We start from the raw sequence: 140318 nt of genomic DNA, 5'->3' as shown, positions 1-140318 counted from the left end.
AAAACATATTTAGGTACACAGCTTCATCTTATTTTAATTATTTTCACAAAAATAATAGTAACCACAACACGGTACAAGAACTCAGGGTGTCGTTTATTGGCATCTTCTCCCTGTCTTCAAATATATAAAGGGGCCACTATTGATCAGAGTATTTATTGTTTTCTTAGTCTCTGTGTCCCCAGGGCCTCTCTTACCTTCTTCCATTGTTTCAATAGGCATCCCAGGGGGTTTAGTTTTATTGGCTTGCTGGCTCACACCTTCTCTTGGACACCCACCCTGGTGCTTTGTTTATCTGCTCTTACACTCTGTTGATTTCTAATGATATTTCAATTCCCAAACTGAAATGTTATTTTTTTCTCTCCCCTTCTTGCTCTTATTATTTTTACACAACAATTGGTACACACAGGGCGTCTTTGGGCTCCCCTGCACCAATATTCTCTCCTGCAGCTGTGGCAATGTATATAAACAATAGGACTACACCCCTACACAAGAAACAAGGGATCAGAGTCCTTGCAGTCCTGCAGCCTTCCTGAGGCTTCTGCATCACATGTGCCTTCAAGGCCCAACTGCAGGACTTGCTAACTTGGCGCTTTCCTGAGGCATCTCTCTTTAGGGTGCCCTCGAGGCCACACTCTGGCATTGTTGTGGTGTGCTTTGTGTCTTTACTTGTTGAGTTTGTTACTGTACTGGATTTTCCATGTTTGAAATGGTTCATTCTATGTGGACCCATATTACTTCCCAAATGGTTTCCCCCTAAGTTTTATACTCCCCCTTTCCCTATCAATCACCCTTGTGCCTACCCCTATTTCCAGACCCTTCTCTGTCTCTCCAGTTCTTAGCCTGTCCCTTTCTCAAGCTGGTACTGGCCATGTGTGGGAGACAGCCATAGAGAAGATGAACTTGGAATGCCATGGGTGGATACCATTGTTTAAGTTAGGCTGAGAGACTGGCACAATTCCCCATGGTTCTTTGCTTGTTAATGTTAATGTGCTGTTGTCAATTGACTGCTGTTCATCCCCCCGTTACAGAAAGTTCTGTACTCCCCCTTCCTCCATTGGCTTTCTCTGAGAGACCCCTGCCACTCCACTCCCCCACTGGTGTATCCTGTGTCACCTCACCTCAAATCCACCCTTGATTCCCTTCCCCACTGGATAATTTGTACCCTGACCTCTCCTACCTTCCCCCAGTTATATACCGTAGCCCCCCTGCTCCTGGCTCTTCTCCCCTGGTTCCCTTCAGCGGAGGTTGTGTTCCTGCTTGTTCCTGTTTCTCTCCTAACATTTGCCCCACCCGGACCTCTGGATCTTCCCCCAATAAACCCTGCTGGATCTGCTATGCAAAGAGTCCTCTCATTTTCTCTGGTGAGGCTTTGATTACACCATCCAGGCCCAGGCATCTGGTGGGCTGGGGGAATTCTTCAGGCAGCCCGAAATGGAGACGCTTTTGGTACTGCAGGCACCCCGACACCACCTGCCTGGGGAAGCTGCTCTGGCCACCCACAGCCATGCCAGGCTGGGCTCTAAGCGAACCCCTATTTTTACACTGCTTTATCCTGAACTACCATTAACTTCTATTGGACAAGATGGCACTGGCCACATGGCCGGATCTCCCATTTTGAATGCTGCGGTGCGAGATTCTCCCGCCTTGGCCACTCAAAAAGGCATCTGGGATGGTCCTCCTCCATTCCTTTGCTCACCCCAACCTCCAAGCCCTACCCCTGCAGCGGGTGCTGCCTCCGCGTGTCACAGACACCTTTTCATGAAAATCCTTTCCTTAGGATTTTTCCTCCTGAGAAGCTGTGAGGCCACAGGAACAAAATGTAAATAGTGGTTATCTGCTGCTGTGGAATGCAACAGGCGGGTCTGTGATTGGTCTCATGTGGATGTTTGGAATTAATGGCCAATCACAGCCCAGCTGGCTCAGACTCTCTGTCCCAGCCACAAACCTTTGGTATTCATTCTGTTCTATCCTTAGCTTAGCAATCCTTCTGAGATGAAACCTTTTCTTCTATCCTTTTCGCATAGTTTTAATGTAATATATATGATAAAATAATAAATCAAGCCTTCTGAAATATGGAGTCAAATCCTCGTCTCTTCCTTCAGCAGAACACCCCTGTGACCACCGTCACATCCGCGCTCTCCAGGCCTTCCGGGAAATGTTGCACTGTTCAGCCAGATTCCTGCACAGGAGGGATCTCCAAAGGAAGCTGTGGCTGGATCAGACCTGGAGGTTCCTGTTGTAAGGACGGCCTGCAAGCCCCAGCCTCAGGCTGGAGCAGCCCCCTGAACGCGCTGCTCATTGTGTGTGGCCGGCAGCTGCAGCCCCACCCAAGCCGTTCTCTTCCCTGGGCCACGCGGGCTCTGCTCCAGGCTCCTGTGGGCCCCAGCTGGATGCCCATGGAGCCCTGGCCAGCAGGTGCCACACGGGATTTTGTCAGTGAAAATGTTCATTGAGAAGTGAATGGAAAAGAGGTTTGGCAAAGGGAGGATTTGAATGGTTGTTTTTACAAACTCAGTCCTAACAAATTTATTATAGGGTTAGCTTTTGTAATGTTAACGTGCCTGGAGTGGGGTGAGGGATGAGTGTGTGTTCTTCCCTACCCTCCTCCCCCTTTTGTTGCTTCCCACAGGTGTTCAGTGGGGTTTCTTCCAATAGATTGGTCAGCAGAGGGAGTGAGACTGCTTTTAAAATGTTTTACAAGAGTTGCAATCCGTGAATTAAGCAGTTGAGTTGCATTTAGTTCACGGTTTTAGCAGGCTCTTGCTACTCACCCTGGAGCAGTTCACCTTAGCAGTTTGCTCCTTTTATTCCAGTGACTTTCCTTTTGGACATGATCAAGTTCTGCAGCGAGCAATGCCGCTGCCTAGAGCCTTTCTTAACAACCAATCACATTTTTAATAACCAATCATCTTTTTAGTGGCCAATTTCTCCTTATCCTTTTTTTTTTTTTGATCAAGTGCACCCCAGAGGTAGGGAGCCAACTACTACATTAACTGAGGAAGAATACCAAAATATCTTCCCCGAAGTTTTCCCATAGCCCCCAGAGCTACGGGGCTTCCTTTCCTCTGTTTGTGGCTCTGCTCTTCCATGTTGCCATCACCACACAGCAGATGCCACCAGAGGAAGTTGATATCTTCTGGAGAGCATGCCAGGAGGAACACCGCCTTCCCAGCAAGCTTAACAGGTCCCAGTCCTCCTGTCCTTCCCATGCCCTTGTGGCCAGGGCCAGTGCTCCCAGTGTGACCTGGGCTTTGCTCTGCACACAGGTTTGCAGTGCAGGCCATGAAGGCTCTGCTCTGCCGACTGTGCTGTGACAATGAGGTGCTGGCTATGGAGCGCAAGCGTGGCTGGGACACGATGCTGTGTGCTCACACCCAGCACTATGCCATGGGTCTGCTGGCCAGATGAGACCCCCTTCTCCCCACTGCCCCCGGCATTTGTGCCCTGTGCCCCACACAGTCCCTGTGGTCATGGGCCAGAGTGCCTCGTCACTGAGGGACAGCCAAGAAGACGGAAAAGGCTGGGAGAGGAGAGTGCCCAGAAGGGGCCATCTCCCAGAGCACCCACATCCCCTCCAGGGATGCTGGGGAAAGGCCAGAGCTCTCTGAGTCAGTCCTGGGAGAGGTTTGTCCCCCACCTCAGGATCGTGGTGCCTTTTTCCCCCTGCTAGGGAGATGCGTTATGTCTTGACCACCCTGTGTTCCCATGTCGCATATCGCCTTCTCCTGCTGCTCAGCAGTGAAAAGCCAAGGTGGGATCTGCCCTTGCTGGCATTCCTTGTGGAGGTGAGCCTGGTTCCAGCGCTGCCTGGCTGAGCTGCCTCCCAGCTCCCTGCCCTCTCACAGCCACAGCTGCCTGGGACGCTGCCCACGCCCTGTGCTGCTGCCTGGGCCCAGCCCTGTGCGCTTCTGGGCTCCTGCTGGCCGGCTCCCCTGTCACTGCCCTGTGCCTTTCAGGTCCTCGAGTGCCTGGACTTGAGGGAATGTGGTGACAGTGTCCTGAAGGTCTTGGCAAGGCACCTGCATAGCAAGTGCAGGGAGCAGCGTCTCCTGGCGCTCAGAGGCCTCGTGGTGGCCAGTAAGGATCCCTCGATGGTGAGGAGGGGGCCATGGCTGAACTTGAGTTGTGGAAAGCAGCCCCATGGGCGTGCAGGGCTTCAGGAGCTGAGGCAGCTGCTCCCAGCTCTCCTGCCTCGCCTGACCCAGTGCTTTGGGGCAGGCCTTTGGCCTGTGGGCCCTGCAGCAGCAGGGTGGCCTTGCAGTGCCAGGGCGGTGTTGGTGGTGCAGCCGTCCATGGCTTCCCAGCACAGCCTTGTGTTCCTCACAGGCCAAACCTCTACGCAGCGTGTCTTGAAGCCTTCTGAAGCTTCTGGGTGATGCATATGGAGAGGTGGTCAGCATGTCCCTCTCTCTGTTCAAGAAGATGCTCGAGAAAAACATCTGCTGATATCTAGCACTTCTGCCCCAAAGCTGGCTGAGGCCCTCCTGCCGCTCTTTTACAATGTAAGGCTCTGTGCCCCCAGCCATGGGCACTTGCTGCTGACCAGAAATTTTGTGCTCTCTGGATATTCAGGTGTTCACCCAGGAGTAGAGGATATTTGTTGCTCAAGTATTTTCTTCCTCCTTTCCTCCAGGAGAGCAGCCAAGTGCAGGTGCTCTCCATTGACCTCTTCCGCAAGGTGATGGAGTTGGTAGTAGATGAGGGAAAAGGGCCCCTGAAGACAATTGTGAACCAGAGCCTGCTCCTCCTCTTCTTGCACTGCCATGAGGAGAACCAACACCTGGCAGAGGTGAGGTTTTCTGTGATGCTGGTTGATCCCTGGGAGGGGGCTTGGCTGCCTCCTGCCCCGGCACCTCATGGACTGCAGCATCCTCCAGGCCTTGTGATTCCGGTGCCCTGGGCTGTGGGGCCATCTCTGGGTCTCTGCTGCTCTCCAGGCCTTTCGGGAAGCACTGCATTTTGCAGCCGGGTTCCTGGGGAAGAGGGATCTCCAGAAGGTGCTGCAGACGGAGCAGCCATTGAAAATTGATGAGTGCCTGGTAAGGAGGGCCTCAAGCCCCAGGCTCAGGCCGGAGAAGGCCCCTGAGGGCGGTGCTCAGGGTGCGGGGCTGGCAGCTGCGCCCCTGCCCGCTGCTGCAGCCAGAGGCCGCACGGGCTCTTCTCCAGGCTCCCGTGGGCCCGAGCCGGGTGCCCATGGAGCCCCGGCCCGGCGGGGCTGCGGGCCGGCACCGCGGCTCCCCGGGCAGCAGCCGGCCCTCTGCCCCCTGCCCTCGGGAGCCCTTGGCCAGCGGCTGCTGGCCGCGCCTCAGGGCTCTGCGGCCAGGAGAGGCCGGGGCTGGGCGCAGGCAGCGCCCGGCCCAGGGGCTGAGCCCGCGCCAACCCTTCCCTCCTGCCGCTCTCTGCAGCTGGCACAGGACAGGAGCCGAGCGGCCCAGCAGATGCAGTGGGCCCTGCGGTTCCTGGATAGCCCGCAGGAGTCTGTACGAGAGGCGGCCGTCAGGATCATCGGTGAGCCCCGAGCCCGCGCTCCCTCCCCGGCCCGCCGCAGCTCGGCCCCAGCCCCGCCTGCTGCCCCGGCAGCGCCGCTGGCACGGAGCCGTGCTGGCACGGGCCGTGACAGGCTCTGTGTTCATAGGCATGGCCGGTCGGTGCCTGAAGGAGGAAGAGGGACGAGCTCCGGGCCCACAGTCCCGGTGAGTGAGGGCAGCGCGCTGACAGCGGGGACTGCCCGGGAGAGCTGCATTGCCCCGGCACGGAGCTGCAGTCGCTGTCCCGGCTGCGGCGGCCTTCGCTCCCTGTGGGGATGAGGGGTGGCTTGGGCAGGGCACATCGAGCGATTTCAGGGACACTGCTCGGGGGGATTCGTGGCCAGCGTCCTCCGGCTGATCCCGTCGGCCCCTCCTCTCTTCTGGCCGATGCAAGAGCTGAGTGGGACACCCTTGTGTAGTGGTTTTGGTTCGCCAATTGATCATTTCCTGGCCAATGTTCCAATTAGTGTGGTAAGTTCCGTGTTGGTTAATCACCAGTTCATCCAGTAGCATGTTTTTAATAATTTTGTGTTTGAGATAGGATTAGGAGAAAGGCAAAGCAGGCTCCAAACTTTAAAAGGGTATGAAGAAAAAATTATTAACAGTAATTAAAAGAAGGATTAATAAGAAGAAGAATCAGAACAAAATCTTCAGAACACCTCTCCTCCCCCTACAACTGTTTCTTTCCCACTGACAATGTAAAGAGACAAAACCAAAATTTTGAGTCACTTTACTACCTCTAGAATAGTCCTTCTCCTGCTCACTTAAGGAGAAAAGTCCCTCTTGTTAATGTTATGGAGATTTTCCACAAGAAAACAGTTCTCTCATGGCTCTTAATTTCCATGAAAGCAGCCACACCGCAGGGAAATCTACAATTCTGAAATCGCTCCCATTTTCCACAAGCTTTTCTCACAGCTGTGTTTCTGTGCCATGTCAGCTTAGGGGGTACTGTTCTAAAGCTGAGATGTTCAAAGGCAAAGGTTCTCTTTATCTATCTCTAAAATCATCTTCCATTTCTAGCAAGAGAGATCTTCTGTTCCTGGGGGCACAGGATCTTCATCACTCTTCTCTCCGTCTCTGTTCAAACTTTTCATAGTATCACAGCTACTTTAACATCTGCTGACTTTAGCATGGAGGTTTTGCTCCATACCTTCCATTTGAACACTTTCATCTCCCCATACCTTCATGCGTTATAGGGAAAAAAGCGTCCTTCTCCATATGTTTACAAGAGGATTTCAGCCTAAAACTTAAGACATCTCCTCATCCCTCCCATCTGGGACTTGACTTCTTCTTCACTGAGCTCAGCCAGGCCTGGGCTGGGTCAGCTGTGTTACCTCTTTGTCGGCCAGAAGGGAAAAGAGAAAGTTCCCAAGTTTCTTTTGTTTGTAACGTGTGTTTTTCACAGAGGCTTTCATGTACAGCTTTCCAGATTATCAATTCCCAAAGCCAACCCTTGACTGGTTTCCGATCCGACACAGAGGAACCTGCCAGCAGCCTCTCCCAAAACATCATGTCCGTGATGCACAAACCAGCACACCTTGACAGGAGCATCTTCTAGGATTCCTGCAGATGTGGGTGCTGACTGTGGCTGTCTTCCTCTCTGTTCCAGCCATTTAAGTCCCAAGGAAAGACACTAGTCCATCCCACGGTAACCTGGATATTCACACCCAATGTGCCAGAAGAGCTGAAGAATTAGGTGCATCTTCAGGATCCAGTGAACCAGTGTCCCAAGAACAGCACCAGGAGACACTGAAGAGGATGCCATCTCCCACTGCCACTGGAGCTCCAGGCACGGCTGATGCTGGACACAGCTGAGCCTGTGAGAAGCTCGGTAGCTCCTGCCTTCACCCTGCCTGTAGATATCTCCCTCCCACCAGCCCTGGAACCCTGGTCATTCCCTTTGTCCCTCCCAGCTCATCCCTTTGCTTCGCCTTTCATTAATAAACACTTTGGCTTCTTCACTTTGCCTGCATCCCTGTGGAGCTGAAGCAAATCCCAGACCCTGGGACACACAGGCCCTGCTGCCATTCTCTGCCACGCCGTGTTTGTGCACAGACACAGAGGAACGAGGGCAGGTCAGGCTGGAAAGGTCCCTGTGCAGAAGGTGCAGTTCCACAGCACTGTGCAGTTACACATCTTGCTGAGCACACTGAAGGCCAGCAGTGGGACAGGTGTGTGTCAGGGACCAAAGTCATGTCTAAGGCCCTGCCATATTTGGTCCCCTGTTGTGCACATCAACAAGATAATGAATAAAACCAGGTTCAAAAACGCTCCTGGAAAGGCAAGATCCCAATTTTAGCAGCTTTTTCCACCTCCACATTGCAGGAATTCATGGGTCTGCTGGATAGGGAGTGTTCATCCCAAATTTTCTGCCCACTTGTCTAGGAACACTCTAATGATAGTGCTGATGTCGTGATTCAGTCTGCTGAGGTTTTTTGGGATACTTTTGGGGGATTTCAGGGGGCTGGGATGGGGGAAGAAAGCAAGACGCAATCGAGATCCGGAAAAATCCCATATAGAACTGGAAATGAGCAGAACTCGGGGTAAACAAGCAGAAAGAAACTGGAAGAAAAAGAGTTTTTAAGAAGGAAAAATAGGGAAAAAGAAGGATAAAATTCCAAATGAATCCACTTGTAAAGAATAACCTGGAGACGCAATAGGAGAAATTCCAACACAATTGGCTACAAGGGCCTGGCAAGGCCCAGATTTTTACTTTATTTAGGAACATTTTAGAGGTGTTTTTTAAATGTGACTGCATGTTTTTCAAGGAGAATCCTACTTCTCCTTTCTGAATGGACTGGAAGTTGCCTCCTGTGTATGTTGTGCTGGTTTTGACCGTCTTCATTCCTGAATTAAAAATTAAAAAACCAGAAAAACATTTTTAAAAAGAAGATATATTAATAATATTATTATTAATATTAATAATGATAATATAAAGAGAACTAGTAATAAAAAATTATCAAAAATAAATTGCCAAGATCCTGAATATTTCTTCTTTGTAGATTTTTTGGGGAATAAACCTTTAGTGTTTTATTTTACTATTTAAAAGATGTTATTTTGCTATGTGTTATCCTGGAGATAAAAACTGCTTTGGTTTCTTGAGTTGTTTGGGTTTGTTCCCTTGAGTTGCTGGGAATTTTTCTGGTTGAAAATTTAAAGGTGTTGCAAATTTTTTAAAAAAGGGGAGGAAAGAAAAAAGGGGGAAAAACTGGGAAAAAAGTAAAAAACAAAGACAAAATCTGTTAAAAATATAAAAAGCAAGCAAAAAATGAAAAGTTACGTTTTGTTTCCAATGTGCGCCTGAGTGCCTTGATTTTTCCATGTTTTTTGCTGTAGTCCTGAGTTGTAAAGTTCTCCGGGCAGAATGCTGAGCTTGGTGGAGATTGCGGAGCCGCCGGAGGCATTCCCAGTTTTCCTTGCCACCTGTAGTATCCAATGCCATCACACAAGTGTCCGTCTTGGAGCACCAAAGATGCCATTTTATTAAATTCCCAATGCCCAGAATGACATGATTCCATGGGAATTTGTGAGGAGAACTGGAGGATTCGATATTCCCTGTGCCCAGAATGCTGTTATTCCATGGATTGCCAGTGTTGATGGGAAGTTGTGAGGGGAAGCAGATGATTCTAAACTCCCAACCCCTAGAATGATGTTAATCCATGGCATTCCAGTGTTGCCCACCAAATGCAACCCTGGACCATCAAATCCAAATTTTGACCAATAAATCCAATTGTTTACCACCAAATAAAACCTTGGACCTTCAAGTCCAAACTCTGTCAAATTCAAACTTTGACCACCAGGGATGGGATGGGATGGGATGGGATGGGATGGGATGGGATGGGATGGGATGGGATGGGATGGGATGGGGCCAAGTTGGTTGCAGGCACCAGCCCTGTGGCCCAGCTCTGCCACGCACCGTCCTGCAGCACCTGGATAGGCACAACCTCCTCGGTCTGCAGTTCCAGGTCAGTTTCAGGGTATTCGTGCTGTTTCTCCACCCAGGCAAACTTAGACAGTCTTGAGGGTCTCTGCTCCATGTCATGGATTGCAATAATGCCAGATTACAAGATAAATGCCTATTGAAGGCTATGGGTCATGAAGTCCTCCAGACTGGCCCCGAAGTCACATGTAGAAGCAACGCCTTGGAACAGCTCCGGGTGGGACACGAACGAGCGCGCTGTGTGGGGGCTCCTCACGGCACCGCTCTGTCCCATCCTGTCCCGTCGTGTGCTCCGAGCACTGTGGCCTGATCCTGTCACTGCCACCTCCTATGTCACAACATATGTCACAAAGGATACCCTGTTCCATTCCATGCCACGGTGACCGTGCTGCAGCGTGTCACCAAGGGCCCTTGCACACGCTGCCGCCTGCCCTGGGGCCGCCCCCAGCCCAGCCAAAGTGGCCCAGGCTGGAAGGAATGCCTGGCCCCAGGTGTCCAAGGCAGCCCCACAGGATCTTTAGGAAGGGCTCAGAGCATCAGCAAACACTGCCCTGCTCTGCGGGCTCAGGGCATTTAAGAATCCTCACTTCAGGAAAGCTTTACTTCCCATTGCTCAGCTCAAGGACATCCAAAATTCGCAAACTTCTAAAATTAAAAGCAGTTGCCGGAGAGTGGGAATGAATTTCGTTCCCATCTCAAAGCAGCAAGACATATGCCTTAAAATCATCCACTGGAAGTCACTTTACAAAACATAACCCTGCACAGAGCCAAAAAGAAGGCCATTCTTTGGTTTGCAAATGGTTTTCGATGAAGGGATATTAATCTCCTAAGTCTCTAAAGGAATAAAAGCTCTCAAGGAATGAAAGACCACTCAGTGTTAAAAGAATAACCAAAACAAATGAGTAGATGGGAAGAGGACTGATCCTCTCCCAGTACAGATATCTAAGTGGCCAATAAAGTACAGCTCTCCCCTCTTGTTCCCTGCACGGGAAACAGGACTAGTAAAAGAAATAGTCACAGATATTCAATCTGCCCTCCATAACCAAAGCTGTGCCAAAGCACAGATGCTGCCTTCAAACTGACTCAAATTCCAGCCCAGATTCTCACCTTCCAGACAACTCCTTCCCCAACACGCCCCCAACACCCACCCCCCAAACACTTGGCAATGCATATTGGCAGGAGTTGAGACACAGCAGAGAGAAAAGATGTGAAAAGTATGTGTGTAAAGGCCTTTTAATTCACAGTTCTCACAGAGAGCTTTGGGGCTCATGGCTGGATAGAGATGCTCCTGCTCACCCTCTGTCCAAAGAGGGTAACACACCCTCCTGCAGGTGCTGGGATTGGTTTGTAGATGCCAAACCTGCTCCTCACTGCTTTCTCCATGCCCCTCTGCCACATGCAATGGGCCTCAAGCACTGAAAGGATCCCAGAGAGCCAAAGGGGGACACTTGCACCTGCCTCACTGGGAGCCCCCTGCAAGCACTTTCCTTGAGGAGCAAGCCCCTTTCCTCCAAAGGTGTTTCCCCAAATGTGTGGCTTTCCTGGGGAACACCAACACACCCTTAAGACACGCTGGCAAGGCTGAATGACTTCAGGTCCTTTCAGGACAGGCACTCCAGCTCTAGCTCCTCTTCCCCCAAGTGAGTTTGCAGGTGCAGGCTCAGAGGTGCAGCCCCAGGCCCTCCACAAACACAAGCTGCCCGCTGCCTCTTCACCTGCCTCAGCTCCTGCCTGTGCTCACGGCACCAAAACCAGGCTGTTCCTGGCCAGGGACCAGAGCCCTGTTCCTGCAGGATGCTCTTGCCAGCACCTTCCAGGTCTCTCTGCTGTGCACGCAGCGCTTTTCATGCCCGCTCCCAACAGGCTTTGGAACACAGAGCCCAACCTGGCTGGCTCTGCCACCAGCACAGCCCAAACGCAGGCAGAGGAAGAAGCAGCAGGGGCTGTGTTGCGGCCATGCCCAAGAGAGACTGGCAGGGTGCCCTCGCTCTGCTCTCCCTTGCTTGGCTTTCTGACTGGCTCTGAGCCTGGGGCTGCCATTCCTCACTTGTGGGGAGCAGAAGCACAGCCGGGATCCCGGCACTGCCTGACAGCGCTCCGGGCACCGGCACGTCCGCGTGTCCGAGTCTCGGGCACCGTGCTGCTGCTTCATTTGCTCTTGGGCACAGCCAGAGCTCCCTGCTAAGCCAGGATGCTCTCTGCTTCTGCCCTCTTCCTCATCCTGTGGAGGGATGGAGCACTGCTGTGCTTTCAGGAAGCTATTCTTGAAAGCTTCCAGCATTCTTAGCTCCTTTGCCCTCCACGGATGCTTGCCATGGAATCCCTCTCAGCTGGGTTCAGAGAATACTCAGGTTGGCTCTCCCAAAATCCAGGGGCTCCAGGGTGCTCAGCAAGATGTGTAACTGCACAGTGCTGTGGAACTGCACCTTCTGCACAGGGACCTTTCCAGCCTGACCTGCCCTCGTTCCTCTGTGTCCGTGCACAAACACGGTGTGGCAGAGAACAGCAGCAGGGCGTGTGTGTCCCAGGGCCCCGGATTTGCTTCAGCTCCACAGGGATGAGGGCAAAGTGAAGATGCCAAACTGTTTATTATTGAAAGGCGAAGCAAAGGGATGATCTGGGGGTGGAAAAAGGAAATGGGGAGGGTCTGAGGGCTGGAGGGATGGAGCTGTCAACAGGGAGGGAGAGTGGAGGGAAAAAAATTTGATGGACACCCTGAGGGCCAGCAGGGCACAGCTATCAAAAGGGAGGAATAGTGGAGAGCAAAAATGGGGATGGACAGTGTATGAGGCCTGGAGGGAGGGAGCCACCAAAAGGGAGGGAGAAAGGAGGGAAAAAATGGGGATGGAGAGTCTGAGGGCTGGAGAGAGGGAGCCACCTATAGGAAGGGAGTGTGGAGGGAAAAAATGGGGATGGCAGATATGAGGGCTGGAGGGAGGGAGCCATCTACAGGGAGGGAGAGTGGAGGGAAAAAATGGGGATGGGTAGTGACTGAGGCCTGGAGGGACGGGGCAGTCAACAGGCAGGGAAAGGGCTGAAGCCACAAGAACTCTGCCCAGCATCAGCTGTGCCAGGACTTCCAGCAGCGCTGGGAGGCAGTGTCCTCTTGGGTGTCTCCTGGTGCTCTTCTTGGGGCACTGGTTGACTGGATCCAGAAGACGGCCCCAATTCTTCAGCTCTTTGGGGAAATTCGGCTTGATTTTCCAGGTCATGGCAGGATGGGCTGGCACGTTGCCTCCGGGCTTGTAGGGCTGAAAGACAGAGGAACAGAGCCCTGGCAACAGCCCGGGTCTGAGGGAATAGTACAAGACCTTCTGGACAGGGCCATCGCATCCAGAAGGGAGTAGGTGACATTGGAATCAGCTGGGAGGTACTGGCCATGACTCCCCTACGTGTCCCTGAAATCTCTGTGTGCTCTGCCCACATCAGCCCTCATCGGCACAGGGAGCAGAGCCCTGCAAAGCCGGGACAGGACTTGCAGGACCCCCGGCAGCCCCCGCTGTCAGCTCGCTGCCCTCACTCACCTGTCCAGATCAGCCGGAGCTCTTGCTGCTGCCTCCTGAGGCACCGCCCGGCCATGCCTGTGAGCACAGAGCCAGTCACGGCCCCAGCGGCACAGCTGCCTGCCAGCGGCGCTGCCGGCGCTGTGGCCACACGGGCTGCTGGCCCGGCAGGGCTCACCCGGCCCTTGCCGCACGCTGCCACCCATGGCACGGCTGCCAGAGGGCGGCAGCAGCAATGCCCAGGCCAGGCGGGGCTGCACGGCGCCGGGCCCGGCTGGCGCTGCCGGGGCAGCAGGCGGGGCTGGGGCCGAGCTGCGGCGGGCCGGGCGGGGGAGGGAACCCGGGCTCGGGGCTCACCCATGAACCTGACGGCCGCCTCTCGCAGGGGCTCCTGTGGGCTCTGCAGGTAGCGCAGGGCCCGGCGCAGGTGCTCGGCCGCTCGGCTCCTGTCCTGTGCCAGCTGCAGAGAGCGGCAGGAGGGAAGGGTTGGCGCGGGCTCAGCCCCTGGGCCGGGCGCTGCCTGCGCCCGGCCCCGGCCTCCCCTGGCCGCAGAGCCCTGAGGCGCGGCCAGCAGCCGCTGGCCAAGGGCTCCCGAGGGCAGGGGGCAGAGGGCCGGCTGCTGCCCGGGGAGCCGCGGTGCCGGCCCGCAGCCCCGCCGGGCCGGGGCTCCATGGGCACCCGGCTCGGGCCCACGGGAGCCTGGAGAAGAGCCCGGGCGGCCTCTGGCTGCAGCAGCGGGCAGGGGCACAGCTGGCAGCCCCGCACACCGAGCACCGCCCTCAGGGGCCTTCTCCGGCCTGAGCCTGGGGCTTCAGGCCCTCCTTACCAGGCACTCCTCGACATTCATCGGTGGCTGCTTCTTCAACAGCTGCACGAGCTTTCTCCTCTTCAGGAACTTGGCCACACGAAGCAACGTTTCTCGAGAGGCCTGGAGAGTAGCAGAGACCCGGAGATGGCCCCACAGCCCAGGGCACCGGACCCACATCTCTGTGCCCAGGCCTGGAGGAGGCGTCAGCCCGCAAGGCACCAAGGCAGGACGCAGCCATGCCCCCTCCCAGAGATGCACCAGCATCACACAAAACCTCACCTTTGCCACGTCCGAGTTATTATCATGACAGTACAGTAAAAGTGCACAAAGGCTCTTGGCCACAATTGTCTTCAGGGGCTTTCTTCCCTCATCCACTACCAGTTCCACCACCTTGCTGAAGAGTTGAATGGAGAGCACCTGCACATGGCTGTTGTCCTAGAGGAAACACAAAGCCCTACATCAACTATTCCAGTCCCACATGGGGAAAGGCCTAAAAATCCAGAGGGCACCAAGTTTCTGGGAAGCACCCATTGCCTGTAGCTCAGGATGCAGAAGCTTACATGCTCAAAGAGCAGCAGGAGTGCCTCAGCCAGCTTTGGGGCAGTAGTGCTGGATACCAGGATGTCTTTGTGCTGGAGCACATTGGCAAAAGCATTGAGGGTCATGGTGACCATCTCTCCCTCTGCATCATCCAGCAGCTCCAGAAGGCTTGGAGACAGGGTACACATTCTCCTAGCCTGTGTGGAACACAAGGCTGTGCTGGGAAGCCATGGACGGCTGCACCACCAACACCACCCTGGCACTGCAAGGCCACCCTGCTGCTGCAGGGCCCACAGGCCAAAGGCCTGCCCCAAAGCAGTGGGGCAGGTGAGGCAGGAGAGCTGGGAGCAGCTGCCTCAGCTCCTGTAGCCCTACATGCCCTTGGGGCTTCTTTCCACAGCGCAGATTCAGCCACGGCCCCTCCTCACCATCAAGGGATCCTTGCTGACCACCACGAGGCCTCTGAGCGCCAGGCGACACCGCTCCCTGCACTGGCTGTGCAGGTGCCTTGCCAAGACCTTCAGGACACTGTCACCACATTCCCTCAAGTCCAGGCACTCGAGGACCTGAAAGGCACAGGGCAGTGACAGGGGAGCCGGCCAGCAGGAGCCCAGAAGCGCACAGGGCTGGGCCCAGGCAGCAGCACAGGGCGTGGGCACCGTCCCAGGCAGCTGTGGCTGTGAGAGGGCAGAGAGCTGAGATGCAGCTCAGCCAGGCAGCGCTGGAACAAGGCTCACCTCCACAAGGAATGCCAGGAAGGGCAGATCCCTGTATGGGTCCTGGCTGCTGAGCTGCCGGAGCAAGTGGAGTGCGATGCGAGAGCACAAAGGGACCAAGCGACGGCGCATCTCCCTGGCAGGGGGAAAAAGGTACCAAGACCCTGAGGTGGGGGACAGACCTCTCCCAGGACTGACTCAGAGAGCTCTGGTCTTTCCCCAGCATCCCTGCAGTGGATGTGGCTGCACTGGGAGGTGGCCCCTTTTGGGCACCCTCCTCTCCCAGGCTTTTCCAGTTTCCCTGGCTGTCCCTCAGTGACGAGGCTCTCTGGCCCATGACCACAGGGACAGAGTGGGACACAGGGCACAAATGCCGGGGGCAGTGGGGAGAAGGGGGTCTCACCTGGCCAGCAGACCCATGGCATAGTGCTGGGTGTGAGCACACAGCATCGTGTCCCAGCCACGCTTGCGCTCCATAGACATCATCTCATTGTCATAGCGCACTCGGCAGAGCAGAGCCTTCATGGCCTGCACTGCAAACCTGTGTGCAGAGCAAAGCCCAGGTCACACTGGGAGCTCTGGCCCTGGCCACAAGGGCATGGGAAGGACAGGAGGACTGGGACCTGTTGCATTTGCTGGGAAGGCGGTGTTCCTCCTGGCATGCTCTCCAGAAGTGACCAGCTTCCACTGGTGGCATCTGCTGTGTGGTGATGACAACATGGAAGAGCAGAGCCACAAACAGGCGGGAGGAATACAGTATCATTGCCTCGTGGCATTCAGGCACCTGGACAATGACCCAGATCACCAGAGTTGCCTGCAAAAGAAGCAGCCCAAGACAGCGCTCAGTGCCGACATGTCTGTGGAACAGGGCCCAAGGGCAGATGCAGGAGGAGCAGCGGGCCTGGTGCCCCCTGAGCCTGCCCCTAGCCCAGGGTTCAGCCCAGCGCCTGAGGATGGAGAGCTGCTGGCGAGGTGACCGAGGGGCAAGCAGAGGCCAAATCCAGAAACTCACAGCCAGGGCAAAAACGTCCCCGTCATCCCCATCAGAGGTGCATGAGCTGTGCAGTGGCCAATCCTCCATCACGCAGAGCAGTGTTGGCAGCACTTTCTCCACAGCTTGTCCCAGTGATCCAATGGTTCTCCAAATCATTGCAGCACCTCTGTGGGATCAGAGCTCTGTGTCAGGGGCATCTCAGTCCCTGGACCATGCCCTGGCAGCTGTGGGGGCCCAGGTGACAGAGCCCCTGTGCCCTGAGGAGCAGGGAGGGAGCATTGGCAGCAGGCTTGGGGAACAGAGGGGCCCCAGGGTCCTGGAGCTCTGTGCTAGTCTGGCAGAGCCCATAGCACAGGCTGTGCAGGGCCATGGGCCCTAAGGGCTGGTGGGCCCTGAGCTGTGCAGGCACGTGGGCCCCGTACCTGTCACATGTTGGGGCACAGCGCAGGAGGGTCAGCACCACGTCAGCAGGGTGTTCTTCAGCCAGCCTCACAATGTCAATTTGCAGCCTGGCATCCACAGTGACATGGGACAGTAGACTCTGGTGGATGCTCCTTACAATGGCTGGCACCTGGAGGAGGCATGGGGGAGATTCTGAGTGCTGTCCTAGGGAGCAACTTCCCCAGCTTCCCCCAGGAAATGTTTCCCTACCGATCACACTGAGCTGGCCTGAAAGGCTGAGGGGGCCCAGTGACCATGGCTTGAGGGAACACACAATCCTGGCAATACCCCAGGCCTGGCCCCAGGCTGCTTACCTGCTGCTGAGTAGGAACAGCACTGTCTTTGAAAAAATCCTTAGTGGGAGCGGGAATGTTGCCTGTATTTGTGATGCCCTGGGTCGTTCTTGTGTCAGCACTTCTGATGGCCTTGCTCTCAGACATTGCCATGTCAGCAGCCTTCACTCTTTGATAATTCATTGCATTGTTTACTGAGTGTGCTGTCAGGTCTCGGCTGGCGTGAGGCTTTGCCTGGAAATGGGTCAGCCTGGAGTCACGCTCAGCTTGGACCTCTGCTGCTTTGGTTTTGGTTTTTCTACGCTCAATGGGCAGGAATTTCCGGAACCTCTGCAGGAAAAAAAGAACAGGGAAACCAGGGATGCTCCATGGCATGCTCCAGGCGTGGTGCTGGGCTGAGCAGGGAGAGCAGGCCCAGCCCAGGTGGGGGTGGCTGCAGGTACCTTCAGGGTTTTGCGCAAGCGGCCACGGCCGGATTCCTGCTCTTGTGTCTTGTCCAGGGCTGCACCTGACAAAGAGAGAGCGCAGCCGGAGCTGAGGGGCTGCGGGAGAGGCTGGAGAGCACAGCCCAGGCCTGCGCTGCCCAGGCAGAGAGAGCCCCCGGATGCCCCAGGGGATGGAGCACGGCCACTGCGGGGTGTCTGCCCTGCCCCTGTTCCATCCTGTCCATGGGCATGTCCCCAGGGGATGGGATGGGATGGGATGGGATGGGATGGGATGGGATGGGATGGGATGGGATGGGATGGGATGGGACGGGGCCAAGCTTGCTGCAGCCATCAGCCCTGTGCCCCACGTCGTCTGCTCACCTTCCTGCAGTGTCTGAAACTGCTCTGGATCTTCAGGCTGTTGTGCTGGGGCAGTTCCAGGGTCTCTCTTTTCTTTCCCCCTGAACACTTTGAACAGGCCACGGAATCTGCCCGCCATGTCAGAGTCTGGCCTCGAGGGCACCTTAAAGAGAGATGCCTCAAGGAAGCTCAAAGTCAACAAGTTGTGCAGTTGAGCCTTGAAGGCACCTGAGACAGAGAAGCCTCAGAAGGGCTGCAGGACAGCAAGTCCTGCACTCTGGTCTTGAGGGCGCCTGTCCCAAGGACAGGAGACTCCTCATAAACTATGGTGGTCACCAGATCCCAAGGTTTTGCCTTGAGGGCACCGGCTGCAGGGACAGGAGATGTCTCGGCAAAGCTCCGAGTCACCAAGTCCCTCAGTCTGGCCTCAAAGGCACCTGGAAAACAAGATCCTCGGGGAGGCCACGGGCCACCAGGGCCCGCAGTCTGGCCACGAGGTCACCTGTAGGAACAACGCCTCGGAAAAGCTCCGGGTGGGACACAAACGAGCGCGCTGTGCGGGGGCTCCTCACGGCACCGCTCTGTCCTGTCCTGTCCCGTCGCCTGCTCCGAGCACTGTGGCCTGCTCCTGTCACTGCCAGCTCCTATGTCACCGCGTGTCACAAAGGGCCCTTGGACACCCTGTCCCGTTCCATGCCATGGTGACTGTGCTGCACCGTGTCACAAAGGGCCCTTGCACACACTGCCGCCTCCCCCAGGCTATGAAGAGCAGTCCTGTTATCAGTCACTTTATCATTGACTCAGCAATACAACCAGTACGGCAAAAATAGCTATCTGTCTGCATGTATCACTACATGGAGAAAATTTTAATTACTTCTGGCAATTCTCCATTATTGGGTGACTGTCTTGCTGCTTTAAAGGTAATTCTTGCCAGCAGAGGCTTGTGCATAGCCACAAAAAAAATACAAACCGAACCTCCCTGGAAATACCTGGGTTTCAAATTATTGGAGACAACAGTCACCCCACAGCCAGTCACCCGAAAAACCAATATACACACATTGAATGAGTTGGAAAGTTGTTAGGCACTATTCATTGGATCCACGCTTTATTGGAAATCAACACAAAGGAATTATCCCCCTTATTTCATCAGTGAAAAGGAGAGCCAGATCTCCGTTCCCCATGGCACTTGACAAAAACTTTCCAAAAGGCTTTAGAGACTGTAAGCAATGAAATCGGTAACTTCTTTGCCATGTGTCAAAACCCAGATTTGCCTTTGTGACTGTTCGTGATTGTGAAAACATTCCAAACCTATGCTCTTACTGGTCAATGGGATGTACAGGAGCATCCTCTCTGGTTCATAGAGTGGCTTTTTCTGGCACACACCTTTTCAAAAACTGTAACCATTCAACCTGAGAATCTTATTCAGCAGCTGTTGATGGGACAAACTCCAATGCCCGAGCCTGACAGGATATGATCCAGCAGTAATGCATCTCCCTATTACTGCAGCAGAATTAGAGACTCTCTTCAGGGATTCACTGTCATTTCAAATTGCTCTTGCGGACTATGATGGACAATTTTGTCACACCATGCCTCGGCATGCCCTGCTCCAATCCTTCAAGGAACTCCCCTTTCTACAACGGCCACTATAGAAGAAAACTCCAATCCCTGATGCAAAAACTGTTTTCACTGACGCATCGGCAAAGACACACAAAGCTGTGACCCTGTGGAGAAATGATAAGGGACAGTGAGAACATGCGATAACCTTTCCCCCTGGATCTGCCCAGCTAGTGAAAGTGGCAGCTGTGGTAGAAGCATGTTGCCTTTTATCACAGGAACTTATTAGCATTGTTCGTGATTGTCTTTATGTTACAGGAATCATTGAGAGAATTCGGCACTCATTCCTGAAGGAAGTCTCTAACAAAGTTCTTTTTCTGTTACTAACCTCTCTGTACAACTTTTCCCTTCCCAGGGCTCAGCAATACAACCTTCTGCACTTTAGATCACACACCCCTCTGCCTGGACCTGTAGGGGAAGGTGATGTGAAGGCAGATGCCCTCGCCATGACAGTCACTATGCCACAAAAGTTAGGGCAGGCCAAACTTTCTCATGATTTCTACCATCAAAATGCCCGAGCACTGGGAAAACAATTCCATCTGACTTTGCCACAAGCATGGGATGGAGTGAACCCTTGCTCACAGTGTCAGCAGACTCTTTCTTTGCCACAAATGTTAGGTACAAACCCACAAGGGCTGAAACCGAATGACATCTGCAAACAGATGTAACACACATTTCCAGCTTTGGCACTTTTAAATATGTCCATATTTCTATTGATTCCTTTTCTGGATTCATGGTAGCAATAGCACACAAAAGTGAGGAATCTGTGGGAATTTAATGGGAATTTCCCATTCCATTGGAATTTTATAGGAATTTGGGAGTGGAGCTGAAGGATTCTAAATACCTGGAATGCTTTCATTCCTTGGGAATTTTGGAGGGGAACTGCAGGATTCTAAATTCCCAATGTCCGAAATGCCAGTATTCCATTGGAATTCTATGGGACTTATGGAAGGGAGCTGAAGCATCCAAAATTCCTGATGCCCAGAATGCAATTATTGCATAGTTTTCATGGGAATTTGGGAGGGAATCTGCAGGATTCTAAATTCCCGACAAACAGAATGCCCTTATTCCTTGGGAATTTGGGAGGTGGACTGAAGGATTCTAAATTCCCTATGCCCTGAATGCCATTATTACATGTGAATTTGGGACAGCAGCAGCAGGATTCAAAATTCCCAGTGTCCAAAAGGCAATTATTCCATAGTTTGGTGGGAATTTTGGATGGGAACTGGAGGATTTGAAATTCCAAATGCCTGGAATGCAATTATTCCATGGGAATTTGTGAAAGGAACTGAAGGATTCAAATTTCCTGAACCTCAGAATTCCGTTTTCCATGAGAATTTGGGAGGGGAGCTGGAGGATTTGGAATTCCTAGTGCCTGGAATGCAGTCATTCCGTTTTCCAGTTTTGGTGGGAATATGGCTTTGGAGCTGGAGGATTCAAACTTCCTGATGCCCTGAATGGTGTTATTCCATGGAAAATTGAAAGGGGAATAGGAGGATTTAAAATTCCTGACACCCAGAATGCTGTTATTCCATGGGAATTTGGTGGGAATTTGCAGAGGAGCTGGAGGATTTGAAATTCCCAGCACATGGAATGCCATTATTCCATGGGCATTTGGGAGGGAAGCTGGAGCATTAAAAAATTCCAATGCCCGGCATGGCGTTATTCCATAGTTTTGGAGGAAATTTTGGAGGGGAACTGGAGGATTTGAAATTCCTGATGCTGGGGAAGCCATTATTCCATGGGAATTGGGGAGAGCAGCTGGAGCATTCGAAATTCCTGATGCCGGCAATGCTGGTATTCCATGAGAACTTGGAAGGTAAATGGCAGGATTGAAAATTGCTGACGTCCGTGCCTCTCATGTGCCAAAGGTGCGGTTTTCATCTGTGCTGATCGTGCTTGTGCCAAACATTGGCCCCAGTGCTTGTGCATTTTGATGGAAAAAAGCATGACTCAGTTTTGCTTGTTCAAAATGTTTGGCAAAGTGTTTGAAAAACCATTGTCAGTTTGTCTGCTCTCGCTTTTCCTCCTGCCATGAATCCCGGAAGCGAGGAATGAGAGACAAAATACTGGTTAGTTCTGAGTGTCAAAAGTGTAGAAAGACATGAAAGCCAACGATATCATTTGTACCATCCTTTAAAACTGATCCTTCTGTTCTTTTAACAATATTAGCCACAGAAGATAAATCTGTAATTAAATTCAGAAGCTCTGAAAAGAGCTGAAATGCCCTAAACTACTGCAGCAGCCAGTTCAACAATGTGAGGAGAGCCCTCTATTGTTTGAACATCTGACTCCCATGTTTTGGTTGTTTGATTTTGCCATACTATTACTGATTGGTGTGTTTCCCCTGCTCCATCAGTGAAGAGAGTTATTGTGGGATCTCAGCACCTCAGGATGGAGGTGCAGAGAGGCCGAGACCACCCTTGGGGGGCTCGGGAGTCCTGGAATGTTGCCAGAAGTGTCTGGTGGCTGGACTTTGATCCGACACAGGAGACAACACCTGTATGAGGACTGGGAAGGTTTCACTGGGTGAATGGTGAAGGGATAAGTTAATTAGAGTGTAAAACACAGGGTTTAGGATTTCTGTACAGGGTGGTCTAAAGAAGTAAGATGGAGGAATTGGGGCGTGTCCTGTTCTTCTTCTTCTTCTTCTTGGCCTCCATCTTCTGTGGTGATGGTGGCACTTTGGGATTGGTTATTACTAAAAGTGCACCGGTTAATAAGGGTAGAAGGTATTGGGGAAAAATTATAAATATTGTACACGTAACTTCAGGTATAAAGATAAGTGACCGCCCCGGGGGCTCGCAGTGTGCTCATGGCTGGGTTGCTGTGCAGACCTCTGTTGGGCTGAAAGAAAATCTTTTAGATAAACAATTAATAAACACCGAGACCGAGAAAAGATCAGAAGTCTCTTCTCATCCTTTGAAGCATCGGATCTTCAAGGCCATCCCTGGGCCTTTCCAGGCCAACTAAACAGCTGAGAAATCGACAAGTTATAGCACTTAGAGGCTCTTCACTCAGCATGGGTTTTTCTCTAAAACTTAATTTTGCTTGTAACGATTTGTGGCCTGGGTAATGAATAGAACAAACACCTGAATAATTTAACAATGCAATTTGCAAGTCTTCTGAATTTTGAAAAGCCCAATCAACCCTTTTCACAGGTAAATAAATAATTGCAAAATCTTGGCCTCCCATAGATAGCAATCTTGTTGTGGCACTAATTATGATTTCAGCTGTCATCTCCATGGCTGTAAAAACTGCTTTTGGAGACCTATAAGGGAGAAAACCCCACTGTGTGATTAACAAAGGATCTTTTTCAGAAGTGTTCCTTTGAAAAATGAGACCATAAAGTTGCATTTTTTCTCCTAACACTGCAAGGAACAAGGGCTCTTCTGGAGAAGGACAGTCTGCTTTGTCTTTTTAGAAAAGCTTCAGTGACTTTTCAGGGGCTTTTTGAGCTTCAGGTGTTAAAGTTCTAGGAGATTTGATGTCAGTCTCCTCTCAAAAAGTTAAAAAGTGGAGCAAGTCCCACATCTGTATGGAGTTCTACAAGATTCCCTCGCTTTTATTTCTAGCTTTAAAAGGGAAGAGGAAGATGTGTGAGTCAACCCAATTAAGACATAGGGTAGGCTGGACTTCACACCAAGCAAACCAAGTCTGATATTTAAGGTCTGGGAAACATTCATCTACATCAGGGCAAGCCTCAGATCTCCTCCCAGGAGCCTTTGGAGTAGTTATGATAATTAGTCCAAATCACACTCCACTATTGGTTACATGTGTTCCATATATGCTATTGTTTCTAGAATGTTCCAAGACTAAGTATTTATACATCTTCCTTGTTTCTCCTATTTGGAGCTTCTCCCTGTCTTGTGTGCTTTTCCTGAGCATAGTTCCCAATTTTTATTTGTCGTTAGAAGTAATTTCCTTATTGGGCACTCCATTGTTGCCTCTCCTCTGCTATTTTGCACCACATTCACCCTGAAGTCAGGGGACCCAAAGGTTTGTCACAGCCGCCCTCCCTGCAACAGCCGGTGCCCGGAGCGCTGTCAGGCAGTGCCGGGATCCCGGCTGTGCTTCTGCTCCCCACAAGTGAGGAATGGCAGCCCCAGGCTCAGAGCCAGTCAGAAAGCCAAGCAAGGGAGAGCAGAGCGAGGGCACCCTGCCAGTCTCTCTTGGGCATGGCCGCAAAACAGCCCCTGCTGCTTCTTCCTCCGCCTGCGTTTGGGCTGTGCTGGTTGTTATGAACGAAAATTCGGTTCAAATTTTTTTGTGAGAAAAAAGTTACAAAGAGGCAGCCAGATCACTGGCCCTGCCCAAGTTCTGCGCCTTTTGTTATTGTAATCACGGGTCGTTGTCGTTAATGGTTGTTTTTGTATTAGTAAAAGCCCTGGCTGCGGCGAGTTAATGGCCCTTCTCCTTAGACTGTAACGGGTGGGGACCTTCCCAAGGCTAAGTTGTACCTTTCCCAGAATAGTGAAGACACCTGAGAGGGTGGGGGGGTTATGCAAAGTGACTCCCAAGACCAGAATGCTTTGTGGGACCCCCGACTCCAAACCCACGGAGAAACCCCAAAAACAACGAGCCACCTAAGAGTTGAGAGACTGGAGTGATGTCTGGACGTGAGGAGCCGAGTGCTGAGCCTGCAGCGACGCGGAACACCTTCGGACTCTCTCGCCCTGACCTTGGGAGTTGAACCCGGCGTTGAGACCAGGCCGACTGAGTGGGAGGGGCACAATCTGACAGGGACATCACGCCCTAAAGGCTCCCATGAGGACCGGATTCCCCCAGCCCTGCACCTGGTGGACAGAGATGCGCATTTCCTCCGCCTCTGAGTCGCCCTGGGAGAGACGACGGATGCTGCAGACCTGTCGAGCCACCCAATCCTGAGCTGATCGCTTTTAATAAAGGCATTAAAAAGGAGAAGAAGTCTCATGGCCCTGTTTATTTCACTGGTGGCAGAGCAAGCCAGCTTGGGCTCTGTGTTCCAAAGCATGTTGGGAGCGGGCATGAAAAGCTCTGTGTGCACAGCAGAGAGACCTGGAAGGTGCTGGCAAGAGCATCCTGCAGGAACAGGGCTCTGGTCCCTGGCCAGGAACAGCCTGGTTTTGGTGCCGTGAGCACAGGCAGGAGCTGAGGCAGGTGAAGAGGCAGCGGGCAGCTTGTGTTTGTGGAGGGCCTGGGGCTGCACCTCTGAGCCTGCACCTGCAAACTCACTTGGGGGAACAGGAGCTAGAGCTGGAGTGCCTGTTCTGAAAGGACCTGAAGTCATTCAGCCTTGCCAGCGTTTCTTAAGGGTGTGTTGGTGTTCCCCAGGAAAGCCACACATTTGGGGAAACACCTTTGGCGGAAAGGGGCTTGCTTCTCAAGGAAAGTGCTTGCTACGGAGCTCCCAGTGAGGCAGGTGTGAGTGTCCCCCTTTGGCTCTCTGGGCTCCTTTCAGTGCTTGAGGCCCATTGCATGTGGCAGAGGGGCATGGAGAAGGCAGTGAGGAGCAGGTTTGGCATCTGCAAACCAATCCCAGCACCTGCAGGAGGGTGTGTTACCCTCTTTGGACAGAGGTGTGAGCAGGAGCATCTCTGTCCAGCCATGAGCCCCAAAGCTCTCTGTGAGAACTGTGAATTAAAAGGCCTTTACACACATACTTTTCACATCTTTCCTGTCTGCTGTGTCTCAACTCTTGGCAATATGCATTGCCTCCTGCTTGGTGGGAGCTGCTGTGGCCCAGGGCCAGCACAGAGCTGGGATGTGTGGGCCAGGCAGCGTGGAGAGCCTTGGCTGACCTTGGTGTGTCCCTGGCCTCAGAAAAGGCCTCCCAAGGTGTCCTGCTCGCTGGCTCTCCCTGTGCATCTTGGAGAGAACAAGGTAGGCATTTCTGGCAGCTGGGCATCAGCCGACCTTAACATGGGGCCGTGTGGTGGAGCGAGCCCAGCTGAGATAGCCTGAGAGCAGCCCAGTGCTCCGTGCTCCTCTCTGCTGGCCCGTGAGCGTTTCTCTGCTTTCGGGATGGCCCTGGCTGTGTCAGGGCTGCTACGTGGGCACGAGACAGCCGGTCCTGTCCCGCTGGGTCCCAGCAGTGCCTCGCAGCAGCCCTGCAGCCACGTCAGGATGCTGGCCAAGAGAGGCCCTGGAAGCTGAGGCAGCTGATTTTAAGCTTTTGCAGATACACCCAGGGGATGGCCAGCGGTGTTCCCTCAGGATACAGCAGTCCTGAGGGGTGTTCCTAATTCAAACAAAGCTGCAGACAAATGCATTTTCCATCAAAAGATCTTTTATAAAGCTCCCAGTGGGGCAGGTGTCTGCACCCTGTGGGAACTCAGCACATCCCTCTGGATGTCCAGGTTGCCGAGAACCCCGTCGGGGGGCTCGGAGACCCTGGCATTCTGCACGGAACACCTGCTGGCTTGATTTTGATCCTTCCAACGAATTGCCAGCTTGGCATTGGGATGTGAAAGACACACAGGTTTGAATGGTGCAGTAACAGGGTGTTGACAGAGTGGAAATGTAGATTTTAGGATTTTTGGTGTAGGGGTTATAGGGACAAGATGGAGGAATCAGGGCCTGTCTAGTCCTTCTTCTTTCTTCTTTCTTCTTTCTTCTTTCTTCTTTCTTCTTTCTTCTTTCTTCTTTCTTCTTTCTTCTTTCTTCTTTCTTCTTTCTTCTTTCTTCTTTCTTCTTCTTGTTCTCCATTTTCTGCTGTGATGTTGGCACTTGGGGATTGGTTTAGAACAGAAGTACACTGTCTAACATAGGTGATAGGTATTGGAAATTAAAAGTAAATATGATCTACGTAGTTTGAAGTGTAAAAGGACGACACCGCCTCGGGGGTGGGGTGGTCAGGGTTCTTGTGGCTGCCTTGCTGTGCAGACCTCGGCTGGGTAAAAAGACAATTTTGTAGATAAGAAATAATAAACAACCTGAAGACCAAAAAAGTGAAGAGTCCAGACTGATTCTTCAGAGCAGAGGCTGCTGCAGAGCCATCCCATGCATCTCGGGGCAGAGAACAGACAGCCGACCCCACATCACCCCACAAAATGCTTCTCTGCCACGTGTAAATTTCAGTGGGTTGATGTAGGAATTATATCAAAAATACCATCCATCTTTACTCTGCTGAGGTGATTTGATAGGCAGGGCGTTAGAAATACATTCTGTCAGATTCCTGTACTTGAAGCTAATGTCCAGGTGCTGGCCAGGAGCAGTCTCCATGCCCTAAAGCAGCACTTCTTCCTCATGGCTTCCCTGCACAGGGCTCATTCCATACTTGCCCTTGGTTTTTCTGGTAGAATGTGTATAAGCTTTTTGTCAAGTCCCTCTCCTGTCAAGTTAGGCCAGCCAGGTTTTTCTTATGCTAACTAGTGCTAAGTGCTTCTGTAGGTCTGTGCTAAGTACTTGTTTACTTATGGGAATTGCCTGGGCTTATGCAAAACAAAGGCCTTGTTTCATTCTCCCCTTCTCTTTATGCTGATGCAAATTCTTTTGTACATATGTACTGTTATGCTGCTGTTTTAATTTTCCACCACATCCATAGGTTCATGATGGTTAGGAGGAGGGTTAATTTAGAATCCTTGTGGTCCTACAGTCTGTAGCAGGCCATGGGCTTGCTAGGGCCCCGTGGAGAGCAGAGGACTAAAGATAGGAAATGCCAAGTCATGGCAAGCCCCCGTCTTCCACCTTTCGGACCCGAGCTTATGTCTCTGTAACCCCATAGGTCACTTCTCCTTAAGCCCTGATTTTGGACAATTTCTGATCCCCCCTTACCCTGTATAATGGGCTGTTTTAGCCCATTCTGGTTAGACGAGCCATCGCTGGAACCCTTGACAGACCCCCAATAAAGACATTGCTGTGGAACTCCAGAGCACCCTTCTCTTTCACCCAGCGTCTGCCTGCGGCACCTTAGCAAGCAAAAGAGCTAAACTCAAAAGAGCTGATAATCGCTAAAGAGCTGATATGCCTTATGCTTGCTAAAGGCAGCCAGTGGCTGAGAGCTGCTTGGGTTTCAGGCAGTCTGTCCCCAGAAGAGGACTGAGCTATGCGGACTGTGCAGCCTGCTCGGGGCCAAAGCTGCTCCCAGCAGGAGCCCTTGACAACAGTGCAGGTAAATTGACTTGTCCTTCCAGTCTCTGGGTTTCCCCATTCAAAGGCAAACAGCTTTTGGCTGCCAGCGTCCAAGGGTATACAGAAGAAAGCATCCTTGAGATCTGAAATGGTAAACCATCCATATTCATCTTTTACTTTGCTTAGCAAAGCATATGGAGTTGCAACCACTGGGTGGAGATCTCCAGCTATTTTGTTAATATAGCCTGTACGTATTGAACCAGACTGTAGTTCAAGCCAGCCGGCTTCTGTACGGATAAAATGGGTGTATTCTCTTCAGAGTCACATTTCAGTAACAACCCAAATTTTAGAAAATTGTCCACGATAGACTTAATATTTTATGTTTTCCAGTGTAAGTGGACATTGTTTCATTCTTATTGGTTGTGTTCCAGGTTTAAGTTTAATGATTAGAGGTTGTGCTGCCTTGGCCTCACCAGGGATGCTATCCACTCAGACTTAAAGACAAACCTGACTAAGAACTTCTGTGTCTCTTCTGATTTGGACAAATCTGTAATGAGAGCTAGACTTAGAACATGATTATTTGTTCATCATTGACTTTGATCTGAACTCCTCCAGGGGTAAACTACATTTAGACCTGTTGAAACCTGTTACAACATTCTCATTTCTCCAACAAATCCTTCCGATGAGGCATTTTGGGGGACGTAGGCATATTAAGGAACTGATGTATTCCTACAGTTTTCCCAGTTGATAAGATTAAGATTGTGGTATTAAAAAGGATACCTTCTGCTGTTGACTTGTGGCTCCAATAACATTCACAACTTTACCTGGATCAATTTCTTCCAACTTTCTATCTAATACACAATGTGTTGCACCCGCATTCACCTGACATTTCATTTTCCTCACCTTTTCCCCCAGTTCTCTTTTGACCAGAGGGTTTTCTGGGGGGATGCCCTCCAGCCAGCCCTTGCATTGATTCAGTTCTGCAGCCACCTTGGGTTTGAGTGCCAGGCAGTCTCTCTTCCTATGTCTGTCTTTCTCACAAATAGGCACATTGAGTAGTCCAGAGGTTAGGGATAGGTCTCTGCACACCCCAGCCATTTCTTTGTCCTGATGAGGGGCCTTTGGGTGGCTCCTCTCCAAGGGCTGCAATAACAGTGTTAGTCATTCCTTTCTCCAGTTGCTTAGGCTCTACGCGACTATGGTTTTTATGAACTCACCATGCTTCTGCTTGCAGTTTTTCTATACCTGGTCTTCTGTTTTTAATTTTCAGTTTCTGCCTCATATCATTAGAGGATTGGCCCAGGAAACGAGTTGGTTTTTGCCATAATCATCTGATGGGTCTGGAGCAGTGTATTTAAGCACGGCTTCCTGGAATGGTTCAAAAATTCAGTCAGGGCTTCAAGAGGCCCTTGTTTCACTTGTTATAGTGCACTCCAAAGTACAGCCTTAGGGATACCATTTTCCAAAAGAAACACATTCCCAGTGCCTCTGTGGGGGTTGATAGTGACCAGAATTATTACAGTCCCAGGGAGGTTTTTTGAGAGGGCATGTTTCTTCTGTATTTTCTCCTGCCCATAGCCTGGTTCTTCCATCATTCCGTGCAGTTTTTAATACCAGCTCTTTCCTTGAGTCTGTTAAAACATTTGGCACAGGATGTATATCCTCCCCGTCTGGGTCCAGGGCTTTAACAAATGTCCTGAATCTTTTGGCCATTCTTGATGGATCATCCCAGTATTGTCTAGGCAGAAATTTCCAGGTTTCTAAATCAGCTCATGAGAGACATACCTTGATTTTCATGAGACTCAAAGGTCCTGTTGCCTCCCATAATAGGGACAGACAGACCATCCCCCAAAAAGATGGTGATCTTCCTCCCAGCTCCTGCACACGAGTCCAAGGGCAGCTTTTGTGGTGGGTTTTCTCTTTAATGGTTTGTTTGTTATCCCCTATGTAATGGTTCAGCCTAAGTTGTACCCTCCTGTCTTAGCTGTCTGTCTTGTCTTAAGCCCGTTCCTTAATCTGGGATATTCCCTGATCCTCCTCTCATTCAGCTGTCAATCCCACTTTGTACCAACCCTTCAGTCTAGAAACTTCCCTGTCAATCCCCTGTTCCTCAAAGCTCTATTGGTCTATGCAAACCCTTCCCCTGTTCCTCCTCATTGGTTCAAACATTGTAAGACCCGCCTTATGCTCTTCCCCACTCCTTCCCCTATTGGTTGAAAATTTGTACCCCCCCTGAGCCCTCCCCATATAAAAGTCCCTGTTCTCCTGTTTTCTGTGTCTTTTGTCCCTGCACTCTCCGCGGAATAAGGCTTTCCTTGGAACCCATACAGAAGAGGTCCTTCTTGTCCTTAACTGCACTGGCAGAATTCCAGCACCATGTCACAGGGGAATGCTGAATGGTGACAATACCTCGACTTCCCTTCTGCCTTTGGTTCTGTACTGGGAGTTCTTCCACTTTCAAGTTCTAGAGAGGAAGGGGGCTCAAAGGCACAGTTTTCTCAGCAGTATTTACCAGGGAGTTTGACTGCATTCCCTGTCCTCCCTCTTCCCATGACTCAAAAGGAGCAACCAAACCCTCCATCCTTTCCTCATTCTCTTTATATTGAAACACCTTTGTCCTATGGAACATGCAGAACAACACCTTCTGAATCCTGCCTTTCCTTTTGTTTTGCCATCTTTTTCCAGAGCCAATGCAAAAGGATCCCTTGGGGCCAAATTAAAGCCACACTCCTGCTGCAATTCAGGGTGATCCTTCAGATAAACAAAACATATTTAGGTACACAGCTTCATCTTCTTTTCATTCTTTCCGCAAAAATAATAGTAACCACAACATGGTACAAGAACTCAGGGTGTCGTTTATTGTCTTCTTCTCCCTGTCTTCAAATATATAAAGGGGTCACTATTGATCAGAGTATTTGTTGAGTGTTTTCTTAGTCTCTGTGCCCCCAGGGCCTCTCTTACCTTCTTCCATTGTTTCAATAGGCATCCCAGGGGCTTTGGATTTATTGGCTTGCTGGCTGACACCCTCTCTTGTACACCCACCCTGGTCCTTTCTTTATCTCCTCTTACACTCTGTTGATTTTTAATGATATTTCAATTCCCAAACTGAAATGTTATTTTTTCTCTCCCCTCCTTGCTCCAATTACTTTTACACCATAATTGGTACACACGAGGCGTCTTTGGGCTCCCCTGCACCAATATTCTCTCCTGCAGCTGTGGCAATGTATATAACCAAAAGGACTACACCCCTACACAAGAAACAAGGGATCAGAGTCCTTGCAGTCCTGCAGCCTTCCTGAGGCTTTTGTGTCACAGGTGCCTTGAACACCCAACTGCAGGACTTGTTAACTTGGCGCTTTCCTGAGGCATCTCTCTTTAGGGTGCCCTCAAGGCCACACTCTGGCATTGTTGTGGTGTGCTTTGTGTCTTTACTTGTTGAGTTTTCCCCCTAAGTTTTATACTCCCCCTTTCCCTATCAATCACCCTTGTGCCTACCCCTATTTCCAGACCCTTCTCTGTCACTCCTCCAAACCCTGCCCCTGCAGCTTGTCTGTCATTGTTTGCCAAGCCCCTTCATCTAGAAGCTTCTATGTCAATTATGTGAAACTACTAATCCCATTGGTACATTTTGTATGTTCTCCTCCACTATCCTCTTCCATTGGTTGTATGACAATTTAGTCCCTATTCATCCTCCTCCTCAGTTGCTAGCGTTTAGTTTTTAGGCTGACTCCTCCCCAGAGTCAGCCTCCCTTTATAATTTTGTGTATGCCTTTACTCTGTGCTCTTCTGCTTCTGCTCCCTTCCAGCTTGCTACAGTTTGTAGCATCTGTTCACTCCCTTTGGGGAGGTAATAAATAGCAGATGGGTAATTACAGACAGAAAGCCCCTCTCTTTCTTATTTACCGGTCTAACTCCATGAGGAACTCTCTGGGTGCCTGCTCGGCCAGGCCCAGTGGAAGGAGACGTTCCTGCCAGTGGCTGATCCGCTGCCCTCAGCCAAGCCAAGGGCTGGAGGAAGGGAGCAGCCATTTAGTGGTGTGCACCGAGGTGAGGGGTCAGAGCTGGCCGGCACCACCAGCACCAGCCCTCCACCCAAGATCGGGGGTGCAGAGCCAAGTTATGGCAGGCAGATTCCTCAGTTTGTTCAAAGTGTTCAGGGGGAAAAATAAGAAAGGCCCTGGAGCTGTCCCAGCATAACAGCCTGAAGAATCAGATCAGTTGCAGCCACTGCAGGATGGTGAGTGGCAGAGCAGGGCCACAGGGATGATGTCTGAATCCATTAATTCTCAAGTTCTTGTACTTCACTGAATTTGGAGACAGCATCATGATGGTCCTGTCAAGTTGCCTGCACAGCAAGTGCAGGGAGCGGCATTGCCTGGCGCTCAGAGGCCTCATGGTGGTCAGCAAGGATCCCTTGATGGTGAGGAGGGGCCATGGCTGAAGTTGCCTTGTGGAAAGCAGCCCCATGGGCGTGCAGGGCTTCAGGAGCTGAGGCAGCTGCTCCCAGCTCTCCGGCCTCACCTGCCCCAGTGCTTTGGGGCAGGCCTTTGGCCTGTGGGCCCTGCAGCAGCAGGGTGGCCTTGCAGTGCCAGGGTGGTGTTGGAGGTGCAGCCGTCCATGGCTTCCCAGCACAGCCTTGTGTTCCACACAGGCCAGGAGAATGTGCTGTCTGTCACCAAGCCTTGTGGAGCTGCTGGGTTATGCAGATGGAGAGATGGTCAGCATGACCCTCCATGCTTTCACCAATGTGCTCCAACACAAACATCCTGGTATCCAACACCACTGCCCCAAAGCTGGCTGAGGCACTCCTGCTGCTCTTTGAGCATGTAAGCTTCTGCATCCTGAGCTACAGGCATTGGGTGCTTCCCAGATACTTGGTGCCCTCTGGATTTTCAGGCCTTTGCCCATGTGGGACTGGAATAGTTGATGTAGGGCTTTGTGTTTCCTCTAGGACAACAGACATGTGCAGGTGCTCTCCATTCAACTCTTCAGCAAGGTGGTGGAACTGGTAGTGGATGAGGGAAGAAAGCCCCTGAAGACAATTGTGGCCAAGAGCCTGTGTGCACTTTTACTTTACTGTCATGATAAGAACTCGGACATGGCAAAGGTGAGGTTTTGTGTGATGCTGGTACATCTCTGGGAAGGGGCATGCCTGCGTCCTGCCCTGGTGCCTTGCGGGCTGACGCCTCCTCCAGGCCTGGGCACAGAGATGTGGGTCCAGTGCCCTGGGCTGTGGGGCCATCTCCGGGTCTCTGCTGCTCTCCAGGCCTTTTGGCAAGCACTGCATTGTGCGGCCAGGTTCTTGGGGAAGACTGATCTCCAGAAAGTGCTAAAGATGGAGCAACCATTGAAAATTGATGAGTGCCTGGTAAGGAGGGCCTGAAGCCCCAGGCTCAGGCCGGAGAAGGCCCCTGAGGGCGGTGCTCGGTGTGCGGGGCTGGCAGCTGTGCCCCTGCCCGCTGCTGCAGCCAGAGGCCGCCCGGGCTCTTCTCCAGGCTCCCGTGGGCCCGAGCCGGGTGCCCATGGAGCCCCGGCCCGGCGGGGCTGCGGGCCGGCACCGCGACTCCCCGGGCAGCAGCCGGCCCTCTGCCCCCTGCTCTCGGGAGCCCTTGGCCAGCACTGCTGGCCGCGCCTCAGGGCTCTGCGGCCAGGAGAGGCCGGGGCTGACAGCAGGGGCTGCCGGGGGAGAGCTGGAAGCCCTGCCCCGGCTACGGAGGGCTCTGCTCCCGTGGGCAGAGCACAGTGACATTTTAGGGCCACGTGGGCCATTCGTGGCCAGCATCTTTGTTCTGAACCCCTTGCTCCCTCTTTTCTGCTGGACATGGAAAGAGCTGATTGGGATGGTCCTTGCAGGGGGCTCCCCTCATCTTCCCACAGCTCCAGCTTCTCGCGGTGGCTCCGTTCCTCTCTCTTGCAGCCCTGGAACGCCTGACAGAGGACATGAGCAGTGCTGTGTCACAGCTGGCACTTGAAACACTGCATGTCCTCCGGGCATATACAGCGTGGGCGATATTCCACCATCCAGAGGCTGCACGATCAGCTGGGCAGGGCATGGATGACTCGGCCTCATCTGTCAGGGCTCGGCTGGCTGCACTGCTGGAGCTATGAGGAGAGCTGATCTGAGAGGCTCTCTTTGCTGGGGCAACCTGAGCCAGTGGGGATTTTTCATTTCCTTTAAGATTTTTCTTTTCTTCTTTTCCATGTTTATCTATATTGTAAATAAATCAATTATAGTCTATGTAGAATTATATATATTATTGTTACGGATATGAACGAGGCCAAACTTTCTCCAGAGAAAGAGGTTCTCGTTTATTAAAATAGCTACAAGGAACGGAGTGCCCAGGATAAGCCCAGGCACCCACACAGCGAGCCAAAAACGAAAACAGTGTGCTCACCCCAAGTGCACTGGGTTCTCCTAAACAACAAGTACCCCAAAAGAAGAAGAACCCCGACCCAAACGAACTCCCCACATTTATAGTCCCCCTGGAGTCCAGGATTGGTGCACTTTGGATCCTCATGATGGTTGGTCCATTTCCAGGCTTCTCATTGGTCTTTACCGCCGTTCATTCTGGACCAATCGTTTCTGCAGGGCTTCGAATGATTGGTCAGATGTTTCATCCAATCTCTCTTCGACCTTGCCTTGCCCCATCAGACCCCTGTTTCACCAAACCCTGGACCCTTCTAGCACATTCTAATAAGCCCCTCCCCTTTAACATAATACAAATAATAGACTATGTAGAATTATATGTATTATTATATATTATAGGTAATTGTAAAATAAATTATAGAATGTGTTATGGTACACAGACTGCCAGGAGCTTTTCTTTGCTGCCCAGGGTCTGCAGGGCAATAGGCAGGAAAGGGTGAAAAAGGTGCTTGTGCTCAGCAGCACAGCAGGCTGAGGGGTCCTGAGGCCCTGAAGGGGGAAAAGAGTGTTCGTACTCAGCCAGCTGCCCAGGCGTGCAGTGCTGCAGGGAAAATGGCCAGAAGGCCCTTGGCCTTTGGTGGTTCTGCTGAAGCCTTTGTGCTGCCCACAGAGCGTCTGGGCAGGGGCCCGAGCTGCAGGGATCTCTGCCAGCGCAGTGCCTGTTACAGGGCCTGCACCAAGTGACAGGATGGCAGTAGAATCACAGAATCAGGGAATCACTAAGGTTGCAAAAGCTTCCTAGATCCTTGAACACCACCATTCCCCTAGCACTGCCAGGCCACCACTAAACCATGTCCATAAAGAGCCCCATGGCCATTCTAGATTGCCCACCACCCACTGGGCAAGGAAATTTTTTTCTCTTCTCATATTCCAATTAACTTATGAGCACTCAGCAGGATTCATGGTTTTGCAAAATTCAGAAGGATGCGTTTGGTCATTAAGGCTATGCTTTGAGGTTATGAAATTTGAAGTTCAGAAGGACATATGTGGTCTTCACAGTTGTGATGTTAATTCATGCACACCTCATGGAGCACAAAACCATGTGTACTCTCGAGGAGTTTTAAGACTTCCATCATCTCTTTCTCCCCAGTCACTTCCAGACAGGCTCTGTAGTTCTGAACACTTTACCTTCTACCTAAGCAAAGTCCTTCCCTTTAAAAAGAAAATAAATTCAATTCCAAAGCCTTCCCCTTCAACCCAAAACCCACAAATGCACTTGGCATCATTCCTTCTTCTGTCTCCAAAAATGCTCAGGGTTTGGTTTCCCAGTACTTCTGTGCAGCCAAGTGAGCTGTTAGCTGATCCTGGAGTGGCACAGCTGAGTCCCAGCAGCTGTCCCAACCCACGGGGAAATGTCTCCGGCCCTGATGATCAGGATAACCAGGAGGAAGAGCAGAGCCAAGGGGATACCCAATGACTCTGTAAGAGTGCCCAGAACACGCCACACTGAGTCTCTTCCTCAGGGCAGGCAAATCTCCTCCTCCGGGGATGCCACAGCTCCATCCCAGCAGAGAGAACACCCAGAAGCCAGACAGGATGTAGCCACCTCCTCTGTGTTTTATTCTTTTACAAATTGACTTGCTCTGTGCCCTCTGCTCTGCCTAATTGATCCCCTGCCCATCTCCAGCAAACAAATTGTTCCCCTGTCTCATTCATAATGTGCTCCAAGTGAAGTGTGTTTCTGCCTGAGCGAATGCCCTTCGGGGGTACTTTAAACTGTCACAGTGCATAAGGCTTTCCCTAAAATCTGCATTTTTACAGTGCTCACTCTCCACAATGGCCCCTGGAGCCACACTTAATCTATTTCAAGGCATGTGGTGACTTCCCAAAACAACCTGGCTAGGAAAGCAAAGCTTGCTTTATACCAGGCTCTTTCCATCCTCCCTTTTTCCCCAAACCAGCTGGGTTTCCCTTTTCCATCCTGAAAATAAAGAAGCAAACCAAACTGCAAAGAGTGTCCTGTTGATCCACTCTGAGAACTCACCAAAGCAAAGCACTGTCCATTTGAAACTGGGCAAGGGCTCAAATCCTTGTGGGTATGAGGACCAACAGTGATTCAAGCCAGGCTCTCTGCTCAAGGAGCATTGCTGAGCTTATCAGGGAGGTTGAGGCCACCCAGAGCAAGTAGCCAGTGTGTCCAGGAGATATGGTCCTTGTAACTTACTACAGACCCAGTGATGCTACAGAAATACTGCTGGAGGAGCAGCCAGCCCTGCTGATGAACAGGGGGGAGCTCAGATGTAAATTTCTTTGCAGTGTCCTCATGGATTTCCAGGACACAGACCCAAAGGAAGCATCTCCCAGGAGAGAGAACTCCCATGTTTTTATGGGATGGTTTTAGGGAGCAAGGAGCCTCTCTGCAGAGGGAAGCATGGATCCAAATGCTCCAGTTTTGTCTTTAAATCTGCATATTACAGAGGGGGAAAAACCCAAACCAAACTACCAAGCCCAACGTTTAGAGCCCCTTCCCAGGAGCCCCAAAATGGGCAGCAAGGCACAAAAAGGGAGCAGTGTGAAGGTCTTTCCCTTCGATTGCTGATGGCAGGTTCTCATCATGCGGTCCCACCTTGCTCAGAGCCAGCAAGGGCAGATTTGGAGCCTGGGCTTGGCAGGATATTGCAAAAGCTGGGCTCAGAGCTGCATCCCAGCTGGAGGCTAAAATAACTGAGATTACCTCCGCGGGAGCGCAGCCAGCACGGATAATGCTCTGCCTGTTCCTCTCCTGGCTTGCCACAGCCTTGCCTGGCCTCCCTTCCACGTTTCTTCAAAGCCTCCTTCGCTGCAGGAACCTCAGTCCTGCTGAGGGGCAGGAGAAGGCTGAGCTTGCCCTGCCTCACAGTGCCCCTCTCCACACTGGGCTGCCCCCAGCTCCATCCACCTTTGAGCTCCTCCACGTTGTGAGCAGAACTCCCATTGTTTGTCTGCTCCTTCCCTGCCAGGCTCTGCCCCCTGCAGAGTAACCCCAGCTACTGACAGGGCACAGGGCCAAGGTGCAAAGGGATTTTCTTCTCCCTTCCCCTTGTGTGGCCCAGCCACCATCAGCCCAGGCTGGGATTTTTGATACTGAAGGCATTTCAAACTCAAGCCAAGGGGGTTTCTAGCATGGAACATCCTCTGAGGAGGCAGCGAAAAGCTCAGAGGTACAAACTGTTCTTGGGCGAGCTCGAAAAGGACGTTTCCTCCTCTGGAGAGCCAAACCCATCAGAAATGGCTGCAACAGCTGGGGCTGGAACCCAGCACCACTACAGAGCACTGTGCAAGGTAGATGTGACACTTGGTCCACCTGTAGAGCTTGGAAATCTTCCTAGATGCATTTTGAGAGTTTAGCAGCCACTTGGGGGGTTAGCAGCCACAGCTTGCCAGGAAAAGGGGAATTAAGGATTGGGAAGGATGGCGAAATTTAAAGCAGAGATGGGACACCATGACACCAAACACTCCTCTGCTCAGTGGAAAGGCACCTGGGAGACATCAGCAATGTAGTAACAATGGTACATCTATTAGCAAGGGCAGGAGTCCTCACAGCTTCTGAGCCCGTCATGAGAAGGGGCAAGGATATGTCAGCAGAAGGTAAGGAATATAAAATATAAACCTTCCTAAAACCATCAAGGAAACTGAAGTAAGTTTCAGTGTAAAATAATGAAATGGGAGCTAAAAACATTTCTTTTAAAGCCTTCCAGTGCCTAAAGAGGCTCCAAGAAAGCTGGGGAGGGACTTTGCACAAGGGCCTGGAGTTACAGGACAAGGGGAAATGGCCTCCCACTGCCAGAGGGCAGGAATGGATGGGATATTGGGAAAAAATCCTCCCTGTGAGGGTGGGCAGAGATGGCACAGGGTGCCCAGAGAAGCTGTGGCTGCCCCTGGATCCCTGGAAGTGTCCAAGCCCAGGTTGGACAGAGCTTGGAGCAGCCTGGGATAGTGGAAGGTGTCCCTGCCCATGGTGGGGAGGGGGAGCAGGATGAGCCTTAAGGCTCCAGCCTAAACCATTCTGTGAGTCTGAGATTTCACATCAGATTTGAGATTATTCTTTGAGGCACACACATTTATCAAACCACACAGACAGTTTTGGCCCATTCATATCAAACTCTCCTAGGTCCAGAAAATAACAATGATAACAATATCTGATGATGATGATGATGATAACACCACCAACACCTTTGCCATTATTCCAGTACCTGCTAGCCATGTGCTGCTCCTTCACCCTAGGATGATGGCTGATGTGCTCCTTTATCTCTGTTCAAAGCAGGAGCCACCACAGCGTGTTCTGCTCCACTGCCCAGGGCTCTGCCCCATCTGCAATGGATGGTGCACGGCTGTGCTGTGGGCAAACACCAGGCTGGGCTTCCAGGGAAATATTTACCTTGCTCTCTGCTGTCCTGGGGCCCAGGGAGACATCCCAGCTGGGGACTGGGGCTTTCAGCCTCACGGATGCAGCCAGAACCAGATGTCAGCTCTCCCAGCTGGCTCAGGACAGGAGCCCCCTTCTGCCTCAGGCTGTGTCTCACAGGCCCCTGTCCTGGCTGGCATTTGCGAACACAGCAGGCAGGAAGGCAAAGGGAAAAGAGGCAAGCAATAGATGCCCTCTGCTCTCCTCCTGCTGCCCCTCCATATGTGCATCTTACCCCGCTGCAAGGAGCACCACAGCCCTTTCCCACATGGAGCTGAGCCTACAGCTACACAAACATCCCCAAAGCCAAGCACACCACGGGATTCTTGGAGCTGTCCTGTGTGGGGCCAGGACTTCAGTGATCCTTCCAGCTCAGGATATTCTATGATTCTGTCCAAATTCTTTCCTTGTCGCACACATCTTTTATGAAAAATCTCTTCCTTAAGATTTTTACTCCTGAGAAGCTGAAAAGCCTCAGGAACAAATTGTAAACATTTATTATCTGCTGCTGTGGAATGCAACAGGTGGGTCTGTGATTGGCCCATGTTGGTTGTTTTTAATTAATGGCCAATCACAGTCAGCTGGCTCAGACAGAGTCCAAGACAGAGCCTTTGTTATCATTCTCTCCTATTCTATTCTTAGCTGGCCTTCTGATGAAATCCTTTCTTCTATTCTTTTAGTATAGTTTTAATTTAATATATGTCATAAAATAATAAATCAAGCCTTCTGAAACATGGAGTCAGATCCTCATCTCTTCCCTCCACCTGAGACCCCTGTGAACACCGTCACATTTCCTCACACCTTCCTTGGCCTCATCCAGCTCTCGGGGATTGATCTGCCCCATGGGGCCGTGCTCCCTCCAGATGTTCAAACCAGAGCACAGATGCACAGCTGCCCAACTCCCCTTTCTTACCACCACGGCTCAGGGCAGGCTGCAGACGCTGGGGTGATGAACAGAGGCATCTCCCTTGCTGCAGAAGGAAGTTTTCCTTCAGCCAGGCTCCCTGGTGCGTCAGCAATCAATGCCACGAGGCCCGGGGGAAGACAGGCAGCAGCTGCCATGAGGATGGGCGTAAATTATGGATGTGCCGGCCTACTTTGGGAGCAGAGCAGCTCCCTGCACAGAAAGGATGGCTTGATGCATGGCAAGGAAGAGGAGGTACCCATCGGGGCAGGAATGGTCACGGAATGGTTGCCGGCACATCCAGGACCTGGCCCGGGGAGGAAGCCTGGCAGTGGGCAGGCTGTGCTCAGCATCTGGAGTCAGCAAGCTGCAGCCCCAGGGATGCTCTGGTCCCATCTCTCCATCCCTCCCAGCACAGGTGGGGCTGCCCAGAGCCGGCTCCTCTGAGGGAACAGGGAGGACAAAGCAGAGGAGGGCACAGGAACCATAAAAGATCAAACGCTCCCAGCACATCTCCAACAAAAATTCAGACACGTTACAAAACTGCCTTGTTTTGCTAAGAAAAAGCAGGTGCCACGAAGGGGTGGGAATGTTGGACAATTCAGCATTCAGAGCAAAGAAACCTGTGTTTTTTCTAGTTTCTAGTGCAGGGGAAAAGAATCAGCTCATTTGTCTTAAAAGATGTTTTCTATTACGTACTAGAAACTACATACAGACACTTTATAAATACACATACTTTATATTTCAATGTATCTACATGCAACTCTATATACATATGTATTATACATTACTATAATATATAAATATTGTACTTATTTTTTTTTTAATACACTTACCTTTCTCTGTCAGATTTCTGAATCCCTTTCAAACATCCATGGTGGACTGTGTGCATCCCAAAGGCTCCAGGTGCTCCTCAGAATCCCTTCCAATCCAACCCATTCCATCTCAGGTCACCAGTGGCAAGGCCTGAGCTCCAATGCTGCATTTAGCAAACCCTGATGTGCTCCAGATTGGGAAGAGACACAACCAGCAAGGGAAACATCAGAGAGGAGCTCCAAAACCATTTATTGAAACAAAACCAAAAGGAATTCACACGAATGCAAAGCTGGGCGAGCAGGAGGCGGGATGGGCTTTGTCAGGTTTCTTAAAGGGTCACCATGTTTCTGGTCTTTAAACAACCTTTTCATCCCATTCCACAGGATGCTGCTTTGGGATGGTAAGAGGTTGTTTGTTCCGTCCACTGGAGCGGCATAAAAATAAATCTGTCAACTTGTATTATGTACACACACATGGGCTGTGGTTTTGTTTTTTTTCTGTGGGAAAAAATTACTCTCTCAGTACTTACAATTAAGTAGCATTATACTTATTTTCTTTATCTTATTGAAATTTTTGGTTTTTAACTGAAAACTTTGAGACTTGAAGTCTGAGGGCACCTGAGGCCAGCACCCAGAGAAAATCATTTTAGCAGCCAATCTCAGCATGTCTTGTACAGTACAGCAAAGCCCAGGGTGTTTGCCACAGGAGCTCTAACCCGGATCCCAAACACTGGGAACACCTGGCACACTGGGAAAGCTGGGGTGGGGAAGGACCAGAGCAGCACAAGAACACCACACAAGGCTCCTTTTCCTTATAAAACAGGCAACAAATCTGTACAGCATGGCCACGGCCACAGGTACCTGGCAGGGACGGCAGGAAATTTAATACCAGAAGTGAAAAGACACATGAAAAGACACATGATCCAGCATGGATACCAGCCTCATGAAAACCTGTCCTAAGGAAAGACACAGAAAGGTTTTCATGAGGCTGGTATCCATGCTGGATCATGCACAGCTTGTAAATACAAAGCTTTGGTGAAGCTTTGGTTGCACCCATGGGGTGACCTGCAACCACAGCTCAGCCTGCTCTAGTGCCCTGGGAAATCTGTCCTCCAGCCCTGCTGCCATCCCTCCCCACACCAGGGACACCAGCACAGCAAGCAGGATGGTGGGAAGTTGAGAAAAAAACCCCAGGTGAGCCAAAGCAACCGACATCAATGGCACGGTCAGGATGCGCCCAGCAGCAGGGAAGGTTTGTCTTCTGCAGCTTGAAGGCAGCTCCTTCCCCAGGGAAAAGTCCTGCTTTGTCCATTCCCGTCTCTCCTAGAGATAGAAGTCCCCCGTGGAGGCGTGAGGGGGATCTGGCAGCACTTCTGCCCGGGGCTGAGGCTGGCAGGGCAGTGCCAGGCTTCCCCCCAGCACTGGATGGTCCTGGGGCAGTCCCATGGCAGAGCTGGGCAAACCAGAGCCGCTGTGGGGCTAGGAGAGAGAGAGAACAGCGGTGAGGAGCTTTGCAGGGGGTTATCAGCACTGCCTGCGCAGAAAACACTGAGCCCCAGAGGGAGCAAGGCCCTTACCCTGTACCTGCCCTCCTGGCTCCGTGTCCCATAGGAATTCAGTGTCTCCAGAGGGCTGCTGATGCTCCCAAAGTGCTCTGCAGCTGAGCTGGGGGAAGAGTGCTGGGGCATGGAAAGAACAGAGCTCAGCTGCTTCTCGGGAATGAGCTGGTAGAAAGGGGGAAAAATCCTGGGGTATGGAGCCATCTCTTGCCAGGAGTCCCCAGTGCCGGCAGCATCCAGGCCGCACAATCCATCCGGGTGAAACTGCTGTAGGGGCAGGCCAGGCCCAGGGCCCAGGCAGCCCTGGGGCTGGGAGATCCCATCTCTGCTGAGGCCAGGAACGCCAGGCTGAGCTGGAGCCCGCAGCAGAGGGCAGACACAGTCCTGCCAAGGGCTGGGCTGTGGAGAAGAGCCGGGGCCACACAGCCCGTTCATCAGCAAGTGATGGTGCCTGGGCTGGCCGGGCGGTGCCACGTGGTCCTGGCACTGGCTGGGCAGGCAGAAGGACTGCTGGACATCCTCTTGGAGGGGCTGCACGACTGAGCAGCCTCCCTGCAGCTGCTGGGCCCCGGGTGGCTCCTGCGGGCAGGGAGCGCCCGGGGCTGAGCCGGGGGCGCTGTGCCATGGGGTGCCCTGCACTGGCTGGAAGGAGTGGAGCACAGTCTCCTCCCCAGCTGGCCTCCACTGGGAGCCGCTGGAGAGCTCTTCCTGCTCAGCCAGCTCTGGGAGCAGCCCTGGCACAGCACTGGGGGGCTGCTCCCACAGCAGCGTGTGGGGCTGGGGCAGGGCAGTGCGTGGCTGCCCTGCACGCTGTGCCAGGTGGCACCCCGAGTCCTCGTCCTGCATGTGGCACGGAGCAGGGCCTCCCTGCGGGCTGGGGGGCGTGCCTGGCAGGGGACAGACCTGCTGCCCTCCCTCATGCCCATCCACTGGAGGCCTGGGGACATGGGAAAGAATCTGGTTGCTGGCCAGGCTGTTATTCAGGGATGGGGACTGGTCTGGCTCCGTTCTGACCATCACCATTTTCTCATCCAGCAGCAGGAGCCCCAGGTCCTCAGCATTCAAGCCCAGGCCCTCCAAAGCACTGAAGAGCTCGTTGGAACAGCTCTGGTCACTCTTAATTGAGAGGAAGTCCATGGTGGCCAAGAGAGGGTCCTCCTGCTGCAAATCCAGCAGCTTCTCTTGGAGGCCGTTGCCCCTTGAAGAAGCTGGAGTTGTGCCCATACTCCGGGCATCCCCTCTTGCACCTGGCAAGGACACACCCTTGAGCTGGAAAGTGCTGCTGAAGGAAGGGTTGGGAATGGGAGCTGAGTGGGAGGTGTACACCGCCTTGTCCTGCTGCATCACAGCACCCAGCAGAGACCTGGGGTCAATGCCGTTCCTCTGGGAGCGCCCTGCGTGGCTGCAGGAGGGCTTCTTGGACTTGCTGAGCTTCCCTTTGCTCTGGAAAAGGTCAGGGAAGCCTGGGAGAGGATGAGAACTTTGGTATAGAAGCGCCTCTCCTGTAGCAAAGGTGAAGGGAAGGTGCATGGACCGCTTCCGAAGGTGCTCTCCTCCTTCTTCATCTCTGCAGGGCGGGAAGAGGACATTGCGGCTGACACAAACCCACCCCACAAGCGTGTCGCAGACATCTTTTGTGAAAATCCTTTTCTTAAGGATTATTCCTTCTGAGAAGCTGTGAGGCCTCAGAAACAAAATGTAAACAATGGTTATCTGCTGCTGTGGAATGCAACAGGTGGATCCGTGACTGGTCTCGTGTGGATGTTTGGAATTAGTGACCAGTCATGGCAGAGCTGGCTCTCTCTCTCTGTCCGAGCCACAAACCTTTGTTTTCTATTCCTTTCCATTCTATTCTTAGCTTAGCTAGCCTTCTGAGATGAAACTTTTCCTTCTACTCTTTTTAGTATAGTTTTAATGTAATATATATCTATCATAAAATAATAAATCAAGCCTTCTGAACATGGAGTCAACATTCTCGTCTCTTCCCTCACCTGAAAACCCCTGTGAACACCGTCACACAAGTGCTTCTGTAATGGGCAGCTGTGATCCCGGCAAGCCAAAGCCCCTTTGCTCCAGCCAGCATGCATTCACACACACAAACACACACAAAAAACCAAACATCTGCAGCATGACTGAGCATCACCCCTGTTGAGGGCTGGCCTTGCAGACGGGGATGCGGCTGAACAGCGCCAAGCACAGAATCCCACAGCTGCAGCAACAAAGGACAAACCCAACACGCTGCCCTGCTCAGGACACCCCAGAGCCATGGGGAAAGGCAGGCTGTGCCCACGCCAGCCCAGCACGTACACGAGGGGCCTCTGTGTGACCACGATGTACTCGGGCTTGCCGTTCCTGTAGACGAGCCGGGCGTTGGCCTGCACCCACTTCCAGCGCTTGTCCTTGGTCAGCAGCCGGAACACCGTCAGCCCGCTCTCGCCCGTCTGCATCACTGCCGGAGGAAGCACCACTGCTGCCACCACGGCACGCTGCACTTCCCAGCTGGAAACGGCAGCAGCGTGGCTGGCAGGCACAGGGGACTGTCACAGACATCTTTTGTGAAAAGTCCTTTCCTTAGGATTTTTCGTAAAAGATGTCTGTGACAGTCCCCTCTGCCTTTCCTTAGGCAAATCCTAAGGAAAAATCGTTTCCTCCTGAGAACCTGAGAGGCCTCAGGAACAAAATGTAAACGATGGTTATCTGCTGCTGTGGAATGCAACAGGAGGATCTGTGATTGGCCCATGTTGGATGTTTCTAATTAATGGCCAATCACAGTGAGCAGGCTCAGACAGAGAGTCCGAGCCACAAGCCTTTGTCATCATTCTTTCCTATTCTGTGAGAATCTACAAAATTAGAAAGTTTTTGCAGGCCGCAGAGACAGCAGAACTGTGATTAGAGCTAAGCAGCAGCCATGAGAAAGGTCAGCAGAAAAATTACTTAAACTGTAGGAAAGCAAGGGCAAATAGAACAAAGGTCTGTGTATTAACGCTTGTCTAGAATAACTCTTTAAGCTACAGAAAGTTTATCTAGCAGACTAGACATATCTAAACTAGATATTAGGAAGGTTAAAGCTTAATAATAGAGCTCTGTGCATTGTGTTTTAAAGCTTATAAGTAGGTATTGTATTTGAAAGCAGCAAGCATTGTTTTAACCAAAGGTACGTGTGCTTAGGGTGACTGGAGAAGACTACTGTCAATGTGCTTTTGCTTTGTGTGATTAGTCAAGAAGCTCACAAAGTAAGTTGTAACATTAAGTTCTGTGTCTGCTGCCTAGAATGTGAGCTGCTGGCATCTTGCCATTGTCATAATCATGTAATGAGACTGATGCTGAAAAATAAAACAGCTCGAGGTGCTTTCCACAGCAGCCCCGTCTCATTCGTGGTCTGTAAATAGCCCCCCTGCCAGCATCACTATTCTATTCTTAGCCAGCCTTCTGATGAAATCCTTTCTTCTATTCTTTTAGTATAGTTTTATTGTAACATATATCATAAAATAATAAATCAAGCCTTCTGAAACATGGAGTCAGATCCTCATCTCTTCCCTCATCCTAAGACCCCTGTGAACAGCTGAACACCCCTCGCCGCACTCCACACCGAGCTCCCTGCAGCAAAGCATCCTGTGGGGAAAGAGCCACTGGGCTTGACAGAACAGCCAACAGAGCTGCCCCAGTCCCAGCCCACTCATCAGCACAAGGGAGCAGGGAGGGGACTCTTACTCCTGACGTGGTTCTCAGCACAGTACAGCATGTCAGCAGCGTGGACAAACTGGTAGCCCGTGCCACACATCCGCAGCTCCGCCTCGGTGTAGCCCAGCACGATCTTCCCCCTGTGAGACACAGAGAGCACAGCGAGCTCACGGGCAAGGCTGGGGGGGATGTCAGGAATGGAGCACTGAAAGCTCTGCAGCGTACTTGGCATCGCACGCCAAGGGGGTGAAGTCCAGCTTGTGCTTGGTCCTGAAGATCATGTTCTTGGTTCGGATCTGCAGGATGGAAGGCGGCTGCAGGGGTGTGGAGATGGCGAACAGAGCGAGCTGGGGGGGCTGGACAGAGCCATCTTCAGACCTTTCCTTCTGCCCATGAAGGAATTTCAGCCTGCCTTGAAGGTTCAAAGCCTGGGAAGAGAAGAAAAGCTCAGTGTCATGCAGAAAAGTGAGAAGGAAGAGAGCTACATGGAAAGGAAGATGTCTGTGTACAGAGTTGGTGTGAACAGAATCATCAAATCACAGCATGGTTTGGCTTTGGAGTGACTTTAAGGATCATCTTATTCCAATCCCCCTGCCATGGGCCAGGACACCTTTCCACTATCCTAGGTTTCTCCAACCTGGCCGTGAACACTTCCAGGGATGGGGCAGCCACAGCTCTCCAGTGCAGAGAGAAGGAGGGATGACCACCACCTACTTGATTTGAAGACACGGTTTCAACAGAAAAAACTAAACACAGGGGAGAAAAGCACTTGCTTGGTCAAGATTCAGCATTTCTGAGAGGAGAGGAACAAAACTCACAGGGAGAGGCTGTAGGTACAGGCCAAACCTACGAAAAACAGGGGAAAGTCTCTTGCTGAGACAGGCACGTGCTGCACGTGTGTTGAAGATTGCAATGCAAGATGTTTTCCATTCCCATCTGTATGGCAGATCACCTTTGTCAAGTGGGCAGTTTGCTTTATCTCTCTCTCTGAGTGACCACATTCACACCTCCCTGGGGAGGGGACATTGCTGATAACAGACTATTGAATGTCACTGCATGGCTGATAAGAACTAGAACATCCCATTGGGAGATGTGAGCCCAGAGGGAGGAGCCAAGCATTGCTACCCAGATATAATCCAGAGGTTTGTGAGACACCAGCACGGCTTTCTCCACGGGATTCCCCAGAGGAACAGCAGCTGCCTCTCCTTCCACTGGATCTCCAGAGGAAGCATACATCCTTCTCTACAGATCCCCCTGCTCCAACAGAACCACCCCTGACACTGCAGGAGGGCTGCAGCCACATTTCCAATGGGACTGCCACCAACAGCCTGACCCACAGGGTGTCAGGCTGGGTTCTGACTCTGTCACTGTTGTCCTAGTGTATTGCATTGTTTATTTCATCCTCTTATTTTTCTTCTTCCCTATTAAAGAACTGTTATTTCTGCTCCCATATTTTTGCCTGAGAGCCCCTTAATTTAAAATTTATAGCAATTTGGAGGGGTGGGGAGGGCTTACATTCTCCATTTCAGGGGAGGCTCCTGCCTTCCTTAGCAGACTCCTGTCTTTCCAAACCAAGACAACATGGCAGAAAGGAGCACAGGATCTTTCCAGGGGGTGGTTTCAGTGCTGGTGTGACCCTCTGTGGTGCACCAGCCCCTCTCCTGCTGCGGAGGGTCTGTACTCACCAGGAAGCCAGAGGAATTATCCAGGAGGCAGCGAAAGCGGCACACAAAGCTCCTCTCCAGGAAGGAGGAGTTTTCTGGGGGCAGCTGATCCGGCTTGCAGATGCCAGCAGAAGAGCTAAGACTCTTCCCTGCTGTAGAAGAGAGGGACTGAGAGAATCAAGTAAGAATTCACCCCATTGAGGGCTGGAGGTGCCCAGCACTGGGCACTGCAGCTGTTCGTAGAGCACAGCAACAGCAACTGGGGGGGAAAGCCACAACACTGGAACGAAGCCGTGGCCTGAGCCACATGGGGGCAAGTGGTGACAGCCAGCTGGGGTCCCAGCATCCCTGGTGGCATCCAGGATGGCAGCCTGCCTTTACCTGCTGCAGAGGGCTCACCAGCGTCCAGGGCCCAGCGGAGGTTGCGCCTGAACTCCGGCTGGTCCTCGGTGTGGATCAGCTCGAAGACACTCTGGTGCATGACATCTGTCTGGAGGGGACACACCATCTGTAAGCTCTGCAGCCTGTCCCCAGGGCCAGTTTTCATGTCCCACCTGGGAACAGCCTGCCATGGCCCCAGATGGTTTCACCTTACCCAGTTTCCCCGGTGCTCAAATGGGTCCCTGGCTAAATGAGGTTGGAAACTTTCCCCCAGAACTGATGGTGGTGGGAACAGACAGCACATTTGGCTTTAAGGACTCCTTGCCCATGTTGGGCCTGACTTCCTCCCCTGAGAAGCTTAAAGAGCCAATACAGCTTCCCTCTGACATCCCCATAAGTCAAAATCCTAGTGCTGGCTTAAGAAATTAGATGAAAACATGGATTTTGGAACAAAATAGCAGCAAGGCCACCCCATCCCTACACTATTCCCAAGAGAACAATGCCCTGGGACTTGCTCCCTGAGCCCAGGTGGACAGGTGCCATCTACCCCAGGTGCTGGGCACAGCCAGCTGTGTGTGCGTGACACCAAACCACAGTTTCCCTGCAAATATGATCTAGTGTCTCCTCCAGGCTACCTGGGTGCCCAAAGTGCTGGAGCCCTGTGGGATTTACCAGGATTTGAGTGGGTGTCCCAGGCAAACTGGGCAAGGAAGCCCAGACATCTCCCCATGGCCATGAACCCCCTGGCTGCTGGAAAGTATCTATGGGCTGATGAAGTCCCTTGTCACCTACAAGTGACCACGTCTGACAACACGGGGTCCAAATTCCCAAGGAAAAGCCCCAAACAACTCCCTGAGAGCCTGTGATCCCTGCAGAGCCTCCTCCCTGCAGGGAATTTGGGGCTATTCACCACCACCAAGGAAAAACTGGCTCTCCACAGCGAGTCAGAGTCCCACCAACCTGGTGAAATCCCAGATAGTCCTGGATCGTATGCGAGGAGTAAAATATCAGCCCTTCTGATGTCACCACCAGCACAAAGCCATTGAGGGCCTGTGGGAGAGAGGAGATCAGCAGGTACAGGCCACAGCCAGTTCACTTCCACAGCAGGACACCCAAAGCCTGGCTAGCAGGCAGCTGAGCCACCACAGATGGCCTCTCTGAGCTCATGCAGCTCTTCCACATAGCTGCCTGGGAATATCGTAATCCAGACTGATGAAAAATTGTGCTTCCATCCTGGGAGCATTGACTCCCACTCAGCTTTGGACATTTATCCTCATCCTGTGCAGGGAGCAGATAAAAGCCTCTGAACTTCTTGCAGTACGGAAGTAGACACCATCAGGAACAGGTCCATTCTGGTGAAAATGAGCCTTTCCAACAGCGTTAAGGGCCTTGGGGAACAGGTCCATTCTGGTGGAAATGAGCCTTTCCAACAGCCTTGAGGGCCTTGGCTGTCGTGTGTGGCCATCCCAGGTTCCAGAGGAGTGGCCTGGAGAAGGACCATGGAAAGCCTGGACTGTCCCTGGGCAAGGAGCAAGGCCAAGGAAGGTGTTGTCTCTGTTGCCCATTCCCTCCTCAGTGCTGAAAGGGCCTTAACCAGTGGAAATGGAAAAGCCAAAAGCTAAAGCATAAAGGTTTGGATTTGAAATTGCAGCAAAAACAATCTTGATTTCTGAAAAACCAGTTTCTTCCAAAGCAGCAGGGAATTCAGGCTGAGTCTGGTGCCTGAACTTGGGGGAAAACTACAAAATCCCTGGGTGACCCCAGAGCACCTTTTCCTTTCTGCCAATACATCGCAGAATCATTTAGGTTGGAAAATCCCTCTAAGATCACCACCACCTCCAAGATCATTTTCTCTGTAACACTACCTGGTTCATGCAGACCCCACCCCCCTTAGGCTGAATGCTGTGCTCTGTTTTCACAAAATAAACACCCAAAGCTGTTGTGCCTGTGTGGATTTGAAGCCCCAAGCCCTCCGCACAGAGAAGAGCAAATGCAGCCATCAATCTGAAGTTTCCATTGCATTTTTAATGTTGCACGCTTAGACATTTCACAGTTCACTGGCCCTTCCATCCACTCCTCAGGCTCCAGGATTGCAAAGTCAATATTCAAGGGAGCACTGGGCTTCCTGGCAGGAATAGGCTGAGCTGATCAGAGCCTCTGTCTTACCCAAGAGGGGCTCATTGCTACCGGTTTCATAAATTGAGGAAGTAATTTAGGTGTTTTCCCTGAGCTAAAAACCCCACAGCAGGACAGGACACGTGAGAAGGGACCAGGATGCTGGATGACAGTGTCCTTTACACGTGCAGAAGACTAGAAGGGGCAGAGGAGCTTCCCTACCAGTTTGGGAGGGCAGCTCTTTTGCTGTGGCTTTTAAGAGCCAAAACCATCCTGTAGCACTGACCTGGCAGGGAAGCCACAGCAGCCAGCCCTGGCCTGCTTCCCCCACTTCATAATGGGCAGACATCAGCATTAATTAGGGCCTGGCATGGAGTCCCAGCCAAGTCCAGCTATTGTTGCTGCCAACTCCTGTTTCATTGTCCAGGTCAGAGTTTCTCCCCCCTCTCCTTCCCTTTTTTTCCAGGCACAAACACTCTCTCTATTTACTGGGGTTGGTCTCAGTGTGTGGGAATCTGCTGCAGAGGTTAATCAGTGCTGCCAAATGCACTTTAACCCTTTGAGCAGCTTCAGAGGAAGAAAGGGCAAGAATCAGAAACAAAGGAAGTTTGGCCATCAGAGGTGACAGAGCAGGCGGAAGTATGTTTGTAAGCATGGAGGAATGTTTCCTTGAGGGGGTACAGAGACAGATTCTGAGCTCCTGCCACATCCAGGGTCCCATAGGTAGAACCCTGAGAGAGCTCCACCAGCTTTTCAGATGCTGTTTGGTACCTCCAAAAGGACAGTACCCAACTGTGTGAGGAGCTGATGAGCAGGACATCAACCCCCAGCAAGCCCTGCTGAGCAGTTTGGTTATATCCTGAGGGGAAAACCCTCAAGTTTCTGGTTATTAACCAGGCAGGCTTTAGCACTTCTCCCACCAGACACAGAGAGTCAGTATCAGTGTGCCCACACTGAAAACTGTACTCAAGCACCGTGCTCAGCTTGGTTTTCACATTGTACCTTTGGCACACTTAGACATGAGGGCAGAGAAGCACAAAATACAAATCACCATGCTCAGAAATCCAGCAAGATGTTCCTTACATATGGACTATTTTAAAATGGCAACTTTTTCCGGGAATAATGGGAAAAGCAGGGAAGAAGCAACAGTTTCTGCCCTAGGGACCTTTGGAGGTCTTAAACTTCTGCCCAGTGAGAAGCACAGTGAGCTACACCACATGAAATCACAAATCACCTGCCATGAGTGAAAGAACAGCCTTATTCTGGGGTACAACTCAAAGGAGCTGGAAGAGGGACAAGAGGAAGATCCCGTGAAGGCATTTGTGAGGAGCACTAACCTGTAGGAGCAGCTCACCCTCTGGAACTGCTGCTGAGCCCAGAGCTGGTCCAGCGCCACAGGCTCCGTCCCTCTGGGCTTCCTTGGCACCAGGATTCTTCAGAGCAACTGCACCAAGAAAAGGGAAGGAAGAGACATCAGTGCTGCAGGAACACACTGCCACAACAGCTGGAATGCTGCAGGCTGGACAGTGCAGGGGAAGGCGCTGTGCAGTCACAGCCCTTTGCTTCACCTCTCACAAGATTGATTTTAACAGGATGTTTCCCCACCCCTCAACTGTTTCAGTCTGGGTTTTTCCCCCCCCCCCCACTCCTTTTGTCCCTCTTTTAACATCCTGTAAGTAAAAAGCAGTTAAAGCCAGGTGGGCATCAGAATCATAGAATTATGGAATCATTAAAGTTGGGGAAAGATCATGGAGCCCAACCATTCCCCAGCACTGCCCAGACCACCACCAAACAACATCCCCAAGTGCAACATCCACAGGTCTTCTGAACACTTCCCAGGACAGTGCATCCACCACTGTCCTGGGCAGCCTGGTTTAATGCCTGACTTTTTTTGTGAGGAAGTTTTTCCCAATACCCAAAGTAAATCTGCCCTGGCACAGCTTGAGGCCATTTCCTCTGTCGCAGACACCTTTCACGAAAAATCCTTTCCTTAGGACTTTTTCCTCCTGAGAAGCTGTGAGGCCTCAGGAACAAAATGTAAACATTGATTATCTGCTGCTGTGGAATGCAACAGGTGCATCTGTGATTGGTCTCATGCGCTTGTTTCTAATTAATGGCCAATCACACCACAGCTGGCTCGGAGAGAGAGCCGAGACACAAACCTTTGTTATCATTCTTTCCTTTCTATTCTTAGCCTAGCCTTCTGATGAAACCTTTTCTTCTATTCTTTTAGTATAGTTTTAGTGTAATATATATCATAAAATAATAAATCAAGCCTTCTGAAACATGGAGTCAGGTCCTCGTCTCTTCCCTCAACCTGAGACCCCTGTGAACACCGTCACATTCCTCTTGTCCTGTTCCTTGGTCCCTAGAAGCAGAGCCCAGCCCTCACCTGTCAGGGAGTTGTGGAGAACAAGAAGGTCCCTTCTGAGCTTCCTTTTCTCCAGGCTGACCCCCTTTCCCAGCTCCCTCAGCTGTTCCTCATCAGATTTGTGCTCCAGTCCATTCCCCAGCTCTGTTCCCTTCACTGGACATGCTCCAGCCCCTCAATGTCTTTCATACTGTGAGGGGCCAAAATTAAACACAGGATTCAAAATGTGGCCTCAGCAATGCTCAGCCCAGGGGACAGTCACTGCCCTGCCCTTGTGGCCACAGCATGGCCTTCCTGACCACCTGGGCACATGCTGGCAGCAGCAGCAGAACTCTGCCCTGCACAGGAGGCACTGCAGCAAATCCCAGCATCAGGAATGTGCCATTTTGAAGGACACAGCTCAGCCAGTGTCTCGTTACAGTTCAGGAACCCAGTGGGTTTACTCAACCAAATTAAGGCAAGCCACAGCTCACAGTGGGAAAAAAAAAAAAAAAAAAAAAAAAAAAAAAAAAAAACAAAAAAAAAAACCCACAGAAAACACAGAGATGCAGACACAGAGATCCAATAGTGGTCCATACACAATCCACGCGCATGAGGGAATCTGTCACTCAGCTGAGCTGAAGGATGTGCCCCTAAATTTTGTTCTGTACTCCCCAAGAGAACAGTTCCTGGGGATATTTCAGTGTACGGGTAAGATGACAACAAGCCTGTGCATGACAGGCCCGTCCAGAGGAACTCACAGGAAAGCTGGGAAGCCTCCTGCCAGCACCACGAGGACAGAGGACAGCATTTGGCTGCTGGTAAACCTGCTGCTCCCACTGGGATCTGGGAGGAAAGATGTGAAACGCCAGCTGCAGCACCACTGTGGCCTGCCAGCTCACAGAGGGAGCAAGAGCTCTCTTGGATCTGCCTTTGCCAGCTCCTGGACAGGAGGAGGGCTGCCCTGGGAGCAGCAAGTGGACTCTGGAAGCAATAGGACAGCAAGTCAGCAGGCAACAGCCACCAGCACATAAACAAAGCCAGGCTCTGTAACAGGCTCTGCTCTCCCTGGGCTGTGCTGAAGCAGCTGCTGAAACTCAGCTCCTCCATCTGCACAGAGCTGATCCTGAAGGATCTCAGATGCTGCAAAAGGCAGATGTTCCAGAGTCAGGCTCTGGGGACAAAGTTCTTCCACTAAGGCACAGGACCATCCCAAAGATCAACTTTGCTCTGTAACCAAAGGCAAAGCACAGCCCAGTTCTGACACTTACAGGAAAACACCTGACACAGCAGCAATCCCACTGCTTCTGGGAGCTCTGGAGAACTCCCCGAGCTCAGCCTGCCCAGGCTATTTCAGGAGCTGGCCAGGGATGGGCTGACACCAGGACTGAGGTTACAGCAGTGCTTGCACAACTGTGGGTCGGGCCCGAGCCAGCTGGGGTGGACACACACACAGGCTGCTGTGGCCTCACCCTTTCACACCCCGAGGGACCCCTGGGATCCCCTGTCCAGACTGGAGCACACATAAAACCTCAGGGAGGAACAGGCCATTGGGATGAGAGAGGCCACAACACCCAGGCAGGGCCCTGTGGCGTGGAAGGAGCAGGTTTGTGCCAGCAGCCTTCCAGCAGCTCGCTTTTCTGATTGCTGGGAGTGAAATGTGGGAGCTATGAATTATTAAAGGTCTCCTCTGTGAGCTCCCAGCCTGCTGCGCTGGAGGTGAGATATAAAAATAAACGTGGCTGAGAGGAGAGCAGCTAAAAGTGCTGCCCTCTGCTCAGGGCTCTGGTTTAATGGCTCAATATCACCCCTGCAAACAGAAATCTTCATCTCAACCACTGCCTAAAACCAGGCTATGCTATCAGCATCTGGGCTGTGGGGCCAGAGGAGACACACTGACAGCAGAGAACAGTCCTGTGTCCTCTGTGGGGATGTCTGCCACTGCTGAAGATTGCAATGCAAGATGTTTTCCATTCCCATCTGTTTGGCAGATTACCTTTGTCAAGTGGGCAGTTTGCTTTATCTCTCTCTCTGAGTGACCACATTCACACCTCCCTGGGGAGGGGACATTGCTGATAACAGACTATTGAATGTCACTGCATGGCTGATAAGAACTAGAACATCCCATTGGGAGATGTGAGCCCAGAGGGAGGAGCCAAGCATTGCTACCCAGATATAATCCAGAGGTTTGTGAGACACCAGCACGGCTTTCTCCACGGGATTCCCCAGAGGAACAGCAGCTGTCTCTCCTTCCACTGGATCTCCAGAGGAAGAATACATCCTTCTCTACAGATCCCCCTGCTCCAACAGAACCACCCCTGACACTGCAGGAGGGCTGCAGCCACATTTCCAATGGGACTGCCACCAACAGCCTGACCCACAGGGTGTCAGGCTGGGTTCTGACTCTGTCACTGTTGTCCTAGTGTATTTCATTGTTTATTTCATCCTTTTACTTTTCTTCTTCCCTATTAAAGAACTGTTATTTCTGCTCCCATATTTTTACTTGGGAGCCCCTTAAATTAAAATTTATAGCAATTGGGAGGGGTGGGGAGGGTTTACATTCTCCATTTCAGGGGAGGCTCCTGCCTTTCCAAACCAAGACAGCCACCAAACACAATCCAACCACCAGGGTGTGAGGGTTAAATCAGAATTCCAGTGGAGGCTCCCCAAAGAGGACAGGCTCCTGGCTGTGGCCACAGCAGGCTGGCACCCTGCCCGGTGTCCCCCAGCTTTGTGTGTCCATAAATAGCCCCGTGCAGCCCCTGGGGTCAGCAATTCAGCAGAACTGTCACAGCACATCAGGCTGACGGAGCAGAAGGAGCCCGGGAACCGCCACATCCTCTCTGCTGCGCGCATCCTGCCTAGAGCTGGGACCAGGAAAAGGGGATCCATCCCAGGCACAGGGCTCTCCTTCACCCACGGCAGCAAGACCAGGTGCAGCCTTTGCCCCTCCTGCACAACTGGGGACAGGCACTTGCAGGGAAAAAAGAGAATAAAAACGAGAGAAGTGGCTTTCCCTCCCTCTGGCCACCAGTGTCACGTCTGTGTGGTATTCACATTCTTTGGAAAAATCCCTTTGCCCAGGATTTTTCTCCTAGGAAGCTGAGAAGGCTCAGAGCAAAAAAAAAAATTATTTTATTTGATTCTCTTCTGTTTTGTTCGTGTGGAACGTGTTTAGAGATTGTTTCATTAGATTCTGATGTGAATTGTTTTCATCCATGAGCTAATTAGTGCCAAGCTGTGTGGGGACTCTGAAAAGAGTCACAAGTTTTCATTATTATCCTTTTAGCATTTTGCAAGTATCCTTTCTGTATTCTTTTAGTATAGTATTCTTTAATATAATATAGCACCATAAAATAATTAATTAGCTTTCTGAGAACACAGTCAGATTCATCATTTCTGCCTTCATCTGAGCACCCCTCAAATACAACACCTTTGTTGCTGGAGGTGAGAAAGGTGAGAAGCTGGTCACCTGAAAGCAGCAAGGCTTGCACAAATTTCATGCTATTTCTTCCAAGAAACAGCTCCTGCCAGGCCCTGCAGGCTATTTGGCCACAAAGAGCTCCATCTCTAGATGCTTGAGCCTGGGAATCTGTTTCATGTGGCGCTGCAGGGACACCTCACTGCCTACAGAGTTTGCCAGTGAACTCCTGAACCTGCCAGGGCTTTGCAGACCTGGGAAATCCCTGCAGCACCAAGCAGGAATTAACATTTTTGAGAGGATATCTCCCAGGCCCCTTCCCTCCACACAGCAAAAGCTCCTGGTGGGAGCAGGGCTTCCATCAGCCAATGACTGCAAAGGAGAAAAATGAAAACAACTCGATCCCAAACCTGCTCCAGGTGTTGATGAAGGAGAAGGACTGAGCAGACAGTGAGGACAGAGCGGAACAGAGAAGGATTTTGGTAATGATGCTCCCTACAAACCTTCTGCCAAACACCCCAGAGTGCACAAACCACTCTGGGGGAAGGATTGACTGATTTCTTAACAAAACTGCCTTTTATCCACCTCTCTCCTTCTGTGATTTGTGCCAATCCCCTGAAGAACTGGTCTTACCTCACAGTAAAGTCTCTACTCCCACAAGTGCATCTCCAGATCTCCCTTTTCCATCCACTTCTCCAGCTTCTCCTTGCTCATGGGCAGAGGGACCTGCAGCTCTGTTGCTCACATCAAATAACCCCCTCAACATTGCTTTTTCCTACTTTTTATTGTTAGTAAGAGAGAAAATATTGGAAATTCAGAAAACATCATGTAAATGGTGAGGGAAGTGGGCACAGGTTTGCTGACATCAGAGCCATCTTTTTCCTGCCTTGCTGAACCATCAGCTGGATTCTCATCAGTGCTGTTCAAATCCCATTTTCCAGCCACTCGCAAACAGTTCCTGACTTTCCATTTGTTAATTCATAATGGATACCGGGGTTTTTCTTAACTTCGGACCTGCCACAGTTCCCTGTTGGCAAAAATTTCATTAAACAGATGCATTATTTATCCCTGCCTGAATGGTGTGGATGCCCTGCTTTCCAAGAACCACACTCGTGGTTAATAATGGATGGCCTCTTAAAAGACCTCACTGCGCTTCTAGAACCAAGGAGGCCTTGGCTACATGGAGCTTTTGGTTGTGTCACTTGGGTCTCAAAGGGAGAAAAGCACGTGCAGGAGTTGAAACAAGGACAAAGATGACAAGGACCTGACAGATTTTCCTTCTTCCTGCAGCATCACCAACTGTCTGAAGCCTCCCTCTCCCAGTGCTCCTCCCTCAGGAGCTTTAGTGTCCATCACAGAAGGGTTTGGGTTGGAAGGACTTTAAACACCACCTGGTTCCCCTCCCCTCCTGTGGAGAGGGACCCCTTCCACCAGACCAGGAAGGATCATCCCAGCCCAAAGCCTCAGCCTGGGGTTTCTTCCCAGTCCTGCTCCCCTGCCAGCCTCCAGGAGCCTGCTGTGAGCCCCAACAGCTTCCCTGAGAGTCAGGGGGAAACACCTGGCAAGGAAAGCACACAGCGGGAAAACTGCCTGCCTAAGGAAGTCACAAGAATTCTCTGCCTTGAATTGCGCCTCCAAGGTCAGCTCATTACCCAGGCAATTAAGAGAGCACAGTGATCACAGGACCAGGCTTTGTTTTTCTTAAACCAGCCCTCAGGCTTCGCTGCTACAGCTCTCTGCTGTGTTTGACAGCTCAGGAGGAGGAAAGGCTCACAAGTGAAGGGATGAGCAGCCTTAGTCCCACACACCCCATCTCGAGCCCTCATCCCTAGGCAGAGGTTTCAGGGGCACGCTCATATAGCCTGTAATAATTATATAATTAAAAGCACTTTTCCAGCCTGACCTGACTGCAGCTCAGGCACTTTTGGGATCACCACAGCTCCAGCAATAACAATCTGGGTTCATATCGCAGTTCAAAGGGTGAGGCTGAGCCCGGAGGCTGCACATTGATCCTACAGCAGCCACCAACGATTATAAGAGGACTCTCGGAAAATCCCAAGCCCCCAACAACCCCAAGAGTGTTATCTTTTAAAGACATGGGAGAGAAAAACTGCTTAAGTTCTGGATACACGACCTTAAGCTTCCGTATGGAAGAGACCCATGCAGAGCTCAAACCCACACAGAGCCCAGAACAACTCTGACCCACAATCACAGACTGTGCAGCCAAAAGTTTGTGAGGTGTTTCCCCCTCTCCTCCCAGTGATGCACAGAGAGCCAGGCAGGATGCTGCACACAGGCAGAGGTGCATCTGCATCCCCTGAGGATTCCCACTTCAAGGCAGGCCTAGCCCATTGCTATGGGGTTCAAACTGCTCCTGGCACCACAGACTGACCTCTTCCTACAGCTCATAAACTATTACAGCGACCTGAGTGGGCCGCTGCTGGTGAGAGAGAGACGGTGAATCTTGTATCTTGATCAGAAGGCTTATTTATTAATATATGATATATAATACATTATTACTATACTAATAGAATATAGAGAGAGGTTTGCAGAGCTGCTAGCTAAGCTAAGAATAAATAGAAAAGAATCCACAACAAAGTTGTGTCCAGGGACTCAGTCCCCTGGCTTGCACTGATGATTGGCCCTTAATTATAAACATAGAAAATGAGCCAATCAAGGTGTTCCTGTTGCATTCCCCAGCAGCTGATAACAATTGTTTACCTTCTCTTCGGGGCCTCTGGCTCCCAAAGACACAGAAATATGAAAGAAAAGGATTTCTGTGGAGAAATGTCTGCGACAATAAACCCTCGACTTGATTCAGAGCATCAAGAGGAATCCCACAGACGAATCACTGAGCATCAGGCACAGGGCTGTGACAGGCATAGGGCGCCCTGGGGACACCCAGGGACAGGTGAGTGCCCAGCAGGGGCTACACTCACACACCAGAAGGGCCAGTCTTGCTATAGGATGGGAAGCACAGCTCGGACGAGCTTCCCAGCACTCTGCAGGAACAAACTGCTAGAGATGCTTCTCTAAAGTGAGCCCTTGACCACTGTGACATCTACCAGCTGGCCTCTCACCAGGAGTTCAAGTGGCCCAAGACACAGAGATGGCACCTGACAGACACACCACAAGGCGCCTTTGAAGCATCTTTTTTTTTTGGTAAGAAATGTTCTCGCAGAGCAAGACAGCAAACCTTCCCCTGGAGCACCCTTCCTTCTCTCTCCATTTCCAGAGGGTGAAGGAGGTGGAAAAGACAGGGACCCCTCCTCCTCTCCCAGCAGCGTTTGTTTGGCCCTTGCTCCAGGAGGTGGAACAGGGAGGGATTAGAGGGGAGCAGCCCGGCCAGGCACCACCACCGGGATAAGCTGCTGGCACACAGCTGGTGTGACAAGCTGTGCACCCCCTGGAGCAGTGACAGCAGCGCACGGGCTGGGAGGGGACAGGGAGGGGCCCTGCAGCACAGCCCCACCTCCACCAAACCCCAGGAGTGAAAGAGCCTCCAGCAGAGAAGGGAGGAAGGTGAAGGCAGTGAAAGAGAATTAAAAATACTTGTGAGCCAAGGTGTGATGGTGTTCACAGGGGTTCTTGGATGAGGGAAGAGATGAGGATCTGACTCCATGTTTCAGAAGGTTTGATCTATTATTTTATGATATATATTACATTAAAACTATACTAGAATAATAGAATAAAAGGTTTCATCAGAAGGCCAGATAACAATAGAAAAAGAAAGAATGATAACAAAGGTTTGTGGCTCGAACTCTCTGTCTGAGCCAGCTGGGCTGATTGGTCATTAATTACAAACATCCAACATGAGACCCATCACAGATCCACCTGTTGCATTCCACAGCAGCAGACAATCAATGTTTACATTTTGTTCCTGAGGCTTCTCAGCTTCTCAGGAGGAAAAATCCTAAGGAAAGGATTTTCCATAAAATATGTCTGTGACACCAAGGCGGAGAAGAAACAAGGCATTTGGGAGGACTGCTGTAAGGGAAGAAACCTGGATGGGAAAGGAGGACAGACAAGCCTTTAAATCAGCTGGCACTGATGTTTGGATAGGACCCTCAGCTTGGAAGCAACCTCAGCTCCTTTTGGCCCTTCTAGTCCAGGTGCTGGGTTCTGGTCAGTGCTGCTTCTCCAGCAGGATGGATGTCAGATGGGCTGGGTATCTTGCTCCCTAGCAGGACACCTCTCCCAGCGTCTCCATCCCTCCTATGCTCACCTCTTCCATGGCAAGGAAGCACTTGTGTGAACCTGGGATTGCAAAGTCAGGCAATGAGGGAAGGGAGAGGCGCCTGAGAATCTCACAGAGGACAGCACTGCTGCCCCATCACAAAGGGAGCCTCTTCCACCTGGCGTGGATCAGGAGCAGACCTTGGCTGAGATCCCACCTCCCCCCGAACCACCGGACACAGCTGGCACTGAGCTGCTTCCTGCTTTGTTCAACTGGAGAGATGCGAGTGGGAAAAACGGAGTGGAATCAGCCCACAATCACACAGAGGATGCTCCTGCCCGCTGCTCTCCCAAAGCCCTGCAGAAAGCTGGCACCAGGCTGGCAGCAGAGCCACCAACACACAGCACATCAGCCTGCTGGGGGATGTTTTGGGTCTGTTTGGGTAAATGACCCCGCTCAGCACAGGCAGTGCTTGATGATCCTAAACCACTCCAGAGATAAAACAACACTGAGCAGCCTTAAATCCTCCGATTCCTGTTGCTGAACTGCAGGCCTTGAGTGATGCCCCCACGCAGGCACAGCTCCCTTGGGGCCACAGAAAGAATAAAAATCCTCATGTCCTCGGGAAAAACACATCCTTATAAAGCTCAAAGACCTTCAAGCCCATACAAACTTCCACACATATCAGCTACGCATAAATCGAGATGGCGAAGTAACATTATGTGCTGTTAATTATTAAACCGATTAATAATTAATAAATCAATGATTATTTATTTATTCCGGCTGGGGATGGGCTGGCATACACCTGCTGGGTGAATTGCTGTCAGCAATCATGGGCAACACCTGAGACCTGCTCCAGCTGTTTCTCCTCACAATCCATGGCAGCACATCCCAGGTTTTGTCCTTGCTTTCCTGAAATCTTATCTTAGGGAGCACTCAAGCAGGGTGGATAGATAAATAAAGTCGGTTAAAATCAATTATTTTGTTGATAAGCTTGCCCAGAGTTCCATTTAAGGATTCTTTTTTAATTGGTATTAAGCATCACAAAGGACTCAGCTTGGTCTGCAATCTCTGCTTGCATCTGAAAGGCTGAAGCTCTCCTCCTTCTTTGCCACACCTGCCTCAAAGCCATCCAAACTGGATGGACAAACTGGAAATCGGTGTCATGGAATTAAACCAGGTGGAACGACAAGGCGGGGAAAAAGGACCCAGAACGAATGAGACGCTCTCAGAACGGTAAATGATGAGCTGGCTCTGCCTCAACCCTCCCGCTAAAAACAGAATTTTACCTCAGGAGAACCCACAAATAATCAATTTCACCCCTCCAGACCCCTCTGATCCCACGGCAGGGTGGAACACAGCTCCAGCCCGGCAGCTGAAGACGGCACAGCAATGAAATGTTGGCTAGAAAAGGGGGGAAAGCAATTCCAGGGGAAAGAAACCAAACTTCTGAGGGGTAAAAAGATTAAATTCTAGGGCAGGTAAAGAACAAAATACTCGCGGGGGAGAGGAAAACAAAATTCATGGGGGGCACGGCAAAATTCCAGAGGTGTAAAGCAGGAACGACACAAAATTCGAGGGGGTAAAACCCACCAGAATTTGAAGTGGAAAAAATAAATAAGGGTGGGAGGGAGCCCCCAAAATCCAAGGGGGACGGGGAGGGGAGAAACCAAACCCAAAATTCGAGGGGAAAAAACCCAACCCAAAATTGCAGGAGAAGAGAGAAGTCCCACAAAATTCAAGGCGGAAGGAGGGGATCAATTTCAATGGGAAACAAAAAAAAAAAAAAAAACAAAAAAAACCCCAAAACAAAAATCATTGACGCGGTTAGAGACACAAACATTCGAGGGCGGAAAACCCACACAATTCAAGTGGGGGAAACCCGTCAAAATTCGAGGAGGGGGGAAAAAAAAAAATCCCACAAAATTCGAGGCGGGATCGACACGAAACTCCTGAAAGTGCGGAGGAAACCCCAAAATACTACGGGAAAAAAAAAAAAAAAAGGCACGATTCTGGGAGGTAAAGAAAACAAGTTTTTGGTTGCAACAACATCCCGGGAGGGGTGACAGGGCTGTAGGAGGAGGCAGCCGTGAGGGAGGAGGGACAGCACAGAGCTCCGGGCGAGAATTGCGGCAGGGGAAGCGGGGAAGGCACTCATCCCTTACCGCCCAAGAAGCTCCTGGCACGCAGAAAGCCGGCGCTGAGGCGGAGCACCGAGAGCTTGTCCAGTCCGGCCACTACGTCGGGCGGGAAGGGCAGCAGCCCCGCCAGCCGCTCCAGCTCCCGGTTTAGCCGCTCCCGGTGCCGCTTGGACGGGTTGGAGCCGCCGCCTTCGGCCGGGCCCGGTCGCGTCCTGCCGGGCAGAGCCGCGTTAGCGGGGACACCCCTCAGCCCTGCCCCGGTCCCCTCGCCCTCACTCACGCCCGCGGCACCGGCTTCCTCCGCCTGCGGCCCGCGTACATGGCCGGGCCGGCAGCGCCCGAGCGCCCGCCACTCCCTCAGGGAGAGAGGCAGCGACAGGGGCAGCGGGAATGGGAGCGGGAATGGGAACGGGAACGGCCCGCCCCCGGCGAGGGGGGAGACGGGGGATGGACGGGGATTTGGGGCTGCGGGGGGTTGGTGTATGATGGAGCTGAGAAGGGATTTGGGGGCTGAAGGGGGAGTGGGAGCTGGCGGAGGGAAAGGGTGATGGGCGGGAGGGATAGCGAGGGTTAACGAGGAGGTGGAGGGGATGGTGAAGGGGGATGAAGGAGGATTTGGGGCGTGAAGGGGCTGTGGGTGGGGATGGTGAAGGGGGATGAAGGAGGATTTGGGGCGTGAAGGGGCTGTGGGTGGGGATGGTGAAGGGGGCTGAAGGAGGATTTGGGGCGTGAAGGGGCTGTGGGTGGGGATGGTGAAGGGGCTGTGGGTGGGGATGGTGAAGGGGGATAAAGGAGGATTTGGGGCGTGGAGGGCTGTGCGTGGGGATGGTGAAGGGGATTATTGCAGGCTGTAGGTGGGGATTTGGGGCGCTGAGGGGAGGTGCGGACCGGGCCGTGGGTGCTGATGGCTCGAACAATCCCCCTGGTGCTCTGCCAGGTGCAGAAGGGCGCACACCTGAGGCTTGCGGGTAAGGGAAGAGGCTGATAAGAGGCAAATCCTGCGATGTGCAGTAAGGCTTTATCATGCCAATGTTCTCCCTCACGTCGTGGCTCAGCTGTGAGAACTCCTGTTCCTAAGTCCGGGGACATTCACACACAAGCTGAAGGTGCCCATCCCGACTGATGGGCCATAATTAATTTAACTACTCTCACTTGTAGACAGCTGCGACATCTCAGAAGGTGTAAAGAGTCCCCAGGTGTCCCGTGATGCACAGTTATATCCAGTGTGAAGCTCCCCGCCCCAGGGAGATGTTCCCACCTAGCCTCAGCAGGATATAAACCCCATGGATGTGAGGTGTGTTGAACTCTTTCCCTTCACTCGATGGATGTAGTCTGCAGTCACTTTCCACCCTCCTATCTTTTCCCTCTCTCTTCCCCCCCCCCCCCCCGCCCTCACGCTTGCTGTTAAATAAAAATCCATGCTATTGGCATTCATATAAGGTGTCGTTTACACCTTATTTTGGGCAGAGGCATCTCTGTAATAATTTTTAGTAGTCGGATATTTAAAACCACGTGTGTCAATGCCGAGTGTAACCCTGCCTGTGAGTCCCACAACCCCACAGGGCAGTTTGAGGGTGCAAAGGGGGGACACTGTCACACCTCTGCTGCCGTGCATGCCCACAGTAGCTGGGGACAGTGACGAGAGTGTCACACACCCAGCACCAGGTGTGTGCTTGGGCTTTTCCCAGCACTTGCTCAGTCAAGGAAGAAATGGAGAGACATGGTTTTGCTATAGATGGATCATGAGATGATTGGCTCTCGCAGTTAAGGGATAACTATTGTGTGAATATTCAGAAAGGCTGTAGTGATGTGTAATTATGTTATTGTGGTTTAGATGCCCTCTGTTCTCCCCACAGTTCCCTTTCCCCCCTGTATTGTTGCCATCAGACAGCCTGGGCTGTCTGGGACAGGTACAAAGAAGGCTGCACATGTGTCCCTTGCATGGGGCAGCTGGGAATGGAAAAGCTTGGTGCTTAGGGGGTGCAGCATGGCAACACCTGACCCCCAATCCAGTTATAAAGCAGTCTGCACTGATAAATGGCAAGGAAGAGCTGACTGACAGACTTTGGGAGGGCCAGGGCTGGCTGATGCAACCCCCAGGTGTACAAAAGGCTGAGCATCCATCTTGAAGACAAACCAGCCACAATGTTATACACGAGGGGCAGTTCCCAGCACTGCAAATTTTCCCTTATGTAGTCCTTTGTTGTATTTCTGTCAAGGCTTAATAAACCTTTTTAAATTTTCAAAGTGAGCAGTGGTTTCTCACAGTTTCGGATCAAAACAGACATCAGCACGAAGCAAATCACCCTTTAATCCATCACCAAACACAGGCTATGGACAGCTCTTTTCTCCTCAGCACCTTCCAGCTGCCACCAGCAGCACAAAGAAATCACAGAGCAGAAAATGAGACGCTGCCACTAGAACAGACTTTATCTGTACAGCCACGAGGTACAGAGAGATCAGAGCACATGGGGGGACTGTCACAGCCCCAAGCAGCAGTGCCCCACCCCAAGGCCCATCTCTGGCAGCACTGGGAGCCCCTGGTATGCCCCCAAAACCATCTCACCAGTGCCAGAACAACAGAGGCTGGTGAGCAGAGTCCATCCTGCTGCTTTTTGGATCTGGGTCATGGCCAGTCAACTCCTTGCCCATCCAAGGTGCTCCTCGAAGCCACCTCGGAGTGGTCCAGCACGTTTCAGCATTGCTCTGCTCCCAGCCTGCAGAGAGGAGCTTGACCTTTCCCAGGCCCCATGAGCAGAGGCAAAGCTGGGCATGAAGGAAGAGACCCAGGGAGATGAGGCCATGCTACACCAGGACATGTGGGCTTGCTGCTGGCCCTGCACTAATTACCTGATTTAATTTGATCTGTAAATACCTAACACTGGTGTGCCAGGCAGATGTGATGCTCAGGGTGCATCAGGGGAAGGTGTGAATGTCCCCGAGCACTCTGGTCTCTCTGACCCAATGTTGCAAGTCATTGTGGTCTCAAATCATCCCCACCCTCCCCAGTCATTGCTTTTTTTTGTGGGTTTCCCTGATGGATCTGCAAGACTTTGCATTCATGGTGGGGAAAAAACAATTCATTCACATTACAGGTTACATATATAGAAAAGGAAGAGAATTCAACAAAGTGGTTGCTCTGGGCTGCAGAAAAAATGGTTTGAGGGGCATCAAGTGGGTCTGAAGTGGAGAGGCAGCCAGTGGTCACCGCATCCCTTCCTGCCTTTCCTTCCCACTGTTTTGGCAAAACCACAGGGGGAACCCCAACCCTTCTCTGTCCCACAGCACCGTGGAGCAAAGAGGACGACAAGGACAAGCCAGTGACAAACCCAAGCGGAGCTTGGCTGGACCTTCCCCACTCTGCATCCCAGAGAGGTTACAATGGCCTGGTACCCACCTCCCCCAAATTCCCCTGGGAGGCTGCTGGAGAGCCCAAATCCCCAAGATGCCTCCACTCCCATCAAGACCCTTCAATGCTGCTGAGCTTCTTGAAGTGCTTGGTAACATCTTTTCCAAAGGATTCGGGAGGGTCTCTGGAGGAGATGGAGAGCAGAGGAGGAAAAGAGGCTCAGGTTGGCAGAGATGATGCAGGGGACTAAGCAGCATGACAAGGGTGGTCCAACACAGGAGATGAGGAGACCACGCTGTTTTGCTGAGGAACAGCAGTTCAGTGCTATCTACCTGTGAGGCAGCAGCTCCATCCCCAAGAGGCTGCCCCTGGCCCAGCAGCATCTCCCTGAAAGACTCCTCATGGAACAAACCACTCAATCTTAGACTGCCTGACAGCATTGGATGACAAAATCCTGAGAGACCAAGGGGCACCACTGGCAGGTACGACAAGAGCTCGCAGCTGCTGGTGGTTTTCCAAGACAGGGCTCCTGGTTCACAGTGAGCTCCAAACCAGGCTGCCCACAAAGGATGGCATGGCTGCACCCCTGGCAGACCCCTTGCTCCCTCCTCAGGTCCTGCAGCCCTCACACCTCACCTTGAGCTGAATCTCACAGGCACAGAGGGGCTGCCCAGCTGAGAGGGGAACTGATGGGCAGCCAGGGCCCTGCCCGGAGCACGGGGGGGCTCCTGCACCCACCTTCACAGGGAGAGCTGCTGAGCACCTTGGAACTGAGCCTGGTGAGGAGCAGGGTGCTCCAGGGCGGTTCTCAGCAGGGCAAGGCAAAGCACCTGGCTGCTGGGGAAGGGGTGTTTGAGCAACATCCCTCAGGAACATGCTGTCATGCCTGAAAAGGCTGTTTCCATACTGGCACTCGGACAGCACAAGGCAGTCCATCTGGTGGGCACTGGGATCCGTGCTGGAGCCCGGCTGGAGCCCACTGTGGTGCACTGGAGCTGCCCCAGCCTGCAGGAGCCACGGCTGTGAGAACCACTTCTCCTCTAGGGGCACTGCCTGCTGCCCCTCCCAGGAAAAGCTGGGCTCTGCATGGCCTGCCAGGGGCTGTTTGGGGAAGCCACCATGCCCTGGCAGCTGCCTGGCTCCTAAGGGGGCAGGGAGAGCAACCTCCACCTCACAGAGCTTCCCATCCCCAGAGAACAGGGACTCATGCAAGCCCTGGGCAGGGCAAGGAAAAGATTGGGAGGGGGGTGGCAGCCACAGCCCAGCCCCTGGGGGATTCTCAGGGCTGCCACCTGGCAGAGTCTGGGACTCCAGGTATGCTCCTGCAGCTTCCAGCTGTTTTGGAGCTACGGCCAGCGAAGCCTCTGATGGGCAAGTGGCTGGGTTTGCCTGGAGGGGGACACTGTGGCACAGAGTCCCCAAGGTGTTTGAGTGCACCAGCTGGCACCCAGGCTGGCTCTGAGCATCAGGAAGAGTGTTATCTACAGGAGCAGAGAGGGTGGCTTCTGCCTGAAGGGCTTGGTTTGCCAGCTGCAGTGCTGCAGAGGATTTGCTGCTGGAGATGGGGACACCCAGCACAGTCCCTGCCACCAGCCTGGCTGGGTTGAACGGGACCTGCTGCTCTGGCTGGGCAAAGCTGCCCTCAGAGGGAGCAGAGCCCATGGAGCCCACAGCCCCCTGGCCTCCCCATGTGCCCGCTGCCTGGGGCTCTGCTGGGAATGCTGAGCCAGCTGCCCAGCAGCGCTGGAAGTGAGCCACAGCACTGCTTTCCCCATGGCAGCGTGGGAACTCCAGGCTCTTTCCAGCACCCTCCCTGAGGAGCACCTGCCCCACACAGGATGGCACCTTGGTGCCAAGCCCCTGAGCTGGTGGCTCCTCCTGTGCCCCCAGGCTGAGCACAGCCTCCTCCCACTGCTGCAGCTCCGTGCTGCCCACATTCAGGCTCTGACAGGCGTTTCCATCCACCTCGCTCTTCTCAAAGAGGGTTTCAATGACCACCAGGAGGGAGTTGCTCTCCTCCTTGGCACTGCTGGTGTCCTCATTCTGGGTCAGCCCATCAGGCTCAGGGATGAAACCTGGCAGGGAGAACTGAGGCACGTTATCCGTGTGGGAGTTGTATATGGATGCATCCTGCTTCATCATGGCCCCAAGGAGAGAGTTGGGGTCTACCAAGCGCTGCTCTGAGCTGGAGTTTGCTTGCACCTGCAGCTCCTCCTTGGCTTGGAACGAATCCAAGAACCCAGGAAGGGCATTCCCATACAAGACTGCTTCCCCCGTGGCAAAGCTGAAAGGCAGCTGCAGGTTTCTCTTGTGGAGATGCTCCTCCCCTTCTTCATTCCTTCGGCGTGGAGGCAAAAAGGGATGGAAAAACAGCATGAGCATCTCCTCCAGGCCAGGCAAAACCACCCTTCTAACATCAAGGGGGTGGGGAACTCACAGCTTTGCCCTGGCTTTTCTAGAGGAAAAGGGGGCTGGATTGGGCTGGCTACAAGAGGGCTCTGGGGAGCCCACAGAGAGGTCTGCATCACTCAGGAGGACAAATGCCGCAAAGTGCCAACCTCACCTACACTTCCCTCCCCCTCCACAGCCACTGCAGGCCTCGGGCAGCCCCTCAGGCCCAGAGCGGCTGAAGGGGAACAGCAATACTCACGACAGGGCTCGCTGGCGGGCGATGATGCAGTCGGGCCTGTCCCCTTTGTAGACCAGCCGTGCGTTGGCCTGCACCCACACCCAGCTGCCCCTCTTGGTCAGCAGCCGGAACACCGTCAGCCCGCTCTCGCCCGTCTTCATCACTGGGGCAGGGACACAAAAGAAGTGCCACATGCAGAGATCCTCCATGGGGGCAGACAAATGACACGTGCTGTGATGCCACAAGGTTGGGTATTGCCTCGTGGCCGTGCTACAGGAGCAGGAGATGCAGCATGCTGTCCCTCTGCCAACTCCCTGAGCTCATCCAGGAGGAAGAGCCTTTGTCACAGCTGCTCCAGCCCCAGGACAGACAGCACCAAGGAGCAAGAGTACAGCCAGGCCAGAGCCTTGAGGCACCCCACAAACACCCCCCAGCACTCACTTCTCACGTGGTGCTCTGCGCAGTGCATCATGTCGGCCGCGTGCACAAACTGGTATCCGGATCCCCTCCTGCACAGCTCCACCTCTGTGTATCCCAGGACAACCTTCCCCCTGGAGACAGCACAGCAATGCAGTGACACCAGGGATGCATCCCCCACAGCTGCACCCCACTGGCCAGACCCTGCTTTGGGTGGGGCAATGCTCCACCCTGGGCTGAGCTGCATCCCCTGTTCCACAAAGCACCCAAACCACAGCAGACAAGAAGTGCTGGTGCCCAGTTAACCTGCTCCCCCCCGTGTTACTGGGGGCCTGCAGTAGAGAGACAAATACATCAGGCCATGGGAGCTGGGTCAGGTGTTCCTCGTCCCCACCAGGTCTAGTTTTCTGTCCAGCACCAGGATTTTGCCGCAGGGAAAGTGCGAGATGCCTTACCGGGAATCACAGGCCATGGGAGTGAAGTCCAGCTTGTGCTTTGTCTGGAAGATCAGCGTTTTGGTCCGGAGCTCCAGGATGGAGAGAGGCTGGAGGAGTGTGGCAATGGCAAAGAGAGCAACCGGGGACTTGTCTGCTGCTGACTTTTGCTGCCCAAGAAGGAACTTCAGGCGCCCATGGAAATTCAAGGCCTTACATGGATTAGAAAACATGGGTGTGAAGCAAACAGGGTGGTGGAAACTGGCTGTGCTCTCATCCCTATGGGACACAAGAGGCTCTGCGGGCCCAGGAGGAGCAGAGGGGTGTCCCAGCATTACCAGGAATCCCGAGGAGTTATCCAGCAGGCAGCGGAAGCGGCAGGTGAAGCTCCTCTCCACAAAGGATCGCTTCTCAGCACGGAGGCGCTGCGAGCCGGCGAGCAGCAGCTGTTCAGGGGGAAAAGCTGGAAAAGCAAAGGCAACAGGAAGCTCTCCAAGCTGTGCTGCACACACCCTGAGCTCCTGGATCAGAAGTGCTCGAGTGAAGTGCTGCAGGATCAGCCTGGCACTCACTGTCAGCAGCATGCACCGGGGGCCCGTGCAGCTGGCGGCGGAAGGAGGCCCTGTCGTCCGCATGGATCAGCTCGTACACGCTCTGGTAGATGAGATCCGACTGGAATGACAAAATAGAACAGTGTCTGCTCCTGGACAGGCTGGCACAGGTGTCAGGAGGAGGGCAGGGCAGAAGGTTTCCCTTCCTGAGAACTAAAAGTGCAGGATTGAGTGTGAACAACAGGCAAATTCCAGCTCCTTCCCCTTTGGAAGGAGCTGGTGCCCTTTGGGAAGCTTTGCTCTCCATCTGCACCTCCTTCCCACACCAGGACTGCATCCATCTGTTTCCAGCCAGGAGAACACGGTGCTCACCTGGTGGAAGCCCAGGTAGTCCTGCACGGTGGGGGAGATGTAGAAGATGTATCCGTCCCCAGTCACAGCGATGACAAATCCATTGAGTGCCTGAAAGCAAAAGTTCAGCCCAAACTTACTCTGCCCAGCTTCCATCCAGCTGCTGAACCATGAAATCCCCCTCAGCTGTTTCTTCAGCATCCTTCTTCCCCAACAAGGAACCCCACAAAGGACAGCACTTGATAGCCATGCAAGATCCACTTCTGTGGAGTTTCTCGTTCTCAGCACGAGCAATGATCCAAGCAGGACTGACCACTTTCTCCAAACCCTCCATGGAACCCCCTCTCACTGCAGGGCAGCTCCTGCATCAGGAGGGACCAGCTAAGGAGAGGTTCCGTGGAGGATCTGGAGTCCTCCTTTCCATCTGGGAATAGCTACACTCTCCTAGGGCTGTGCTTTGGACATGATCATCCTCGTGGGTCCCTTCCAGCTCTGGATATTCTATGATTCCGGTGACCATTTCAGGCTGATTTCTCCCAAAAGCAAAACACTGCACTAGGTAGTAACTCATGCCCCCTGTTCTTGGCTGTGATATGTTTAATTTATTAGTGAATGGAAGGAGAGAAATTAGGGAAAGAACACCCTAAATGGAAACCTAGCATACAGATCCAGCTTGCTGAGGGACTAGTTCCTTCCCTTTGTGTGCTACAGCCCCCTGAGGGATCCCAAGCCAGAGATTTCTGCAAATCACAATATATGCTTAAAATGATCTTCGTGGGGAGGAAAAAAAGCCACCAGACAGCTCAGCAGGGGGATTTCTGTCACAGTAACACCTCATAAGCTCTCCAGATGTCTTCAATCACTCCAGCCTGCCAATGCTCTGATGTTGATGGCTCAACAAATTGCCATCACATGGTCCAAGCCCAAAGCCCTGGGGAGTGCTCGGGAGCAGATCCAGGCTGGGGCAGCCACGGGCTCCCTGCTGGTATCCAGCTGCTCCTCTGTGACCATCACACTCACACACAGCTGGCACCGTGGGGGACCTCGTGTGGTGCAGGATTCACTGCCAGAAGTCACACGGAGCTCCCAGGAGTCACTGCCTGGCCAAAACCCCACATGGAGACTCCTGCTGGGGGGGTCTGCTCACACTGCCTGCTGCCTGGAAGGGAGGGCCCTGCAGGAGCAGGGCTGAAGCGACCAAAGCCAGGCTTAAAGAGAGCCAAGCATCCATTTGCCGGTGTCTGGAGAGGTGGGAGAAGAGGACTGAAGGCCCAGAAAGCCTACAGGAGAGCTGAGGGTGGGCAGGCCCTGGCAGCACAGAGTGTCCAGAGCAGCTGTGGCTGCCCCTGGATCCCTGGAAGCGCCCAAGGCAAGGCTAAACATTGGGGCTTGGAGCAGCCTGGGATAGTGGAAGGTGTCCCTGCCCATAGCAGCTCATCACAAGATGAGCTTTGAGGTCCCTTCCCACCCAAACCATTCTGGGATTCTGTGAGAGCCCAGGCACAGGAGATGGCAAGAACATGGCATGATTGAAGACCTTGGCCAGACTCGCCCTGCAGCCCCAGTGAGCCCCACGTTCCTCAGCTGATGTGCCCAGATGTTTGCTCAGCAGTCAGCCTTTCCACGTGACCTGCCATGCCAGGCCCTTCCAGCTCACATTTACAAATGGCAGCCCCAACCAGCAGCGCTGTGGGAGGCTGATTCACCAGCCCCTGGTGCTCTGAGCTTCACTGTCAGCTGTTTGATGAGACACACGTGGCCTTTCTACAAAGCACAGCTCTCACTTCCCACTGGCTTTGTCCACCACTGTTTTCCAACATCCAACTGCTCTTCTTTTCTCCCCCACAACCTACAAAGCTGGCTTTTCCCATCCCAGGCAGGCTGTGAACTCATCCCCACAGAGCTCACACAATGCCCCAGTAGGGCAAGGAGTTCCTGGGGGTTGTTTTGTCCCATAGCTCTCAACATTCTCCTCTTGCCCTTTGCTAAAGATAATGAACCAGCCCAGCACCTTGGGAACTACTCAGGGATCCATCCTCACACCACCACATGACATCCCTGAACCTCCTGGTTGGGATAGAGCTTGTGTCCATGAGATGTAACACAATCAAAGGGGCAGCAAATTGCAGTGGGATGAGAGGAAACGTTGGGAATGGGGATCTGGACCCATCCCAGCCAGGCAGTGCCACTGGTCTCTGTCCCCAGGAACTCAGTGCCTGCTGGAATCACAGTGAAGCAGCTCTGGGCAAGGCAGGGTCTCTTCCCACTCCACAAAAAGCTCCAGAGCAGTTTGGGCAGACCCCAAATGACCAAGCCATACCTGGAGCAGCAGCTCTCCCTCAGGGAACAGCTCCCTGTCACCCTGCAGCTCCGTCCATCTGTCCCCTCCTGGGTGTCTGGGCTGATCCACGCAGTTGCCAACGTTTGGAGCTGTGGCTGCAAGTGAGAAGGCAAGAAATCAGTGTGGAACAGGTGTGACGGTGTTCACAGCGGTCTGAGGATGACAGGAAGAGATGAGGGTCTGACTCCATGTTTCAGAAGGCTTGAGTTATTATTTTATGATATATATTACATTAAAACTATACTAAAAGAATAGAAGAAAGGATTTCATCAGAAGGCAGCTAAGAATAGAATAGAAAGGAATGATAACAAAAGCTTGTGGCTTGGACTCTCTGTCCGAGCCAGCTGACTGTGATTGGCCATTAATTAGAAACATCCAACATGGGCCAATCATAGATCCATCTGTTGCATTCCACAGCAGCAGATAACCATCGTTTATATTTTGTTCCTGAGGCTTCTCAGCTTCTCAGGAGGAAAAAATCCTAAAGAAAGGATTTTCCATAAAAGAAGCCTGTGACAGAAGAGGCAAACCAGGAGCCTCCTGCTCCTCCTCCCCACCCCAGGGCTGCTCATGCAGCTGCTGGGTGGAAGGTGTGACCATCACTGGGAACTGGCACAGAGCCCACTCACAGAGCCATGCCCAGCTTCTGGGCTGCCCAGGCTGGAGAATGTCAGGAGCCAGGACATCCCTCTGGCTGTCCTGAGCAGCCAAGACCCTTGCCAGGGGGCTCAGAGACCCTGGCACAGAGCCCAAAATGCCCCTGTGGTTTTGATTATGACCCGTGGAGCAAATGACCAACCTTGTATGAAGATCAGCAAGCCACAACAGTTTAAGTAGGATATCAGTGAAGTTATCATGGGGTGGAAAAGTAGATTTTAGGGTTTTTGGTATGGGGGTTCAGGAGGCAAGATGGAGGGAACTGGGTATGTCCAGCCTAGCTCCTTCTTTTTCTTGGCCTCCATCTGCTGCTGTGATGGTGGCGCTTACAGATTGGTTTAGAGTAGAAGCTCACCGTCTAACATAGGTCATAGGCATTGGAAAGTAATTGTAAACATTGTACAAGTAGTTTTTAGTATAAAGACATAACACAGCCCTGTGGGCAGGCAGAGTGCCTGGAACTGATTTGCTGAGCAGGGCAGGAGAAAATTTTTTATAGATAAGATAAAATAAACAACCTTGAGACTGAGAAATTAAGAGCCCTGACTCCTTCTTCAAGCGCTGGGCTGGGAAAAGAGACTTTTGAACTTATCTTGGGGTCACTCTGACCAGCTAGAGATCCCAACACTGAATCAGCCTGGGGAGCTCATGGCAGCAACTCCTTGCTTCCAACCAATCTAAAAGTGCCAACATCACAGCAGAAGATGGAGGCCAAGAAGAAGAAGGAGAAAGGCTGGACATGCCCAGATCCCTCCATCTTGCTTCTTGAACTCCCATACCAAAAACCCCAAAATCTACTTTTCCACCCCGTGATAACTTCACTAATATTCTGGTTAAACTGTTGTAGCTTGCTGATCTTCATACAAAGTTAGTAATTTGCTCCACAAGTCATAATCAAAACCACAAGCATTTTGGGCTCTGAGACCCCTGGCAGGAGTCTTGGCTGCTCAGGACAGCCAGAGGGATGTCCTGGCTCCTGACAATTCAGGAGCCTCCTCATACTTCAGCACTGGATGCCTTCCACCCTTGGGTGCAGCCAGCATGAAGCTCCTGCTGCCCTGCTCACAGGACTCCCACAGAACCAGCTCTTGAGGGAACAGGAATGAGCACAGAGGCTCCCAGGGACATCTCCAGCACGATCCTTTATCTGCTGATTATCACTGGAAAAAAAAAAACTCAAACCAGCAAAAGGATGATTTTCAAGGCATGTTTTTGCGCCAGCTCACACCAAAAAAAAAAAAAAAAAAAAAAAAAAAAAAAAAAAAAAAAAAAAGAGAAAATCACAGAAAGGCTCAAAGCAGCTCCTGTGTAGGAACCACCCCACCCCTGCCACCACCAGCAGCTTGTGTAGCTCCCTGAGGTCTGATACCCTGTGTAACTCACATCCCAGCAGAGAGCACTGCCTGCCCAGCTCAGCCCTGGGTGTCAGGTGGTGCTGGATCCAAAGGGAAAAGATCCTCTGAATTCTGGATATGAGGAGGCACCTCAAACTATCCATACATTTAGTTTTCTCCATGGCAGAAGCTCTCACTGCACCACTGAAATGCTTTAAATGTTTGTTTGGTTTCTTCTCTGGTAACCAAAACCAAAACAATTTGGAATCTAAAGAAGTTTCACGTGCAGCTGCTGATCTGGGACACTTTGCTCTGCAGAAAAAAAAATGGATTGGCATGTTTGAATTCAAAACTAACTTGGAATGAAAGCATCCCTGGGATGTATTTACACCTGGAGCCTGAGTGCCCACAAGCACCCACCTGTGGAGGTTTCATCATGCAGGGCATGGATGCAGCAGGGTTAGGGTAACCAGCTGCAGGTCTTGCACAGGGTGACACAAACAGTGCAGAGGGTGCTCTGGAGCAGAGTCAGCCCCCATCTCCATTGCTGCCAGAGCTGGGGCATTTCCTGCTCCCTCTGACCTTCAGCACTCCTTGGGGATGCTCAGGCAGCATCTCCACCTCGTCCATCAGCCACGGCTTCTGCTCTTTTCCCTCCTGTGCTGTCAGACCTGCCTGCTCAGGGCATGTGAGACCTCTGGGAAAGATGAGAGTCAACAGAATCTTTGCTTACAGACACCAGGCAAAAAGTGTGATTGCCATGCGATCCCCAAGGGAAAAAAATCCCATCTGGACCACATGGCTTCAATTTGCACCTCATGGAGCCTAATAGTTTCAAAATGAAACATCGATTCTCATTTAAAATTTTATTTCTTTTGAAGGGCTGACTCCTCTCTAAAGCATTGAAATGAGGCAGGCTGGCAGGGGATTTCAAAAAGAAACAAGTTCTCCCAAAATAAAGCTCCAAAAGGGCACAGAACTTTTTGAGAGCATGCATGTCCTGAGAGCATCTGGCCTCCAGCTCTCTCCCAGTGACCACCAGCAGCATCTGCAGGGAAAGCTGGGGAGAGCTGCTGTGGCTTTCAGAATCCAGCGGGGAATACCCATTTTGGGCTTTCCAGCAAAACTTCTTCACCTCTTCCACTGATCTCAGGAAGGGGCTTTTAATCTCCCACCAAAGGTGCTCGCTTCCCCTTCCCTCAAGCACAGAGCAGTCCATTCCTGCACAGCTGAGCTCAAAAATCCTCCAGAATCCGTCTCCCATGGGACACACCTGACCTGGGGAGAAGGTCTGGAGCATGGAGAGAGGGCAGGAAACTCGGAGAGATGTTGTCTGCCCCCAAAGTGCTGGCGGTGTGGAGCAGCTGGTGCTCACAGCCAGCCCAGTCCTCACCATCCACAGCCAGGGGCCCTGCTGTTCCTGTGGCGCTCCTCCTCCAAACAGGTCTCTGAACTCATCCTCGCTCAAACTGCCAAGAACCATTGGGACTGGGAGCAATCCCAAGGGAAACCCAAGCACTTCCAGGCAGAGGACTCCAGGCCCATGCAACCACCAAGGGTACAGGGGCTATTCCAAGTCACTGTTTTGTTGTCTTATTTATCAAGAGTTTTATTATCATTATGGTGCAAGGGTTCCATACCACCAGAGTTCCGTAACTCCTCGATGTTTCTCGTGGATAACTCCTCTAAGCACTAACTGCTCCTGGTCCTTGCAGTAGTCATCATCTGACTCCAGATGCCACCAATCCACTCGTTTATACCACTGTTCTTACTTGCTACAGGTGTGGCCTGTTAACATCAGGCCTGCTCCTAATCTTTAGTAATTGGTCCAGCTGCAACTCGTCGGGGGATAAGATTGCATTCTATACCACCTTCATTTACCCATAGTGTATCCCCAGACACTTTTTGACTTGGAAGGGAAAACCCCAACATTTTAACCATATCCCAGCTGACTTACAACACAGGAAACCTCATGTGAGGGAGGGGTCACTCCTGAAACAGCCCCTTGCTTGAGACAAGATGGGGAGATGCCACCCTCTGGAATCCCACCTGGAGCCATGTGTGACCGTGTTCACAGGGGTTTTTGAATGAGGGAAGAGATGAGAATGTTGACGCCGTATTTCAGAAGGCTTGATTTATTATTTTATGATATATATTACATTAAAACTATACTAAAATAATAGAAGAAAAAGTTCTCATCAGAAGGCTAGGTAAGAATAGAAAAGAATGAATAACAAAGGTTTGTGGCTCGGACAGAGAGAGAGCCAGCTGTGCCATGATTGGCCATTAATTCCAAACATCCACATGAGACCAATCAAAGATGCACCTGTTGCATTCCACAGCAGCAGATAATCAGTGTTTACATTTGTTCCTAAGGCCTCTCAGCTTCTCAGAAGGAAAAAATCCTAAGAAAAGGATTTTTAATGAAACGATGTCTGTGACAGCCATGGATCCCCCAGCCTGCCGCAGCCAGGTCTGCAGGGGCCAAGGGCTAAGATGGACTGGAAACAGTGGCTGGCAGGGAGAAGAGACCCCCACTGGCTGCCAGGCAGCACAAAGCAGGCGAGAAGCTGTATTAAAAGCTGGCTAATTCATCCCATTTAACACACTCCTTCCAATGGAGCAGTTCAGACTCCCACACAAAGCAGCTGAGATCACAAATTAATGGGATTAAAGGAAACCGGTCCAACGTGTATCCAATCTATAATATACCCACAACAACAAAACTAACTGGGTAAAAGGACAATTCGCTTTTGCTGTTTGTGCCCAGTTTTTCCCATCTCCTGCAGTGCATCTTGGACAGTTAATGGGAATTAACACCTGCCTGGGGTGCTTAGGGACATGGGTTAGTGGTGGGCTTTGCAGTGCTGGGTTAATGGTTGGATTTGGTGATGGTAGAGGTCTTTCCAAGCTCAGTGATTCCATAATTCCATGAAAAAGACCATGGCAGAAGCCATCTGCATTACCAGGTAAGTCCCAGGCATCTGCTGGGGCAGTGTGGTCATCACCTACATTTTCAAAGTGCTGTGACAGAGGCTAAGTGTAATTTTTAAGACAGTAGGGGAAAATCCAGCTCTGTTTCAAACCCCAATACCACCCAGAGCACTGCAGGTTTCCTGCTGCTGGTGTGATCCCCAAGGACTGCAAGGTTTTCACTCAGCCAGGGAAGATGCCAGACAGGATCAGCAGAGCTTCCAGCATCAATGAATCAGGATGGGCCCCATACATCCCCAAGAGCACCCTGTCGCAGACATCTTTTGTGAAAAATCTTCTCCTTAGGATTTTTCCTCCTGAGAAGCTGAGAAGCCTCAAGAGCAAAATGTAAACGTTAATTATCTGCTGCTGTGGAATGCAACAAGTAGATCTTTGATTGGCCCATGTTGGATGTTTCCAATTAATGGCCAATCACAGTCAGCTGGCTCAGACAGAGAGTCCAAGCCACAAACCTTTGTTATCATTCTTTCTTTTTCTATTCTTAGTTAGCCTTCTGATGAAATCCTTTCTTCTATTCCTTTAGTATAGTTTTAATGTAATATATATCATAAAATAATGAACCAGCCTTCTGAAACATGGAGTCAGATCCTCATCTCTTCCCTCATCCTAAGACCCCTGTGAACACCGTCACACACCCTCTTATGGGTTGGCTTTCTTGCCTCTGCAAGGAGGTTCCTAAGCCCTGAAAAGGAGGAAAAATTCCAGCAGAAGATGTAAGTAATCTACAAAGTAATCTAACCCCTTCACTTTTTTGCCCATCACATTCCCTAAGGAAAACATGACAAGGCTAAAACACATCCCTTGCCTCTGGCATAGATTTGGTGCTGAAAATAAAAGGTTATTGGTAACCACCCCAGAGCCAGATCTGCTCTCTCAGACTGGGTTACACTGACAAACTTCATCCATGGCAAACACTTCTCTTTGAACAGGCTCTAGAGGTGCCTGGCATCCAAAAGCCAGGAGCTCCTCCAGCAACAACGAGACACACACAACCATTTTTGTCTTGGATCCAATCCCAAACCCTGTCAAATCAGCACCAACCTTTGCCTCCTCAGCTGCTGAACAAAGGCACGGTGCCAAGCAGAGCAGGCTCATGCCATCCAAGTGGGACAGACAAATGCCAAACCCACGGATTAGAAACTCCATGGAAAAGTCACTCAGCGTCTTCGGAGGAGCACAGAAATGCCCTGGGGAGTGCTGGCATCCCCAAATCCACACCAGCCTCTCCAACCTGCTGCTGCAAACCTTCATCCCACACAGTCCTGCAGGATCTTGCCCAGGGACAGATTTGAGCTCGACTCCTTTCACTGCCTCAGACCCCTGCAGCTCTGGCCCAACAGCCAGCTCTGGTAACAACAAACAAAGAGGAGATGAATAAAAAAAGCTAATTTAGTGCTGATTGCAGCGAGATTACCCAGGGAGACCTGCTGCCAGCTGTACTACAGTGGAGCACTGGGGAGGGAGCTGGTGAGACCAGCACCAGAGGGGGAAAGGACCTGGTGAGGCCTCCTGAGCTCCAGCCAGGTGAGCTGCATGGGGAGGCAGCCCACTGTTCACTGTTTGCTAGGAGCTCTTAGATATCCCGAGCTTTGCCAGACTCCAGAGTGTGGTCTCACACCAGGACATGGTTTGCCATGGATTCTGAAAGAGACTGGGTTAGGTTGGATGCTGGGAAAGAATTCTTCCCTGTGAGGGTGGTGAGGCACAGATTACCAGAGCAGCTGTGGTTGCTCCATCCCTGGAAGAGTTTCAGGCCAGGCTGGACAGGGTTTGGAGCACCCTGGGATGGTGGGAGGTGTCCCTGCCCATGGAAGGGGGTGGGATGGGATGAACTTCATTCCAACCAAAACCAGTGTGGGACTCTGTGATCCTCTCTTCTCCTAGGAAGAAGGCATGGCAGCACATTTCCTAATCACACCCTCTCCACCTCAGAGAGCATTTTAAGTCCCATTTTCTTGCTCACCCTTGGCAGAGCCACATCTGCAATCCCAACATCTGCTTCCTTTGCTACAGGAACCATAGGACACACAACTCTCCAGCTATCTGGAGCTTTACCAAGCCACTAAAAATCCATCCAGGCTTTTATGAGATCTCCCTCTTTGCAGCAAGTCACAGCACAGAGAGGCCTGAGCATCGTGGCAGTCGGCAACAGAGACACCAGCTTTTCTCCTTGGGCCCTTGCTCTCATCAGCAAAGTCACTCCAGATCTGTCTGGGAGGCTGTCACACACAGGTCCAAGTAGCAACCACTGCAAATTGGTTTGCAGACAGAGCTCAGCACAAATCTGGCAGTGAGGTCCAGCCACTGTTCACACGAGTGACAAAACCTTTAAAGTGCCTTTGAGGCAGAGGCAGTGATAGCACCAGAGCTGTCACCACTACGCAGGCTGGGCAGAGCTCGGGCAGACCAAGCCATGAGCCCCCTGGTTTTGTGCAGGGAAGGCTGAGATCCCAGGCAGCAAAGAGCTGTGCATCACCTGCAGTGTTTGCCCTGGGGCACAGGGGAGTTACAGCGTGCACACCTGTGATGGTGTTCACAGGGGCTCTTGGGCTGGGGGAGAGACGAGGATCTGACTCCATGTTTCAGAAGGCTTGATTTATTATTTTATGATATATATTACATTAAAACTATACTAAAAGAATAGAAGAAAAAGTTCCATCAGAAAGCTAGCTAAGAATAGAATAACAAAGAATGAATAATAACAAAAGTTTGTGTCTCGGACAGAGAGTCCGAGCCAGCTGACTGTGATTGGCCATTAATTAAAAACAACTCCTTGAGACCAATCACAGATCCACCTGTTGCATTCCACAGCAGCAGATAACCATTGTTTACATTTTGTTCCTGAGGCTTCTCAGGAGGAAAAATCCTAAAAAAAAGATTTTTTCGTGAAAGATGTCTGCGACACACACCCTGAATCAGCCCGTGGAGGCATGGAAGGAGCTCACAGAGCTTGCCTCTCTAGGCCCGAGGCTTATCATTTCCAGCAAACTACTAATTAGTCTGGTTTCTCATTAAAGCACAGACAGAGGAGAATATTTAAAAGCAAAGCAGACTCAAAGGACGATGCAGTGAGTCAATACCCTGCAATGGAAACCAGGATCCCATGCAGATTTCAAGTCCCTTTCCTTGTATCCCCTGTGGAAGCAGGCACAGATACCAGCACCCAAACCCACTGTGGTTGTCTGTCGCAGACATCTTTTTATGGAAAATCCTTTCCTTAGGATTTTTCCTCCTGAGAAGCCTCAGGAACAAAAAGTAAACATTGATTATCTGCTGCTGTGCAATGCAACAGGTGCATCTGTGATGGGTCTCATGTGGTTGTTTGTATTTAATGGCCAATCACAGTCAGCTGGCTTGGAGACTCTGTCCAAGACAGAAGCTTTTGTGATCATCCTTTCCTATTCTATTCTTAGCTAACCTTCTGATGAAATCCTTTCTTCTATTCTTTTAGTATAGTTTTAATGTAATATATATCATAAAATAATAAATCAGCCTTCTGAAACATGGAGTCAGATCCTCGTCTCTTCCCTCATCCTGAGACCCCTGTGAACACGGTCACTGCTGTCCTCTGCTCTGTCCCACCCTAAACACTGCCCCAGGCTCCTAGACCCCATTAAACAGGTCTGTTCCACAGCACCCACACCTCAGAAATACCAGAGAAGGTGGAGAAGGCTGGAAGCCCCTTCTCAGATTTCTCCTGGTGTTAGCAGCCAGACAAGACGCAGACAACACATGCAGGCTCCACTCTAGGGCTGGAGAAAATGCAGCACAAGGGGAAAAGGAGCCTCAGGGCATCACCCTGCAATTGGTCTCTCAATTGCCTGGAGATAAGGCAATTACGACTCTATCAAAACATCCATCTCTCTCCTGCCTGGAGATAAGGCTGGGCTTGGGCTGTGGGTGAGGATAGGGATGCTCCTCAGATGATGCCATGCTCTCCCTGCTGCAGAAGAGCCTGCACAAAGCACAGGACAGCAAACCTGAGGCAGAAAGCAGAGCACAAGGGGTGCCAGCACATACCCCCAAAATTCCCAACAGGAAACACCAGCAGCATGGGGCTGCTGTGACCTGCAGCTGGCACGGGTCCTCACCAGGCACGCCTGAGACCCAGGCCAAGCCTGATGTATCTGGGATGATCTGAAGTCAAACAAGATGAACTTCAGGGCAGAGCAAGGGGAAGGAGCTGGCAATCACAGCTAAGTGGCCAGATGGGAATAATTGGCCTGGCAGAAGGGGGCTGCAGAGCCCCTGCAATGCCAAAGGCTTTTCCAGAGCAGCTCTCTCGCTGGGAAGCACACGCTGAGCACATCCACTGGGAACCAGCTCCTGCTTGGATGCACAGCTCCCAACTGGAGAGTTTGGCACCGGAGTCTCCTCCTGGAGCCCAGCATCCCAGCTGGAGAGGGCCCTGGGAGAGCCCAGAGGAGTGGGCATGAGGGAAAAACCTAGGGAGCCAAGTTTATCCAATCTGCCGTGGGGAGAAGACACAATAGGAGCCTCTAAATATAAAAAGCTGCTGCTGCCTTCCTGCCCCATATGCTCTGCATTCCCCAGTGTCCAGCTCCCATTCCATCAGGCCCAAGTCACTGCAGAGGGAACATGTCCCTATCTACGTGTGCTGGTGACTCCTGGGAATGTGGTGACTGCCCCCAGCCAGGCCCTGCATCATATATAATGTTAAAATTTATTAAACACACACTGTAACTGTAATAATAATAAAGGGTTGAAGAATAACAGAGAGGGTAGGAGGGAGAGAAGGAATATGGAATAAATATAAGAATGCCAAATATGGAATAAACAAGGAAAGACAGAATATGAAATACAGTAAAAGGGAACATGTAATATGTATTATATCATGAACATTCAATTATTTAGTGAATTTAATTTTGAATTCCCATTCCAGTCAGACGAGGGCATTGTTGCAGTTCAGCAAGACACTGCTTTACCCACCTCTCTCTTCTTCTCCACAGGGTGCAGGGAGTGCGACAAGGAGGAGTTTTGGACATAAAGGCTGGCTGGATTGTTGGACATAAAGGATGGCTGCTTATGAGATGAAGGAACTTTTCAGGAGGTCTCAGCTGCTGGGCAGGCCCCCAAGTGTCTCCCACCATCCATGGTGACATTTTCCTGCCAGCATCAACATCCAAGGGCCTGCTCCTATAACTCACCATCACGCTTCCCTCAGGAAACACAACCTCCCATCTCAAAGCTTGGGATGTCACAGACATCTTTTATGGAAAATCCTTTCCTTAGGATTTTTCCTCCTAAGAAGCTGTGAAGCCTCAAGAACAAAATGTAAACAGTGGTTATCTGCTGCTGTGGAATGCAACAGGTGGATCTGTGATTGGTCTTATGTGGTTGTTTCTAATTAATGGCAAATCACAGCCCAGCTGGCTTGGACAGAGAGCCGAGCCACAAACCTTTGTTATCATTCTTTCCCATCCTATTCTTAGCCAGCCTTCTGATGAAATCCTTTCTTCTATTCTTTTAGTATAGTTTTAATGTAATATATAAAAAAAAATAATTAATCAGCCTTCTGAAACATGGAGTCAGATCCTCGTCTCTCTCCTCATCCCGGGACCCCTGTGAACGCCGTCACAGTGGAACACCCGCTGTGCAGTGGGGATCGATCCCAGGGGCTTTTCCCCCCTCCCAGCACGGACACTCACCCCTCAGGTAGCTCTTCACCCTCAGGTAGCCCACGGCCAGGCGGAGGATGGAGAGTTTATCCAGCCTGGAGCGCACATCCTCGGGGAAGGGCAGCAGCCCCGTCAGCTTGCTCAGCTCCTGGTTCAGCCGCTCCCGGTGCCGCTTGGAGGGGTTGGACTTCACACCCTCGGCAGGGGGGGCTTTGGGGCTGCAAGAGGCACAGGGGAGGGTAATCAAGCTGGGATTGTCCAGCAGGCTCTTTTCAAACCCAGCACTGGCTTTGGTGCAGCCACAACAGTGAAATGCTTAAGATTTTTACACACACACACTGCTCCTCTTAGAAATCACAGAGTAGTTGGGGTTGGAAGAGACCTCAAAGCTCATCTTGTTCCACCCCCTTCTACTATCCCAGGCTGCTCCAAGCCCTGTGCAACCTGGCCTGGAACACTTTCAGGGATGGGGCAGAATGAGATGAGCTTTAAGGTCCCTAACCAACACAAACCATTCTGGGATTCTGTGACTTAAACAAAGGGACATTGCATAGGGTGATTCAGGGCACTGCACTGTGAAAAGAGCCTCTCTTAAAAAAAAAAAAAAAAAAAAAAAAAAAACCAAAACTTTTGTTTTCTTCCAATATTCTGATTTCTGTCCCTTTCAGATGGGCATTTCCAAATTAAACCAGCATTTGATGCCAAACTTAGGAGGAACAGTGTCCAGGAGATCAGCCTGAAGCCTACACGAGGTCCCATCTCTGTGAGCAGCACTTATTTCACCCACCCCAGCCAAAACCCCAGCACAGCAGTAAGAGCTCAGTTAAAAGCTTTAACAAGTCCTGGATGTCAACCTGTGTCCTTCATTTTTTAATGCCAATCTGAATTTCACAGCTCAAAGACAAACCCAGATCTGCATCCCCTAACACACAGCTCCTTTGGTTTGATGTAATTTGTCTAACCACAAACTCGCAGCCTCTTTTCAGGAAGGAGCTTTGGATAACAGGACCTGCCAGTGTTTAGCAGCAATTTAAGCTCCCTCCTCTACCATCACTCTCCAATCTCATCTGGCAGGGCTGCTCGCATGTGTGACACGAGAGGAAATGAGCATTAAATGAAATGCACCGAAGTGCCTGTTGAATTTGCAGCTCAGGGAGAGACTGAGGGGTCTTTTAAGGCTGAATGGAAAACTGCAGCATTTCCCCAGGAAAGCTGAAGCCTGTTGGGTTATAAGAGCTGCATCAGGAGGGATATCCCCTCTCTCAGGGAGGCTGGCACAATCCAGCTCCAAACTAGTCCACACAAGCTGGGTAAAACACACTGGCACTGTTTACAAAGCTGAAACACTTTTGAAATCACAGTCATGCACCAGGAAGGAGAAAAATTAAATTAGGTTTCAGAAAATTTGTCTGAGATTCCTCAGATATCCTTTAAAGTCTTCTGGCCACTCACCATCCAAATCCAGCTCCAAACATAAAGAAAGAAGAGAAAATGGGACTGGTTTGTTTTTCCCCAGCTGCTCCTTGAAAGGGGGAAGTGTATCCCTTCTGCAAGCTGGCAAGTACCAAGGGAGATTATTCCTGACAGTGGCACTTGCCTGAGCTGATCTATTAATTTTCAAGAACAGTTTTTTTGAGTAACTAAGAAGGAGAAACCCCTCAGACCATCCTCCCTGTCACATCCCACTGCCACCAGCCCTGCTCCGCCTGGCCGCTCCCAGCAGGATCCCGCTCCAAGGTCTGACCCAGCACAGAGAAAATGAGTCTCTTCCCATTCCCAAGGCTGACCTTGCAGAACTCAGGGAATGAGGGCCCTTCTGCTCCAAAGAGATACCTTCTCCTGCACCCCGAGATGCAAAAATCCAGCCCAAACCCTCAGGCTGGTGTGCTGAGGGCTGGAATCACCACTTTGAGATGAACAGAAGACAGGTTTGTGGCAAAACAACCATCCTTCATGTTTACTCAACAAGACTCTCAATTAAATACCCAAGAGAGGCTCAGGGTCACCTCGCCACAGGTTTAAAGTATTGATGCTCCCTCCTTCATCCTGGGCTTGGACTCAGCGTGTCCTTCCCCACAGCCTCCCAGAAACAGACACCCACCTTTAGCTCCTATACACCTGGAAAAGCTGAGGTTAAACAGGCTGGTGGGACTTGGGAGCTGGGAAAGGCAGGAAACACCGGGGACACCGAGGGGGATGTTATGCAACAGCTACTGAGCAGCGCGGTAATTAATAATTACAGAATCGAGGTGTTTTGGTAATTACTAATCGCTGTACGTTTGATTTAGGCGGGCACCAAAAACAACCCAGCCTGCAAATCAGCGCCGAGCGGCTCAAACTCCGCGGCGAGCTTACGGAGGACGAGCATCTTCGGGATTTCTGCTCTCCCACCAGCGTGCCGGAGCCGGCAGCTCGTTAGCTCCAATTAAACCTGATTAAACCCGGCAACCCAAGCGTGCTGCTGCTGCTGCTGCTGCTGCCGCCGCCTTTGGCTCCCCCAAAGGCACTTCCCAGAGCCCAGCCGGGCTCTCGCTGCCCCGTCCCACGCACCCACCTCTTGGGCACCGGCTTCCTCCTCTTCCTGCCCGCGTACATCCCCGACACCACCGGCAAGGACAGCGGCGACAGCGGCACCGCGCCCGGGGCGGGGCTCCGGACACCGGCACCGGCCACGCCCTTGGGGACACCACGCCCTTGGGGACACCACGCCCTTGGGGACACCGAACCCACGGAGCGCGGTCCCTAGTGTCGTAAATGAGGAGCTCGACACTTCTTATTTATGACACTATTCAAGCAGCAGAGGTAAAGTGTGAGCAATGCAGCGCTGGGTACAGCGGGGGAAGTTTTCCCTCTCCAGCTGCACGCCCATAGTTGAGGTTTACAGGTATTTATTTATTTATAGGGGTACTCATCAGCTTTCTCAGCAGTTTCTAGTCCCAGTTTTTACACCACAATTCTGTACGCCGTTGTGATTTAGTTTGTCTCAGGATGTATCCCAAAAGGAGTATCCCCAGATGTCAGGGGTCCGGTTTCGGAAAGAAGAAAGACGAATCCCATCTGGTGAAGTCCAGCTCCCCAGATGTGGGTCTGTCGCAGACAACTTTTATGGAAAATCCTTTCCTTAGGATTTTTCCTCTTGAGAAGCCATGAGGCCTCAGGAACAAAATGTAAAAAATTATTATCTGCTGCTGTGAATGCAAGAGGTGGGTCTGTGATTGGTCTCATGTGGATGTTTGGAATTAATGGCCAATCACAGTCAGCTGGCTTGGACACAGCTGGCTTTGTTATCATTCTTTCCTTGCTATTCTTAGCTAGCCTTCTGAGATGAAACCTTTTCTTCTATTCTTTTAGTATAGTTTTAATGTAATATATATCATAAAATAATAAATCAAGCCTTCTGAAACACGGAGCCAACATTCTCATCTCTTCCCCTATCCAAGAACCCCTGCGAACACCGTCACATGGTTCCACCTTTTAGTTACAAGGACTGTAAATCTCATAACAGTGATGTCCACCTTCCCTTGGTCGAAACTATTAATCCTTGATTTGATGTTCATCTTCCTTTCTCAAGCTGTTTTTCTCTGCTTTATTAAGGTGTGAGATAAGCATGCTGCCTTTATATATAAATTCCAAAGCTATGGTTTCAAGGATACAAGCAATATTCTAAAATTATTCTTCAAAAGTTTTCTATTGTAGAACTTGTTATGAATAAGAAGCTTGACTAGGCCAATATTCAAGCAGCAATCAATTTATTAATTATTTTGGTCAAGTATGAGCAATACAGCGCTGGGTACAGCGGGGGAAGTTTTCCCTCCAGCTGCACACCGATAGTTGAGGGTTACAGGTATTTATAGGGGCACTCATCAGCTTTCTCAGCAGTTTCTATTCCCAATTTTTACTCATCAGCGGTTTATAGCCCCAATTTTATGTCACAATTCTAAACACTGTTGTGATTTAGTTTTTCTCAGGATGATCCATGGCCCACCATGCTCCAAGAATGTGGGGATTACCGTGCCTGTGGGCCATTGTCAAGGGGACACAGAATCCTGGCAAACACCATGTCCATGCATCACCATTCCAGAGCCTGATGCCCCTTCAGGAAAAGCCAGCCTGTTTTTGCCTTTCCCTGAGTTAATGTCACCCAAAATATTTGCTCTTCCCCCAAAATCAGCTCCAGCTGCTGTGCTGAGGCTGGCCAGGGAAGCTGTGGCTGCCCCTGGATCCCTGGAAGGGCTCAAGGCCAGGGCTTGGAGCATCCAACGAGTCTGGCTGCAGCCAGAGCTGTTAAGGAAAGCTGGACACATCCTTTGTGGATTGTTTGGCTGGGTTTTTCAAGCTGTTTGCAAATTCCAGGGATAAATCCTTGACATGCAACTTGATTGCTTCTTGCCAGGGGGCAAAGCAGAGGCCGCTAATGGTGTCACAAATGCGCCAGCTCAGCAGAGCCGATGTCACTTTGATGGGAAATGTGGAAAACGTTTGGTTGCGACCTTCCCAGGCCCAGGAATTTAATTTAATGCGTTTAAACGAGGGCTCGGGTCACTGCACACGCTGCCAGCCTCCAAGCCTGGGGATGCTGCTCCAGCACCTGGAGCAGGGTGCGGAGGGAATTAGGGCAACTGGATGTGCAGGTATTGGGAAGAGACCCGTCCCAGGCTCCCTCCTGTGGGGACCTGCGGGTGGCACAGTGCAGGCATCCTGTCTGTCCCTATTCCTGGCTGCTCCCTAACCCGGCTGTTCCCTATTCCCACTGTGAAAAATTCCTGTATTCTATGATTGGCTTTTCGCAAATATTCAAATGAATATCGTATGTGTTGTGTTAGAAAGTAGTGCTGCATTAATTCTCTTAAGAAGTGTTGTTAAGTACAGTTTTAGGTTATAAAAAAATGTTAAAATAGAAACTATGGTGTGTAGGATGCTTTTTTTCTAAAGAAAGGACTCACACCAAGGTAGCAGCCACAGGACACCTGAATCTTTCAGAGAAAGAGAATTTATTGCTCCATTATCAGAAGAAATGAACTTCTTTCCGCCTTGAAGGCACTGTCAGGATTTGGAGGAAGAAGCTGATACTGATCAGACAGAATCCTGTGTTTGAATAGAATTTATGCATCATGTATGAGGTGTATGAATATGCAACAGGCTGTTGCTTTTAAGGGTTAATCCTCTGTTAACGTGGGTCCTTTTTCGGGCTTATTTTGCCCAGAAAAAGGTACCCGGACCATCAGTAACTCTTTGTTTCTATTGTCTCATATTGTCCTAATCCAAATTGTCCAAATTATTATTACTCTAATTGCATTACTATTTTTATAACCATTTTATTACTATTAAACTTTTAAAAATTTAAAAACAAGTGATTGGCGTTTTTCACACCACCTTCTCCCTAATCCAGCTGTTCCCCATTCCCGGCTGCTCCCTAACCCGGCGGTCCCTTATCCTGCCGCTCCCAATGCAGGCTGTCCCCTGTCCCACCCGGCTCCCGCCTGTTCCCTATCCCACTGCTCCCTGACTCGGGTGGGCCCGGTCCCACCTTCTGCCCGTTCCTATTCCGACCGCCATTCCCAAACCAGGCTGTTCCCTGTTCCTAACCCGCCTATTCCCTATTCCTAACCCGGCCGTTCCCATTCCCTAATCAGGCTGTTCCCTGTTCCTCACCAGGCTGTTCCCTGTTCCTAAACAGGCTGTTCCCATTCCCTAACCCCGCTGTTCCCTGTTCCTAAACAGGCTGTTTCCATTCTCTAACCCGGCTGTTCCCTGTCCCACCTGCTCACTGACCCGACTGTCCCTGGTCCCGCCTAGTGCTTGAGCCCTGTTCCTTGGCCAGGCTGTTCTCTGTCCCCCCTAGTCCCTACCCCGGGCCGTTCCCGGTCCCACTGTCCCCGTCCCTGTCCCCGCTCCCGCCAGAGCCCTCACGATTCGTGGGCGTGGCCTTTCTCAAGGGGGCGTGGCCATGGGCGTGGCCGCAAGGCGCTTTCCTCACCGCGGCGCGCCGCCTCTCCCGCTGGCGTCATCGCCGCGCGCCGCCGCCCTCCGCCATGTCCTTGTGGGTGTCCCGGCTGGGCCGGGCCGCGGCCGCCCGGGGCAGCTCCGCGCCGGACAGCGGCTCCATCCTGCTGAGGGTGAGTGCGGGCGGCTGGGCGGGGCTGTGTCCGGAGCGCTGTCCTGCTGGGGGGGTGGGCAGCACAGCCCGGGGCCGGAGGTGCCTCTCCCCGGGGCTGGGAGCTGGGAGAGGCGGAGGAATGCGGGGCAGGCTGGAGCAGAGGCCGGGGAGGGGAGTGCGGTGAGCTGCGGTGGCGGCTGTGGGCAGCGGTGCTGCGGGGAAAGGAGTGTTAGATAGGGATGGACGCCGCTGTGTGAGGGAGGTCACTGCGCCGCTCGGAAGGAGGTTTGTAGAAAGGCGCTCAGAAAGTCCCTGCCTTCACCTCATAGCTCAGGTGGGTCCCTCTTGCCGCCTCTCAGAAATCGTGCAATAGTTAAGGCTGGAAGCGGCGTCCAAGCTTTTGCCCACTAAGCGATATTGAAATGAAGCTGTAACTCTCCTGAGAGCGAATTTAGTGTTATTACATGCCCCAAACCACAGAAAATGCAAGCAAAAGTCTAATGTGGGGTCTCTCTTGGGAACTCTGGGTGTGATGTGTGTCTGGCCTTCAGACTGGAAGTTGTTCCGTGTTTTCTGCCTTCTCAGCCTTTAATTTCATGAACAACTTCCCAGCCTAAGCACTGCTGCAGCCGCTAAGCTGAAATGACAGTGCCGAGGTTACTGAGCAACAATTCCTTGTATTAGATATATAAGAGTGTGTCCTGTGTGTGTTTTTAGCTAAAGAATCCCTCCAAATCTGCTGATTTCTATGGGTTTTTCCTCCAGGCAAGAATCCACACCAGCCCTGAGCAGAGCCGGCAGTATGGGTGGCTGTCGTACATGCTGGGAGAAAGGACCACCAAGAAGTTCACAGAGCACAGCAAAGTCTTCACAGTGGAGGGGAATCTCTCTTCTGGGAAGGGCAAGCTGGCCAAGCAGTTGGCAGACAAACTGGGTATGAGTCACTGTGGCTGCTTCCCTGAGGGCTGACAGGGTTTGATGGTGGCTCCTGTGCAGAGGAAGCTCACCAGAGCAGCAGCTCCTGCCTGGGGAATGCTGGAGGGAGTGGGGAGGGTCTGTGCGTGGTGCTGGTGAGGCTTGTGATGGGGATTTGTTGTGAGTGAGGCTTCAGTTCTGATGGAGCCTGTGTGCCCCTGGAGAGCGTGGGTGTTCCACGTGGGTGTGCTTGGAGCGGCTCAGCTCTCCGTGGGCTGGGGCAGAGCTCAAGAGTTTGGGTTCTGCTGTGGTGGGCACAGGGACTGGGGCTGGGTGGGAGCTGGGCAAGGAACAGGAGCAGGAGCTGGGGCTGTGTGGGAGCTGGGCACAGGGGCAGGGGCTGTGTGGGAGCTGGGCAAAGAGCAGGAGCTGTGTGGGAGCTGGGCAAGTGTCACTGCCTGGGGGTCTCTGCACAAATTACCAACAGGACAGGGCTGCTGTGGAATGTGCCTTGAGCTGTTTTATTTTCTAGCATCAGTCTCATTACATGGTTATGGCAACGGGAAGATGCCAGCAGCTCACAGCCCTGACACCAGACCAAGAACTTCACGTTACAACTCACTTTAAAAGTTTTTTGACCAATCACACAAAGCAAAAGCACACTGACAGTAGTTCTGTCCGACCACTGTAAGCACACGTACCTTCAGTCAAACAATATTGCTTATTTTGGATACAATACCTGCTTGTAAGCATTAAAACACAGTGGACAGAGCTCCATTATTAAGCTTAGAACTTCCTAATATCTCAGATATACTTTTCTGTAGCTTAATGAGTTATTCTAGCCAAGCATTAATACACAGACCCTTTTTCTATTTGTCCTTATTTTTCTACTTTTTACATAATTTTTCAGCCTACCAATCTCATGGCTACTGCTTAGCTCTAATCCCAGTTCTGCTGTCTCTGAGGCCTGCCTTTTGCAGCTTTCCCAAACCCCTCTGATTTTCTGGATTCCCACAGGCAATGAGCAGCTGTGTGCTCATCAGCTGGAGAGGCGTTAGCTGCAAACAAGCACAGCTCATTCCCGCTGTGGGTTCCTTTTCAGGAATGAAGTACTTCCCTGAGGCGGACATCCACTACCAGGACAGGCTCTCAGGGGATGGGCAGCTGCTGCCTGAGAGGTTCGGTGGTTTCTGCAGCCTGGAGAAGTTCTACAACGAGCCCAAGGCCCCCGACGGGCACTCGTACCGCCTGCAGTCGTGGCTCTTCGGCAGCCGCGTCCTGCAGTACGCCGACGCCCTGGAGCACCTGCTCAGCACAGGTTGGGCTCAGGGAGGGTGTGGGCTGGGAGGGACTGTGGGCTTTGTGAGGTTTCCAGGATGAGGTGAGGGAGGAGAATCTGACCCCACGATCTCAGAAGGCTGATGTATTATTTTATGATATGATATTATATTAAAAGAATGTTATGCTAAAACTATACTAAGGAAAGAGGGTACATCAGAAGGCTCAGCAGGAATGAAAATGAAAGCTTGTGGCTGACTCAGAATCTGACACAGCTGGATTGTGATTGGTCATTAATTAAAAACAAATCGCATGTGTGATGGTGTTCACAGGGGCTTTTGGTTGAGGGAAGAGACAAGGATCTGACTCCATGTTTCGGAAGGCTTGATTTATTATTTTATGATATATATTACATTAAAACTATACTAAAAGAATAGAAGAAAAGGTTTCATCAGAAGGCCGGATAAGAATAGAATAGCAAAGAGTGATAGCAAAGGAGTGTGGCTCGGGCTCTCTGTCTGAGCCAGCTAAGCTCTGATTAGTTATTAATTACAAACATCTAACATGAGCTAATCACAGATCCACCTGTTGCATTCCACAGCAGCAGATAATCAATGTTTACATTTTGTTCCTGAGGCTTTTCAGCTTCTCAAGAGGAAAAATCCTAAAGAAAGGATTTTCCATAAAAGATGTCTGCGACACCCATGTTTGGAAAACAATCTCCAGACCACATTCTAGAGTAGCAAAACATGGAGAAGCTGAGGATTCTCATCTTCCCAGGAGAAGAAATCCTGGTGAAGGGATAGATGGTAGATCAGAGAAATTCCTGGTGTTTTGCAAATGTGGCATTGCAAGTACACTGTGTGGAAGGCAAGCTGGTTATCAGCAGGGATGATCTCCATGAAATTTCCCAGGAGTTTGGAGCGGCTGTTTGCCCATGCACTTGTCTGAAACTGTGGACATAGATGCAATAGATTGTTCGAGGAATACAACAGTAACCAAGGACCTTGCAGCTCCTTCTGTTCCAACCTGGAGCCTGTTCTCCCTTGCAGGCCAGGGCGTGGTGCTGGAGCGCTCTCCCTACAGCGACTTCGTGTTCCTGGAGGCCATGCTGAAGCAGGGATACGTGCACAAGAGATGTGAGTTCCTGCCAGCACAGGGAAGCTGCTTGGCCATAATCTCTCAGAAGTCTGGCAGTTAACTTTGCTTTAAAAAAGAAACAAAACATTCCTGCTTGGAAGGAGGGATTTCTTGAAGTGTTCAGTGTTTGAATGTTGCTGGGTTGAGCTGGTGTGGTTTTGGTGGCAGTGAGAGGACAGAAGATAAAGGGCATGAATTGAAATTCAAAGGGGAGTCAAACCCTGGAGCAAATCACCTGGGATCTCCCCCTTGGAGATACTTAGAGTGCTGTGGGTGGAGTTCTCAGCAGATTGGTTGAACTGGGTGATCTGGGGATGTTCCTCCCAACCTGAGTGATTTGGTTTGGGGTTATGGGCACTGAGCTCCTGCCTGTTCTTAGTAAATCTGTTCTTTTGGCTGCTCATGAGGTGGATGTCACTTTTCTGTACTGTACTGTACTGTTTTTGCTGTTGGATTTAAGAGGTGTGTATTTGTTTTTTGCCACCTGCTCTAAGTTACTGGGTGACTTTGGGAGCTGATTATAATGACCTGTGTCTGCATTGCTGAGACAGCAAAGCCCAGCAACCCACAATTTAATACAAAATCCCAGTTTGGATTGTACTGGAATCCTTAGGGAACAAACATCTTGATTAGAGCTACTGCTGCTTATTGTCTCTAAATGGTGGAGGAGAAGCTGAGATTCCTGTAAACCTGAGCCAGGAATAAAGTCCCTCTTTGATACAACTGGGTTGAGATTCTTAGATCTCAGTGCATGAAACTTCTCTGGAGATTAGTTTTTCTGTAAACTTCCTAAATTCTGTTTGAGGAAGAGCATTAAGCGCGACCTTAACTTCCTCTGTGAGCCCAGAGGAAGAGCCTGCAGATACAAACGTGGGGAATGTGATTTATTTGTTTTACACAGGCCTTGATCACTACAAAGAGGTCAAGGAGATCAGCATTTCTGAGTTCCTGCCACCTCACTTGGTCATTTATGTGGATGTGCCTGTCCCAGACGTGCAGAAGAGAATTCAAGAGAAGGGCAAGGTAATTTGATTATTGCCTAATTATCTCTTTATTGTTCCTTGTCTCTCACAATTGCTGCCTGCTAATGTCTGTGAGATCTGGGTGGTGGTGGTGACTCTGTGGGTATTCTCTTATGCTTGCATAAAAAAAAAAAGGCAAAAAAAGAACTTTTTTGTGTGACTGCATCAATATGTTGTCATTTGTGGAATGAGAAATTGTTTTAAGAGCAGGTGAATTTTTATACCTGCCTGTGTAGCTGCCACTTGAAGAGCTGTGGGCAGGTGATGTGCTGCTTGCAATGCACTTTGAGGTGATTTATTTCTCATTCCTGAGTGCCAGGAGCCCAGCTGGGCTCCCTGGCTCCTGCTTCCCAGTTGACTGCTTCCTCACACCTCTGCTGGGGTTCATGTGTGAGTCACCTGGGATCAGCAGGTTCACTTATCTCCCTGACATCCAGCAAATCACTGCTGGGTGACTGCCTTATTGAGCTGGTCTTGGCCCTGGAGAGCTGCAGGGTGCTTTTGGGGAATGACTAATCTAAGTAAGGCTTGTAATTTGGGTTTTTTTTACCCTCTTTCTTTGATACTTAGGTGCGTGCTTGTGTTTGCAGATGTGTTGTGAGGATTCAAATATAACACAATTTGTTCTTGCCTTGTTGAAAGGCTATGGGAAATGCAGTTTAACTCTGGAAAACCTGGTAGATTAAAAGATAGCTTTGATTTATTAGAAAGAAGTTCTCAGTTAAGAAGCTCTTCATGTATTGGAAGAGCCTGTGAGTTCTTAGCCCTTCTGAGCATGAAAATCAGTGGCATTTTTGAAACCTGTGGACAGAAATTGCTGATGTAACTTGTACGTTTTTGGGTCAGTGGCAGTGCGGAGCTCTGTAGGAGTTGTTTGGGGAACACAGGGTAGATCAGAGAAATTCCTGGTGTTTTGCAAATGTGGCATTGCAAGTACACTGTGTGGAAGGCAAGCTGGTTAACAGCAGGGATGATCTCCATGGAATTTCCCAGGAGTTTGGAGTGGCTGTTTGCCCATGCACTTGTCTGAAGCTGTGGAGATAGAGAGGTGCAATTTTGGCCTCTTTGTGGAAAAGGTGGACTCAGACAATCTTCTCCTGTTTTCTGGGTGGCTATTACAGCTCCCTGGAATGTGGAGTTAGCAGGGATGAATCAGTCCTTGGATAGCTGGGGGCTGCTCTAGGTATTTCATGGCATGTAAGGAATTCCAAACACTCCAGATCACACTCTCAATTCTTTGAAACTTTCACTGATGTACACGTGGTTCACTTGGATGTTTGGCTGCTTATCCCAGAGTGAGCCCTTTGGCAGGTGGTGGAGCAGACCTTGGGGTCTGTGCTGGTGGGAAAAGATAGAAATATAATTCCACAGCTTTTTCTGTTTGTTTCTTTGTAGCCATATGAGAAGAAGGTGTCTCCTTCCTATCTCCAGAGCATTGAGGATGCTTACAAGAAGACCTTCCTACCAGCAATGAGGTTAGCAAAGAAAAATGCTTTGCCTCTTAGGTCTTTGAGCAAAAATGGGTGCAAACCTTAAAATCTGTGCCAATATCAACAAATCATGTGAAAAAGCCCTTGTTGTGCTGCAGGGTACAGTACTGTGCCCCAGTGAGGGGGTGCTGCAGTCACAGCATGAGAACTGAGTGGAGTTAACTTCTGCCAGCCCAGGAGCCTGATGCCAGTGCTGGAAGATGAAAATGGGTTCAGGAGTGGTGTGCACAATGCCACAGCTATGGCTCTGTGTGTCTGCACAGCCTGAGGAGAGAGTGAGGCAATTCAAGCTTTTCTCAGGCCTTTTTGGAAGGCTTTAGGGCTTTTCTCCTCAGAAAGTCCTTTCGGTTGTCACAGAATCCCGGAATGGTTTGGGTTGGAGGGACCTTAAAGCTCATCCAGTGCCACCCCTGCCATGGGCAGGGACACCTTCCACTGTCTCAGGTTGCTCCAAGCCCTCTTGGGCACTGCCAGGGATCCAGGGGCAGCCACAGCTGCTCTGGGCACCCTGTGCCAGGGCCTCAATGCCCTCCCAGGGAACAATTCCTTCCCAATATCCCCTCTAACCCTGCCCTGTGCCCGTGGGCAGCCATTCCCTGTGTCCTCTCTCTCACTGGGTTCCCCTGGCTTCCTCTAGCTGGGAAGAAAAACCATATGCCCTGTAAAGCTGGGATGAAACAGAGCCTCCCAGCTCTCCCAGTTCTTACAAAAGAGCTCTAGGAAAATTAAAACTGGTCCAAAAATCTAAAAGCAGAATTGTGGTCCCTCATAATTCTGGGAGGGAAGCTCTCAACGGGTATCAGATGAATTAACTGTGAAATTGATTGTGAATGAGTTAACTGTGAAGCTGTGTTGTGGTGTGTGCAGAAGGCTGATATAAATCAGAGTGGATTCCCAGGTGCTTTGTAGCCTGCCAGTGTCCCCCTGTGCTTGCTCCATCTCCACAGGTGGGTCAGTGGGTGGCTCTGCCAGCTACTGAAGTGAGTAACTCGATGTTGAGCTTGTCACTCATGCAGGCAGGGCTTGGTGCTGTCACAGATGGTCAGTGGCCTCTCTGTGTGTCCCCACAGCCAGCACATGGCTCTTGGAAGGGAAGGGGAAGCCTTGGGAATGTCATCCCCTGAGGGCAAAGTGCTGCAGTCACTGGTGGGAGCCAGCTGCTGCTGTTCTCTGGAGCACAGCCAGCCCTGTGTGCATCTCATGGTGCTCAGCCAGGCTGAACCTGCTGTGATTTCACCTCCTTGCCCTCTGTGTGGGCATGGGCAGTGCCCCTGGCAGGCAAACCTCAGCATCCTGGCAGGGTTTGGGCTCCCAGCAGCCTGGCACACTGTGTGGGCTGTGTGGTGTTTTCTGAGACCCCCGTGGAAGGAGGGAATGATGAATCTGACTCCATGTTCTTAGAAGGCTAATTCATTATTTATGATCTATGTTATATTAAAGAATGCCATACTAAAACTATATAAAGAAAAGAAAAAGGATACAGGCAGAGGGCTACAAGATACTACTGAAAACTCATGACTCCTCAGAGTCCAACACAGCGTGGCTATTGTTGGCAAATAAGTAAAAACAATTCACATGCTGGATAAACAATCTCCAACCACATTCCAAAGCAGCAAAACACAGGAGAAGCAAATGAGATAATATTCTTTTCCTTTTTCTCTTAGGCTTCTCAGCTTCCCAGGAGAGAAATCCTGGGCAGAGAGATTTTTCAGGAAATATGACTGTGACAGATCTGTGTCTGTGCCCTGGCTGTGGGGAGCTGGAAGTGTGTGAATCCAGCTCTGTGCACCTCAGGGTGGCTCTGTCTGGGGTAAATGCTGAGGACACAGCTGCCTTAACTGTTTGTGTGCTGGCAGGGCTGCAGGGCTGTGTTCATGCCTAGCTGTTACCTCTTACCCTGCCTAGTTTGATTCCCTGACTCCTGGTGCTGCCCAAAGTCTGGTCCAAACAGGCTAGAAAGAGTTGTTATAGACTGCTGAGCAAACTCCTGCATGCTTTCCTTGTTGAAGTTTGTTTGCTTGCTCCTTGAAAAGCAGTTTGTTACTGGGCAAAACTCCTGTTATCTTGTGCTGTTCAACTGGAGCAGCCTGGTGCTGCCTAAAGTGGTTTATAGTGGGTTTTTGCTTTAAAATTGCTGCTTTCTTTCCAGTTGACTTGTTATGAATGTCTTTGTTTTTATATTGGTGGTGAGATTTGTGAGCTGGTTGCTGTGGCAGGTTCTGCCTGGTGATTTGGAGCAGTGTTTGGGTTCTGTTTGCTTTTTCTCTTTTCCTGGAGCAGAGCCTTGAGTTTGGTAATGTTCTCTTTCATATCCAGCACTGCTTCCACTGAGCAGCTGTTTTCTCTTAGGGAAAGCTCTGATAATCTGCAGAGTCACTGAGCAGCTGTTTTCTCTTAATGAAGCCCTGATAATCTGCAGAGTCAAATCAAGAGATGGGATGAAGTGATTTGATGAGCATCCTTGAGGCAATTGCTGGTGAAGGTTGACCTCTCCCTTGGGCTGATATTGAGGAGAATCTCTTATTCCAGGTGCCTGCCCCATCCCTGGAAGTGTCCAAGGCCAGGTCCTGCAGGACCTGGGGCAACCTGGTGTGGTGGAAGGTGTCCTGGAACAGGATGAGCTTTAAGGTCCTGTCCCACCCAAACCATCCTGGGATTCTCTGAGTTTCTCTCCATGCTCCTAAACTTTGCTGTGTGATGTTTGATTTCATGTCCACATTGGGCAGCTATTCCAGGGCCTTCCAGGTTTTCCAGCTGGAAACAGCTCTTGCTGAACATGTGAGGTGTGAAAGGTTCATGTAGGAGCTCCTGTTGTGGTTCTGCTCTGCAAGTGCCTTTTCTCTGAAGGCAGCTGGCTGATTAAAAAAAAAACCATCTTCTAACCAGGAAACATTGCCTTTTAAAAATTATTTTTACACTTACAGGCCATGCTGCCTGCATTTGTATTCATTCAGCTAGCTCAACCTGAGTAAATAGTGATAAATGAATGCGTTCTTCTCTTGAGGTGAATCACAGGTAGTCATGCACTTGGAAAAAAGAAAATCTACCACAGTTTTGGGTTACACTGAAAATTTCACTTATTTTCAGGTAGATTGGGGCAGTTGTAATAGGGGCAAGTATCCACATTAATTAAATGAAAACAAATTCACATGTGTAGTTTTTGAGGTTTTTTTTCATCTGAAGTTATGTTGATATCCAGACCATTTGCCCTTTAAAAGCAACTCTCCAGCAGCAAAGAAGCAGCTCATAGGTGCAACAGGAATTCTGTTGCAATAGCTAGGAGCCATCTAAAAAATTGCAATCATTCTGGTTCAGTGTTTATGCCTTTTAACTTCATTTCTGTTCCTTTTGGAGCTGGGGGGGAGGATGGGTAGAGCAGTTTTATCAGGGGAATTAAATTTCTGTGTTCTTTGCAGTGAGAGCTGTGAAGTTCTGCAGTACACAGCAAGTGCAGCTGAGGATGTGGAGAAGGTGAGTTTTGCTTTTCTGGGAGTAAGTTTAAAATATTTCCCTTAGTTCGGTGAACTTTTTCCCTCATGGAGATTACTGGCAGGCTAACAGAAGCCTTTTGTTTGATCATTATTAACTTTCCTCTCTGTTGTTCCTAAGGGAAAGAGCACCAAAGTTTTTGAGACTCTGGGCAGGTTTTGGGCCCATTTCAGTTCTAGGGATAGATGTCTTTTAAGAGCAGTAATGTGATGTTGACTGGATAATAACAATCCTCCATGGAAGCTTGCCAAGGAATCATCCCCACTTGGGAGGAGGGAGAGCAGACTTGCACATGGGCTGTCTCCAAGGGCTTTTTGGGACTTCATCCTAGTGAGGTGGCATTTTTACCCTTCTTGTACACAGTCCAAACTCCCTCTCCTATGTTATGTGCAGTGTGATCTTGGCAGTGTTGAGTAATATATACATGTGTGGTAGCCTGTACCTCATTAAGCTTATTAGCCTATTCAGAGCATGCATTTTAATATTTAACTGCCCCTTAACAGACTAAAACTACATTTTTGCCTGAAGTGTCCTTCAACATTCTGGTTATGACTGTGTGAAGCAGAAAATATTGATGAGGACTCCCCTGGTCCTAAAATTAACACTCCATTTTCCCCCATAGGTGCACTGCTGCTTGTCTCTAGGCCTTTTGTTCCCTTAATAAGAACAGGGTTGTGTGCCACATTCTGGGTCCTCTCCTGTTGTGGATGGATTTTTTTTTTATTGTTATCATTAATCATTATTATTGTTATCATTAGTAACATTTATTGTCAAGTGCAGGTTATCTTCAATAACCTTTAATAAACCACACTGGGACAGTGTGGGTTTATACCCCTAAAAAAGGGCTGGTGGCTTCAGTGTGACAGCAGATAATAAATAGAAAAAATACACAAAAAATCAGGCTGATATGAACAAAAAAGCTGAGGTTGTGATGTGAATATAGAGAATATAGAGCAATTAATTTGCTTTTTCTGGGTAACAACATAGAAGCAAGGATAGGAGTTGAGGGCTGTGGTGTTTCAAGATGGGTACTTGGTGAATGAAAGGAAAGTTGGGATGGGGGTTAAATGCCTGTTTTTTCCCTGTCCTTCTCTCTGGACACATCTCCAAGTGATCAGAATAAAGCTGGTTGTTTCCTCCTCAGATTGTTTTTGTAGTAAACCCCATTGCTAAAGATTTGATTTAATCCTTTCAATCAGGGTTTAAAGTCAGTTAAAGCTCTTATTGTTCAAGCAGTGACTCTCCTGAGCTCAGCAATCTTGCCATTGCTCTAAATAGGCTCATCAGATGCACTAGTGGATCCTTAATTTGCTTGGACAAATCTGGACTTGGGGAAGGATTATTATTTGGAAGTTAAAGTATAATGCCACAGAATGATTAAGGTTGGAAAAGACCCTGTAAGATTATCCAGCCCATGATGTCATTGTTGGGTGTTGGTGGTAGATACTGATACTTGGAAGAATTCAGTTGTTTTTTCCCCTTTTTCTGTTCAGATTGTTTCCCTTTGGGATGGCACAGAAGAAATTTGGAAATAAGGGCTTTGGCTTGTAAGGTGTGTGTTCACACAGGTTGAGAGCAGTGTTCATTAGCCCACTCCAGTCTGTTTGCTTAGGGATTTGGGAGCTGAATTTTTTTATGGCCTTATAGTTTAATAACTTTTGGTTTGCTCAGAGCACACATACACAGCTTGGAAACGACTTTTTAAGTGTCCTAAAAAGGTCAGTTGGGGTTTCCTGTTGTAATTAACTTTGGTTGTGGTGGCTGAAGGGGTAATGAGTGCTGAAATGAGCTTCATTAGGATGTTTCACACTTGTTTAGCTTGAGGGTAAAACTGGGAATACAAAGTTAGCTGTATGTTTAATTTCTTTTAAAGCCTTGGATATTTCTTGATAATTCCTGGGGATTGGCAGGGCATTCCTTATAAATTAAGAATTTGTTCTTTTGTCCTGTTTGGGAAACTAATGCCATTGTTAAGGAGCTGCTGGGAGAGAGATCTTCTGATGTTGTGTTAACAGTGAGCAAAACTAATTTGAATACAGATTCCTTTCCCCCTGTAGCATATTGTGAACCCATTGTAGCAACTCTGATTAGTGCTGTGACCAGGTTCAGAGTTTCCAAAGCTTTGCTGTGGAGTGGAGAAGGAATTGCTTTTGTTCAGCTTGTCAATTAAATAATTCAAAGAAATATTGGCTGTTTGAACAAACTTAACTTACACCTCTTGTCCTCTTATCTTGGAGTTATGTTGCAGCAGTTTGTGCCTCAGAAGTGTTTATTCACTCATGTCCAAATAATTATTTCTTACCATGAAAATTCTGCTAAGATCTTTATAGTCAAAGCTACTTTGTCATAGCACTTGGTTATCATTTTTGAAGTGGTAATAGCTGGGATTTAGTGTTTGCAGGGAATAATTGCCTTGCATTTAATGTAAAGAACTCAAGGATTTTTTTGTTGATCATTCTGTCACTTCATTGTGACATGTGCTCACCTGTCAATGGGTTGACAATGTGCCATGAGGAATTTGGTCATGACCTCGGCTTTATCCTTTCCCCATGGAAAAGGTCTCTGTCAAGGGATGTTTGGAGCTGTAACAATCCACTCCTTCCCAGGTTGCTCCAAGGTGCCATCTCCACCTCATCAGGCACCTGAAGTGCATCTTCCTGACACTGGGGCTGAGCTTTCCCCTCAGCTCCAGGCAGCCAGGTGTGATAAGCAATTACCTCCTGGAGCAGCAAAGAGCTGTTGCCAAGTGGAGCCAGGCTGCAAGTGAAGCTCAAACCAGGGATTGATAAGTTTGGGGATGCTGAAGGAATGATTTGCTGAGCTGGCATTGTTTATTTGAAAGGTTCTGAGCTGTGAGTGTTACCTTTCCTTTCATGCATGGCTGGGTCCTGGTGGCTGGTGAAATCCTGAGCCCTTGGACTCCTCTCTGCAGCTCCTGAGTTTCCCAGCCTGAAATGTGCCTTTGTTTCTGTGCTGTGACCCACACAGCACTGAGGCAGATGCCACACCTGCTCCCCTGCCTCAGGGAATGTGTTACTGGGAATAAAACTGACCAAACTTTATTTTTGTAACAAAAAGGAGTTAAATTGAGACTTAGCTCCATTTCCTCCTCATTCTCCCTCAGGGGTGAGCTTGTACCTTCTTGGCTTTTCAGCCCCAGTGGCAGGTTAAGGAAGAATGGCTTGGATCTGGTAAGAATTTGGCAGCAAGGCACCTCTCTGCCAGTTGATTCCCTGCCATCCAGAGCTGAAAACAGCACAGGATGTCAGGAGATGCCCACGTGTGTGCCCAGTGCTCCTGGCAGGGCTGCAGCCTCCAGGAGTAGAACTGGGAGATGATCATGTTGTCTCTAGACATTGGCCTTGTTACCGCAGCTTTACCAGTGAAGCCTTCTTCATTTCTTTAATAACCTGTTCTGATTATTTCATTGATTTTTTTCACCCCTTAGGGAGCTTTCTTTTCTGATTCCAGGTCATTGAAGACATTGAGTACCTGAAGTTTGACAAGGGGCCATGGGAGGAGCAAGATGATGTTTCTTTCCATCACTTGAGACTTTTGTAAGTGTAACTTGTGTAAGATGTCATCTATCCACTGAGCAATCAGATCCCAGGGAAAATGGTCAAAACCATGAGTTTTTAAAAGTGGGATTACATTTTGTCATATTGGTGCTTCCACTGGATCGTGGTGTAGCATTTTTGCTGTTGATTGTTGAGACAAGAAGCTCCAGACAAGTTTAGGAGTGGTTTTTGTCAAAGATTCTTCTGTGCCCAGTTGGAAGAGATCAGACTCAGACACTGGAAAATAACTTGTTGGAATAGAATTTAATTTGATTTTAATAATTCTTTGCAAATGCATCATGTTGATTTTTTTCTATATAAAATACAAAGATGTATATAAACAATATAGCTGCACTTTTAAGGCTGTTAATGCCAGAAGTGAGACAGGCTCCCCATTTTGCTGCAACTTCATCTCCATATTGAATGTGCAGGGGGAAATTTCTGTATAGTTATATTTTTAAAACAAAATGTGAGAGTTATATTATTTTCATTATTTCCTGGTCATCTCGCAGGTTAATAGAAACACAGATTTTTAAATTGAATATGTGCCCTTAAGTTTGTGTCTTTGTGACAGGCATCAGAGAAGCAAGTTAAACTTTTTTTTTGCAGAATTGTGATATTTCTTGCATTTTACTTTTCTGTGCTATTACTTTAAATAACTCCTAAAAATAGAGATAATGCTCCTATTGTATGGTTTTTCTATCAAAGAATGAAGCTGGATTGCAGAATCGCAGTGCTGGGTGGTGTCTGAGAGGAACAAGTCATGATTTGGGTGCATTTTATGGGTCAAAGATGAGGTTTTTCTGTAGTAGGATGACATCTGATGAATTAGGCCCTAAAAAATGATCACAATCAGACTTCCTTTGAAAGAAGAAATAAGTTGCTTGTTTTCCTGTAGCTCCACACTACTACTGCAGGTATTAGGAAAGAATTATTAATTGTGATGAGTAGGAGGGAGTTGAAGGAAGCCTTACAATTAGAGCAGTGTGTTAAGATACTGTATGAAAATTCTATTTCACAGTTTTAGAAGGGAATAAATTGCTTTAAGGACTCAATTTTTCATTAAACCTTGGAGGAGGGTGAGTCTCCTGCACAAGGCTCTTGTCACTGAAGGTAATAAGAAATTATTTATTCCTTTGGCAAAAACATGGCTGTCGCAGACATCTTTTATGAAAAATCCTTTCCTTAGGATTTTTCCTCCTGAGAAGCTGAGAAGCCTCAGGAACAGAATGTAACCAATGGTTATCTGCTGCTGTGGAATGCAACAGGTGCATCTTTGATTGGCTCATGTTGGTTGTTTCTAATTAATGGCCAATCACAGTCCACTGGCTCGGACTCTGTCTGAGACACAAACCTTTGTTATAATTCTTTACTATTCTATTCTTAGCTAGCCTTCTGATAAAGTCCTTTCTTCTATTCTTTTAGTATCGTTTTAATGTAATATATATCATAAAATAATAAATTAGCCTTCTGAACATGGAGTCAGATCCTCATCTCTTCCCTCATCCAAGAACCCCTGTGAACACAGTCACACATGGGGTTGTTTCAAGATCCCACAGTGCAATAAACTGGTTATTTAAACCACAGACTCATAAAATATCCTGTGTGGAAGGGACCTACACTGAGCATTGATCCCAGCTCCTGCAGTTTGCTTTTGAATCTTTTTTGTGCTGGGCTGCCAGAGCATGAGTAAAGGGGTGACAGCATATCCTGTGCCAATCTTGAGCTCATGCTTTGCTCAGCAGAGTGAGGGGATCCTGGACAGTGTCTTGGGCAGCCTGGGAAGAGCCTCTTAGTACAGGTGTGTGTTTGTACCTGCTCTTTTCCATGGTAACCCCAGAGGGGCAGGGAGCCTGCTGCAGGCCAGCTGTACTGGATTCAATGCCCAGCCCAGGTGTGAGTCCATGAGCCCTAAAGGTGATGCCTTTTCTCCCTTTTTCCAATGCCCAGGGAGCCTGTGATCCCCTCAGATGGGCAGATAACCCGAGCCCATGTGCATTGTTCCTTTGGAAAGGGCTTTTCCTGCAGGCTCCTGGTGTGGTCCCTGCAGATGGGCAGGTGTCCTGAGCCCACGTGCATTGTTCCTTTGGAAAGGGATTTTCCTGCAGGCTCCCGGTGTGCAGGCACATGCTGCCCTCTCCTGGGTGTTCCTGGCCGGCTCCAGCAGCCACTTAGGATCGTTTAGGTTGGAAAAGCCCTCTGAGATCATGGAGTTCACCATTCTCCCAGCACTGCTGAGCCCATGTCCTCAAGTGCCACACCCACACGGCTCTGGAGCACTTCCAAGGACAGTGATTCCACCACTGCCTGTTCCAATGCCTGACCACTCTTCCAGTGAGGAAATTTCCCCTGTAACAGTGTTCACAGGGGTCTCAGGATGAGGGGAGAGATGAGAATGTTGACTCCATGTTTCAGAAGGCTTGATTTATTATTTTATGATATATATTACATTAAAGCTATACTAAAAGAATAGAAGAAAAAGTTTTCATCAGAAGGCTGGCTAAGAATAGGAAAAGAGAGAATAACAAAGGCTTGTGTCTTGGACAGAGAGTCTGAGCCAGCTGACTGTGATTGGCCATTAATTAGAAACAACAGCATGAGACCTGTCACAGATCCACCTGTTGCATTCCACAGCAGCAGATAATCGACGTTTACATTTTGTTCCTGAGGCCTCTCATCTTGTCAGGAGGAAAAAATCCTAAGGAAAGGATTTGCCATAAAATGTGACATTCCCCTAATACCTAATCCAAGTTCTGCCCTGCTTGGTTTGCCATCTGCAGTTGCTTCCTTTGCTGACCTGTCAGCCCTGCTGGTCTCTTCCAGCCTCAGCTTGTACCAGTGTGTCTGGGGGACAGGGCTGGGTGAGCAGGGCTGAAGAGAACTTTTAATTGCACATGTATAGGGTGTAATGCATGGAAACCCCAGCAGGGCCTCTGAGTGATTAATGCAGCTAATCAAACTGGTGAGCCCAGCCCATGGGCAATCAGTGGCAAAATGATCTCTTTTCTCTCCCTGCTTGCCCTTACTGCTCTCCCTTGCCCTGACAGCGTGGCTGTGGGATCTTGGGAAAAGGTTAAATAGGGCTGCATTTGTGGCTTTGGAGCTGGAGGTGTGTTCCAGAGGATGTTCTTCACATCTTCCCTTCCTCTCCAGCTGCCTAGTCCAACAGAAACCATTCTGGCTTTTTAAATGTCTCAGGGAGCTCCTCTGCTGCCACTGCGCTGTCTCAGGCATGTTTTTTATTTGGGCCCTTCCCAGTGACATTTGTCTGTCTGCACATATGGCAGAATAAATGCATTTGGGAGGAGGAGCTGCAGGCTGGGTGGCCTTGCCTGTGTTTCTGATCAGCTCCTGGGGGAGAACTTGCTGTGCTTGTTGCCTCAGACAACTAAAGCTGATCTGTCCCTGCAGCTCCTTCAGAACCTGGCAGCTCTGCTCCCCAGTGTGCCTGTGCCTGGCAAAGGGAAGAAGTGTCCCTGTTTAAATGGCTGATTGCCAACAGCAGGACTAGAGAGGCTGCCAAGAGATGTGTTGGACCTGGCTTGGAAACTTCTGTCGTGGAGATTCCAAAAGTCTCATGAACTGTTAATTGTGACGGTGTTCACAGGGGTCTTAGGATGAGGGAAGAGATGAGGATCTGACTCCATGTTTCAGAAGGCTTGATTTATTATTTTATGATATATATTATATTAAAACTGTACTAAAAGAATAGAAGAAAGGGTTTCATCAGAAGGCCAGCTAAGAATAGAAAAAGAAAGATAACAAAGGTTTGTGGCTTGGACTCTCTGTCTGAGCTAGCTGACTGTGATTAGCCATTAATTAGAAACAACCAACATGGGCCAATCACAGATGCACCTGTTTCATTCCACAGCAGCAGATAACCATTGTTTACATTTTGTTCCTGAGGCCTCTCAGGAGGAAAAATCCTAAGGAAAGGATTTTTCATAAAAGATGTCTGTGACAATGAATTGTGGAACTTCTGGTGCTAGAAGCTGTTTTCTTTAGCACCCTGGTTCTCTCTTTACCATAAAGGGGTTTGGGTTGAAAGGGGACCTTAAAGCCCATCTCAGCCATCCCCCTGCCATGGGCAGGGACACCTTCCACTATCCCAGCTGCTCCAAGCCCTGTCCACCCCATCTTTTTGCTGCAGTTAAAACACTTATTTTGTGATTTCTGCTTTGCAGTGGCTTTTCTAGGTCTGAAGAGCTGTTGTTGCACCTTCTCCCCTGTTCTTGCAGACCTGCTTTTTTTTGGAAGTACTTTTTTTATTGTTGATGTTGAGTGTTTGCTCACCAGGGGAGTGGCTGTGCCTCACCTTGGCCGTGCCATATCTGTTCTGCCTGGCTAAATGAGGGAATTGGAGTCCCTTTGGCAGAAGGAGGAATGTTAATTTCCTCTATCAACACAGAACTTATCTGGAATGGTTTTGTGATGTTGGCTTTTAGGCCAGTGAATGCTTTTAGGTCTCTCTTGTCACTTGAGTTTTTGTGACTATGCCAACATCAGGCGTTGAGAAATCACAGCCCAGGCTATGCAAACTCAGGTGGATTTTTTGGGTTGCCTGGCTTATTAATTTTTTTCTAACCAGTTTCCTTCCCTTACCCCACCTTGCACTTTTGGCAAGGTGCTGCATGCTGAGAGCTCCTTCAGGAAAGTCTGGTAAAGGGTCAGAAAAGAACAAATAGTGATAATTTTCTGCTGAGGGACAGAAAAAAAAGAAAGAAACATAAAAACTGTCTGTAAGTGCTTCCTGCTGAGCAGGGAATTAGTCCTGGCAAGCGGCTGTGGTTTTGTGGTTAGACATTGTTGTGGCAGGTGTCTTTGGGTGTGCTTTTGCTTAGTATTCCAAATTATTTCTGAAGGTGCAGAGAACACAGAGAAGCCATCAGTAGCTTTCATTATTTTCTTGTGCAAAGAAATTTTGGGAGCAGCAAGTTTGTCATTTGGCCCTTAACTAAATTAATTGTACCTGGGAATTGTCCTTTCTAAGTGGCCACTTGGCTGAGATGTGGGAAGGAGTGGATTCAGTGCAGAGTGGATGACCACCAAACCTTATTTCTTTTGTGCCTCTCAGCATGTGAAATACACATTTAATGTTGTAGAAGTTAAATATTGTTGTAGTTAATAGGAAGCATCTTTGGTGTTGATCCTGATCTTGGGAGAGGGCATTAATCCTCACCTTCTCCCATCTGAACTTCCACTGGGTTATTTTATTTCCTTACAAGTCTATCTGTACTGGGATAGTTTGCAGAGGGAATATCATGGTATGTTAGCAAACCAATTCACTTGCTGGAACTCTTCACTGCTGGGAGGAAAGGTCCCAAAATTTATGATTTGGGGGGTAAGAATAATTGCTCAAAGATGATGAACTTTGCTTTGCTCAGGGAATGTGCTTGATGTACATGTCAGCATTTGCTGAGCAATGTAATTCAGTGAAAGCAACCCAATTTGCAGGGTTTCTGGTGTTGGATGTAGGGTTTGGCCAGTGCTGACTGGATTGGGATGTGTTTTTGCCAGCCACGTGCAGGTGGCACTGTCGGCCTGTGGATAACCACAGGCAGCAGGAGGCTTTCTAGCAGTTTCTCAGGCATTTTAAATTTGGGATATCTGAAGTGCTGGTGCTGTGCAAAGTGGTGGGTTCTGAGATCCATCACTGGAGCTGCTGCGGCTTCCTCCAGGTGTTCCAAGGCAGGATGCTGCCTCCTTCCAGACCCTCTCACTGTCTCAGTGCTGCTCCATTTAGGATGGGAATTTAGCAGGGTAGTGTGTGGCATTCAGTAAAACCACTGGTTTTTACAGTGCTTTCATAGAAAGAAAAAAAAGCCAGAGGGGATTCATGGAGAACGGTCCCAGGAATGATGGAGCATCTCCAAGGAGGGGAAATGGAGAAGCAGGAAGTTGGAGCAGGAGCAAACTGGAGGCAAGGATGAGGGGCAGTACATGTTTGGAAAACAGCCCAAATCTTTGGAAGCTGTATTTAACACAAAAGTAGCTCTTTAGTCATAGATGATGATAATGAATCCTAGAATTGTTTGGGTTGCCAGGGTCCTTAAAGCCCTGCCCGTCCACCCCTTGCCGTGGGCAGGGACACCTTCCACTGGACCAGGTTGCTCCATATAGCTTGGCCTGGAATATTTCCAGTGATGGGGTGGGTGCAGCACTTGGCTGTTGGTGGGGCAGGGTGTGACCTGAGTGCTCCTGTTGCCCTCAGCGTGCAGGACAAGGCTGCAGTGATGGATGCCGTGTCCATCCCGCGCTTCATCCCCGAGATCACCATCGGCGGCACCGAGTTCGACAGGATCTACTACGAGTACCGGGCGGTGAGTGCTGCTGGGGACACCTGGGGACAGCTGGGGACACTGCTGGGGGCTCCTCACTGCTGGGGACGTGGCCGGGGGGCTCCTCATTGCAGGGGACATGGCCCAGGGGTCCTCGCTGCTGGGGACAGCAGTGTCATGCTTTTTATAAGCTACATGCACACAAAATTTGGTGGATGATTGATTGATGATTTATGATCATGGTTTGTGTTTTTGTTTGGTTTTTTTTGGGGGGGGATCAGTTCTGGGGTTAATTCTCTGTTTGTTTAGGGGTGGTTATGGAGTGATGATGGCGGTTGGTTATTGGTTTTGACACTAGGAAATATAGAGGGAGGTTAATTGGAAGTGTATTGATGATAAATGGTTTGGATAATGTGGGGATGTATGGTTTAATTATTTAATAAAAAAATAAAAATGTCAAGATAAAAAAAAATGAATGCGTTAAATGGGATTTAAATATTAGTTCCTAATAAATGATAAAATAATTATGTCCAGCAACCATTGCATTATCTGTTGTCTAGAGGTTGGTAGCAGCCAGGGGGCTCCTCACTGCTAGGGACACCCTGCCTGCCACCTTCCTGCCCACTGCTCCTGGGAACTTGTGCATTTTGCCCAAATCCCCTCCTTTTTTGAAGTCTGGCTTCCCCCCGCCAGGGGAATAATGAAGCAAATGGTTTGTTTCACCAAGCTGATTTTTTTGGTTTTTGGGTTTTTTCATCTTTAGATGTGGACTAAAGGATAAATGGTTTTCATTTGTTTCTGTTTCTTGTGCCCTGATAAGTCTGTGACCTCTGAAATCTGAAAGAGTCCCTTAAGTCAAACAAGAAAATTGGGAACCCATGGCGAGTCCTTATCGAATGCTGAGGGAGGGGGTGTTTTTTCAGAGGAGGAATGAATGCTGCCTCGCTTCCCCAAAGTGCTGTTGCTTTAAATAGAGTGTTTCTGCACGTGGGCACACATCCAAAGCCTGTTGTGCCCAGTGCTCTCATACACCTCATGCAGGCTCCCACACAGGGTTTTAATTAGCTCCTGCCTTGCTGCTTCTGGAGACAGCGGCTTCCAATCCCCCTGGAGCTCTGCCCTCGTGCTGCTCAGTGCTCCCCTGCCATGGGGTCCTGTCCCTTGCCTAAGGCCCAGGTATTGGAGAAGCTCCTTGGAGAAGTTGTGGAGCTGATGGTAATTAATGCTGAGTGGCCAGAGTTACAGGTGAGCCTCTGTTCTTATTATTTTCCAAGCAGTCCTGAAGACAAAGGGAGGAGTATACAATATAAATTGTTAGAAGCCATGGTTTGCATCATCCAAACCCTATCATTTTTCTTTTCCTGGTAGCATACAGTCTCTTACTGAGATGAAAATGTAAGCTACAGATTTATGGACTTGTTTGGAAACTGATGCACCAATGTTTTCTTCTGGAATGGACAGAATATTCCAGTAATTTGTTTCTCCTTGGCTGGCTGTGTAGTGGATCCTGGGCTCACACTGTTCTGCCTCATTTGAGATGTGACCTTTCCAGCTTGTAAAAGGGGCTAAAGCTAAAGGTTAAAGTAGCAGAAAACATCTGAGGTTATCTAATGGATTTGAAAACTCCCTGGTCCAGCTGAGAAATTGCTCTCAGAATTTCCTCCTCCTTGCTGTCACATTCTTAAATCCAAAACTTCAAGCTCAGGATTGTTGGAGCCCTGCCCTCCAGGAGCTGCCTGTGCTGTGCACACAGATTTGAGCAGGATCTGCTGCATGACTCGTCTCTAGCTCACAGCATCCATCTGCACTGCCTGTGCCTTTCTTCCCTGAGATGAGAGGGCTTTTTTGGGGCTGACATGTCCCTTTGCAGTGGAGCTGGGAATTACTGAGGCTGCCTGACACACAGCTAGATGTGACCTCGGTGCTGTGTGCTGAGAGCCTGGGGTGAGACTTCTGAGAGGCTTTTTTCCTCTGCCTCTACAGCAGCACATGCTCTTTGTGCTGGCAGGAAACTGAGAATGTCCTGGCTCATCCACTAGCTGGCTGCCAGGAGAAATTTTTTTGACTTGCCTTGCAGATGTAGCAAAGGGATGCTTGGGAGTTGGGAATCTGGGTACCTGGGAAGGAAAGCTGTGCTCTTGGATGGCTCTGCTCCATGCCAGTTAGTTGACAGCTGAAGCTGAGCAAAAAAACCACCATTTCCAAAATATAATCTCCCTTCTGCAGCCTTGTTTGTAGGCCCTGATTCAGGAAAGTGCTGTGGAAAGTGATAATGTCCTTTGGAATCAGGAGGAGTTGCTTGTTTCAGGAAGTATTCTGTTAAATTTAGACTACTTTAATACTCATTTTCTCTCTCCTAAATGCTTGAATACTCCTTCAGTGCTGTGGGGGGTATACAGGGATGGTGCACAATGCAAAAGATGCTGAGTTTTCCTGTTTTCCATCAGCTACTGGAATGGGAAGCACAAAGCCAGCCCCACCTGCTGTTTTATGTTCTGAGGATTGCATTCTTTGTGCTGAAACTTTGAAGATCTGGGGTTTTTTTTTGTTTTTTTTTTTTTTTTCTTTTTACCTTCCAACTTTGTTTAGCAAATGAAGGCCTGAATTTTTTTTCTCAGGCAGAGGTGATGGAGCAAGAGGCCAAGCAGCACAGGCACAGAGAGCAGATGAGCTTCCAGACTCACAGATTTCGGCTGGGAGATTGTTTGGTCTGTAAAGAGGGAATCACTGGCCCCTGCCTTGCCCATGGCTGTGCAGGAATGGTTCCCAGCTGTGCTGCTTTAGAACTTGAAAATAAAGGGTTTAGGCTCACTTGTAAGTAAAAGTTTAGGCTGACTTGTAAGCAAAGGCTTAATTATGGGATAATTACAGAAGTTTAACTTTTCCTTGTGGGAAATGCCTGCTTTTAAAGTTGGTGTAATGATGTTTACCACATAAATACAATGATTTGCATAGGGAATTTTCCCCCCTGTAACTACTCCTAAATCCTTGATCTCTCCAATAGGCAGCAAACTGCTGTGCTTTTCAGAGCTCCATGCACACAATTCATGCTGCCTAATAATGGTGGTTTTCAGGGAGTTACAAATTCCAGGTAGAAGCTGGGTTTTGTTCAAAATATTCATTAGAAGCAACGAGGAAGGAGGAGGACGAAGGAACACTCTTCAGAGTTCAAGATTTTAGTATGTGTGCTTTTCCACAGAATAATGAGATGGCCACATACAGCTCCAAATACTCAAAACTCACTTTTTGTTTTTAATGTATATCCTCTAAATTTCTTCTGTAAGGGCTCTTTTCATGTGTGAGAAGGTGGCTTTCTGCAGCCTTCTTATACCATGAAGTCCTCAGGCAGGGTCCAGCAGCTCTGCTCAGGCATTCAGAAACTTCTAAGGATGCTCTTCTGGCAAGGGAAAAGCAACCTATCAGTGAGGTTCTGTAGATCAGAGATAAGCACGTTCATTCTTCAGGGAAGCAGCATTATTTTAGGAACTGTCAGACTAGTAAAGGCTTGACTACCCTTTTTTTTTTTTTTTCCCTTTAACAACTGCTGTATCTCTGTGCCTTTCTTCCAAGTGCACACACTCCCCAGGGATAATGCTCCAAGCTCCGTGTGTGCGCCCTGTGGAGCTGGAGAGCTGGAGCACTTAGGCAGATGTGTTTGCAGTGGAGATGAAAACAAATGGCTCTGTTTAATGGAATCAGTGTACTTAAATAATGTGCTGATGTACTTCACACTCCTGCTGCATCTCCTGGAGTGGGGAGAACGGCGGCTCTGACGTGCGTGTGCTTTTCTGTGTACATAAAAGTGCAGCTGTTTGCTGGAATTTGCAGAATCAAAGAATCACAGAATGCTTTGGAGTTGAAAGGGACCTTAAAACTCATCTCATTCCCACCCCCTGCCATGGGCAGGGACACCTTCCACTATCCCAGGCTGCTCCTGCTTCCACTATCCCAAGCCCAGTGTCCAGCCTGGCCTTGGACAGGGATCCAGGGGTGTCGCAGACATCTTTTCATGAAAATCCTTTCCTTAGGATTTTTCCTCCTGAGAAGCTGAGAGGCTCAGGAACAAAATGTAAACAATGGTTATCTGCTGCTGTGGAATGCAACAGGTGCATCTGTGATTGGCCCATGTTGGATGTTTGTAATTAATGGCCAATCACAGTGAGCTGGCTGGGACAGAGAGCTGGGACAGCTGCCTTTGTTATCATTCTTTCCGATTCTGTTCTTAGCTTAGCTGGCCTTCTGAGATGAAACCTTTTCTTCTATTCTTTTAGTATAGTTTTAATGTAATATATATCATAAAATAATAAATCAGCCTTCTGAAACATGGAGTCAGATCTACATCTCTTCCCTCAACATAAGACCCCTGTGAACACCGTCACACAGGGGCAGCCACAGCTGCTCTGGGCACCCTGTGCCAGAGCCTGCCCACCCTCACAGGGGAGGATTTCTTCCCAATATCCCATCCATCCCTGCCCTCTGGCAGTGTGAGGTGGTTCCTCCTTGTGCTGTGCCATGGAAAGGTAAGACAAGGCTCTCATTTTAATTCCCTCCCTGTTTTCCTTGGTGGAAGGCTGCTTTTGGGATATAGGGATGCTGAGCATGAGGCAAGGAGAACTCAAGCAGATATCAAAGTCCTGGCTGCTGCTGGGAGGTGCAGTCCAGCTCCTTCCACAGCAGCTGCACAGCTCAGCTGCCTTGCCTTGCTTCCTCTTTGTGTCCTGCTCCTCATCCTCCTCCCTCCTGCGTGTGTGGCTGGCAGGGCCCTGCAGTCCTGGGTAGCAGCAAGCAGGAGAGAGGGGAATCCCACACTCTTTTCACCAGGCTTTTCATCGTTCCTTTCCATAAGGCTGCAGCCTTAGGGGGCAAAATCCTCCCATGTCTGCCATGCCTGCAGGCTGGAGGGGCTGCAGGGCAGTAGCTTTGAGTGGTGGAAGGTGAGGCTGCAGCATGAGTCAGCTCTGTGCCACAAGCCAGCACTGGGAATGCTGGAAGAGCTTGTGTTTGCAGTGGAAATCCCAGCCAGCCCCACAGGGAGGGTGTTGAGGGAAGGCTCTCCAGGCTTGAGGGGCCCCAGAGCTGCTCTGGCCCTTCCTGGCAGCTGTGGGGCTGAGAGTGGCCCCTGGCAAGCACAGGGCCCTTGGCTCCCCATCTCTGCTGAGGGACCTCTGCACATAAAAATCTCCTGAAGCAGCTACAAAAGGAATGCTTGAGCTTTCAGAAAGCCAGAGTCTGGATCAGCAACAGGATCAACTCCGGCCTTTGCAGGAGCAGGGAGCTTAGGATATCTCTCATTCTCCATGTTTGCCATTGTTGCCATAGCTGCTGCCTTTGATAGAACCTTCTGTTTTCTCTCTCCTGCCATTTTTTTCTTGGCTTGATGAAGCTTTCACTCTTTTTAGGACCAAGATCTCCTTTCCTAATTCTGTTTCAAAGGAGGTATTTGGCAGCTGTAATGCCCAGCCCTATCTGCTCTTGAATCCAGGAAGGAATGAAAACAGACACACAATAAATTAGAAGAGGATTCATTTAAGGGTTGTTTTTTTTTCCTGTTTTATCTCTGCAGAAATATTTTTGGCCCTTTCTAAAGTACCAAAATGTTGCCTAGCTAGGTATCACTAAGACCAAAGGAATAACAAAAACCTGGGAATGACAGAGCTGTTGCTCAAGGATACCTGGATCTGCTCCTCTTCCCACCTTCCCACTTGTCCTCTGCTCTCACCAATGCTGTCCGTATGGGGAGAGTGTGAGAGCATCCCCTCTTTAGGAACAGGCAGCTTTTTCTACCCTGCCTGCCCTGAAAAGTATTATGGACAGTTGGCAGGGATATCTATCCCAGAAACAGTAGGGGAGGAGCCTGACAGACCTTGTAACAAATCTTGGGTTTGATGGTTGTGTCTGTTTTATTTTAGGGGTGTCTCTGTGAATCAGAAAGACAGTCAAATCTCACTGGCATTAAAATAATCCATTTTCAACTTGATAGTCTGTCCCTGTGAAAGGAAACGCTTTTTTATGTGGGAGAACATCCCCCTCCCCAAACCCCTCTTAATCCCATACCTGTGGAGGCATGTGATCCCCAGGGCAGATCTCTATTAAATTAAAATTAATTGGAATATAATTTAATAGAGGGGTAGCATCTCCATGGATCTCACACTGTGAAGTAGAGTCAGTTTGAGGTGTTTAACTGTGCTGTGTGGCTTGGATTAGTTCCTTGGCTTTTCCCTGCACTCTCTAGTGGATAACTGATCCTCTTATGGGCACTTCTCTTTCCAAAGGATTTTTATTGTCTGTTTTTTTAGTGAATGAATGAAGGGCAGAACAGAAGTCATTGAACAGTTCCAGCAAACTGAATTGTTTTAGCCTCAATTCAGCAAAACTTTTGGGTGCTCTTGATTTTTGGGGCTGTGGTGGATGTTAACAGCATTGAGGGCTTTATTTGAGTAAGGGATGGCAGGAGTGAGGCTGTAACAAACACCTGAGCCAGGCCTTTGGGAGCCAAGCCATGCACACCTCAGGTGTGTTTTGGAGGGGAAATTGTTCCCTTCCTTGCTTTAACTGCTGCTCTGGAGCACAGGATCAGTGGTGTTGGAGAAGATCATTGAGTCCAACTTAAACCCAGCAGTGCCAATGCCACCAGCAGCCCATGTCCCCAGGTGCCACATCCACATGGCTTTTGAATCCCTCCGGGGATGGGGACTCCTGGGCAGCCTGTGCCAAGGCTCACAGCCCTTTCCACGAAGAATTCTTTCCCTAATACCTGATTTCAATGTCCCCTGATGCATTTTGAGGCTGTTTCCTCTTGTCCCTTGGGAAGAGAGACTTGACCCCCCCTGACTGCAGAGGGGAACCAAAGGAGGAATAATAAGGAGCAGTCGGGAACCAAAACCCTCGCAGAATCCAGCCAATACCTGCATCTCCATGCTCTCAGATTCTCTCAGGTTTTAGCTGTGTGCCCACAGCACTGTCAGCCTTTGGAAGGGAGGATTTCTCCTGTAGGAAGCAGGAATGTGCTCCCAGCAGGGATGGCAGGGGCTGTTGTTGTGGCTGTTCTAAGCAGCCTGGGGATATTGATGAATGAGCCCAGCTCCCAGAGCAATGACTCTGCTTTTAAGAGCTCTTTGATCAGTGCTGCTCCAAGCAGGCTATTTATAGAGCTCCTGGAGCTGTGGAGCCCAGCCACCAGCACAGAGCAGTGCAGGAATAGCAGGCAATAATGGCAATTCTGTTGGTTCCCCAAAGGCTGCGAAACAAGGCAGGCTCCTCCTCAACAGCCTTTCCAGGTGGGTAGAGCCCTCCAGAGCTCTACCTGCACGTGCCTGCTGTGGAATGGTCTGGAGGAAGCAGCTCCAGCTGCTCTTCCCCAGCCTCTGCTGCTTTATAGGGCTTTTCATCATGTTTATGGTTTTGACAGGCACTTCTGTGGCAGGTTCTTAATTTAACTGATGAGAGGGTCTTGTTTTCATCCCTTTTCCTCATGCTCTTTTAAAGCTGAGCAGTTTGATGCCTTTGAGCTGGCTCTGCCTTTGGGTTCAGCTCATTTCAGGAGTTTTGTGCGCTCTTGTGTGGTGGATTTTATTCCATCCCTCTGGAAATAATCCTCACTGCCAACTTTTGGGCTCTGTGGAGTGTAATGCAGCAGGCCAAGGCTTCATTCTCACTCAGTTTCCATGGAGTGGAAAAATCTGTTCCTTGGTGACCTGGCAGGAGCTCAGCCTTGCCTCCTGCTGCAGGGATGTGGGGGAGCTCTTGGGGCTGACTGGTGAGACCTGTGTGATCAGAAAATTGTGGAATGGGTTGGGTTGGGAAGGGACCTTAAAGGATCTCAGCCCTTCTGCTGACACCTTCCACCTCCAGCCTGGCCTGGGACACTTGCAGGGAACTTGTACTGCAAGAGAAGGGGAATATTCAGTCCCTCTCTGTTGTCTCAGCTGCTGGCAAGTCCCACAGAGCTTTTTCCTGTCTCCTTTCCATCATCTCTTGCAGCCAGGCTGCCCAGCCTGGACAAACCCAAACTGCCTGATTTCCATCCCTGCCCTTGTGCTGGCCAAGGGCAGCCTGGCAATTTCAGCTGGGGGCACTTTGGAGCACCAGCCTACCCAGAGCCAGCACATCTTCCTCCTTGTCCTGCATCCCCACACCTTCCCTGCTGCTCCTATAACTCCTCTCTGCAGAATCCTTCCCTGTTCCAGCCTTTACTGCAGTCACAGCTGGAAAATGTGGGCTTTGAAGAGCAGTGGCCTGTGTCATCAATTCCCATCCTTCTGCTTCCTAGGTAATATGGGAGTTGTTTACTTCCCTCTTCCCTTTTTTTTCTTCTTCTTTTTTTTTTTTTTTTCCTTCTTTTTGGCTATTTTGAAAGCTTAGCTAGTTATGGATGAATACTTACAACACTTGCTTTGATGTCTTGCATGTCTTTAACCAAAGGCACACAGGGAATTTGTTTTGGACAATGAATTTGAGTTCTGTTGGGGTTGAATATTGTAGCTTTTTAAAGAGGGCAGACGTACCCAGAAACAAAACTGTAAACTGCTGTATTTTCCCAGAGATCTCCTGTTGCTTTAATAATCTACTTATCTGGGAATCTCTTCAAGTATCAAAGGGCCAATTATGTGCTGCCTGGAAAGGACCAGGGAGAGCTGTTTTTGTGTCACAGGAGGTCTCATGTCCTCCCTGGCTCACTGCTGGAAATCCATGGGGCAGAGGTAGTAATAATTTATTTTCATCTCCCATCTCCTCTTTGCTCAGTGGGGGGAACTCTCAACAGGCCTGTGTGCTTTCTGCAGATGTTTAGACAAGGCATTAATTGAAAAAGCTCAGAAAAACTGCTCACAAATGGTTTGTGACAAGGCAGGGTGGGGAGTGTCTTGTGGAGGGGGTCAGGTCTTCTGTCAGCTTGATTTTTAGGGAAAGAAGTGTCTTGTTTTTTGACATTCAAGTGAGTATAAACACAGTTCCCCTTCCTCAAAACAACAGGCTTCATCTTTTATTAAACAGTTCATTTTTGTGGCCTGAGTACAGATTTTATCAAGAGTGCATCTTGCTTCTCTCTGCAGGGGCAGCTCTCCCCGATAGGATCCTCTTACATGTTTTTTGGAAAGCAAAAATCCTCAGGACAAGTCTGGGGTCTTGTGTGAAACCAGTGTTTGTTTGGAGACAGAGCAGATGATCTGTGCTTAATTACTTGGAGAGGCTGCCAGCAGATAGCTTATTTTTAAAGGAAGGGTTTGATTACAGCATCTTTGCTGCCTTCAGCCTTTCTCACCAAACTCATTGGGTTTTTCTGGTGCTTTGCTTCCTGGGTCCAGTATTGGAGCTCTGAGGTGTTCTGTTCCATTTCTTTTTGGCTCCTGGAGGTAGGAATGGATGTTCTGGAGGTGGATTCTGCTTTTGGAACCAGTATCTCACCATCTCTGGCATTCCAGGTCATGGCCAGTACCTTCCAAAGGGCGCTGCTTCAGCACTGAGACTCACAGACTGCTGCTTAGGTCCCAGGGTCCTTGAAATTTGGATAAAGGCTTCAAAAATCTTTGGGTTTTTCCATCAAAAAGTGGTTCCTGACTTTGCTGATGAAGGCAGGCAGATACTGTTTTTGCTTTAATGAAGATAAGTTCAGCTCTTGAAGGCTAAATCTGCAGTTTCATTTGAACAGTTTAATTTAACGTGGTAATTAACTCAGTATCTCATGCATGAAGTATTTCATATACTTAATAATGTGTGTGCCTATTTTGGAATGACATTCAGTTCTTCTCCTCCATGATACAGTTTGGGGAGCCATCTCACTCAGGCTGGGAGGGGCTGGATGAATCCAGGTGGAATGTGGTGCAAAACTCATTGGCCTCATTTTCATACATCTATTATGGCTTTTGTATAGTGGTTTTTGCAGTCCCTCCTTCAGGTGCATGGCTCAGCCTTTTCTGAGAGCCTGATTTTTCTGTAAGTTTGATCGTTACAATGTCAAAAGAGTATTTCATGTTGTGTAGATCCCACTTTAGAATGTTAGAGGGGAGTGGGCAGAGTTGTGACTGAGCTTTCTGCTTTCTTCAGCTCCCCGGGCGCAAGTACGGGCCAGGCTACAACGCGGACATTGGGGACAAGTGGATCTGGCTGAAATGAAATCCTGTCCTGCTGGAGCCCTGGCCAGGATGGACCACAGGACCTGAGGGAAGAGGAGCCACGTTCAGAGCACCGAGGAAACACTGCTTAAATCGTTTCCCATCCCCAGTAGAAGGGAGCAGACTCCCAGAAGGAAAATCACCTTATTCTGGTTTGTTTTTCCCTGAGTTCCTCAGGGATGTGTGATAGTCAGTGTGGGGGTGGCCAAGTGAGCTGGGGCAGGCTCAACATCAGAGCTGAATTGTCTCTTCCTCAAGGCTGTGGCACATTATTATCCAGGATTGGTGTTGTTCTGCTGATTCAAGAGAAATTAAACCTGTACCCTCCTGGCTCTCACAAACTTCATTTCTTATTCTGTCACGTGTGGTGTTCTGTGAGGTTCATTAGAAGCAACAGTGTGTTCTGAGAGGCACTGACTGGACCTCAGCAAAGCATAAAAAGTTCATTGAGACATAGAAATAAGTTATCTCAGTCAAAACAGCAAAAATCTCTGCTTAAAATTCTAAAAAATAGTCAAAATAATTTCCAGCAGTTGTACTTGCAGCTTCTTGCTTTGATTCCACTATAGAGTGAAATGTTTGTTGGGTATAAAAGACGAGTGTAATTATTATTTTTGCAAGTCCCTCAAAGTCCAAGTTGGAAGGGTTTTTCTAGAAGAAATTATTCACTTAGTACTAGTCACAGAAATGAGGTGCCTTGGCATTGGTTCAAGCACCACTGTCCAGATTTAGGCTGCAGTTAATTTTGCATTTCCAGCACGGGGCTCACTGCTTCAGTCACTGAGGAAAAGGGCTGCCAGGCATTCCAGAATTTAGGGCAGAGCCTTGGAGTGAAGCAGCCAAGTCCTGCTTGTGCCCGTTCCTGTATCAAAAGCAATCTGGAGAGTCCCTTAATGAGAGCCTGGGGGCTGCTGCAGGAGCAGTGGGACACAACTGGGGCTCTTTCTGCTGATCCTGTAGTGCTTTGCTTCTGCGCTTCATGTCTCATCCATCTGTCCTCTGGGAAGGGATGCCTGAATCCTTCAGGGCTCCCAGGCAGTGCAGTGAGATCCTGAGCAGTGTGAGCCTCCTCCACCTGCCCAGAGCACCATCTCCCAGCTCTGAGGGGATGAAAGGAGCACCTGCTGTGCTTTGGGGATTCCTCTGGAGAGTGCAGCTCTGTTGGTACACGTGTCCTCCATCCTGGTGTTGCTGACTTCTCCGGGTGCTGGAATTCACTTGGCAGTGTGTGCAGCCCAGTGGCAGATCCGGAGAGGTGTTTTGTGTCCCCAGTGGCAGATCTGGAGAGGTGTTTTGTGCTGTGGCTAAAGCTGGGAGGGGCTCACTGAGGTGCAGAGCAGCTTTAGGAACCCTCCCCACCCACTCCAGCAGCATGGAGGGCTGCGCTTTGGACATAAGAGACTTTAATTCCAGTCAGGAAAAGCAATGCTGGCAAGCCCTGTGGAATGACAATGTGCATCTCAAACACACTTTTTAAAATGTTATTCAGACTTTAACTCTGCTTTAAAACTGTTTATAAGCTAAATCTGTGAAGGAAATAACTTTCTGTCCCCTTGCTGTAGGAAGGAGTGCTAGCTTTTCTCTTCCCTCCTCTGTGTTTTTCTCTTCCCTCCTTCCCACTCCAACACCTCAAGCAAAATCTCATAGCAAACCAGCTGTAAAGATTTGGGTTTTGGATGCTATGCTGTGCCAGTTGGATGAATCCATCTCCAGTTCTTACTTAGATTGGAGAAGATAATACAGCTCAAGTCCTCTCCATGCTTCTGTGTAGGGGCATGTGTGAAACCATCTGTAGTCTGTCCTCTTATCCCAAATTCCCATTCCCTGGGCTTTGCCTCTTGTCTGTCCTGTCCTGTGCTTGGCTCTGCCTGCTTTCCCAGGGCAAATTCTCTGGGGAAGGTCACATTTATGGGCAAAGCCACCACCAGCTTTCCCTGTGGTCACTCCAGTTCAGCAACAAGCTCCCCCTTGGCTTCACTGTGCACAGGAGGGGAGGATGGAGAGGGGGGATGAGTGACTGGGGCTGGTCTGTGCTGTCCCAGTGTGTCTGTTAGCAGCTTCCCCCTCAGCTGGGGCAGGCTAGGACCATCCAGGCTGTGGGGATACCTGTGCATGGCTGAGCTGCTCCGTGAGGAATTGGCTCCTCAGCAGTGACAGCGAGCCTGGGGCTCCTGTGCTCCTTCACAGTGAAATTCTGATGTTTTAATTACAAAATGACAGAAGGGGATTGGGCTGGAAGGAACATTAAAGCCCATCCTGTCATGGGCAGGGACACCTTCCACTATCCCAGGTAGCTCCAAGCTCTGTCTGGCCTGGCCTGGAGCACTTCCAGGGCTGTGGCAGCCAGAGCTGCTCTGGGCAATGCAGTAGCAGGGAGGTTTCAGTATTAGCCCTGCTGCCTCAGTTCTGTTGTGTCCCCACCACAGACAAAGGTTGGAGTGAATCCCTTCTGTGGAAGAGCCTGCTGAGCAAGTGGAATTTAGGTGCACAACAAATGCCAGCTGGCTTCCAGCGCTGCTCACAAAAGCAAAATGAATCAGTTTTGTGCAGAGTGAGTGGAAGCAACCAAAGCAGAGGGGAGATGGGATGGCACAATATCACCTGATGGGCTGCTTCCCAAAAATGTGTCTGTGCAAGTTTAGTGTGAGCTGAGTGTTTATGGAGAACCCCAGAAGCCATCTGTGTTCAAGGAGGGCTTGGGGGAAAAGGAAGTCTGGAGATCAAGGAAAAATATGGACTCTCCTCCTTGGGGTGGCCTTCTGTTGATTTGCATTTGATGTGAGGGTGACAGGAGAGGACATCACGAGGGAGGGCAGAGCTTGCTAGAGCAGCAGTGGCTGCCCCTGGAAGTACCCAAGGCCAGCTTGGATGGGGCTTGGAGGAACCTGGGGTGGTGGAAGGTGTCCCTGCCCATGGCAGGGGGATTGCAGTAGAGCTTTAAGGTGCCTCCCAGCTCCAACCATTCCATGGTTGTGTGATACTGGCCAGAGCTCCTTGGGAGTGCCTGGGAGCTCCCATCCGTGTCGGCCAAGGCTGATCCCATCTGATGACGTCTCTCCCTGTGATCCTGCTGAGCTCTTACACCTGGCACCATGGGTGGCAGGATGCCATGGAGCTTGCTCTGGTTCCCAGCCCAAAGGCTCATTCCCAGCGAGCCCAGCCCGGTGCGCTGCCTCCCGCTGTCTGTGATTGCTATGCAGGTGCTGGAGCCCAGCCTGGCTGCTGCTATCTGATGGGACCACTCCTGCTGTGCTCCCTCCCTCCTGAGCCAAAACTGCAGCTACAAATGAGGCTTTAGTTCCCCGTGCCTGAGAAAGCTTTGTCTCAATTAGCTCAGAGCCGAGCACCTTCAAAGGCAGCCGGGGCGGGAATTGGCGGCGGGCACTGCGCTTCCCTGTGGGAGAGGCAGGCACCGCTCCTCATCCCTCCACCTGCTCCTGGCACAGGGAGCACGCCTGGGAACAGCTCCTGGGGCAGTGGTGCAGTGCCAGGGTGGCCCAGCAGTGCCCCTCTGCAGAGCAGGGCATGGGGTTTAACCAGTGTGCTCTCTTCTGCTTCCTCTCCTGCCTACAGGAAGGTGGCTGCTCCAAACATTGATACAGATTTCTTTCTCAGGAACCAAGTGTGGCTGCTCCAAACATTGATACAGATTTCTTTCTCAGGAACCAAGTGTGGCTGCTCCAAACATTGATACAGATTTCTTTCTCAGGAACCAAGTGTGGCTGCTCCAAACATTGATACAGATTTCTTTCTCAGGAACCAAGTGTGGCTGCTCCAAACATTGATACAGATTTCTTTCTCAGGAACCAAGTGTGGCTGCTCCAAACATTGATACAGATTTCTTTCTCAGGAACCAAGTGTGGCTGCTCCAAACATTGATACAGATTTCTTTCTCAGGAACCAAGTGTGGCTGCTCCAAACATTGATACAGATTTCTTTCTCAGGAACCAAGTGCTTTGGTACAAAGCTCGCAGGAGAGTTTCTGGTGTATGAAAGGAGTTGACGCATGCAAAAAAAAAAAAAAAAAAAGGCACAAAATGGCAGTAAGATACAGCAGGCATGACCTGTGCAGCCCTGGCGGGGTCCACAGCAGCAGGGTCTCCCTTCACCTCTGGGTGCTTTGGGAGACAAGGTTGATTCATTTCATGTCACAAAAGGTGAGGGTGTCAGAAACTGGGCTGAGATTTGCTGTTAGGACACAGACTCCGTTTAATGCTTTTTGGGTTTTGGTTTCTCTTGCTTACAGGAGACACTCGAGGCTGAGGGAGGGAGGTACTTGATGAAATCAATTTCCACTTTTATCTTTGGGTATGGGTAAAAATCGAGCTCCCATTGCCCTCAGTGGCAGCTGAAGCAGTCCTGGAAGTCAGGTTGGTATGGGCAGGGACTGTACCTTCAGTGAGGAAGGGAAACTAAAGCCGCCACAGACTCCGAGGGGTCTCTAGTTCCCTCTGACTTCTCTCTGAGGTGTTGTCAGCCAAGAGAACTGCTCCCTGGCCACAGGCTGGTTGTGAGCTGGTGCTGCAGGCAGGAGCAGGGCTGTGAGCACACCATCCTGGCAGTGCACTTGTTCTGTAATTCGGGAGATGGGGCCCTTGCTGCTCCCACAGTCCCCGTGGTGTCACACAGGTGTTGCTCTCCAGGTGGTGATGGAGAGGAGCAGGGTGGAAGGCTGTGGTCAGTGCTGGGGGTTTGGCACAGTGCCTCAGTCCCTGGGCTTTCCTGGCACAACCAGCCCTGTTTCTCCTAGCCATGCTGGTTTCCATCCCACATCCATCTCTGGAGTCCCTGTGGAGTTGGTTTTCCCTTCAGTGTCTGCCTGCATGCAGCATTTTGGCAAGGAGGCAGCTTTAACTGGACAATTGCTTCCTCAAGGAGCTTAATATTCAACGGGCTCTGCTGGCAGGAGCTTTTATGAGCTGTGGGAGGCAGCGAGGGGAAAATGACTTTGAGACCCAATAAAGCCTTCTGGTGTGCCCAGCCAGATGTGGGTGGTGATACCACTGGGTCAGGAGCAGCTGCCTTGTTCCCTGGCACAGCTCTGGGCACACAAACCTCTCTCTCGGTCCTGCTGGCCCCTCTGATTTGTGTCACAGAGCCGGGGGTGGCCCGGGCTCCTGCAGCGCCCCCAGGGCCCCGGTGTCGGTGCTTTCCAGCGGGATGCTCGGGGCTTTCCCAGCGCATCCCATTAGATGGCAATGCAGCCTGCACTGAGAAAGGGGCTGCAGCCTCCGTGGGGTGGGCTGGGGTGGCCAGGGCTTTTCAGTGTGTGCAAAGGGCTCTCAGATCTGTGCTTATAACTCTATTTTGGCTGCTGACACTAAGAAGGACGCTGGCATTCCTGCCCTCTTGGCTTTGAGGTGCTCTGTATCGTGTAGTGGTAGCTGTGGCCATGTTTGGGCCAACTCTCTCCCTTGCCTGGGCTACACAGGTTCTGTTTGCAAGTGCTTTGCCCTGTTGCTTTATTCCCTGTCATTTCCAAGCAGGAGAAAGCACCCAAGTGCCATCAGGGCAAGAGGGACACTTGGCTCCTTCTCTGGGCTGACCAGCCAGCAGGACACCTCCTGCTCATGTGGCTGCCTGCCAGAGCCAGCCCGAGCTCCAGGCAGGACCAGGCTGCTGCTCCCTGTGCTCCCAGCAGCATTTCCCAGGCCTGCAGAGGATGCAGACACCTGCACTGCCCTTGGCCATGGCGCTCCAGGAGCTCAGGAGCCGAGTGAGTCAGGAGCTCACCTGGGCAGCGCTGGCCTGCAGCCAGGGGCTTCCCAGGCTGAGCACGGGGCAGGCAGCAGCAGGGCCCAGGGGCAAGGGGGGTGCCCTGGGCATGGCTGGGGGAACAGCCCTGCCTCCCAAACGGGGCTGGAGGCTCCATGAGTGTGGGTTAGGCATGCACTGAACAGCCCTGTGCCTGCTGGGAGCCCCCAGGTGCAGCCCCTGCTCCATCCTCCTCCTCCTCCTGAGCTGTGGAGGGCCATGCGTCCCTCAGCCTGTGGACAGGCTGTGCATCCCTCAGCCTCCCTCTCCTGGGTTTAACAGGGACAGGGCTGTGCATCCCTCAGCCTGCCTCTCTCCTGGGTTTAACAAGGACAGGGCTGTGCATCCCTCAGCCTCCCTCTCCTGGGTTTAACAGGGACAGGGCTGTGCATCCCTCAGCCTGCCTCTCCTGGGTTTAACAGGGACAGGGCTGTGCATCCCTCAGCCTGCCTCTCTCCTGGGTTTAACAGGGACAGGGCTGTGCATCCCTCAGCCTCCCTCTCCTGGGTTTAACAGGGACAGGGCTGTGCATCCCTCAGCCTGCCTCTCCTGGGTTTAACAGGGACAGGGCTGTGCATCCCTCAGCCTGCCTCTCTCCTGGGTTTAACTGGGACAGGGCTCTGCATCCCTCAGCCTGCCTCTCTCCTGGGTTTAACAAGGACAGGGCTGTGCATCCCTCAGCCTGCCTCTCTCCTGGGTTTAACAAGGACAGGGCTGTGCATCCCTCAGCCTCCCTCTCCTGGGTTTAACAGGGACAGGGCTGTGCATCCCTCAGCCTGCCTCTCCTGGGTTTAACAGGGACAGGGCTGTGCATCCCTCAGCCTGCCTCTCCTGGGTTTAACAAGGACAGGGCTGTGCATCCCTCAGCCTCCCTCTCCTGGGTTTAACAGGGACAGGGCTGTGCATCCCTCAGCCTCCCTCTCCTGGGTTTAACAAGGACAGGGCTGTGCATCCCTCAGCCTGCCTCTCCTGGGTTTAACAGGGACAGAGTGGTACATCCCACAGCCTGCCTCTCCCTGGCTCACCTGGGATGTCACCTGGAGCTGAGGGAGCGCTCAGGTCGGGATCTGGGGACGGAGCAGCGTTCCACGGCAGCCCAGGCACGGGGAATGAAGCAATATTAAAGTGCAATATTTCATTGCTCTGTAATTAACTTCAGCTGCTTTCAAGCTGCAACAAATTACCCTCAAAGCCTGTTTTTGTACCGAGGAGAACTTTGAACTGCGTTCGCAGCCCTGTGTGCCTGGCAGGGAGGAGAGGCCGCTCCTGCTGTCTGTGGCTGCAGCTCCGTGTGTGGTTTGGGACCAGCCCTGGGCTGGCTGTGCTGGGCTGCCGTGTCAGCACAGGCACGAGTGCTGGGGCTGGCATCAGCCCCAGGCATGGGAAACTGCTGTGGTATCCCGGAGAGCCTCTGGCTCCACCTGGAGAGCGTTCTCTGCTGGGATGGATCCTGCTGCACCCAGATGCATGCTGCCATCCCAAGGTCTTCCCAAAATACTGTGGGCAAATTAATGCAGGGTGTGAAACTTCAGCTTAGCTGCCTTCTGGCCTCCTTCAGCAAGGACCTGATGATCTGATGGCTTTTGGGGAGCCACCGATGCCCCTGAGTGGCTCAAAACACAGCTCTGCGTTTCCCAGCAGGACCCTTCCCACTCCAGCTCCCTAAATTCCTTGGAGAATAGGCTTGTTTGTGTTTGCTTTCCATCTCCCATCTCCAGCAGGATCCATGGAGATGGCCCGTGCAGCCCAGGCCTGGGGAGGTGGCACAGGCTCCCAGCACACCTGGCCTGGCCATGGCCTGGCAGATTTCCAGGCAGAGGCTCTGCCTGGCCTGATGGTGCCAAGCCCTTCCCATCCTGCTCTGGAAAAGCAGAAAGGACTCCCAACAGCTTCTCTGGGATGCCTGATCCAGGGGCAGCTTAATTCCCTCTGATGAATTGGTGAGCTCATGAAGCCAGAGGAAGACGGGAAGCATTCCATGGGAGCCGAGGGCTGGGGAGCTGTGGCACTGCTGCCACATCTGCCACAATCAGAGGCCTCAGAGTGCTCCCATGCCCTGGGGAAGGGCTGGCTGTCCTCTTGGATGCCCTGAGGAGAGGAGCAGGGAACTGTTGCTGCTCCGGACCTCTCTGCCCACCCATGTGCCCGCAGAGGAGGTGGTCACAGGAGTTTGAAGAGCTGCTCAGTTTCTGTAGATGATGATGGTGGATGATAGTGGATGTGAGTCATTACTCTAGATGTGTTAAAGCATGAGGAGCAGACAAACCTTCAGCCCAGGGAGAAAGCCCAGACCCTGTTGTGGCACCCAGGGATGGCTCAGTCCCCAGGGTACCACCTGCAGTGGGGTTCCACCCCCTGGCTATGGCATGGGAGGAGTCAAGGGAGCTTGATCCATGGACGAGCCTTAAATAAAGAGGGGGAAGCTTTCACCTCTGTTCCCAGTGATGCCCAAGGAGCAGTGCTGGAGCTCAGCAGGAGGAGATGTGAAGCAGTGACACATAGCCAGACTTTAATTACCCTTAATTACCCAAACATCCCTCCTAGATCCAAATCTGGGGATTGGACCCAGATTTGCATCCCACTGGGACATGGGAGCTGGGAGACCTGGCATGGCCGTGATGGAGCTGCCTTTCCTGGGAATGCCATTTGGTCTGGATTCCTCTGGGATGGCTGCAGCCTTATCACCTTCAGCTGGGCCAGTGGAGTAGGCTAATGATTAGATTTATCATAAAGTGATCTAATGAGCAGCAATACAGCCAAGTGCTTTCCATTCAGTGACACACATCCAAACCTTAATAAGAGCTGACAGCCTGACCCCGGGACCGTGCTCTGGCCAAAGGAAATCAGCCTGATGGTTCCCCAGAGAGAGCAGCCGTGGCTTTAAAGTGTCTTCTGAAAACATTTATCTGACCAGCTTAAAAAAAAACAGAAGACCAAAAAACCTGAGCTGCAGGGTTGGCTTATCTCACTCTCTTCCCCATCTCTGCAGCTCGAAAAGCCTCAGCCTGGGAACGTGCTGGGGTGGCTCAATCCAGCAAGGAAAGCTCCCAGAGCATCCCAAATCCTTCCCAGGCTGTGCTCTCACATCTGCATCACCGCTAACCAGGGGGAGAATTAACATGCTGTGAGTGCTAATAGGGAAACGTCAATAATTGAAGGTGTTTGGAGGCTTTTGTTGGCAAATATTTGCTGGCATATTTTGGAGGCAACGTTCTACTGTAGCAGCTCTTCCTCTTCTCTAAACCTTTCCCTCCCTCTAGAAGGGAAGCAACCTGCTTTATTCCAAGTTCCTAGGGCAAGTCTCTGTGCACAGAGAGGCTGTGGAATCTCCATCCCTGGAAGTGTCCAGGGCTTGGAGCATGCCAGGACAGTGCAGGGTGTTCCTGCCTATTGCAAGGGGGTGGGATGAGGTGAGTTTTAAGGTCCATTCCAACCCAACCCATATTCCATGGTTCCATGGTCTGAGCAGTGGATGCAGCTCCTTGCATGACATGTGCAGAGATGAAGAGGAGGGTCAAGCCAGGTGTAAGGAAAATCTCCCAGGAGTGGCTGGAAGGAGAGAATCCTTGGGTGAGAGGGCTGTTTGCCACTGTGGCTAGCCAAGGGGTTTTATTGGCTCAGCAGCTGCTGCTAGGAACCTCAGGGAAAGCTGCAGGGTGTCCTGCAACCTTCATCCAGGCTTCTCCCAAGGACCTGTTCCCAGCAAAGGTCCTTAGGAAGTCTTCTTCAGCGTAGTCCTTCAACAGCCTGAGTGATTTCTGCTGCTTACACTCAGGGAGTTTTCCCCATCTTTAACATTATTTATTTTTCAGTGTGAACAATAGCAATAGCCAGGGCTGGCTCAGCAGTTGTTTGATCCCACAAGTCTCTGCCCTTGGCCACATCATATGACACGGAGTTCCTCGAGGCAAATTGTGTGAAAAGATGCTCCTTTTTTTGTCCACCTCTTCTGGGTTTGCTGTCCCTTCACTGCCTCTGAATGGCCCGTTGTGTGCAGAGCCTGAATACGAGCTCTGTCTCAGAACAAGCATGGCCCCATCCACTGGGCACCAGAGGACCCCAAGGAGGTTTTTCCCTCAATGTGCTGGTTTTCAGTGGAGCCCTCCAAGGCAGGGCCATTGCTCTTGCTTCATGTGACACCCTTCCTCCAGGAGATGGCCCAAGAGGAAGGTGGTGATGGTGGCAGTCAGCAGACCCTGGGAGCAGGGAGGGAAGGCAGCCAGCTCCAGCGGGAAGAGCTCTGAACTCCTCTTTGTGCTGCTGGAGCAGTGACCCCATCCATCCTCTTGCCCTTGCCTCAGTGCAAGTGCCTGGGAAGCCCTGGCACAGCAGGGCCTAGGGGTGGTGGGGCTGGAATTGTGCTCATTCCCTCCTCAGCCCTTCCTGGGGCTGCTCTCTGCCCTTTGTTTTTCTTCATGCTGGATGTGTTCCCTGTCCCTGGAGTTGTCTGAAGGAGCAGAGGGTGCTTCCAGGTTTGGAGGTGTTTTCTCACCTCGGTGAAAACAAACAGGGCTGATTTGTTCCCTAGCTGCTTGTCCATGGGAGTGGAGTGGGAGCTGGGAATTGCGCTTTGTTTGGCGTTTGATCGAGTGCTCTCCTGCTCCAGCTTCAAAGCTCTCTTTGCTTTTCCACTCCCTTTTAAGTCCCATCTCTTGAAATTCCAGTCCTGCACGAAGGCACAAACCCAGGACAGCTGAAGGCTTCCAAATGCATTTTCCAAAGTATTTCAATAAATTAGCAGCTCGTTCCTTTGCCAGACAGCACTTCCCTTCCCATTGACCTGTCTGTGCAGCCTGCCATGTGCCTTGGACCTTTCTCCTCTGGGATGTTGGCTCAGGAGGATGCAGCCAGGTCCTCTCAGTGATTCAGACCTGGGCTGGGACTCTGGGGAGGCTGGCACAAGCATCTGCAGATATATATATATATTTTTTTTTTTTAATAGCCTTTTATTTATGAAGCTACTTTGGAGTCTGATTCCCTTGCTTTGTTCGATATTTATTGGTGCTTCACCCGTCTTAAACTGGGAGCCGTAAGCACTTTGATAAATGGATTTGCCTTTCCTGGAACCGCGTCCCAAGCTCAGCTCATCAGCATCCTCAGCCAAAGTGCCACTCCTGTAAATCAAGGATGGTGAGGAGAAAATCCCTGAGCAGGGCAGGATGGCAATCCAAGCCCCAGCTCCTCTGGTCCAGTGCTTGGATAAGGGATCACTCCAGGTGACTGAGCTCTCTGTTTAGTTCAGGGAGGAATTCTTTCCCAATATCCCATCTATCCCTGCCCTCTGGCAGTGGGAAGCCATTCCCCCTTGTGCTGTCACTCCAGGCCCCTGTCCAAAGTCTTTCTCCAGCTCTCCTGGAGCTCCTGTAGGTCTCTCTTCCCTGTCCTGTCACACCACAAGCTAAAAGGAGTTGGGTGCACATAGGACAATGTCAGGGTAGGAAAGAGCCTGGAAATACCAGCTAAAGGTGAGTGGCTGTCATTTCTGCATCCTGCAGCCAGGATTTTCCCTGGAAATGCTTCTCTGGGGTAGGGAGAGGTGGCGTTTAGCAAAGGCAGTTTTGGGATCTATAGTGAATGTCTTGATGTTGCTATGGAGAAGCTGGATGGAGGCCACCAGGAGAAAAGGAGGCTCAGGGGGGACCTTCTGGCTTTCCACAACTCCTGACAGGAGGGAGCAGCTGGAGGGGGGTCAAACTCTGCTCCAGGGATCAGGGACAGGAGGAGAGGGAACGGCCTCAAGCTCTGCCAGGGGAGGTTTAGATTGGATGATGAAAAAATTCCTTCACCAAAAGGGTGGTCAGGCACTGGATCACGCTGGCCAGAGCTTGGTGGAGTCCCCATCCCTAGAAATGTCTGAAAGATGTGTAGATGTGGCACTTGGTAACACGATTTGGTGGTGGCCTTGGTGATGCTGGAGTTGGGCTCAAGGATCTTGGAGGTCTCCTGCAGCCCTGATGATTCTGTGATTCCATGGAACAGCACATGGCTGGAGAGGGGCTGCGGCCCCAGGGAGATGTTCCAAGGGAAGTTCCCACTTGCCCAGGTGGCTGCTGCTGGACACTGGGATGGGCTGGATGCCCAGGGCAAGGCCATGTGGGTGGGGGGACCAGCACTGTGACACATATCTGCATCCACAGCTGTACCCTCTGCATGGGGGTACATTTTAAAATAATGACCAGGAAAAAAAATCCCTGTCACTTAACACAAACGTTTCAGACCTTCTGGGTTTTTCCCTGTGACTAAGTCTAATGAGAAGAGACAGCAGAGGATTTATCAGTATCTGCTCCCTGATTTCCCTCTGTGCTGGCAGGAGATCCAAGGCTGTTACCCCTGAGCAAGGACTTCATGCAATGTGACCTGATGGCAGAGCTGCACCCTGACCCTTCCTGAGGTGTGGAGAGCGGGGAGGAAATAAAGCAGCAGGATAAATTGGGATTCAGGAAAAGATGTGAACCTTGGCAGCATTGCCATGGTAACAGGGGACCTGCCAGTGCCTGCTGCAGCCTGGCACAGGCAGCATGGCACTGTGGGCACCGTGGCACGCTGTGATCCAGGATGGAGAGGGCTGTGCTTTCCCTTCTGGAAGCCAGCAGAGGCCTTGGGAAGGTGCTCTGGAAGCTGTGGCGGGGTGAGAGAGAGGCAGCAGTGGGACATGAGAGATTCCTGAGCAGGATCCAGCCTCCTGTGCCTCCCTTTTGCCCTCCATGCCCGCAGTGCTGGGTGAGCACACAGCCCCTGAGGCAGGTTAGTCCTGCTGCTGGCAGCAGGGATTCCCTCTGGGAAAAAACACCGAGGAGGCTCGGGCTGTGTGTGAATTCCGCTGAAGAGTGAAACACTTTGTATGTGTCTGATCCAAACCAAACCCATTCAGTGTCCTGCAGGCTCCTCTGGGCCAGCACCCAGAGCCTCCTCCCTGGCCACAGCAGCTCCTGAGCATCCCAAGCCCCTTTTCCCAGCTGCCAGGCTTTCCTTTGAAGGCAGGGCCAGGCACACAAAGCTCTGTCCCAGAGGGGCCGGGCAGCGCTCCAGTTCCTGCCCTGCCGGTGGCTGTGCCGGCTTTGCTCCCAGGCAGCTCCCAGGATTTCCTGCTTGCTCCAGCCCCCACTGCCTTCCCGTGAGCCCGGCAGAGACAGGGGCAGCAGGGAGTGGGTCCCTTGGGGCAGCACCAGCGGGAAGGGGACGTGTTTGCTGCGGATATCCCTGGCACTGGGGGCAGCAGTGTTGGATGGCAGCGAGCTCGCTGCACTCTGAGCGAGGCTGGGAGCGGTGATTGATTAACGAGGCTGTGCTGTAATTACTGCCGGCGTGTTTGCCCCCAGCCCTGCTGTGCTCTAGAGGGAGAACGTGTCCTTGCAGCCGCTGCCACCCGTCCCCGTGCAGCCATGTGAGAGGCAACGCAGGCAAGAGGAGCTAAAAATAAACCTGGGTAAAAATAGTCCCACGTGTGCTCGCTTTTGAGGGGAAATGAGGGGAATTTTCATCTGAAGGAGAAGCAAAAAAAAAAAAAAAAAAAAAAAAAAAAAAAAAAAAAAAAAAAAAAAAAAGAATAAACTGAATTTATTTATTTATTTTCCCGGCTCGCCCTCTGGAGGAGGAGGAGCTGTGTCCCGGTGGGGGAGAAGTGGATCAGTGATGTCGGGGTCGGGAGTCCATCTCAGCCTGTGCTCATCCACAAAACGTGTCAGTGCACCTCTCCCCTCTGCCTTGCTGCCTCTCTCTCCTGCAATTTCTCTTAGCAGAGGGAATTTCTCTCCTTTCTGCCCAGCTCAGCTCGCGGTGCTTCAGCAATGCCTCGGGGCTGACTTAACTACCAGGGAACAGAAGGATCCATCCTTATTGCACCAGTGGGGGAAAAGTGTTAATGGTATTACATGGAAACCCAGCTCCGCTGAAATTTGTCTGTGCCCTGGGATGTGTGGGGCTTCTCCCGGCTGCTGGGGCTGTGAGTGGGCATCCTCTGAGAGCTTTGTCCAGGGAGAGCTGCTCGCACCCATGGCAGGAGGCAGGGACAGGCAGATCCAGACCCTGCCTGAAAAGGGAGGGCTCCTGGAGCTCCTTTTGTCACGTAAACATGAAACCACAGAATGGTTTGCATTGGGAAAGACCTTAAAACTCATCTCATTCCACCAAGGAACACCTTCCACTATCCCAGAGTGCTCCAAGCCCTGGCCTTGGGCACTTCCAGGGATCCAGGGGCAGCACAGCTGCTCTGGGCACCCTGTGCCAGACCCTCACAGGGAGGAATTCCTTCCCAAAATCTCATCGTGGCTCCTAATTGCTGGGAAAGCGTCTGAGCTCAGTAAAAGCAATATTGTTTAAGCTGAAACAGAGGAAAATAAATGGCCATTACAACACATCCCAGGCTGGCACGTGCTAGGGATGTTCTTAATTAGTGGCGCGGCGGCAAGGAAAAGGAAAGGGGAATGTTAAAGCGGGACCGTGGAGAGATGCAGAGGAGGAGTCCCGTCAGGGAAGATGCCCACAGTGTCTCTCCAGGCACACATCCTCCGAGCTGCTCCCGGGAGAGGACGGGGCAGCCAGAGCTGCTCCGAGCTGCGGCAGGACGGGATGGATGCCTTGGTGCCAGTCTGGGAACGCGGGGCGAGGACAGGGCGGCAGCGGGCAGCCGGATGGAAATGGAGCACTGATGGATGTGCCGAAGGAGAGGTGTGTTTGAGCTCCTGGCCAAACCCCGCTCTGCCGGGGCAAACCCGAGTTTGCGGGCTGGGAAGGTGCTCCCCAGCTGTTCTTTATCCCCCGTGCGCAAATGAAGGAGGAGAAACGGGGAAGAGACCCTTGGACAGCTCATTCTTCACCTTTTGTGAGGATAATCTTCCTTTTCAATGCCAAACGCGGGCTCTTTGCAGCGTCTCTTTGCTTTGTTTGCTTGGAGAGAGCGCTGGCACACACTCCAGGAAATCAGCTCTTAACTAAAAGCATTTATGTAATTGGGGAGGGAGGGAGGGGGAGGTGAGTGCGCGCTGACTTTGGGGAAGTTCAGTCTACAAAAACAAACCTCGCCAACTACGCTTGGTTCTGATTAAGGAAGATAAATCTGTCAGTGAGGGGCTAAATTTACCGAGAGCGTAACCCCCTGCCCCTCGCCCCACCAGCGATGGTCAGGCTGCGTTTATTTCTGTTGGGCGCGCTCCAGAAAGCGCTGGGAGGTGAAAAACAATCCCCAGAAATGTGAAAAATGTGGAATGAAGTGGGGGCGGCGGGAGGAAAAGTGGGGGGAGCGCGCAGAGAGCGACCAATGGCAGCACGGTGGGTGCGATCTCGGCTCCGCTGCTGAAATAAGAAATCCCGAGATGCTCAAAGCTGGTGGGGAGCGGCTGGGAAAGGGGCTCAGCCTGGAGAAAAGGAGGCTCGGGGGGACCTTCTGGCTCTCACAACTCCCTGACAAGGAGGGGACAGCCAGGGGGCTCAGCTCTGCCCCCAGGGAGCAGGGACAGGAGGAGAGGAAATGACCTCAAGTGGCATCAGGGAAGGTTCAGGTCCCTTCCAGTGCAAAGCATCCTGTGATCCACGATCCTGCTGAGGATGACACCTTTGGGATGCCATCGCTGACGGCCCATGGGCTGTAGCCATCCCTCTCGGGCCTGCAGGATGCAAATGTGCTTCAGATGTGGTTATCTACCCAAATCCCTCATTGTACTGATGAATCAAGGAGTCACTGTCACCCACTGCCCATGAACCAGGAGAGAGACCCCCTTAGTTCTGGTTTTAGCCCTCTAAACCCGTCTTTTTGTGGAAGAAGTGCCGGGAGAGGGGGGAAAACTCGCTTGCATGGTTGTTGACACACAGAGACCTCTCACTTCCCAGTTTTTGCTCTTGTAACTGTTTGAACTGCCTGACTGCTCCTGAGTTTTGGGGTAATACCAGCTGAGGAAGCCATCCTGAAAGTACAATGAAGGTTTGGCTTCAGGAGAACCCATCACACCTTGCTGAACTGCTGCAGGACATGGTTTGATGACAGCCACGTGGCACTGTGGCACCTGAACCCCACCATTCTGGAGATTCATCAAGAGAAGCCCTAAGGAGGTGTCAAACAAACAAACAAACAAACAACTGGGTCCAGCTGCTCTGTTGGTGTGAATGGATTGGCTGGAGCCAGGTGGATTGCTGCCAGGTGGGGCTCAGGTTCTGCTGCTGGAGCATCCCTGTGCTGCCCTGCTCAGCAGCCTTGGCTCTCTCTGCCGGTGTGTGCAGCAAGGACATGTTTTTATATCAGGCTTTGCAGCTGCCAAAACAAACCCAGTCTCAGATGCAGCCCCAAAAGGCATTAACAATATTGGCATGTGCTCTGGCGGCTGCATTTCCTCCCAAAGCCTGAGCTGGACCTTGATAAGCCTGATTGCTTTGTCACTTAACTCTGCCTCCTCCTCCTCCTTAATGAGCCTTCCACTGAAACCAGGCTGCCTTCCTGGCTGAGGGAGATCAGGGCAGCTGTGCTAGTGGGCATCCTTGGAGAACTTTGTCCAGAGAAAGCTGATCCCACCCATGGCAGGAGACAGGGACAGGCAGATCCAGACCCTGCTTGAAAAGGGAGGGCTCCTGGAGCTCCCTTTGTCATAGAAACATGAAACCACAGAATGGTTTGGATTGGGAAGGACCTTAAAACTCATCTCATTCCATCCTTGCCATGGGCAGGAATACCTTCCACTATCCCAAGCCTCAATATCCAACCTGGCCTTGGGCACTTCCAGGGATCCAGGGGCAGCCACAGCTGCTCTGGGCAGTGCCAGTAACTTACCACCCTCACAAGGGACAATTTCTTCCCAAAATCTAATTTAAGTTACTCCCTTTCAATCTGAAGCCATTACGCAGTGTTTAAAGGCATGATATATGTCCTGCCTTATTTCCCTTCTTCCTTGGCAAAGCCAATTGGATTAACACGTGAAGATGATTTACAACCCAGCCTTTGCACTGGTGTCTTCTCCAGGCAAGGCCAAGAGGTGTGAGGGTGCTGATGCTGCCATTCCCTGAGTGGATGGCTCTTCATTTTCCAGATTGGCAGGATGGTGTGTGTGGTAAAACAGGATCTCCTCACTAACCAGAGCAATGCCTGCCCTCCTGTGGGCTGCAAGGGCTCCTCGGGGTCACTCTGTAGTGTCCAGGTCTCCAGGAGCAGTTCAGAGCTGTGCAGTGCTGAGGGCTGGACAAGGCCACTGTGACCCCAGCTGCTGGGAGGGAATCCCACAGGGAGCAGCCTCTCTTCAGGGACAGCCATTGGGATGCCCTAAATGGCAGGGAGCTGTGCTACCATCCCTTGTGCCAGGGCAGCGAGGAGACTCTGCTGATTGACCCTGTCACCTTCTGCAGCCTGTGGGGTGGTTTGTGATGGCACTGTGCTCCACCCAGAGCATCCCTTCTGTCCCTTTCTGTCCCTTTCCGTCCCCCTCTGTCAGGTGCACTCTGCTCCACAGATGTCCTGTGCAGCCTGCATGGCCTCCATGGGGCCTGTGGGGCCATGGCGCCAGGTGAGGCTGCCGGGAGCACAGCTGGGCTCCAGCTCTGCCACCTCCCGGCTGCTGCTGGCCCGTCTCCTGACAAATGACCTGCTGCCACCCTGGGGAGCGGCTTGGGGGAGAGGGGAGCACTGGGCCAGCCCCATCAGCCTGGGCTGGGCCCCTCTGTGTGGGGAGAAGGGAGAGCCTGGCCAGCTCCATCAGCCTGGACTGGGTCTCTCTGTGTGGGGAGAAGGGAGCTCTGGGCCAGCCCATCAGCCTGGGCTGGGTCCCTCTGTGTGGGGAGAAGGGAGAGCCTGGCCAGCTCCATCAGCCTGGGCTGGGTTCCTCTGTGTGGGGAGAATGGAGATCTGGGCTAGCCTGGCAGCCTGGGCTGGGCCCTCTGTGTGGGGAAAGGGAGAGCCCGGCCAGCTCCATCAGCCTGGGCTGGGCCCTCTGTGTGGGGAAAGGGAGAGCCCGGCCAGCCCTGGCAGCCTGGGCTGGGTCCCTCTGTGTGGGGAGAAGGGAGAGCCCGGCCAGCTCCGTCAGCCTGGGCTGAGCCCCTCGGCCTGGGGAGAAGGGCCTGCTGGCAGGGCAGGGCCCAGCTCGTGCCTGGGCTGCTCTCCTGCAGAGCCCGGCTCCAGCAGCACCTCCTGGGATCCTGCTCCAGCTCCCTGCCTGGCTTGGCCTGGGCTGCTCTGCCGTGCCAGGAGCTTCTCCCCTGGCAAAGGGTGTGAAGGACAGCACTGTGTCCCCAAACTCAGGGATTGTCCCAGGTACCTGCTGAGAGAGACGGGCAGGTGGTTTTCCGTGTCTGCCCTGATGGCGTGTGGATAAAATGAGGGAAGAGGGGAGACTGGAAGGGAAACTGCATTTTGGCAGGGATAAATGAGTGTGCTGAAAGGGAAGGGGAGGGAGGAGCAGCTCAGCCCTTCTCACAGCTCCCTTGCAGATGGAATAAGATGTCCAGTGCCCCCCAGTACCAAATGGTCTCAATTTGCTCCTGCGTCAGAGGGAGCTGGTTCTGCCTTGGCTGGGGCCTCGGCAGGGCCGTGAGGATGTGTTTCATAACTGCAGCTCTTGTCAGGAACAACAACAACAACAACAACAACAGCTTCAAAAACCTGTTGAAACTGTGCTATGCCCTGAACAGAAAACACATGGCAAGAGGGAAAACTCCCTTCACCGAAAAGCCAACGTAATTAGCCCTGACAGGATCTGCAGGCCAGCGGCAGCAGCCGAGAGGCAGGAGGGGAGGAACAAACAACCCGACGTGGTTTTATAGGCAAATGTAAATGGGTCATTAGCTGTCTTCGAACAAAATGTTCCTTCCTGTGGAAGGCAGGGGACAGGCCTGGCTGGAGGAAATGTTGCAGAAGGCCTGGCGAGGGTTCCCGTGAAAGCAGCTTTGCTGGGATGCCGGGTGAAAAGGTTCTTGCTCTCGCTGGAAGCACAGCTCCTGGGATTTTTGCCTTCCAGCAGGGTTAGGGTGGCAGGACACAGGTACTTGTGGTACCTAAAGGCAGCTCTGAGCCTCTCAAGGTCACCTTCTGCATCAGCAGAAGCATCACCCTGCTCCAGGGTCTCCGGAACAGTTCCAAGAGGAAGGTTTTCCAGCTTAGGGAAAGTGCTGTGCCAGGTGCTGCACAGTCATTGGGGAAGGCACAGAGTCCTCTCCAGGTGTCAGAGCTCAACTGCAGGAGTGGGGGCAGTGGGAAGAAGAGGAGCATTGCCTGCAGACCTTGTCCAGAATCAAATCCCACCCAGCTGAGAGAATCACAGAGTGTTTTGGGTTGGAAGGGACCTCAAAGCTCATCCTGGGCCACTCCCTGCCAGGGGCAGGGACACCTTCCACTGTCCCAAGCTCCTCCAAGCCCAGTGTTCAACTTGGCCTTGGGCACTGCCAGGGATCCAGAGGTAGCCACAGTTTCTCTGGGCAACCTCCGCAGGGAAGAATTTCTGCCTGAGAGAACTGAACTCCTTGCAGTGCCAAGGATTTCTCCTGAAGCTCCCTGCAGATGTTGCATTTGCCACTTTAAATGTTTTTGATCCAACCCAAGCAGCAAAAGTCAAAAGATTTTCCTGTTTGGGCTCCATCAGAGGTCTCAGATGATTTACAGCCTGGTCCTGGCAGCTGATTTCTGTTATTCACACCTTGCTTCAGCCAGTTCAGGTCTTGGGTGACCCCTTTAGAATGACCACAGACTGCAATGAGCTTTTGGATGTGCTTAGCAGCAAAGGATGGGATGCACTTGAGGGGCTGGAGCACAGCTGGCAGGGAGAGGGATTTTGTGAGACAACAAATCCTCCTGTTTGATTGGAATGTTTGTTCCTGGTCTCCCTGTGGAAGGTCTGAAAGCTCCAGTTGACTTCTTCCCCCAGAAGGGTGCAACAGCTGGATCCAGGTCAGCACCTCCTGTGGACCCTCTCTTAATAAATTCTGAATTGACTCTTCACACCCTGTGTGTTACTCAGCAGTGTTGTCACCAGGCTGTTTGCAAACCACTGCCTCTGAGAGCCTGTGGAGAGGGAGGGGGCAGAGCTGCCCTTTGTCATTGTGCAGGAATGCCGAGGGATCATTTTATCCCTACTCTAAATTTCAAACAGCAGAGTGGCAGATGCCAAACCTGGCTCTCTCTGTCTGACAGGCCACACTGGAGCAGCAGAAGACCCAAATCCAGAACAGCCAGGATGAAAAGTTTCCTGGGCAACTGTGTTAGCATCCCAGCACTCAGGGGAGAACCCAGATGCTTCCTCACATCTGAAACTTTCTGGGAAGTCTCCTGTGCTCCCCTGGAGTGTCCAAGGCCAGGCTGGATGGGGTTTGGAGCAACCTGGAATAGTGGGAGGTGTCCCAGCCCATGCCAGGGGGCTGGAATGTTAAGGTCCCTTCCTCAGCCTTTGTGGGAATATCAGGCTGGAGGAGAGGTGGCTCAGAACAATGTGCCTTCAGGGAAATCTTGGAGTGGGGCTATTGCTGTGCTGGATGGAGAGATCCTGCTGCTGAGCTTGGAGTCCCTAATGCAGGGCTGGGAGTTTATCAGGCCTCTCTGGGAATCAGGGACTGGGATCCAGTGGCAGTGGAGAGGTATTGGATGCATAACTCAGCTAAGGTCTGAAACCTCCTCTTTGTGTGTCCTCTGCAGAAAAGAGATTAATGTGGGCACAGAAGCCTGCTGGGGGGTACAAGTGTACAAGTCTCAGGCAGCCTTTGAAACCTTCCTTCACCTGCTTTTCTGAGTCCTTGATGCCTGAAGATCTGATTTGGAACAGAGTGGTTTAGTCCTCCCTCAGCTCCTTCCTCATCTCTGTTTCTTGCCTGGGGCGAGGCTCTCTTGGACTGGGATGCTCCTTCTTCCTGACAGCGTCCCTTGGTGAAGGCTTCATTGGAAGGCAGTGCTTCAGAGGCATCTCTGAGCTTTTAAACTCAGAGAAAACTTCCATGGCATTATTTCCCATGGGCCAGCTCCGTGTCCGGGGAATCAGAGGGGACAGCAGCACAAACTTGCAGCTGTGGGTGTCCAGAGAAGCTTCATTTTCCAAAGCCCACAAAAAGGGATCCTCAGAGCCACCCCCAGTGCACGATGCACCCTCCAAGTCTTCCCTTAATTTTCAGCAGGGGCAAGAGCTGTGAGCTGCTTGCAAAGAGCAGCACTCAGCTTCTTCACCGTGTTCACAGGGGTTCTTGGATGAGGGAGGAGATGAGGATCTGACTCCATGTTTCAGAAGGCTTGATTTATTATTTTATTATATATATTACATTAAAACTATACCAAAAGAATAGAAGAAAAGGTTTTATCAGAAGGCTAGCTAAGAATAGAATAGGAAGGAATGATAAAAAGGTTTGTGGCTCAGCTCTTTGTCCGAGCCAGCTGTGCTGTGATTGGCCATTAATTGCAAACATCTAAGATGGGCCAATCAAAAATCCACTTGCTGCATTCTACAGCAGCAGATAATCAATGTTTACATTTTGTTCTTGAGGCTTCTCAGCTTGTCAAGAGGAAAAATCCTAAAAAAAAGATTTTTCATAAAAGTTGTCTGCGACACTCCCCTGCTTGACACATCCAGGGACTGAGCTGCTACTTCCAGACACTGTGGTGTGACAAACCTACTGCAGCCTCTTTGTACTGACTGCACCTCTTTGTGAGTAAAATTCTATTTAAAAACATAAAGGTTATGTTGGGCTCCAAGCAGGATCCTGCCCCTCCTGATCTGAGGATTAGCCTGCTGATATTTTGCTCTTGGAGGATGCCATCCCTCTGAGCCTGCCCACATCAATCTGTGGTGTTTTGCTCTTTGGGCTGCAAACTTCCAGGAATTTGTAGGTGGGAATCCGACTTTTGCTGGTGTTCTCAGAGCCTGGTGCTGGTGCTGTTCCAGCTGTGCTCCTCTAGCACGGGAACCTTGAGTTTAATAACAGCTCTGGAGTCAACTGGGAGCAGCTATTGTTCTCAGGGCTTCTCACATATGTATCACTTCAAGGTTTCCCCCTCCTTCCATTCAAAGTGTTTGGGGATAGAGGAATGAGGGAAGCAAGCTGCCAGTGCCTAATGCATGTCTCTTGGAGCAAAATGTATTGGTTTATTTTGTTTTAAACAGCTTATTGCAAATGGGGAGCAGCTGTGGATTTTGTGATGACTTTTTTTTTTTAATTTAGTGTTTGGAAACGTGGGGTCATCTCCCTAGTATTCCATAACATGCTTGCTATAGACAAAAAAAAAAATCTAATTTTGAAGAATTTCAAAGCAGTTATTTAGACTTTACCAAATTCTTCATTCCCTGATCTATGAAAGCCTATTCAGTAATCAGCCTGATGAGGAGGAATGTGGAATTTCCTCAGGGCTCCCTCTTGCCTTGCCCTTCTGAGGCTGACATGAAGGCGGCCCACAGTGCCAGGCAGCAGATCCGTGGTGGGGTTTGGGTGTCCCAGTCCCAAACACGGCATTCTCAGGCACAGGGTGGGATTCTGGGCACTGCCCTGTGCAGGGCCAGGGGTGGCACTCCATGATCCTGGTGGGTTCCTTCCACTCAGAATGATGTGATTCTGTGAGATGGGCTGGGAGACTCCACCCCCAGAGGCATTCCATTGTCCCAGTGTCCTGTTTGGGCCTTCAGCCACACCTGAGTGTCCCCAGGGTGCCCGATCCGAGCATCCCTGTGCATCTTCTCCAAGGAACCCGGCCAGGGAGGATGTGGGGAGATATTTAATAGTGCTGTGATTTGGGTTTAAGCACTTTTCTCCCTGACAGCAGATGGAAGGATTGTTCCTGTTTGGATCTCCTGAGTGTGCTGTACAGCCTTGGTATAAGGTTGAGGAGGGAGCACAGTTCCAGGGGAAACATGAGGTCAGTGAAGCTTTAGTTCCAATTTCACAGAATCCCAGGGTGGTTTGGTTTGGAAGGGACTTAAAGCTCATCTCATCCCACCCCCTGCCATGGGCAGGGACACCTTCCACCAGCCCAGGATGTTTCAAACTGGCCTTGGACACTTCCAGGGATCCAGGGGCAGCCACAGCTTCTCTGGGCACCCTTTGCCAGGGCCTCCCCACCCTCCCAGGGGACGACTCCTTCCCAAAATCCATCCTTATTGCTGTCAGAGTGGCTGAGTTCCCCATGTCTGTGTGTACAGGCGCCCCCGGGGCACATGGATTTCAGCACAGCTCCATGGATACAGACATCCCAGAACAAAGGAGCAGGCCCTGAGTATTTTGGGGAAGGTAGATAATAATAAGCCAGTTTGGCACAGCTCTTTCCTAAGCCTGGCAAGTCGACCCTGACAATGTAAGCAGCTCTTTGGGGGTGAAATGTTGC

At 50.9% G+C, this 140318-nt stretch overlaps 3 protein-coding genes across 3 annotated transcripts; 1 reads left to right on the top strand and 2 right to left on the bottom strand.

Moving 5' to 3' along the window:
* Positions 1-41037: 41037 nt before the first annotated feature.
* Positions 41038-61582, bottom strand: LOC131560469 (aryl hydrocarbon receptor-like). Its single transcript, XM_058809211.1, has 11 exons — positions 61514-61582; positions 61258-61445; positions 50482-50588; positions 47990-48079; positions 47030-47138; positions 46670-46800; positions 45210-45412; positions 45015-45124; positions 43611-43752; positions 41322-42870; positions 41038-41223 (listed from the first exon to the last, which is right to left on the bottom strand). Exons 1-11 carry the CDS (start codon positions 61552-61554, stop codon positions 41068-41070), a joined length of 2826 nt encoding a protein of 941 aa, XP_058665194.1. The 5' UTR covers positions 61555-61582; the 3' UTR covers positions 41038-41067.
* Positions 61583-65191: 3609 nt separating this feature from the next.
* LOC131560580 (uncharacterized) lies at positions 65192-84524 on the bottom strand. The gene is made up of 10 exons (XM_058809411.1): positions 84484-84524; positions 81960-82147; positions 71285-71400; positions 68986-69075; positions 68635-68734; positions 68401-68525; positions 68084-68274; positions 67653-67762; positions 67233-67374; positions 65192-66920 (listed from the first exon to the last, which is right to left on the bottom strand). Exons 1-10 carry the CDS (start codon positions 84522-84524, stop codon positions 65192-65194), a joined length of 2832 nt encoding a protein of 943 aa, XP_058665394.1.
* Positions 84525-87938: 3414 nt separating this feature from the next.
* On the top strand, positions 87939-117645 carry NDUFA10 (NADH:ubiquinone oxidoreductase subunit A10). The gene is made up of 10 exons (XM_058809530.1): positions 87939-88045; positions 88792-88960; positions 90044-90259; positions 91272-91358; positions 92261-92382; positions 93777-93856; positions 97288-97342; positions 100832-100917; positions 107129-107237; positions 117237-117645. Exons 1-10 carry the CDS (start codon positions 87962-87964, stop codon positions 117303-117305), a joined length of 1077 nt encoding a protein of 358 aa, XP_058665513.1. The 5' UTR covers positions 87939-87961; the 3' UTR covers positions 117306-117645.
* Positions 117646-140318: the final 22673 nt, after the last annotated feature.

This window comes from Ammospiza caudacuta, chromosome 8, assembly GCF_027887145.1.
Source record: "Ammospiza caudacuta isolate bAmmCau1 chromosome 8, bAmmCau1.pri, whole genome shotgun sequence".
Taxonomy (NCBI): domain Eukaryota; kingdom Metazoa; phylum Chordata; class Aves; order Passeriformes; family Passerellidae; genus Ammospiza; species Ammospiza caudacuta.
Note: the sequence above shows the minus strand (reverse complement) of the source record. Positions and strands in the feature narration are given on the sequence as shown.

What these genes read in the sequence shown, in the direction of transcription:
- LOC131560469 (XM_058809211.1), bottom strand. Translation starts at nt 61,554, where the DNA reads ATGTACGCGGGCCGCAGGCGGAGGAAGCCGGTGCCGCGGGC. An exon ending in TGGTGAGCCCTCTGCAGCAG is followed by an intron (nt 46,801 to 47,029) that starts GTAAAGGCAGGC and finishes TCTCTTCTACAG; the next exon opens with CAGGGAAGAGTCTTAGCTCT. An exon ending in GTCACACAGAGGCCCCTCGT is followed by an intron (nt 42,871 to 43,610) that starts GTACGTGCTGGG and finishes CCCGCCCTGCAG; the next exon opens with AGATGAAGAAGGAGGAGAGC.
- NDUFA10 (XM_058809530.1), top strand. Translation starts at nt 87,962, where the DNA reads ATGTCCTTGTGGGTGTCCCGGCTGGGCCGGGCCGCGGCCGCCCGGGGC. An exon ending in GGGATACGTGCACAAGAGAT is followed by an intron (nt 91,359 to 92,260) that starts GTGAGTTCCTGC and finishes TGTTTTACACAG; the next exon opens with GCCTTGATCACTACAAAGAG. An exon ending in TCTACTACGAGTACCGGGCG is followed by an intron (nt 107,238 to 117,236) that starts GTGAGTGCTGCT and finishes TGCTTTCTTCAG; the next exon opens with CTCCCCGGGCGCAAGTACGG.
- LOC131560580 (XM_058809411.1), bottom strand. Translation starts at nt 84,524, where the DNA reads ATGTACGCGGGCAGGAAGAGGAGGAAGCCGGTGCCCAAGAG. An exon ending in ACTACCTGGGCTTCCACCAG is followed by an intron (nt 68,735 to 68,985) that starts GTGAGCACCGTG and finishes TTGTCATTCCAG; the next exon opens with TCGGATCTCATCTACCAGAG. An exon ending in GCCCGCCAGCGAGCCCTGTC is followed by an intron (nt 66,921 to 67,232) that starts GTGAGTATTGCT and finishes TCCACGCCGAAG; the next exon opens with GAATGAAGAAGGGGAGGAGC.